The sequence below is a fragment of the Talpa occidentalis genome, unplaced genomic scaffold (genome assembly GCF_014898055.3).
Source record: "Talpa occidentalis isolate TD23 unplaced genomic scaffold, MPIMG_talOcc4v2.1 talOcc4.8, whole genome shotgun sequence".
NCBI lineage: Eukaryota > Metazoa > Chordata > Mammalia > Eulipotyphla > Talpidae > Talpa > Talpa occidentalis.
The window spans coordinates 12,660,332-12,804,510 of NW_023605194.1; the positions used below are offsets into that span (position 1 = coordinate 12,660,332).

The following is a 144,179-nucleotide window of genomic DNA, read 5'->3' on the forward strand; positions in this document are numbered from 1 at the left end:
TGTCCTGAGCTAATTCCATGCAGGCTTTGTGGACTCCACCCCCACCCCAGACCAAAGCCATCAGGACATTGGGAAAGACAAATCCCATTACCACCAAAGGGAAGGCGGCAGGAACCTGAGGGTGGGGTTAAGCAGCCAGGTTTGGTATAAATCAATCTGAGGTGGCACTGGAGATGAAGCCCAGCTGCCCTCTCTGCTCTCCCCAGGAAGACTAGAAGAGTTACAGGGCAGCACCCCCACCCCAATACTTCCAGTCTTCCTGGGGAGAGCAGAGAGAGCAGCTGGGCTTCATCTCCAGTGCCACCTCGGACTGATTGGTAGTGACTGTCTAGAGAGATTCTCAGATCAGAGGGCAAAGCGTTTGGCTAATGTTGCTGTGGATTAGTGAGATCTGCTAGGAGCTTTGAATTGGGTGTTGCAAAGCATTTCATGGAAAACATTTTCCTATTGAAAAGTGATGACAGTTACTCTGCACTGGCTGTAATTCTTGCTCAGTTGTTTCTCCTTAGTATTCTAAATGTTCCTGTTTGTTTTCTTTTTAAGTGATAATGGCATTTGTTTGAACAGTACTGAAAGGAACAGTTTTGACTATTCTGGGCCTGGGTGTTAAAAGGGGGAGGCCTATCCTGGGGCTGGGGATGAGCTGACATGGGGGTTAGGAGCCCAGGGCTCTAAGCAGAGTTGCCTGTGTTTTGAGGCCCTCGTCTTATCTCTATCTCAAGCCAGGAGGTTTCTGGTTTTCATTTAAGGGAGTTCATTTCCTTCTTATACCTTTTGTCCAATCAGTGTCAGCCAATAGCTTGTTCCCACTGGAGAACCGCACACCTTTACCTTCTCTCTCTCCCCAGCTCATCTTCATGGAAGTTCAAACCCAAAGGTTCAGTTTGTGATGTCTCTGAGACAGCTCTGGCTGAGAGGCCTGAACCGTCCAGGCTGAAGTTGCCCTAGGCTGTGACTGGGGGGAAAGTAACCGGCTAATGGGAGTGACAACCTTCAAGAGGTCTTGGGGTACTTCTTTTCAGGCTTTCTCCTGGGTCAACATCCCAGGTGGTTTTTTCACACAAAGCTTTCAGAGGGCATCTGGGGCACGGGGTGTGGAACAAAGAAGGGACTGAGGAGTAGGACTTATTGCTGATTTTTACTGTCACTGCAGAGGAGCTTTATGTGTCAGAACCAGGTGAGGGACACTCTGTTCTCATGAGGAGGGATGTGGGAAATCCTGATCACCTTGGAAAAGCCCCTGGATAATTCCAGGGGAATACTCTGGCCTGTCCACAAACCTATTCACAGTGTGATGGAAAGGATTTTACTAGCCGCCTTACCGGTTCTCTCTGCCTAAAATTTCCACTCCAGGGACATCTTCAGCAGTACTTGCCTTTAGAAGACCTAGGGCCCTTGGAGCAGGTATTCCACTCAAGTACCTGGGACTGAGATGGATACAGCACTGAGTCAAGAGCCACAACCTAGGAGTCCTGTCTGCCCTCAGGTCACCTGAGTCCTTCCCATTGGTGCAATGGGAGGGGTCTCCAGGAGCCCAGGTCTGCCTTCTTTTCTTTCTGTGTAGTATCAATTCTGAGCCCTCTCCCCACTCACTCAGGACAACCGGGGAAATCCCTGGTATCTTCCTCTTCTCCCACTGCCCTCCAGCTTCCAGTAATTTCCATAGCTGAAGGTCAGTGGGAGTCTCATGGGCAACCTCTTACAAGGGAGGAATGTCACGGAAAGTCAACACCCCACCAGAGTGGCTTATGAATGTGAGTGTTAGGGGCTGGTGGCAGGTGTTTGAGATGGGTGTTTGGGGGCCTGGGTGAAGGGGTGGCAAGCGAGGCTGCCATGGAGTGCTGAGCTCTGAGAAATTCATGTTGCCACCTCTCCTATTTGTCGTTCCAAACTAAGTACTAAATGGCAAAATCAATATCAAGAAGCTAACATAGTTCTGAATTTTAAGCATTCTTGTAAATAAAAATAGCAAATTCTTTAAAAAACTCTTGCTTTCTCTGCAGGAGGCGGGAGGGCAGGGAGTGGGGTGCAGAGCTGAGGCTTTGCAGGAGCATTGTCTTGGCCCTGGCCTCCTCACCAGTTAGTGAAGAGCCCCCTCCTTTTCCTGGTCCCCACATCTGACTTGAAGCAGGTCATATCTCTCCAAGTCTCAGGTCTCTTTTTTGCACACAAGATCGTGAAAGAAAAGTTCTTGAAAGACCTTCAGAGAGTCAGCATTTTATTACTTCAGAGATCTACTGCAAATAAAGTTAGTGCTTCCACTTGTTTCTAAAACAAGTCCATGGCTTCCTGCTATTTCTTGGTGAAGGCAAACTAACAAATAGAAGCTAAAAATACCCGTAGTGTTTGCCTGAGAAACCTGCAGGTTCCCATGAGGCTCTCCAATCTGACCAGGTTCGGGAGACTGAGGACCAAGAAGTTTGGGTAATACAATAATGTTCTTGGATGTTTTTCTTTATTTTCCCCTCCAAATGGACACATTTGGGGGAAACATATATGAGCACATATGGAATGTTCCATTCTAGTATCATCTGGCTCCCATCCCAATATTATGACAAGGTCTTGGAACAGTTAAAGCTTTGTTCTTAGAGGCTTTTAGTGGCTCTCCTTTGCCTTTCAAAAGCCCCTTTTACTCCACAAAGGTGGTGGCAGCGGGGAGGGTCCTGAGGGAGCCGTGGACAGGTTTGGCTTGTTTCCTTGTCTCACTTAGGCCAAACCCTCTCCCCTCTTTCTCAAAGCCAAGCTAGAGAAAGGTCCGCATTGACTTCAAACAGAAAAGCTCCTTTCAGCCAAGGGTGGGAGGGCAGGGGCAGGGTCATGATCCAAGTGCCCATTTTCCAACTTCTGAAACAGCCTCCTGTGTTGGAAGAAAACATGAGAAACTGGAAGGGAGAAAAATGGGATTTTTATCAGATTTGTTAGAGCAGTTGAGGTGTGGAGGTGGTGGAGACGGAGGGGTGGTGGCATGGAGTTGGCAATCCCTCCTGGGTGGTTCTAGAATCTCCTCTCTACTTGCCGAGCCCACATTTCCAGGTAGGCGGAGAGTGATTGAAAGAAGCAGGGAGTTGGTGAGTCAGTCAGCAACAGGTGTGCCATCTTGTGGGGAAACTCTCTGGACGGTGACAGTAACACCTTGTTGTTCTCATGGATGATGACATTCTTGGACATCATCTGCATAAATAAATCCCTGTTGCCTAGATAAACAAGTGTCCTCCCTGGGATAGTCAATTCCTGGGATTTGAAAACATACTAGATAGTCTTTCTTTCTCTTACTTGTTAGAAATAAAACCAAACCTTTTCATGTGAAAACAGAGTGTGACTGGATATTTCTGGAGGCCTTTGGGCAGGCGTGGGTCATCACTGGCACCTGCTTGCTCCTGGCCTAGGTACTTCCTGCTGCCCCCTCTGCACCCTCTGCAAGGCCCTCTCCTTGGGTCTGGGTTGGAGAGGCTATGATTGGTTGGCCAGGGCTGGTAGAGACCAGAGAATTCTCCCTTGCCAACACCCAGTCTTGATGGGAAGGTCAGAGAGGCAAATATAGCCTGAAACTACAGTGCTTAGCCAGGTCCCAACCAGTAAGGGATAGCATGTAGGTGACAATCCTGGTGTGACGTGAGTGTAAATTCAGTCCTGGAATGTTGCTTGAATCCATTTCCACCTTTTAGGATAGTGGAATCTCCAATATTTGTCCAGTTCATCCGTGAGCCTTCCTTCCAAGGGAGCATTTTCAGCTTCTGGGTAAGAAGGCCGAGCTAGACCCTCTCTGACTTCCACACTATAAGGGCACCTGTGCCAGCCTGTGAGATCCATGAAAACCTTCTGTCCTGGGCACAGAGTGGAAACATTCCCCAAGGACCTCGCAGACTTGCGCCTGGCGCCAGGGAGCACTTAGTTTGTCGGCTGTCTCGGGCCTGCTTGCTTTGGAGCTAATTCTTTTCAAGGTGAACTTGCATTTTCTCCTCTAGATTTATATTTTAAATTATTTATTTGTTTTTAGTAAGCTCTGCCAGTCAGAGGCAGGTCTGGAACCAACACAGATACAATCCACAGTCACATGAGATTATCTTTGGCCTGTGACGGTTAAACTTTTCTCCCTCGTCAGAGAGTGTGTGAATGGGTTAGGCCCCTTCCCCAACTTCAACATTTATAAAAGCTTTGTGACACTGTGATGCTTGTGTTTATTTTTAACAAAAGCACAAATAAGGTTTCATATTACCGCTTTAAAAAACTTATTATGGAAAATAACAATTAAATAAAAAAATAATTTCAATACATTTACTTTAACAAATTGGAGTAAAACTGGTGTCTCAGGAACATGAGCTGACTCACCCCAGGTCCTTCGTGTCCCAGCTCCTGCTGTGTCCCTGCCAAGGCACTTGTCTCTCAGGTTGAGAAGGGAGAGTTTGTCACCACTTACTCCACCTGTAGGGCTGGAAGGCCTGAACAGGCCACTCCTTTCAACTTTCCCTTTGTGGTTGCTACAGGGGTGATGACAGATGCTTCTTGTCCTTCAGGGGAAAACATCTGCAAAGTTTTTCTCGACAGTATCAGCCAACTTGTGTGTAGCAACTTCTCCATGTATTATTTTGTGAGCAGGGCATCTGTCTCTTTTGTCCATCTTAATAAAGACTCCCACCCAGGAAATTGGGAGTTGTGTTGGAGGCAGGAGATGAGGGAGGCCTGTGTAGATCTTTCCAGCATGGGGAGTTAGAGGAAAATTTCATTCTCTGAGTCCATTCTTGTTCCATTTCCCCATACTTCTGTGTGTGCCATGTGACTGCACAGGGAAAAGAAATCTGAATCAGAAATCGGTACTAAAGTTCATGGCTCAAGCAGAAACTCAGGGATCCTTGAAGACGTGATAGATGTGTCAGCATCGCCAGAATGATGGTGAGTAACACTTGATGGCCAGCTTCTAGGTCCAGGACTCGGCTTCCTGGGTCTTGGGTAAGTGGGAGCAGGAAGGCTTTGGGAAGTTTGGCATTCCTGTGTGCAAAGGATGCTTTGTAACAACTCAGAATTGCTGCTTGGATGTTATCCATTTTGAAAATTACTCTCTGAGGTCAGAGTCCAAGTTAAACCTGGAACTGGAGCTGGGTCCTCAGCCTGGAACTGGAGCTGTGTCGTAACAGAGTGAAGTGCAGTGGACACAGCTGCTGTGGGGGAATACCTGCTGATTATTCATCAAGTACCTACTCATCGAGTGACTACTCTTGTTTTTACTGGGCTCTGCTGCAGACTTTCCTAAAGGAGGGAGATGGACAGAAACAAGTAACTCAAATATATGGTGATGATAAGGCTAATGGAGAGAGACAGAGAAGGGGAAGATGAAGGACGTCCGTCCTGGGATTGGGAAGTGGGGGACAGAGTCAAACTCAAAGAGAGCAGAGACATTCAGGAGGTGGACTTGTGAGCCCCACCAATGCCAGAGGGTACTTGTTTCAGCAGAAGGAACAAGAAGCGCCAAGTCCTAGAGGCAGAGACTGTCTGAGGAGGTGGAGAAGTGGCAAGGAAGCCAGTGTGACTGGCCCGGTGAGCTGGAGAGCTGTCACAGGACAGGAGGGCAGAGTAGTGTGAGGGGCCAGGACCTGGCCAGGATTTAAGACTGGAAGAGAAAACTAGCAGTTGTGAGGAATAATCTGATAGTGAGTTTATTTAGAAGGTGATAGCCTAACAGATGATCCAAGGCAATTTTATTTAACAAATGTGTGATGCACACAGATTTCCACATACAGGGTCAATATAGTGCAACTCCGAAGACCTCACCATGAAGATAGAGTGATAAGGAGAGTAAAGAAATAATTGCAATACAAGGCAGTAAGATAAGCACCAAAGAGAAAAATTACTATTTTTCTGGGCCAGGGACTGTGTAAGCCTTTGCAGATCTGGCGTTTGAGATGGGATTTCAAGAACAGATAAGATTTCTTAAGTCCTTTTTATTGTCCTGATAATAAAACTAACAGTTGTTTACTATAAAGCTATAAAATAAGGATGGATATAAAAATAACCAGCAATAACCTCATACCCAGAGATAACCAGTATTAATATTTTGGTGTGTTTTCTTCCCCCTTCCCTTCCAAATGCACATTTAGACAGTATAACATTTTGATTAAACTATCATAGATAGTGATTGCAGTTTCCTATTGCTGCTGTAACCAATTGCCATCAACCGAGTGGCCTAAGACAACACAAATCTATTATCTCACGATTCTGGAGGTGTTAAGTCTAAGATCAGTCTCAGTGGGCTAAAATTAAGGTGTCAGCAGAGCTCTGGAGCTAGAAGTGAGATAGCTGGTTAGGGACTGAGCCAGGACCCAAGTCTGTTGTCTGAATCACACTGAGCCCTTCACCACCAGCCACGTGGTCAGCTTGTGTGTGTCTGTGTGTCTGATCAGGGAAAAGAAATCTGAATTGAAAGTCACTTTGTAGTTCACAGCCTAAGTGAGAAATTCAGGGATTGTTTAAGACTTTTCAGCAGTGCTGGATGGTCAGGGTTGGTGACCTTAGCCGGGTCCTATTGCCACAGGAAGGGTCCAGACTGGTAGCCAATAAAGATGACTGTGATTCACCTATTCGGGGTGAGATCCCAAGGCAGGTCAAACTTTCATCCAAAGTGGTTGACCCTAGACCCTAAGGCTATCGCTGGAAGTCCAAAGAACCAGCAGAAGCACTTCTCAAATGCCAGGCTCTTCTCAAATGCCTGAAGGTGGAACACCAAGTCCTCCCTCAACCACTATCCCCACCAATTCTGGAAAGTCCTCTTCAAGAACTTGCTTCTCCTTGACTGATAGATTAAAAACAATCCTTATCAGTTTAAGGAGGATAATTTAATAGGCCAATAATTGCAAAGAAATTACTTGGAGGAGATGATTTAAAAGGCGTGTTGGTGAGAATGCCAACTGGCATGCCCTTGAATTAGAATAATGCAGTCATTGTTTTCCGCTAGGCTTTGCTACCTGAGGGAAGGATTCATATGTTTAAGATTTTGAATTGAGTTTTATTGCCATGTGTCTCTGTCTCCACCTGACAATCTTCCGATATGGACACCAGTTACATTGGGCTAGCAGCTCACCCAGTGTGAGCTCATCTTAATCAATTACATCTGCCATGGTCCTGCTTCCTCCTAAGGTCACATTTTGATATACTGGAGTATAAATTGCCTCTCCTTCCAGTCCACTCATGGGCTTGTGAAGAGAAGAGGTAAACACGCTCTCTGGGGTTAGTGGCCCCCAACCAGTCACTCTTACAAAGATGAATTCGTCAAGCAATGAGCACCTGCTGTTAGGAAGCACTCTCATGGTGAGAAGGCAGATGAGCCAAAGGCCACTCATCAGGAGTGGATCTTACTGTCCCAGGAAGACAGACAAACCCAAGAACCATGCCAATGCACGTGGTTAAACACAAATAGATTTGCATTCTGAAGAAAACATACCTTGTTTTTTTTAAGATTTTATTTATTTATGCATACAAGCACTGGGGTGTAGGCTACAGGTTCAGGGGCTGAGAGGATTTACCAGAGACAGAGTGGGTAACAGAACAGGCAAACTGACTGAAACACATTGCTGAGGGGGCAGCGGGCAAAACAGAAGAGGTCTGTTGCACCATGTGGGTCAGCTCTCTGGCTGGGGATCGAACTCATGCTGCAGAGGCTGTGGATAGCTTCATAGTGCTGTGCTTAAATCCTTGCACCACTGGGGAGGCCCAATAGACTTTGAAGGCTTGTGTGTACACATTGCCTGAGACCTCCAGCAGAAGCGAGAAACAGCTGCAAGTCTGGTGTGTTCTCAGTGGAGACCAGGGCGCCTTTTGGCAAAGCTTCATGTGCTGATGGCTTCCTGTGTGTATTTGAGCCCCGAAGACTCAGCTCACTTAGGTTTGTCAGCTTTAATTTCTCTTTTGTAGTGAGGGGAGCTTGGCATTCATGTGAGGAAGCTGGACTCCATCCTGAACCTTTCTCTATCCTTGTGGCTGATGACCAGTTTTCAGCAATTCTATGTCCCACATTGCCTGCAAGTGACCCGCTTGTCTCCATTCTCCCAGACACCATGCTAGTCCAGGCCCCTGGGTTTCTGTAGCAGCTCCCGAGTCCTCCCTGGTTTGTGGAGCAATGTTCAGACCTAGATTGAGATCATTTCCCTTTAATGTTCCCCCTGCAAAACATCTCCATTGCTCTCCTGTGAAGTGCATGTGTGATGTCTCACCAGCTCTGTGTGCCCCTGCCCTTGGTTACAGGCCACATGGTACCACCTGCCCCAGCCATTCCCACCTCCAGCCCTTTGCATGTGCTGTTCTTTAGGATGGAAACTATTATCTTTGCCGTCTTCACTTAGGTAACTCCTACCTGAGCTGTGGGTCTCTCTATTTGTGAGGCATCCCCACCCCTTTTCCCCTGACCACTATCTATGGCTTAGGCTGAGATTACTCCTCCTGTGCCAACTCCGGTAAACTGGAGGAATCTGTTAGCATTGTCAGTTTAAGGTTTTTGAGGCTGTAGTGGCAGGATGGCCACTGAGCAGGTTTTCTGATCAGGCAGACGGGGTAAAGGAGCGTCTTGGAGCCCTCGGTGGCTTTCTCAGGCTTTTATTGAGCTTTACATGTAGTGTGGCAAACAGGTACATGGCAGGCAAGAGTGTGGGGTTGGGGGGTGTGTGTGTGTGTGGCCTCCAAGGCCCCCACCCCCAAGTCTTCACTCTGGGCTTCTCTCTCTCTCTCTTCTGGCTTCTTCTGGCTTTCTTTTCTCCCCTTCTCTCTCTTGCTTCTCTCCTGCTGCTTCTTCTCTTGGTGACTATCTCTCAATACTCCTCCCAAGGCCCACAGAAGTAAACAAGACAGCTTACAACAGTGTAACAACTGCAGGTGCCCCATGAGGCAGGGCAATCCTAATGGTGGGAGGCCAGAAAAGCCTGAAAACCATTTACCCTACAGAGGCCAAGGGTAGTGGGAAGACCTGTGAGTGTCTGAAGGTGTTTGTGTTGGGTAGAAGAGTGGTATGTGCAGAGAAACCTTTGCCATCCTGATGGGATCCTCTGGCTGCTGCCCATGCTCATCCCTCCTTCACCAAATGCCTTTGTGTAGAATCAGAGCCACACCACTTAAGCCTGGAATCTTCTGTAATTGCATTGGGTATTGTTTCTGTCTCTTGTCTAGATTGGATGTGCTGAGAAAATAAGAAGCTTTTACTATAATCCTCCATGTTCCCGTTTGGCAGGGCTGGAGAGGAGTTGCTAATGGCTATTGTCACCTGCCTGCACCATGCTTGAGCTTCTTGTGGCTTTGTTTTTCCCATGATTCAAGACTCCATTCCAGCATCACCTCTTGAAAGACCCTCAGGACCTATGCTGCTCCTTTGTGGTTCTCCAGAGCCCTGCTTTGCTGTGTGTTCTTTACACCATGTGCTGACTCTGAATGTATTTATTAATGTGTTTCCTTTTTTCTTATCTTCTGTTTCTCCCACCCCCAATTTCCCCAAATACAAACTCCCTAAAGATATATTTAGTTGGTCTTGGTCTCAGCGTCTCCAGACGAAGCACCGTTGCTGAATGCAGGGAGGGACGGATGGATGAGTGAGTGAATGTGAATGGATGTGTAGAAGGAACAGGCTGTTTCTCGTTGATACTGACCCAGCAGGTGACCATGGTTAATTTTCCAGGCCTTTGGGATTGTGGCCTCTGATTCTGCAAATTCAGGGGAATTGCAGATGGTTTCTTGACTCTGTGGGAGAAAGCAGTGTTTTGGGGCAAGAGACATAAAACATGAGAAAAGCAAATGACTGTTGGACCTGCAGGCAGACTAGACCATCTGAAAGGCAAAGGAGCCATCTGCCATCTCTCTGTGCCCCGGCTTCTCCAGCCTCCTGGGAAGGAAGGATGCCATGAAAGGGCCCCTTCTGGTGGCCATATTTGCTGAAAAATAATGAGCCACATTTCCCAGCTGACTCACCAGAAAGGAACAAATATCCCTCTATGGGACTCTGAGCCCAGACCTGAGAATCCCCTGAAGAATGTTAAGGGGGTTTAATGTTTCTCAGCAGAAAGTGCCTTTGGAGAAAGAAACAGAGAGCGAGAGAAGCATTTTCCTGTATCCTTTTAGGTCTTAACAAACAAGGCCTGTTCCTTAGTAGAAAGCTTTGTTTTGCTGCGATTTTCATTCTCAAAGCCTGTTTTCGGTTTATGCTCAAAGGTTCCCTTTCCTCCAGGTCCAGGCAGAGAACTGCTTCACCCACAACAGCTATTCATTTCTAATATGTTTCACTGAATATCACTTTGGAAAATACCAGCAAGCATAAGGATAAAAATTAAAACAATCTATATTCCCAGCACTCAGAGGCAACTCTCTGGCTTTATGCTTCTCTCATATATTTATGAAAATAGGGAACATGTTATATATACTGCTTTTGCATTGGACAATAAATTGTATACAACCATGAACATTCTTATTTAAGAATTTTTTTGGTTGTTTTCTTATTACAAAAGAAAACACTATTGTTATGGAGAGCTAAAAGCCGATGTGAAACAAACAACAACAAAAAAGATAGCAGAGAGAAGTAAATTTTTACTTTTAAATCTTTAACTTCAACAGAGAATCATAGTAAGATGTGTATTTAATTATTCTTTTAAAACATTTTTCATGCAAATGGCCAACAGTCATATGAAAAAATGTTCAACATCACTTGTAATCAGGGAAATGCAAATCAAAACTACCATGAGATACCATCTTACACCAGTGAGAATGGCACATATTAAAAAAACCAGCAACAATAAATGTTGGCGAGGATGTGGAGAAAAAGGAACTCTCCTGCATTGCTGGTGGGAGTGCAAACTGGTCCAACCACTATGGAGAGCTGTGTGGAGATTTCTGGACCTACTAAACATAGAGCTTCCATAGGATCCAGCAATTCCACTCCTAGGTATTTACCCAAAGGACACAGAAACATCAATTCCAAAGAGCACCTGCACCCCTATGTTTATAGCAGCACTGTTTACAATAGCTAAGCTTTGGAAACAACCCAAATGCCCAAAAATAGATGACTGGATCAAGAAGATGTGGTACATATACACCATGGAATATTACTCAGCAATCAAAAAAGATAAACACATGCAATTTGCAGCAACATGGATGGTGCTGGAAGGGATCATGCTCAGCGAAATAAGCCAGAAAGAAAAAGAAAAATACCGGATGGTCTCACTCATAGTAGGAATCTAGAAAACTTAAATAAGGGACCAGGAAAATGAATAACCATAAGAAAGTGAAAATCAAAATAAAAACTATGAATCAGAGACACTCTATGGGGGGTGGGGGGCGGGGAGCGGGGAGGGGAGGGATTGGGGTCAAAATAAGGGGGTTGCAATTGTATGGGGAATATAAAAATAAAATTTATTTAAAAAAACATTTTTCAAATATTGAATTTAAAATCAATTCTTAAAAGACAAAAATAGGGTTATGTTGTACATTCAGTGAGACCAAAGAAATAATCTCTGATAAAATGACCATTTAAAATAAAGTACATTTCATGTACTACATGATTATTATATAGAAATTATACAGCAAAACTTTGCTGTTGGCCCAGTGAAATGTATTTAAATCACCTTCTACCATGCCTTTCTCCACTATGGAGCCAGAAAAGGGAAAAATGAAGAGCTTCCTTTGCAGCTGGTGTGGCCTTGTGATTTGTGCTGGTCAATGAGATGCAGGCAGATACTAAGGAAGTCTTCTCTTGAAAACAACAACAACAACAACAAAACCCAACACAATTACTTAAAATAAGATTTTTGTCATTTGAATTCTCTCATTTTTTCTTCTTGGAATGTGGAGTGCTGCAACCATGAGGACGAAAGCCACAGGTAAAGTACAATGGCAGAACCTGTTGAGGGCTTTCACAATAACTTCCCCAGTTGTGAGCTGTCTGCCCTTGGAATTCATCTGGACTTAGAAAAATATGCCCCATACTTGATTTGAACCATTATTTGTGAGTTTTCTATCACGTGCAGCTGGATACTCTCCTAACTGATCTGAGAAGTGTTTTGTTTTATGAAATCCAGCAATACCCACATTTGTCGTTTATCTCTCCAGGCTCCATGTCAAGTGACCAACTCTCATATTGGAATTTGATGGGGTCAGTGTCATAAGAATGATTCTGATCCTTAAGGTACCTGTTTGAGATGCTTGTTCCAATGAATGTTTATAACATTTGACTGCTTTCACTTGATTATTTTTGTATAGGTTTGTAACTTTTCTGTCCTCAAACTTCCTTCAGAACCAACTCATCTTGGAATCAAGGACTGAAATTTGTATATCTCTGTATTCGGTAGATGCTCAATAAATATTAGTGGTTCGATTGTCTCATTTCAACTCTCAGATTTCTTGGTTATAGACTGAGTAAGGATTTCTGAGATATTGATTTCAACATCTTTATAGAAGCCACAAGCATAATGATTTTTTTATGTTCTATAGTGTCATCAAAATTCCACTGTTGTACATTTGGCTTAAGGAAGTTTTTCAGTAGCCCATCACCATTATCCATTGCGTAGTTATTGTTATTAACAACATGTCTCAGTTCAGTACTAAGATTAGTATTGATTAAGCTTTTTATTTATTTTTATTTTTAAAAGCATTTTTTCCTAAAGATTTATTTATTTATACAAGAACCGGGGTACAGACCAGAGGTGCGGGAGAGTAAGAGGATTCACCAGAGACAGAGTGAGGAACAGTACAAGCAGATGGACCCAAGACAATGCTGAAGGGAGCAGCAGGCGAAGCAGGAGAGGTCTGCTGTGCCATGTGGGTTTCTCCCTGGCTGGCTGGTAATTGAACGTGCGCTGCAGAGGTTATGGACAGCTTCACAGCGCGGTGATCAATGGGGAGGCCCCAACTGATTAAGCTTTTTAAAGAAAGGTTATGTTTGGAAAGACCTGGAATGATTCTACTCATGTTGTCTTGTTGTGATTGCAAATGGGATGTGGTTAATTAGTTGAAGGGCTGGTATTCTTTCTGTGTGAGCAGGTGGGGAGTCAGCATGGAGGTTCATGGCCAGAATACAAAAAGGGAAGAGGACAGTGTGGTTGCCTAATGGTCCTTGGGAACAAATTGATCTGGACTGTTTGTGGTTCCAAAAGCCACTAAGTACTTGCCATGAGTTCTCCTTGGTGTGCAGTTGGGCAATGGATGGAGGTGGGAGTAGAAACCTTGACCTCTGTTTGTCCCATTGCAGCAGTAAGATGAGAGCCAGTTGCTTAATGAATGTCTCCAATTATGTCTTCATTTTCCTGGTTCCATCTATCTTTAGCCTCAGGACAGTGTGATGAAGAATTGACTTGAGAGGAGAGACTTGTTGGCTTCTGTCTTATAGGAGGTCAGAGGGCCAGAAGACAAGACTGCTGGGTGACTACTTGAGCTTATTGGGCTTTGGCCTCACAGTCAATCATATGAGTGACTTGAGCAAGAGAAGAGCCAGGACAGCCAAAAATTGAACTCCAGGATGGGGAGGTGCCTGTGGTGAGGGTGGGGCAGGAGAGAAGTCTGTAGGGTTAGTTGAAAAGAATAGAACAGGGGAATCCCTGAGCTCTTTCATGCGCCTTGTCTTTCAAATCATTTTGTAAAATTTAAGAATTCAGGTTTAGGGGCCCTCCGTTTTTTGGAAAGATACATTTATGGAAACCAAATAAGTGGTTTTCCATACAGAGGCATCAGGAGAGGGTCCTCAGGAAGTAAAGGAGGAAGACGCCATCCATGCTGGTTTGGATAGATCATGGAGTTTGCACATGAGGCTCTGGAGGTCAGTTAAGCCACCAGCTGCTTAGTGACATGGAAACGCCCAAGGGAGGGGCAGTGGGATGCCCAAGGTCATAAGGATTCAGGGCCCAACTTGCTTTCTGTTTGTCCACCTTGGGGCCTCATCCCCATGTCCTTCAGGGGAAAGGCACCTGGTTATAAAAGAGCACATGGCATGCAATTGGCAATATATTTGGTGCTCCGGCAAGGCAGCCTTCTTCTTCCTCAGCAGCCACCTTTTCCTTGAGGAGAAAAAACTATCTTCAAGAAGCACCTGGAAGTCCAAACTGGATGCTTTTTCATGCTAAACTACGTTGCAAGCTATTGGAAGCAAGGATTTTCCATAGTTTCTACTGTAAATCCAACGGCCTCGTATGGGATCTGACACACAGTAGGTACACAATCCAAGCTTGTTGATATGAATGAGTGCCATGAGAAAAATGGTGTGATCCTATCTTCTTAGAGATTGCCTCAGATCACACAGGCTAAGAGCTCAGACCCACAACACTCCCTCTTTCCTATTTAGATGCTGGTTACAAACCCACGTTGTCACCTGTGCTTCTGACCAGCTCCCAAGACCTCCTCCTTCAGTGTGATATTTTGCAGAGAATCTCACAGAATATACTAGATTACTGGTTCATTATATATATATATATATATATATATATTTAAAGATTTATTTATTTTTACAAGAACCAGGGTACAGGCCAGATGTGTGGGAGGGTGAGAGGATTCACCAGAGACAAAATGGGGAACAGAACAGACAGACTGACTGAAATACACTGCTGAGGGGAGCAGCAGGTGAGACAGGAGAGGTCTGCCGTGCCATGTGGGTTGCTCCATGGCCGGCGGGGATAGAATGGGCACTGTAGAGGCTGCAGACAGCTTCACAGAGCCATGCTCAACTGCCTATGCCACCAGGGAGGCCCCTGGTTCATTATAAAGGATATAACTCAGGAACAGCCAGATGGAAGACATGCATCTGGCAGGTATGTGGGAAGGGGAACTGAGTTTCTATGCCTCTCTGGTGTTTCCCAACCTGGAAGCTCTCCCAAGCCTGTGCTTTAGGATTTTGATGGCGGCTTCATCACATGGGCATGTAGACTGGCTCGTTGATCACTGCCGATGGACCTCCAATCTTCAGCCCCTCTCTCCTCCCGGTAGGTCAGCGAGTGGGATTTAATGTCTAACCTCCATCACATGGTTGGCTCCACTGGCAACCAACCCTATTCTCAGGTGCTTTCCAAAAGTCACCTCATTAACATCAACTCAGGTGTGGTTGGGTATGAATATGAAGACACATGGGTGACTCTTTTTACTCACGAAATTCCAAGGGTTTCAGGAGATCTGTGCCAGAAGACCAAAAACCACATTTCTTCTTACAAATCACAATATCACAAGTACTGAGCACTTGTGTGCTTCACAGAAAGCTTTGATCTTTCTGATGCACAAGCACTGAAGAGAAAGGAAATGTCAAGGTTGCAAGAACGCAGGGACCAACAACTTGGAGGAAGAGAGGCCTGGCATTGTGGGGTTGACAGCATGGTATGGGGAGAGGGCTCTGCTCTGAACTGCCCCTTTCTTGGAGGGCAACTAGGAGAGCTTGCAAACCTGTCCTGGGACCTGTGTGGTTCTGCAAAGGAAAAGAGGCAGACTGTCTCCTGGAACAACACAGGATCAGAGTCCAGCCCATTTTCTGCCAGTGCAAAATTAGAGCAGATATTTATCTGTAAGTACTAACATTCTGAATGCTTACTTTCTAGGACATGGGAAGAGGGCAATAAAAAATTCTGACCCAGTTGTTCCTGTTTCGGAAGATAACATGCTCATTTTGTATGCTATGATTTATTATTATTTAAATTTATTTCAAGAGGCTGGTTTTTAGCTTCAGATCAGTGCATTTTGCATTGGAGAAGTGCTTTACATATTTTAAAATACCCGTGTATTTCCTGCTATTGAATTGCTGGCCCCAGTTTCTCATGTAGGAGTTGTGGGAAGTTAACAAGAACTGAGCGACGCAGGAGACATCGCTGTGCATGCAGGCTCAGGTGGACCAGCAGGCCTGGGTTAAGAAGGAGCTGCAGGAAGGCACTTCCTCATGGATAGGTCAGGTCTGCTATGAATATAGGAGAAAGGGTTTTGAACCTCAAGATGCTTATCTTCTTCAATAATAAGACTCCATGACTCTGGGTCAAGGGCCAGCAAGATACAGCCTTTAGACCTCTTCCAGCCCAACACCAGTTTTTATTTAAAGTTATGATGAAACCCAGCCCCCAGCCACACTCTTGTTTACATGTTATCTGTGGAAACTGTTTTGAGTCAAACAGAGGCCATCTTATCTTTTTTTTTTTTTTTTTATAGAGGCATGTTTTATTTATTTGTTTGTTTGTTTTTTTGTTCGTTCGTTTATACATGCACTGGGTACAGTCAGAAGCGTGGGAGGGTGAGAGAATTCACCAGAGCCAGAGCAGGGAGCAGAGCAGGCAGAAGGACCGAAGTACACTGCTGAGGGGAGCAGCGGGCGGCAGGAGAGGTCTGCGCGCCATGTGGGACCCTCCTCCGGTGGTTGGGGAGCAGCCGGGGATCGAACCGGCGCGGCAGAGGCCGCGGGCAGCTTCGCAACCCAGCGCTCAACCACTGCGCCACCGGGGAAGCCTGAGGCCATCTTATCTTTAACTGCCATGTTGAGATTTGTAGGCAAAAATTAAACAGCCTGACTCAGACACTTGGTGACTACAAAAAAACAAGCTCAGATGTGGATCATGACAACAGACTCTCCTTCTGCAGCCTTCTGTCTGGAGACTGGCCCACCAGCCAGAGGCAGATAAGTGGACTTAAGAACCAACCCCTAAGTTTCCCCCAACTGACCTAGCCCCAGATCATCTCCCTGCTAACTCTTTTAGACTCTCCTGTGCCCTGACTCTGATGGAACACACCTGGGGACTGCCCCGGGGTCCTGGACCTGAATCATGACTCTTATTATCCAATAAAGGCCTTTGATTATGTCACAATCTGATTGTTTTTTGGTTTACATTTCTGTGGCTGCGTCTGTGATACATGGCATTTGGGTGGTTCTGACAGGGACCCTAAGGTTCTGCAATATTAATTGTTGGACTCAACAGAGAAAAAGTTTGCCAACTTTGTTTAGGGCATATTAGGATACACGCTTAAAATATATACACATCTACAGCCCTCCCCCCATTTTTAATATATTTACATTCATCATTTCTATGAAGAAGGTAAAAATGATTTATTAGTTTCATTTTACAAAGAAGAAAGTCAGGCACCATGAAGAAAGAGCAAGGTGCTTTGCTCAAACTGTAGAACTGGAATGGTTGCCTGGGGCCCTGGTTCATCTGCAATTGGTGTCTGCAGAATAGTGGAGAACATCCTAGCTTGGTGCAGAATTTCTTTAATTGGCTCCAGGATAAGAATTTTATACCAAGCGTGCAAATACAAACTGGGAGATCAATAAATTTTTTTTCATGTGTGTGGAAAGGAGTGAGGAAGGCCCAGTTAATAGAGGAGTTCAGGAGCATCAATTGCTTAACAGTTTGTGTTGTCCAAGAATCAGAAGCTGGGGCCTCCTGGTGGTGCAAGGGATTAAGGCTCAGTACTATGAAGCTATATGCAGCCACTGCAGAGCGATTTCAATCCCTGGCCAGGGAGATACCCACATGGTGCAGCAGACCTCTCCTGTCTCGCCCACTGCTCCCCTCAGCAGTCTATTTCAGTCAGTCTGCCTGTTCTGTTCCCCACTCTGTCTCTGGTGAATCCTCTCACCTCCCACACCTCTGGCCTATATCCCAGTTCTTGTATGCATAAGTAAATAAATCTTAAAAAAAAAAATCAGAAACTAAAAGAAGAGAAGGCAGGAAAGAGACTGACTGGAAAGAATACTTGGGAAGGAGAAAGGGGCTGGAGCAGAAGCTGGCAGGCTGTGATGGTGAGAGGGTCTGAGCTCTGGGGCAGGAGAGAGGTAAGGAAGGATTGGGTAGGAAGAGCCTGGGACCACAGTGCAGTTCTGAGCTTTGCTGGGCTGGTGGAGGATACTGACAGGGCAGGAGTGTCCCCACTGTGCTCAACCAATGACCAGCAGCAGCCCGGGTAAGTGTGACCTAAGCAGGAATATGTGGTCAGTGCAAAGGAGCAGTATCTAGAGGCTGTTGGGCAACTCTGCTCTGCAGCTGGTCCTTCGAAGGGGGAGCTGAGCAGTCCCCTCTGGCTGCAGCATATGTACCGCTTGCCTGCATGCCTTGTGCCGACTGTGCTAGCCCTGGAGGCTTCAGAGGTCTGGGGGATTGTTTCCATCCCCCAGGAGCTCATTGTCTTCTTGGGAAGAACAACCATGCACATTTGATCAGGTGAGTATGCACTGACTGGCAAAGGCTATTATAAAAGGAGGCAGGTGGAGCTGGCTGAGATTGTGGGGAACAATGTGAGCTGGCGGTTCAAAGTGGGGTTCCAGGAGGAAAGCTTGGGATGTTCCCATTAAGCACAATGGTGGGCATCTGAGCTCGGTGTTCTGCATTGTTTCAGTCTTCCCCACACCTACGTGTTGCCTCCACCGCGTCGGCATCACTGAGTACTTGCCAAGAATCCGCCTCTTGCCAGGGACATGATTGCGTGGGTCCCTGGTCATAAACAAGCTTATTGATAGCCTGTGGAGTCACTCATGAGTCATTAAAAAAATACATCTATGGAAGTATGTGTGGATTTGTGTGGGACTCCTAATGTTTGGAAACTTGCAATATTCACAATAGATATAATGGGCAGAGTCATGTATTTAGCTACCATCTCTGTATTAAATCCTGTAACGCATGATACTAAGTAGGAAGGAAGTCCTTGCTTGTCACTCATGAAAAACTAGAAGAAGTATATTTAGAAAAAAATGGAATAAGGAATCTATAATGGGGGCCTCCCCTGGTGGCGCAGCAGTTGAGAGCTGGGCTGCAAAGCTGCCCGCAGCCTCTGCAGTGCTGGTTCGATCTCCGGCTACCGGCGAGGGTCCCGCATGGCGCACAGACCTCTCCTGCCGTGCCCACTGCTCCCCTCAGCAGTGTACTTCGTCAGTCTGCCTGTTCTGTTCCCCACTCTGGCTCTGGTGAATTCTCTCACCCTCCCACACTTCTGACTGTACCCAGTGCTTGTATGAATAAATAAATTTAAAAAAATCTTAAAAAAAACAACAACACAGGAATCTATAATGGGCTATGAATGCACTTACTGCCCTGCCCTAACAGTTATCACTTCATGGCAAATTCTTTCATCCTTAGCTTCCCCTCCCCCAACCCCACTGCTTTTGCTATTTATTTTGGAACAAATCCCTGACATGTAATTTCACTGGTGAATGTTTTAGTACATAGCTCTGAAGGATAAGGATGTTGCTTTTCTTTGAAAACATTTCCATGATGCTATCACCCATTTCAGCTTCCTGAGTCTCCATTTTCTTATCCAAAAAATGGATTTGAGAATATCTACTCTGCAGGGTTATCAGCTACATTTGACATAAAGTGGTTAGCCCAGCAGCTAACACAGTTCACACTCTGATGGACATGATTTCTGCCAAGCAAGACGAAGCTATGTATGATTTCTGCTACTGAAGAAAAGGTTTAGTCATGCGTGTTTTCTGCTTTCAGGGGACACTGCTTGGGAAGTGATCTTTGGTGAACTTGGTTTCCTGCCATGAAATGTGGTGTCATTTTCCTCTGTTCAGGATCTGCCTCAAAGTAGAAACGCTTATTTAAGTCATTGTCGTAGGTACCAAAGAGTTAAATAGAATTCCCATACTTGAATTGCCCAATTCTACTTTGTTTGAATAGACATAAATTAATATAGTTTGAAATTAACACTCACACATATATTCTTTCTTAAATGCAGTTACGTATCACCCAAAACCTCTCTTACACAGATAAGTCTTGCATCCTTTTTATGTATGTTTCCCTTGGAGATGGTTGTTCCTTTTTGTATTTTTAAATGATTAGTTCTTGGAATTAAATTTTATCAGTCTCATCTGTTCATATTATTGCTAATGATTTTGTATCTCAAGATCTCTGTTGATTCCCTCAGAACATTCATTTCCTCCTCTAGAATTCCCGGGACATCTTTCATCATCAGGGAATGTTTTTATTCTTGGTGGAAAAAAATACTATTTCATGTCACCACCCTGGTCTCTCACGGTCTATACAAAGAAGAAAAGTCACTTGAATTCAATGGCTTGGCTTTTCCTTTCATCATCTGGCTGCAGTTGTATGAAACAGGTTTGTTTCCCCTCTCACCCATTTGGAAAATGAGCAATTTTCATTTTCTGAATATTACCAGGCTTCAACTACTGGAAATCATTGGTGTCAATGCTTAAGAATCATGATTAAAACTCAACAACAAAAAAACAAATGACCCAATTTAAAATTGGGCAAAGAACTTGAATAGACATTTCTCCACAGAAGCTATACAAATGGCTACCGAGCACAGGAACAAACACCACCTGTAATCATTAGGGACATGCAAATCAAAGCCACAATGATATATTTTCTCTCTTCCATTAGGATGACTACTATCAAAAAGTCAGAAAATAAGTTGTGTCATTGAGAACATGGAGAAATGCGAACCCCTGTGCCCTTCTGTATCCATCTCTTATTGAGGCTGGAAAAGGGAGACGATATATAGAGTGTTTCGTTCCCCAAGCCAGACCTCCTGCTAGGTGCTTGCCTCATTCTGCATCCTGATGCCCAGTACCCTCCTTTGCTCTGAAGTGAGAGTAGCTCTAAAGATATCTTTTACTCTTCTTGAAATGGATCTTGTAGCGAGCTCAAAGATCTGTCAGGCCTGGAAGTGGCTTGGCTGCTTCCCACCCACTGGGAGCTTTTCTACCTGCCTGATGTGAACTGAATTCTGCAAATAATGGGCCCAAGGAAACCAAATGAAGTTGGCCTGTACTTGGTGCAACGAGTCAGGATCCAGGAGCCAAGTGATGCTCACCTAGTTCCAAGCCTCTGGGGTCACCACAGCCCTACTGTCCATTCTGTCATCCCAAAGTCCAGGTTTGCCCTGGAATGTCCACATCAGAAGGGAGCTGTGGCAGTGCCCCTAGTCTGCTAGGCATTGTCTCTCCCATGGAAGCTTCTCCCCTTGCTTCTGGAGGGTCCCTCTCAGAGGGTTCTCCACCAGGGCTGTGCTCTTGGTGGCTGGGCTGGTGATGAGAAATGGAGTGGACCCTCTAGCTCTGTGGCTGTCATGGCTGACTATTTCCCCACACCATTCCACCTGGAATATCTGTGTGTATTGCTTCCCAAATGGCTTCAAGGGTTTGAATGACACATCTTCCACCCCAGAATGCATTGGGAACTTGGCCAGCATTCAATAGAACTTTCCCCATGTTCTCTGATTCTCTCCTGCAATTTTGCTCTTTACAGTGGTCCTTTCACTGCATTTTCACACCTTCATGTTCTCTGACACCCCCTTCCCATCTCCCTCCCATGCATGCTGCCTTTCTCAGTGCCCCACCACCACCTAAAATCACCCATCCCCCCAGCTTCGCTACCTTCGGTGAGATTGTTAGGAGGAAAACAGTCTGATTTAATCTATGTAGGGAAAATCACGCATACACCTTTTGATCCCTAATGGCTGGTTACTAGAACCTTTAGGTAAAATAATTACTACTTCTGAGGCTTATGTACAAATTTTAAAATACAGACAGGGCCTCCCTGGTGGCACAAGGGGTTAAGCACCGCACTCTGAAGCAATCCACAGCCTCTGCAGCACAAGTTTGATCCCGCCAGCCAGGGAGCTACTCACATGGTACAGCAGACCTCTCCTGTCTCGCCCGCTGCTCCCCTCAGCAGTGTATTTCGTCAGTCTGCCTGTTCTGTTCCCCACTCTGTCTCTGGTGGATCCTCTCACCCCCCACATCTCTGGCCTGTACCCCAGCTCTTGTATCATAAATAAATAAATCTTTAAAAAAAATACAGACAGAATAACTATTTGTTGCTCTAATTGTCATTTTCTCCACAAATTATGATGAAATTTTTCTTTCTTTTCTCTTTTCCCCCTTTAGCTACACATGCTGGAAGCCAAGACTGAATGTCAGAGAAGAATAAAGATCTGTTTTGTGTGTGAAGAGCTCAAGTAGAAAGGACATAGGACTTAATTCTGTCTTCAATTCTTGGCCAAGGGACTTTTGGCAAGTTACTCAAACTTGTTTTATCCTTCATAATCTCATCTTTAAAATAGCAATAAAAGTAATCCCTTCCTCGCGCTGTGGGATGGTTACTCAAGAGGGCATGTGTGACAGAGCTTTATGCGTTGTGAAAATCTGTACAAGTGTCGCACTCAGCCACTGTTTTGAGTCTCATTTCTGGCTGGAGAGAAGCCCTTCAGAGCCCGTATCTTTCACCTGCTCTTTTTCTTTCTTATTTCCCTGTCATGGGGAAGTCAATAAAAAGGAGTGGAGACTTCACACAAATGACCATTGCAGAATTATTCGTCACAAGCAGCAAGTGTAAACAATCCAAGTGTCCATCAGTAGATGTATGGATACTGGGCCTCCTTGGTGGCGCAGGCAGTTGAGCGCAGCTCTGTGAAGCTGTCCGCAGCCTCTGCAGTGTGGGTTCGATACTGCTGGCTGCGGAGATACCGACATGGCACAGCAGACCTCTCCTGACTCACCAGCTGCTCCCCTCAACAGTGTATTTTAGTCAGTTCGCCTGTTCTGTTTCCCATTCTGTCTCTGGTGAATCTCTCACCCTCTTGCACATCTGGCCTGTTGCCCAGTTCTAATATGCATGAATAAATAAATCTTTAAAAAAATAGATGGATGGATAAACAAACTGCGAAATGTCAAACAATAAAATGTTTTTCAACAATGAAAAGCCATGGAATGAAGCTTAAGCACGTTATACCAAGTGAAAGTAGCCTGATCCAAAGTGACAAGGCATAGGATTCCGTAATGAAATGTCTTGAACAGGCAAATCCTTGGGTGACATAAAGTAGGTTGGTCGTCTTCCCTACAGATAGTGGAAGTGGTGCTGGGGATGACATGGGAGGAAGGTTTTCTGGGGGGAGTTAATGAAATGTTCTCAAACTGATTCTACTAACAGCTGCACAACTGTACGGCTGGACTAGAACTCGCTGAATCCTATACTTTAAATGGGTAAATTTATTTTAGGGTATTGTTTTATACACACACACACATAATGGGAGTGGAGATGTAATGTTGCTTCTTCTCGTATCTCCATCAACTTCCTTGAGGAGTTTTGACAGCATGTGGGCCACTGACTTGAACCCACTTCCTCTCCACCAGTGCTGACTATCCCCTTATTCCCTTTGGACAAACCTTCTGTGATAAGCCCCCTTCACTGGTCCCTGCCATTAGCTCCACTGAACTGAGAACCTCTTTATTTATTTATTTATTTATTTAAAAAATTTATTTATTTATGCATACAAGAGCTGGGATACAGGCCAGAGATGTGGGGGGTGAGAGGATCCACCAGAGACAGAGTGGGGAACAGAACAGGCAGACTGATTGAAATACACTGCTGAGGGGAGCAGCGGGCGAGATAGGAGAGGTCTGCCTCGCCATGTGGGTTTCTCCCTGGCCGGCCGGGGATCGAACTCATGCTGCAGAGGCTGTGGATTGCTTCATAATGCGGTGCTCAAACCCTTGTGCCACCAGGGAGGCCCAAGAACTGAGAACCTTTTTAATAAACTCCTGCCTCCTGAGGACAGGGAGTTTGCCAGTGATGAACAGTGTCTAACACAGTAGATGCAAAATAAATATTTGTTGAATGAATAGTTGATAGGAAAGGTAGAGAGAGAGAGAGAGAGAGTGTGTGTGTGTACGATGGTGGTGGGAAGAATAGGGAATGACTCTAAATGACGAGGTTTCTTTTGGAGGTGCTCAAATGGTCTAAAATTAATTCTGCAGATGACGAGGAGTTATTTACACAACAAAAGAGCTTCCCCTAATTTCTTTAATTATTGGCTCTGATACATCAACACATATAAGAGCTTTTTTTTTTCTATCTCTTCTGGATACAGAAGACCTTACCTGGACCTATCAGAGTAATCCTATTTAGTGCTTGCAGCAATTTGGCAAGGATGGCGCTAAGTGCCATGTTCAAAGTTGTGTTAGAAAGAGGTAGGGTCAACATTTACCCTCAGGCCTGTTTAGCTCCCAGAAACCACCCTCTTACGTGTCTGTGGCCTAACAGAGCACTGATAGCATTGGAAGAGGAGGGCAGCCAGAGGGGTTGAGGAGAATAGAGAAGCTCAAGGTCACTGCCAGTTAAGGACCCATAGAAACTGCGAGCAAAGCATCTCCAACATGTGAGAGGAAGCACCAATGTTTCCGTGACCTCTGCAGGGCCACAGTCAGTGAGGTGCATGGACAGCATCAAATTTGCTCATGCCTGTGCCCCCAGCCCTGCTCAGCCCCACTGCTCAGCCCCACTGAAGCTTGGTTCTCCGCAGCAGGGAGAACTCTCTTGCAAGGGGAAGCAGCCAGCTATGTTGCTCCACAGGACCTCTCAGGATGCTCAGCTGCATCCCTGGGCCAGGTGCCTCCACCGAGAGTGAGCTCTTTGAGCTGGAGCTCCATCCCCAGTTAGATAATCCCCACCAGGCACAGCCAAGTGGACACCACCCAGAGCATCATTAAATTATAACAAGCCCTGAAACTCGCTCCAGAAGCCTGGGTCTGTTTGTCCTTGCAGCTTGTCGGAAGGAAGCCTGTGATTGGCTGGCTGAGCTCGGCCTAGCGGGCCTTATCTCCAGCTGGTTATTATTTGATTAAAAAGGCTTCCTCCTCCTCTGGTGTTTCAAAACTGTGCTGAGAGTTTGCTGCTGCCTGGGGACTTTTTCTGAGGTTACTGCGGAGCACCCAAAGTCCTTCAGCCTCTGGCCATACAAACAGCCTCTCAGAGGAAACAGAACTCACTTTTTATTCCACCGCTCACAGGCTGGGGCTCCTTCTCCAGAATCTCCATCAATTTTGCTTATCAACGGGTTGGAAATAATTCCTCAAACACCACCGAGGCAAGGATACAGGTATTTAAAATACTGGGGTGGGGTTCCTAATTTCTTAGGATGTCATGACATTTGAAATGGGGTTTTAGCGGAGGGGTCGGGAGGCAGAGACACAGGGGATGGGAGTCAAAGACAAGAGAACTCAGATTCTTGGAATTCCACAGAAAGGCAGAGCTTCTTGTTGCTGTGGAGGGGCTAGCCCAGGGTGGAAATGTGACAGTCACCTCCACATGATTTGGTTGCCCTCTATCCTTCCTCCTGGCCCAGAACCCCAAAATCTTGAGAGGGTTTTGGCTTATGAGAAATGTCCAAATGCTTTCGTTTGAAATGTCATCAAATCTGATTTGCAAAAGGAACTCAGCCTTCAAGGTCTCAGCTTGGAGGCACTGCTCCTGGGGCGTTGGGTACTGAGGGGAGCAGAGGGGAGCTCAGGGTCTCCCTCAGAGCTCTTGTCTCCCTGAGTCTGGGATCTGGGCTTGATGTGCAGTGTCACTTCCCATCCCCATCATATTCCCTGCTCAGGGGCTTTTCCACACTTGGGGACATGGACAGATGTGTGTTTATGTCAGAGCACCTCCTCACTGCGGATGAAAGCGGGGCTGCTGGCGGAGCTGGCAGGGATTTAACCACCAGGAATGAAGATGAAAGACACAGATGAAAGGGTAGACTCCCTTCCATCCTCACGTCTAATTGTTAGGTTTGGCTGGAGGTGGCCGAGGAGGGGCGGATATATTGCAAAGCAATAATTTTATTTTGGTTTGTCTCGGAAAAGAATGCTTTTATGGTAAATTGGTATTAAAATGGATTTTCCCCACTCCATTTTGGATTTAGAAAGAAACTCGGCACCTGTATTTCCTGGCTCTGGTCTTGGTGGTCTCATTTCCCACTGGTGTTGTCTTCATTCTCAAGCATTCATATCTGGGTGTCGCTGCTTTATTAGTGGTGGCGAGAGGTTAGCGTGGCTGAGGCCCATCAAGCCTCTGATCACTGTTTCCCCAGGGAATTTTCTCTGCGGAGACCTCATTGGATTTCCTGAGACTAGTTCGAGGAACTGGTATAAGAAGTTCTTTAGATTCGATGTTGCTTCCCCTGCATGATTTTAAGGGCAGGGCCAAGGGCCAGAGTTTTAAGGGCAAACGCCAAGCCTGGTGCAGAAGTCATACCCCAAGCCAGGTTCTTCTCTGCGTTTTCAGGGGCGCTTCCTCCCTTGACTGTCCTCTGGAAGTCTGGGTGTGCTTGCCTTCTTGTTTGCTCCCTCACCATGTAGCATCTGGTCCCACCACACGGACCCTCATTCTTTATACTGTGCAGGGTTGAACTTATCACATCATCCTTTCTGCTTGGGGCACCTGCATTGCCCCCTGGTTTGGTCAAATCAACAGGTTGATCATGTCTCTGAGAAAGGACATCCCCTCAGGTCCTGGGCTAGAGTCCCCAGAAGCCACCTCACTGGCCCACTGATGAGCATGTCCTCTAATTGCTTGTTCCTTGGCCCATTGCTCTGCTGTGCTGGCAGCTCTATCAAGTCAGGAACCAGCTCCCCTTCTTTCATGCCCTGTAGCCCCTTGTGAGCCTGATGGCTAACATCAACGGAGCATTCCTACCTGTCTGGCACTGTTCCAAGTGTCTTACACTTACTCAACCCCTCCAAGCCTTGAGGTGAGTGTCTGTCTGCCCATTGAACAGCTGAGGAAGTAAAAGGACAAGCTAGCAGAGTACGTGGCAGGCTTCAGACCCCTCGTCTTTACTCCTGTGCCATGGAGTTGCCCTGGTGCCCTTGTGTCTATAAAAAACAGATGAATGGTGTTGGGTTAATGGTCAGAACCTGGCAACCCTCCTGCCTACCTTGTCGATGTCACTCGCTCAGCTGGGCATCCTGCATGCTGACCACGGCACAGGGTGTGAGCATGGCTTTGAGGATGTGGTGGCGAGTGGACATGGACCAGCAGCCAAGATATCATCTCCCAGCTCCCCCTCTCTGTCAGGATCTCCTGTCCTCTATCAGCCTCTCACATCTTTGTAGCTAGGTTTTCCCGCATATGGATTCAGTCTTAAGACTGAGGAGGGCTCCAAATCAGGAATTGGTCCAGACTTGGGTAGGCGCTAGATGGATGAGTATTGACTGGATGCTTGCGGTAGGCAAGCTGTGCGAAGTGTGGCCTATTTCACGCACGCTTCTCCTGAGGGAGGGGGCAAGCTTCATCCTGTGTTTTAGGTGAACAAACTGAGGCTAAAACTACATGTTCAGCTTGCCCAAGTTGGTCAAGTGTGAGAGTCATCAATTTCAGATGTGTCCATCCTCAAAGTCTGTGCCCTTCCCACCTGCCAGGGGCTGTGATACAAAGTTTTAGGCTCGTTGCATCCTGGGGATTGCCCCCCTTTTAACATCCCCACAAGGTGGATATTCCTGTTTCATCGTCTGCTGAGAGGGGGTCTGCTCATGGCTGTGTGGGCTTCAGGGTCATCACTTCTGCCTGCCCCCACCTAAGCAAGACTGAGAGCCTGCCTGGGGACCCCAGCTCTGTGCTGCCTTCAATCTAGAGTGACCCTTCTTCCTTCTTCCTCTCTCAGGGAAAGGTCTTAGAGCACCTGATTCTGGAACAGTGCAGTGTGGCAAACCCAAACCAAGGTCACTGGTTTCAAGGCTGCCCCCAAGTCTGACCATCTTTGTTAGCAAAGCAGTATAACTGGGGGAAGAGTGTCTTCAGATCTGCTGCAAATTTTGCTTTGTCCACTTGTTTAAATTGTCTAAGCCTCATTTCTTCATCTGGAAGATGGGTGTAATACTTCTCTCTGAGGACAGAGATTCTGTGTGAAATAACTGCTAGCATAAGCCCGCCATGTCGGAGGCACTGGAATGTAATGAAGAATGAGGCAAAGAGAACTCTCTGCTCTACTGGAAGTTACAGTTGAATAGGCAGTGGTAGGCTCTTAAAAAAATCACACAAATAAATTCATCATTCCCTTTGGGTCTGAGAAGGAGAACAAGGACCTAATTTAGATGAAGGTGGAGAGTTAGGCAGGAAAGGCCGCTTTGATGAAGCAATAGCATGTGAGCACCTAACAAGCCCCTTGCCAGGCACACAGTAGGTGCTCAGAATATGCCACCCTGGCCAAGACCTGGAACGCTGAAGTCTCTTGAGTGTGCTGTGAGTTGTCCATCTCCAGCATTGATAAGCCAGGAGGAGTGAGGACCTCTGCCTCCCTGTCCAGTGCTCGTCTGCACCAGCTGTCTGTGCTGCTGGGGAGAGGCTGGGTCCAGACCCAAGGAAGACAGAAGGAAGGATGGGAAATTCTGTCCCTCCAAGTCCCCCTTCTCTCAGTAACTCCTTCCTCCTCACCCAGCTGGAGCCCAGCATCCTTGCTCCCCTGGGTGACTCCTATCAGAAGCAACTCCCTGAGACCTTTTCCAGAAACTGGAAAGAGAAAACAAGCTCTCTGTGTCCTTTTCCCAGTTCTCACATGTCCAGGATGATTAACCCACTTGAAGTGGTCATCTCTGGGGGTGATATTCCAAACACAGGCAGGTTGGGAGGGGAGCAGGGAGTTGAGGGTTTGGGGATGGGCCCATTGTCTTCATTGGCTGCCCATCAGTGCTCCCAAGGTCACCCCTTCCCACCCACTCAACCTCCCCCTGGAGCACCATGTTCCCTTTGCACTGCATGCTGCATCTCTTAGCTCTCTGGCTGCGGCATCAGTGACAGCTCTTGTAGAGAACTGGTTAGCATTTTTTCCAGACAAAGCCAGAGACTCTGGGAGTTGATGGGAAGGCTAAGCTCACAGTGGACAGTGAAAGAAAGCCATCAATCCCCTCTGATATCTATCACTTTAATTCTCTCCCACCTTCCCCATGGGGGACTCTGTCCCCCTGACCTCTTGAAGGCTATCAATTCTCTGTCTCTTCTTCTCTACTTGGGGCTCACTCTTGCCACCAGCTGTGTGTTAGTCAATCTCCATCTATTGCCTCCGGGTCATGGGGCCTAAGGGGACCACCCAAGGTCATGAGTGTCTTAGCCAATGATGCCTGATGGGGTTATAGGCAGGAGGATGGATTCTCGAAGGTACACAACATACACTCAGGATTTGAAACCTATTGGATGGGGCAGTCATGGAAGATTGGATATCAAGAAAGGAACACAGATGCACTCAATAAATAAAACACTGGAGCTAAAGCATTTCCAAAGAGACTTTGAATAGCAGGTTGTACCCCAAGGCAAATCACCCCTCCAATAGGTCATAGGAAGAAAATGGCAGGATATTTGCTTTGGGAAGACCACCCTCACCATTCAGTTCCAGAACCCGTAGTCTTGGACTCTGGTTCTGAAGCCAAGTGCAAGCAGCATTTCAGATACCTAACAGGCTCCACTGGCATGCAGAGCCAGCGCTAATGAAAACACTCCATCACCACCTGCGGAGCTTCTGTGCCCAGGACCCCTGCTCAGGGAGCTTTGCCTTTGGCCTCCACCCAGTGGCCTGTGGGGCTGGCAGGAAGTTTAGCTAAGGCTGGCTCTGGGTATTGGGCTTCAACATCTTGCCAGAAATCAGGTTGTTAAAAAAAAAAAAAAAAAAGAAACACCTAAAAATGAGTCTTAGAAGAAGGCAACATGCATTTCCCTGTGGACTGGGTTTCCCCTGCAGGGGAGGGGCTGTTGCTGTGGAACTTCACACCAAGAGCTGCTGGTAAACAGTGTGGGTGATGTTTTCTTGGAGTCAATTCCAGAAAGTGACTATGAGGGACCCGGGCCTGGGAAAATGGAAAAGCTTGGAACTAAGCTCTTCTTGCACTTGGCAATGGGAACACACCGGAGCTCAAGCAGCAGGCAGGCAGGAGGTTGGCTGCTCCTCACCCACAGTCGCACACCCTCAGGGACTGTGGGGGAGGAGCGGAGCCTTCCCTCTGCCATCCACAGGGCACCTCCCCAGGGCAGCAGCAGCCCTGACCCCCATCACACTCCCCTAGGGGTGCATTTTAATTACCTTGTGGGATGACGCTCTGGGTGAGCCTGCCAGGTAGGATAGAATGGAGGCGGGGCCCCCTCCAGACACCAGCCAGAGAAGGCAAGTGCGATTAGATAACAGCAAACATACCCTCTAACTCTGGTTCAATGGGTACATCAAGCATATGTGTACCCCTGGAGCTTGGCCCTCTCCTTTCGAATGCCCCTAGCTGTACCACCATCTCTGCCTCACATCTAATGAGCTCTGTGACTCTGGGCAACTGCTCTCAAGGAACTCAAAGCCGAGTGGGTAATTAAGTAAGCAATTTAGGGCAGAGTTACAGCATGGAAAGTGTGCCCTAGAGCAGAGTGACTTATTCTCAGAACTATTCCTGTCCTCCCAGTTCCACGCTGCCCTTGTCCTGGAATACTTACTTGCTCCATTCCAGGTCTCTCACCTCATTCTCTAGACAACTTCACTGGATACTCACAGTTTCCAAATTACAGACTGCAAATGGTTACCCATCTCTGGTGTTTTTTTCCAGCATAGGGTGATGCAAGAACTCAGGGCCAAGTAGCAAGTCTTAGGTACAGCTAGTTGTATTCAAACAATTTTGAGGGAAGTTCTTTGATTATGAGAGTCTGTCCTTTGTGTTTGTTGAGCTGTTAAAACATTCCTTTAGCAACTGATATTGTTTGTAGATGATCCATCTATGCTGAGTTTAATTTTAATGTTATACCTGGGCAGAATAAAAAAGGTAGATTTCCTTTGTATATTGCATTGGGATATCTCAAAGTTGGGACAACATTTTCCAACAAACTATTTGTCACCAAAGTTAACACCCCTGTCCAGACCCAAGCAGCACCCCCTGGGGTGTTTTTCTTAGTGTGATCTCCCACTTGTGTGGGAGAGCTGATCTATTCAAATTCAACTCACTTTCCCAAGACACTTTGCTGGTGATGCAGCCAATCCTTAAATAGATGCTACTGCTTTCTTGGCATCCCAGGCTCCTGTATGTTTAATGCCTTGAGTGTCTGATTTCTGGGCCAAACTCATGAAAATCTAAAGGGGAATTATCCATCTCAAAAAGCAGTTGCAATGGAAACAAAAGCCATCAGTACTCAGTGTTCTCAGGATGTTTAATTTTTCATTGAAATTTCAAGATAAAAGTCGATCTTCAGAGTTGTGGTAACCCAGATCTCCAGTCTCCACTAAGATGTAGCTTGGAGGTTGCTGGAAATGCCAGTTCCCTGGCATTGGGCACCCATTCAGGGACTCTCTCCACAAGCTTAGGTTAGGGATAATCTTGGGGTCAGAATCTGTTCTGGTTAAATGAAACCCCGTATTACACCTGGGTCGGGTATCCTGCCATTTTCAATATGTTCCAGGGAATTGCAAGTCCCCACAAAACACATCTACCAAGCAAGCCAACCCCAACCATGTAAGTGGCAAGGTCCAAGTGAGGGGTTGTGATTAAATAAATGTCTCTGTTAAACTTTGTTTAATAAAACAGTCCTATTGGGCTTAGACATCAGCTAGAAGGAGGGTTTTGTTTTGTTTTATCCATGTTTGCAATGCTCTGTCATAACAATTAAAGGAAATTCTCGTGCTGGGACTAAGTGCTTCTTAAGGTCAATGATATGCCTGTGAATGACATTGGCGAACACCCTCTTCTCCTTCTGTCCATCTCCTTCTATCTCTCCCCTGGCACATGGGAGGTCAACCATGTATTGGTGACAGTGATAATATAAACAACTAATAGATTTTAGAAAGAATCAGTTTCTGGCAGTTTCAACCTCAATCTAATATGACCCCTGAATCATTAATATCCTTAACTTACCTATTTAACATTCTATTAAAGGAAAATATTTTTGACATGACAATGATGTTTTAGTTTGTGAGCCTAAGAAAAGGAGGGAGGGGTGGGCCTCCCTGGTGGCTCAGGGGTTAAAGGCAGCGCTATCAAGCTATCTGCAGCCACTGCAGCATGAGTTCAATTCCCTTCCGGCCAAGGAGCTGACCCACATGGCGCAGCAGACCTCTCCTGTCTCACCCGCTGCTCCCCTCAGCAGTGTCTTTCAGTCGATCTGCTTGTTTTGCTCCCCATTCTGTCTGGTGAATCCTCTCATCCCCCTACCCCTGGCTTATACCCCAGCTCTTGTATGGGTAAATTAACAAATCTTAAAAAAAAAAAAAAAAGGAAGAGATGAGGACTGTGGAGGTGGTGGTGAGAACTTTTTGATCCAAGTCTTCGTCTCCTAGTTCTCTGGAATCTCTCCTGGCGGCTTACTCAGAGAATGATACAGACTGAGGAGCAAGACTTGGTCCACTTAAATTTATGTAATGATGTTTGGTTTGCCTGCATTGTTAAGTCAACACAATCTTTCCACTGCACCCATCCCCTGGTAGGAGGCAGCCCTCTGGCTGGCCAGCAGCTGCAGATCTGGCAAGAAGACAGAAGACTTCAGGGGATGTTTCTCATCATGGTTTTGCCATCCATCAGGTGTATGACCCTGGGCAAGTCTCTTTATCTTGTTGATTCATATTTCCTCATCTGTACAAAATACTTATTGGATTAGTGGAGAAGTTCTTAACCTTGACACTATTAGCATCAGGGGTCAGTTAATTTTTGTTGTGGGGCCATCCTGTGCATTCAGTAGCATCCTGGCCTTCATCTACTATGCCAGTAGGGTACCCACTCTCCTCTTTTGTGGCAATCAAATGTATCTCTAGTATGCCTCCTGAGGGTAAAATCTCCCCCACTTGAGAACTGTTGGGTCAGATGATGTTTACTTCGGTCTGAGAAACCACATTAAAGCCTTGTTCATTTGTCCTATCCTACTGAGGTCCTGCTATTTGCCAGGCTCTGGAGTAGGTTTGCAGCCTCAATATTTTACAGTTATTCTAATGAGACAGTACCATTGATGTCAGGAAATTCTGATTGAGAGCTACCAAGATATCTACACAGGCATTAAGGTGGAATAAGAAAGAGAAAGAGATAGAAGGCCTGCTTGAATTCTTACTAGCTTCCTCTGTAAAACATCAACTTGGCACATTGTCGGCAGGACCTAGTGCTCTGTCTCTAGAGAAGCGCCTAGATCATAGTGGACATTCAATAACTAAACTCCTCCTTTTCTCTCCCCTATTCCTGAAAAAATCAGATCTGTGAAAACCATGAACTTTGCCAGCTTGGCTCTGCTTTCTCTAGGATCTCCCGCCACGAGTCCCCCACATTCCCCCTCGATCAGGCCATTGTCCACATGTTTTCTTAGAAACCCACACTGTTTCTTCCAAGGAGAGCCCCACAATCTTTTGCATACCAGAGTTTTGATTTGGTCTATCCTTGAAGGGGTTGCCTTTTTCTAGAAAAGAAAAAGATTCTCGAGTAAGTAGAGATTTGCAGACACCATTGTTTTATAGTTTTTTGTTTGTTTTGGTGCATGTCAACAGCAATAAGGAATCAAGGCAGAGGGGACCTTCGCTCCCTGCCTCATTACCAGTGCTCTGCCTACGGCCTGGATTGGACCATAGGTTTTATCACCTCCCTTGGGTTCTAAGTGTCTCGAGGGCAAAGACTGTGCCCAAGACAGCATGCATTGTCCACATACAGGCACCTCCTACACCCTCTGCTCCAGAAAAAACATCCTGATGTTTGGTAATCTGATTTGATGACATGCATCATGGCATAGTAATAAGGAGTTCATGATAATGGAGCTTGAATCTGCATTTTCCTCTTGGATAAAAGCCTAACCAGGGGTCATAGGGAATACAAAGAGAGCACAGTTCTTGAAAAAAAAAAAAAAAAGGCTGAGGTTCAAATCCGAGCTCTGCTACTTACTCTCTGTTTGCTCATGGAAATATATGTCACCTTGCTCAACTTCAGCTGTCAATCTGAGAGAAGGCTGAGATCACAAGGGCCCCTCCTCATAAGGAGGTTGTGAGAATTAAATAATAGAATAATTGAAAGCACATGGCACAATCCAGGTAAATACTAAATAAACAATAGAGATTTATTTTTATTAATGTTATGTATCATCTTCAGTAGTCACTCTAAGCAATAATAAATATAACAGACATTCAGTGGACAACAAAAATGGATGTTTGAATAGACAGAAAGGTATGAGATGGACTCACTCTGTTACTGAGAGGAAATCAGGCCCAGAAAGAGGAGCTCTTGAGAGAAGGGGAGCCCAGAATCTCATTCCTAGTGAAAGACAGGGCTGGGGTAGTTTTGCTTTGCTAGATCCCCCTTCCGAGGCTGGTTCTACCAGGCAGGGCTGCTTTCCTGTGCTAAAGACAAAAATGTCCAATGGCACTTGTGAAGTATGGTAAGGCAGACTTCCCTCATCCCCACCCCCACCAGGATAGAGAGCACCACAATGGGATTTTGCAGCAAGGGAGAGAGATCAGCCTCAACTCTGAATAGCACCCACACAAGCTAGAATTTGTAGCCATGAAGTAGGTGAGGGTCCAGGGGATGGAAATTTACTAAGCGGAGACTTGGCAGGAATTTTTCCTGAAGACAGGCCAGGTGATCAGATATCACCTGGGGGTTGGCAGAGCATGAGGAACCTGATCAGAAAGCAAAGGTGGGGGTTCCACTTTAATTGACTTAGCAGGGCTCTTGCTAAACTGGAGGTGGTGGACAAAGCTCCTCTGGGCATCTTGCTTTTCTCTTGGGCTTTTCTCTAGGTCATTGGAAAGACATTACACAAAATATTCCTCAGGCAGATGGGACTAGAATGTTCAAGAGCATGACTAAAGGTTGCCTCTTTGTCACCTGCTCAAATATTTAAAGGCCAAGTTTTGAAATTTGTATACAATTTGAGGGCAATGCAGCTATTGGTGTCGGTATCTTGTATTGGTTACAGAGAGACAGTTTCTTCAGAGTAAGAGAAAGGAATATTTTGTGCAATATCTTTCCAATGACCTAGGATGGCCCAAGAGAAAAGCAAAGTGCCCAGAGGAGCTTTGTCCATGCCCCCTACCACTCCGACATCCTCTGGGCCCCAGCCCACACAGCCCATCGCTTACACATCGCCAAGCACTGTGGAAACCCCTGCCTTTGCCCCTGTCTTCCTGCTTCTCAGAGCTCGGCCTTAGCCTTCCAGGCCAGCTCCCAGGGGCTGGTGAGTTGATCTTTAGCTTTAATACGATAATTAGACTCAAGCGCCACTCTGAATCACTAAGAGCACAAATCCTGTTCACCTTCCCAATAAGGTGGCCAGAGATTTCTCTGGGTTGGCTCAGACCCATGATCCTTAGCTCCTCTTTCTCCTCTTGCAAATATCAACAAGTGCATGTGCTTGAGAAGGAAGACTGAAATTATGTATAATTACTATATGAATGGAACCTTGCTTAAGATAGAATAACTCATTTGAATGAGCCAGTCATTCAACATGATGGCTACAGTTTAGATGGAGGTTGAATCAGTGATCATAATTCCTACCAGAACTTTCCTATTTTGCCTTTTTAACTTCATTTATCCCTCTGCTATCTTTCCTATGGGAAGCAGACTTTGCATAAACAAAGCACATATTTTAATGCTTGACTACTAATCCCCCCCTTATTTTAGCCCCTCTGTCTAGCACAGTATGCACAGAGTGATTTCTTAAAGGAGAGATCCAAAATGATGACTCCAGGCCATGCCCTGCCCACTTTCTGTTTTGTCAGTAAGTCTTATTGGCACATGGTCCAGTCCATTTATTTGTCCTCTACGGCTGCTTTCATTCCACAATACACCTGAGTAGTTGTAGCAGAGGCCGTAGGAACCACAAAATCTTGAATATTATCAGGCCCTTTGAAACAAGGGTACCAGCCCCTGATTTAGAGCATGAGTGTTGGTGTCACACATGCCTAGGTGCAAATCAGGTCCTGGCACCTGCTGGCCTACAACAGGCTAGCTTTGACATTGGAAAAGCTGTCTAAGATCTCTGCAGCCTCATCCAGAGCATGGAGATCACAGAGGAGCACCTATCTTGTAGGACTGTGCAGAGAATCTAGTGAGCTGTAACATTCTACAGCCCAAGACTGGCAGAGAGGATATCTTCAATAAATCGTCACTGCTATCATCACTCATTCCGCCTTCCAACAAATGCATGTCTAGTGCTTTCTTTGTGTTGAGATTGGTGTGAGGGGAGCCTACAGGAGGGATTGCAGCAGAAATGGCCCCTGCCCTCATGGAGCTCACATTCTAAAGGAGAAAATAGACACTGTGATGGAAACAAATCCACAAATTATTTTCAGATGATGATAAGTGCTATAAATAAAATAGGATGATAGGAAAGAAAGTGACAAGGCAAGGGACAGAAAGTTGCTAAGACCTAAATGTAAGAATGAGTCAGCCATGCAAGTATCTAGAAAAAGAATGTTCCTGGCAGAGGAGGCAATAAAACAGAGGCTCTGAGCCAGGGCTGAGCTGGCCTTGGGACTAGGGCAGAGTGAGGGAAGGAAGGATGGTAGAGGATGAGGGAGCAGAGGTCCTTGCAGACCCTGAGAAGGCTTTTAAAGGCAACCTGAGATCATAATGGGACAGAAATGTAACTGGGTCCTTGTCCTCATTCTGTGACCTCTGTTGAAATTAAATTATTATTCCTCTTTGGTCCCTGGCCTTGGTGCCTGGTGGAAGCAGGGCTGGAGCAGGGACCCAAGTCCAAGTGGCAGCTTTTGGGGGTGGCAAGCCTATCCTGCCACCCCAGCTGAGGATTTTCTCCTTACAGTACCCCTGACTCACCCCAAAGATCTCCTGGCCCATGAGATTACCTCTTTGAATTCATTCCTTATCAGGAGCCTTTAAAACCTCTCTAGGTGGAGCATTTAAGGTGAACATCAGTTAAGGTAATTTTAAAACACTCTTAAGAAATTTCTAGCAACCTAAGACCACTAGATAACCACTTTGTTTCTCAGGGTCACTCAGAATTCGCAGCTCAGTTCCCATAATTAGCATTTCTTTTGTGCTTGAATCACTCAACATGCGTGAAGAGCCCCAGGGCTAATATTTTAGTTGCTCCAGTTTTAAAAGAAAGTTTCAGAAAAAAGAAAAAGTTAAAAAAAGCTATAGATAAAATCAATTCCTCAAACTGCCTGCAGAGTTGTTAATAACAACCCTTGTGCTGTGCAGCCGAGCCCAAAGCACCAGGCAGAATTGCCTCACTTCAAGGTAAAAGTATACTTATAGCTTGCTTAACTCTATCCATTTGGGGTGATGACTCCCCCTCTTGTTCTTATCTTCATTCTCCTCCATCATCTTCATCAGCATCAGAACACTGTTGGAAAGGCCTTACCCGCTACATCATGATTCGTGGTTCCTTTACAATGCGTTAAGTATGTGCTTCTGTCTTGTTTTGAGTTCGCCACCATGAAAAGAACAGGCTCCAAATGTGACTGTCTTCTAGGCCCTGCTTTCAAACACTGATTCTTAATCTGGGGTCCACAATGACCTTGGAGGGGGTTGATGAACTCCCTGAAACTGAATGCAAACTTTTCCAATGTCCTGTTTTTCTCATGAGATTTTCAGTGTTCCCTGACTTTAAAAAAAGCTGGGCACTAGTTAGTGATCTCAAGACCATCCTTGTTCTGTTGGTGATATAGTTACCAAGGAAAAGCTCTATGTAAATCTGTAACTGGAAGAGGAATGCCTATTGGAGAAGAAGCCAGAGAAGACTATGATTCTAAAATACCACGTTTATCAATCATGACACATGAAAGCAAATGACTGATAACTGGATCAAATGAAGATTTTCTTTGTAGGGGACTAGAGATTTTGCTAGGAACTCTTATGATAGGTGCAAACATTACGCAACACCTACTGTGTGCCAGGCACTGTCCTAGTGCCTTGCATGTTTTAATGCAATCCTTACAATAGTAGGTACTATTAATAGTCTTGTTTTACACATGAGAAAATGAGCAACAGGGAAACTGAAACCATATATTGAGTTAGCAGTCAGCATTCCAAGACCTTTCACAGTTGTGGATAATGGAGTTTGTCAAGCTCTAATGAATGGTTCAGAATAATTATCATTTTGGATGTGTCTGAATGGTGGCCATGGTGTAATCTTGAAGCATGAACCTAATTAATAACAGGATTCTGGCATGTGCCACTTCTGGTTTCGTGAATAAGAACAGATTGCAGGTCATATGCAGAGGAGAACCAGCTGACTGATCTGATTAATTAGGATTTGGCTAAGAGTCGCTGTGGTTTCTAAAATGGGCTTACTCACCAGCAGATAATTTTATTATTATAACTATTATCCCCACTCAAAAATTCATGCTGTGCAGAATAAGGTATGCCATAACCCTTAAAGTCAACCAAACCTTATCTCTGGGAGGTGAAAATTTCATTCATTCCAGAATTCAATCAATTGATGGCACTTTAGCTATAATTCACCCTTTACCTAGATTATATTTATTCAGCAGTTACTGAGCAGGTGACTTAGAAATTTAGACAAACTATCCTCTAGGAACCTCACTTATAAATAATCTAGAGAAAAACCAACATTGTGGATATTAACATTTGTTTAATTCCAAACCTTAATAAAGGTTTAAGGTTTGTTAATCAGTCAATTATGCTAAATTTACATATGTATTCCAATGACTTATAGAGGTGAGGTAGGAGGCTTGCACTGAGTCTCTGGGAAAAGTTACTATAAAATTATTTGATAACATAACTATGTAATAATTTAATCTCCTAAACAGAATTATACATGTGGCAGTAATGGACAAATTACAACTCACCCTAATTGAATGAAGGGCCTGATTCAATGAGCCATCCATCAGCAGTATCATAGTGTTAAAATTAATTCTTTAAAAAACTCTTTTAAAATGAAACTTTAGTTAAATTGAATTTGATCTTCCCTATAAGACTTGGTGAGGTTTTAGCTTAGTCCCAGCTCCTTTGAGAAGGATTCATTTAAATGCACAGTGGCTCTATTTTATTTTCATCTTCTTCATAAGCTTTTATTTTTTTCCTTTTTGGTAAAGATTGATTTGTAGAGGGGGAAAATAAAAGTAAGTCTGTCTCAGTCGTGTGCTTTTTTTTTTTTTAAAGATTTATTTTCATTTATACAAGAATCAGGGTACAGGCCAGATGTGCCGGAGGGTGAGAGTTTTCACCAGAGACAGAGCAGGGAACAGAACAGGCAGACTGACGAAATTCACTGCTGAGGGGAGCAGCGGGCGAGACAGGAGAGGTCTGCTCGCCATGTGGGTTGCTCCGAGGCTGGCGGGGATCGAAACGGCACTGCAGAGGTTGCGGACAGCTTCAGAATGCTGTGCTCAACCGCATGCGCCTCCACAGAGGCCCTGCTTTCCTTTTCAGTTATTTCCAATTCCTTCAGAACTACTGTGTGTCTGCTTCTCTGCCTCTGCTTTGCCTTGTTCTTAGTTGGGGTGTACTGTTTCCTGTTGGACCCCCACACAATGTTGCTGGTTACCACTGGAGAGCTGGGCTCTGTGGTCCCTTCTAGTATGTTGCCCCCTCTAATCCCTTTCATCTAGCTCAAGGAGTAGGAGTGGTGATGGATATGAATGGGAATTCTGCTTCCCCTCTATTAAGCTTAGATATATACCTTTCCACCATGCCTGTAAGTCCTGAGTCCCCCAAACTGTACAGCTCATACATCCCCCCTTGAACACATCTATTTCTGGAGGTATCCTTGTCCAGGACCATCACATTCTCCTTGATTAATATGTCAATTAACCATGTCTTGCATTTAGACATTCAACAGAGTATTGAGCATCTGTTTTGGTGGGGACACTGTTAGGTGCATGCAATACAGAGGAAGGTAGTAGGAGAAGTCAAGAATGACATTGAAGGGGGAGAGGCACATAGTCAATAACCACTTCTACAAGTAGGTATTAAATTATAACAGTGACGAGTCCTGCAGGAGAAAAGCATGTGACCAGGGGCCTTAGTCTCAGGGTCAGTTAAGTTTTCAAGAGGAGACAGAATTTGAGGCATGCTATGAAGTACAGATTAGAGAGGAAAGGGTTGCTGAGGGGGGAGACTACTGCCTGCACAGGAAGCAATGTGTGCAAGAGCAGGGCAGGGTCTATCTTTCTTGAGGGAGTGAGAGAAAGCCATGGTGGCCCAAACCGGGGATAGAACGGGCCAGAGGGAGGAGACGAGGTGGTGATGCTGGCAAAGTCAGGCAGAGCTGGGCAGTAGAGGCCACGTTGAAGGCTTTAGTTTTTGTCCTAAAAACTCTAAAGAATAATTGAAAAGATTTCTATCAGTTGGGGTGGAAATTTAGCAGAGAAATGAGGTTGTTTGACATGGTGGAATTTTCTGATGTTCATTCTGGCTGATGTGTGGCGTGTTTGGGAGGGTGGTGGATGGGGAGCAGATGTGGAATCCAGGCAGTAACTTGTTACACCTCCCAGGGAAGATGGTGGTGGCCTGGATTGGGACAGTGCAGGTAGAGAGGGAAGTAAATGGGTGCTGGATTCAAAGATATATTTGGAAGGTAAAATTGCAGAAGTTCGTGTTGGATTGGATGTGGGAGAAGTTAACAATACCTAGATTTCTGTTCTACAAAGGAGTAAGAACAAAACAGAGCCTTGAGCCAGCCAAAGATGAATAAAACCCAGGTAAATAGAATGAAGTCAGGGAGAACACTGGGTTGTGCAAGGCCAGGAAGGCCTTGTTGCTTATACCAGAACTTGTTCAACAAGCATCAATACCCAACAGCAAGGTTCTGGCTAGGTCCAGGTGTGCAAGTGCTAGTCTGTGTAAGATGTCCTTTCCAGAGGTCGAGACACTTTGTTTCCAGCCACCATCTCATCTTCAATAATGTCTTCCAAGAGCCAACAGTGATGTTCAAAGAAAGGTTCTTAATATTTAGGAACAAAAAATTGCCTAAGAGACATGTTGTCTTTAGGGATGCAATTCTGGGTACAACAAAGACAGACTTTGAAGATGTCATGCATTGTAGTCTGGCTTGTTAGAAGGTTGTTAGAGACATAAGTCTCTTCATCCCCAAATGGAAAGTTTGCTTTATCCAGACCAAGCTGTATTTACTTTATTTCTGACAGACATTGGGGTAGGTCGTAACTGTGGGTTATCTTACTTTTTTAAAAAGGTGTTTTTTAAAAAAAAGATTTATTTATTTATGCATACAAGAACTGGGGTACAGGCCAGAGGTGTGGCAGGTAAGAGGATCCACCAGAGACAGAGTAGGGAACAGAACAGGCAGACTGACCGAAACACATGGCTGAGGAGAGCAGCGGGCAAGTCAGGAGAGGTCTGCTGTGCCATGTGGGTAGCTCCCTGGCTGGGTATTGAACTCACATTGCAGAGGCTGCAGACAGCTTCACAGTGCTGCGCTCAACCCCTTGCACTACCAGGGAGGCCCACTGTGGGTTATCTTATTTTGGACATGTGGTAGGATTGCACTTCTTGATCTGTGATGCTGTAGCTAACAAAATGGCATCAGAGTTGGATGTGGATTGAGAGTCCATGTGTGGCTTTCTACTTTCTCTGTCCCCAGTCTCAGCCATGAAGGAAGCACATGAAAGAAGGAGCCCCTCACCGTGATCTTTACAAGCAGAGCCCCTATAAAAACCTGCTGTTTACAAATAGCATAAGAAATAAACTTTGTCTCAAGACTCTGAGACCTTTGTTACTGTATCATAACCTAGCCCATCTTGACTGATACAGAGACAGTCTTCCAAGAATAAAGTAACCTTAAGGGTTCATATGAGTTACAAAAATTTAAGATCATAATCTTTGCCAGGATTCAAGCTCAAAAGAATAGAATCTCTATTTGCCTCTAGAGTCTGCAAGAGAAGATTAACAATAATCGTGGTAATAATAGTTACTATTTAGTGAATCTTACCTCTGTATTATTTATCTTCCATACATTATTTCATTTTACCTCAAAATAATCCAACAAGTAAGTGGACATTAGGGAATCCACTTTAAAAATGAGAAAACTGGGGTTCAGAGAGGTTAAGTAACTTGTCCAGCATCACACAGCTAGTAGTGGCACCACCAAGATTTGAACCAAGGTCATCTGGCTCTAAGCTTTTGCAGACTCAGTCTGAGTTTGGACCACCAGCTTAGTTCTTAAGCCAACCCCTCCACCTCTTCTGTTAATATCTTCTGTTCTGTCATGGAATCATGTTTAACATTAAGACTTTTGCTTTTCAGACTGGCGAACCCGTCCTAATGCCCAGGCTCTCACTAAACTGGCTGAATAACATATCAGGGATTGGGGTCAAAATAAGGGGGTTGCAATTGTATGGGGAATATAAAAATAAAATAAAAAAAATTAAAAAGAAAACATATCAGTTATGTGTTTGGGCTCTATCATCAGATAGATTTAAACTCACACTGGGGTTCCGCCATACACCAGAGTCAACTAACCCCTCCCTGTGCCTCAGTTTACCAATATGAAAAATGGGGGGTAATAATAGTTCCAAGTTCACGAGGGTGTTGGGAGGATAGGTCCCTCATTTGCCTGCCTGTCCAGGATGCACTCTTCAGTCTTCCCCGTTCTTCTGTGTTCGGGGTGGGAGGTGCCCCCTGCAAACGCATTCTTTCAGCTCCCTGCAGGTTGCTACAGCCAAGAAGCAGGTAACGGGAAGGCAGTAAAGGGAACAGCCAGGAGGGCATCCCTCTTCTTCAGGTGGTGTCTCCAGCAGTGGCAGCTCTGGTGTCAGTTCTCCCAGGCAGCCCTTCTGTCCTTGGTCCCACTGTCACCTCGGTGGCTCTACCTCCCGGCTGCTGGCTCTGACACCTCACTTTATCACCCCAGCTCTAGGGGGCAATGATTTTCTATGGCTGCCAGTCTTTAGGCTGCCTCGTGGTTCCATTTTGTCCTGTCAGCTCTTTCAAGAGCTTTTTTTCATAGCGTTCCGTAGTAAAGCCCCAATACCAGCTGTCTAGCATGAGTTCTGTTTTCTAGATTGTGCCATGACTAATTCTGAGGATTGTTTGAGATCGTGAAGTACTTAGAACAGTGTTTGGCGCACAGTAAGTGCTCAGTAAATGGTAGCTTACACAATGTCCTTATTTTCCTCTTACCTAGATTCCCTGCTGCTGATTTGTCCTAGGCAGGCCCCTACCTACATCATAACTCCTAAATCACTGCCTGTTTCTCCCCCTTCCAGCTTGCCTAAAACCATACACCTGGACATCTGTTTTGATTCATCCTACTCTAATCTTTACATTAAGGATATGTAAATTTTTCCATGACATTCATGCCTCATGTCTAAAAATTATTATTATTTTTTTTTTTTTTTGCTTTTTTATTTATTTATTTATTTTTTTATTTGTTTGTTTGTTTTTTTGTTTATACACGCACTGGGTACAGTCAGAAGCGCGGGAGGGTGAGAGAATTCACCAGAGCCAGAGCGGGGAGCAGAGCAGGCAGAAGGACCGAAGTACACTGCTGAGGGGAGCAGCGGGCGGCAGGAGAGGTCTGCGCGCCATGTGGGACCCTCCTCCGGTGGCCGGGGAGCAGCCGGGGATCGAACCGGCACCGCAGAGGCTGCGGGCAGCTTCGCAACCCAGCGCTCAACCGCTGCGCCACTGGGGAGGCCCTAAAAATTATTTTTAATTTTCCACTTTCTTACTATGACCCAAAAGGTCCTGCTTTATCTGGCCCTTAGCTTCCCAGCCCCTCCCTCTGCCATGTGTCCTCTTATTCTAGTCCAGCCCCCACTGGCCTTTCTTCAGTTCTCTCTGCCAAGCTCTGACATCTCTTGGGGCTCTCCCTGTACTTGGAAAGGTCTTTTCTGGGCTGCTTTCATGGCCAGGTCTTCTCACACCCCTGTAGTCATCTTTGGCATCCTTGGTGACAGATGCCACTAGGCTCTGCATTGCATGTTCTGCAATTTGCTGCGATCTTGTTTGCTTGTGTATTACCTTCTCCCTACCTTCCTCCTTCCAACACACCACAGGATGTTACTACACTCGGGGTCATCAGTGTGGGATCTGTGTGTGACATCTCTGTAGCTTCAGTGCCTAAAACTACACTTGGGCACTTAGTCAGTGTATTGTGAATGAATGGACATTTTATTATCTGTCTTTAAATGACTCATGTCAAGGGGCTCTGGAAGTTCACATCTGCGATTCCCTTCCCCACGGCTTCCCTGGCCCCTGTGCAGAAAGTGAAAGTAGAGGCGCTGGCCGGCTTCTGGCTGGTCTCCTTCATCATTGCTCCTTGCCTGGGCTCTGCTGGGAACATGAGGCTCCATCCTATGACAACATGCTCGGCCATTGGCCAAGACCCTGTTGAGGCTCCCAAGACCACAGGCTCTAACTCTTCACAGCCTTCCCCTCCTTCTGAAGATGCACCACCTGTCGGCCTGCGATGGGGCGATCTCAAATCTGCACCACATTCAACCTTCAATCTTCAGCCCCTGGGCAGTCAGTGTCTCTGGGCAGTGCTGGCCTACATCCCTCCTCATAAAACTTCTCCTCCCACAATGCAGTTTGGCTGCACAGGAAAAAGAAGACCCACTTAGGTTTTTTCTTCTTGGTGACCAACCCCAGCTTGACTGTTTTTGGTTTTCAGTAACAAAAGGCTATTAACAATGCAACTTCTCCTAACGACTTGGGAAACTTCAGACCTAAACCTCAGAGCCGGCCTATACTTCTGGGACAAGGGGAATAAATACCTTTCATTTCTTAAGGATGAGCTAATAGTTGTAAAAAAAAAAAAAAGACTTACAGGCTCATTTCCTAATGACCTTGCTCTACTAGTTATCCCACCCAGTGCCCCAGATCCCCTCCAGATCTGGTGCCCTGCCCTGGGAACAGCCAGTAGCTGGGAGCCTGGAACCCTCCCTAGTTCCTGCCAGCCTTCCTTCCTAGGGTGGGGGGACTTGAGCTTGTCCTGTAGCTCACTGGGTAGGAGATGCCAAGACAGATCTTCCAGAAGTCTGACTGCCTCTTGCTTGCTTTATTTAAAGTTTTGGGCTTGATCTACTAATGAAGCATTTTTCAGTCAAATTGACATCTTCATCTGCCACAAATGGGCTAAAAGTGAGTCAGAAGGGGTCTGATTTCTCCAGGTCCATGGTCACCACTTCCAGTTCATCTCTTTCTTCTTTTCTCACATAGTTGTTTCACTGGTATAAATTTCTCACTAAGTACTGCTCACCTACATCTCTCACATCATGAAGTGCTGTGTTTGCATTACCATTCAATTCCAAGTACTTTCTAATTTCCATTTTTATTTCTCCTTAAAACCATTTTTATGAAAGTGTGCAGGTTTTCAAATATTTGGGGATTTTTCAGATCCCTCTAAGTTACTGATTTCAGATTTCCATCACGGCCGGAGGATATGTATTATATGATTTGAATTCCTTACAAATCTATTGAGAATTTGTTTTATGGCCAGAACTGGTTTGTCTTGGTAAATGTTCTGTATGTACTCAAAGAATGATGTTCTCTTATTGGATGTAATGTTCTGTAGAGGTCAGTCATGCCAAGCTGGTGTGTAGTATTGTACAAGTCTTGTGTGTCTTGACCGATTTTCTGCTTACTTGCTCTGCCAGGTATTGAAAGAGAGGAGTGGAGGCATGTTTTCTTTCTTTCTTTCTTTATTTGTTTGTTTTTGTTTATACATGCACTGGGTACAGTCAGAAGCACGGGAGGGTGAGAGAACTCACCAGAGCCAGAGCGGAGAACAGAGCAGGCAGAAGGACCGAAGGACACTGCTGAGGGGAGCAGCGGGCGGCAGGAGAGGTCTGCGCGCCATGTGGGACCCTCCTCCGGTGGCCAGGGAGCAGCCGGGGATCGAACCGGCGCCGCAGAGGCCGCGGGCAGCTTCGCAACCCAGCGCTCAACCGCTGCGCCACCGGGGAGGCCCCAGGAAATTGCTGTTTTTAATCATGGGTTTTCTCTATTTCTCTTTGCAATTTTGTAAGTCTTGGAGTCATTATTTAGAAGCTCTGTATTAGATACAGAAATGTTTAAAGTTGTTTTTTCCTCTTGATTGATTTCTTTAACAGCATGAAGTGACCGTCTTTATTTCTGGTAATATTCTTTGCATTGAAATCCTTTTTGTCTCATACTAATGTAATCAACTGTATTTCTTTTGATTAGCATTAGCATGGTAAATTGTTTTTCGACCTCTTGTTTTCTAACTTATGTGTCTATTTAAAGTGATGTTCTTATAGGTGGTATATAGTTGATTCTTGATTTATTTTTAGTCTAACAAGTTTTGACTTTTAATTGGGGCGATTGCTTATGTGTTTAGATTTAAATCTACCAAATTGCTGTGACCTTTCTCTTTGTCCCATCTATTCTTCATTCCTCTCTTTCCAACAATCTTCTTTTGGATTCATTGAGATTTTTAAAAAATGATTCTTCTTTATTAGTATATTAGCAGCAATTCTTTGTTTTGATTTAATCAGTAGTCACCTTAGGAGTTGTGTTGAAATGTTTTCAAGTTCTCTAATCTTTTTCTCAGTAATGTTTAATCTGCTGTTAGTCTCACACCAGTGGAGTTTGTATGTGTTGTAATGTTTTGACAGTGATTTTATAGTTTCTTGATGCTTGGTTTGGGTCTTTTTAAAGTTTTTCCACATCTTTACTTCATATGGTTAATCTTTCCCCTACTTTTGTGGACATATAGAATACAGCCAAAATTGCTTTTTTATATCCTTGGTTACCAATTCTATCGTTTTTGTGACTTTTTGAAATGAATTATTTTTCTCAATATGGGTCATTCCTTCCTGATTATTTTATGCATGCCTGATAATTTTTGATTGGATGCCAGACATTGTGAATTTCACCTTGTTGGGTGGTGGATGTTTTTGATTTCTTGTAAGTACTCTTGTGCTTTGATTTAGGACACTTTGTTCTTGAAAACTTTTTGATCCTTTTGGGGCGAGCTTTTAAATTTGTTCTGTAGGACCAAAGCAGCATTTCCTCTAGGGTAGATTTTATTCCTCTACTGAGCCAAGACCTTTTGAATCATAAATTATGTGGTTTTCCAGTTTGGGTGCCAGGATCAGGCCTTATTCCTGGTCCTGTATGATCACTGGGTACCTTCCACTCTGGCTTGTGAGAACAGGAATGATTCCCTGCCCCATGCAAGTTTTGGTGCTTGTTTTCTCTCTCTGTCTAGATTCTTTCCTGGCCTTGGGTAGCTTCCTCACGCTCATATACAAACCTGCTGAAGACTAGAGCAAGACTTTCTGCTGGTCTCCAGGGCTCCCTCTCTTTAGCTCTCCTCTTAGATTCTACTTCCTGCTTTGGCTATCTTGGTCTTCCAGTTCTAGCTCCTCAACTCAGAATATCTTCAGAGCTCTTCCTGAGTTCCCTCTCTCCTTACTGCTGCTTGGTGACACTCATTGTGAGGCAATCACCGTGCTCACCTGTATGTGTCTTCCCACCCTCCTGGACCACTGGCCTGTTGTCTTGTACTGCTGCTGCCTGCTTTATTTGTTTGTTATTTTTCTTTTTAAGTTGACTTAGCTGGAGAGCTAATTCAGTCTTTGTTGCTCCATATTGGCTAGGTGGATTACCATAAATTATTGTGGTTCTGTTGATAAAACAGATTGCAAAGGGTGTCACTTGTTTCCAAAACAGTTCTTATTAAGTAACCAGAAACACCTTGCATTGCAATCTACTTGTATAAGTCCAGTAAAAATCCCTTGTGCAATGGGTGTTGCTGAGGAGTTTCCTACAAGTGAAATTTATGTTAGACAAGGTAATTTTTTTATCTGTATTACATTTTAGTTCTGTCCCTACTTCATTTTTCATTACTTTCTCTTTAGTGATGTCTTCAAATCCTGAGACCTCACTTTGTTTTCTCTACTTTTTCTTTTTTTGCTAGATACCACTAATCTGTATCAAAAATTTATGGGCCTCCTGTGGTGGTGCAGTGGTTGAGCGCTGGGCTGCAAAGAAGCCCGCAGCCTCTGCAGCGCCATTTCGATCCCTGGCTGCCAGCAAAGGTCTCACATGGTATGCAGACCTCTCCTGCCATGCCCACTGCTTCCCTCAGCAGTGTATTTCATCAGTCTGCCTGTTCTGTTCCCCACTCAGGCTCTGGTGAATTCTCTCACACTCCCGTGCTTCGTACTGTACCCAGCGCTTGTATAAATAAATAAATAAATCCAAAAAAAAAAAAAAACCCACAAAAAAAAAAACACCTCTATCAGTCAGGATAGAATTAAAAAAAAAATTTATGAAGCTTTGGGATTAGAATTCACCTATTGTCAAAATAGGCCTTGAGTACTTTGCTGGGTGATTGCAGGTAAGGGGTATATATAGTAAAGACAGAATTTTTGATTTCAAAAGCTCAAAATTTATTCTTATATGAATAGCCATTTCTACTATATTGGATTGTTTCAAAAGAGGGACAGGCCTACAATTTGGGATGGATTTATAAACAGAAGTAGAAAGTTTGAGAGAAGACATTTTTGGTTTTCTTCTTGTCCCTCAGTTTCAGTGAGTTATCTATTGTCTTACGCTAACAAAGCATCATGGAGTCACTTAGGAGACTGAGGCAAAGCAGTGGCATTGATAAGTTTATAATCTTGTGGAAGGTTGATACAAGTTGATAAAAACCCAAGTGTGGTGCCCAAGTAAATTTATCAGATTTCACAGGAGGGCATGATTGTTGAGCGGTGGTGAGACTAGGAAGGTTTGGGGACCTAGTTTAGGAAGGAACTATAGAATTTAGAGAAGAATGTGAGCACTGCTAGGAGTATGAGTGCCTCTGGCTTCACCAGGGACAAATGGATAATTGAAAGTAAGGGGCTTCTGCTGGAGGATAGTGGGAAAAGTAGGGGTCTACCTGTGGAGGACACATGCTCCAGGCTGAGATATTTGGACCATGGGGTGCTCTGGATGGTTTCTGATGGTGAACATGGACAAAGATTTTTTGAAGAGAGGGCTGGGGTTGGTGTGTACAGAAGAAACGAAGCTGGTAGCAGAGGCATAAGGGTAGGGATTATGTTTCAAGCATCGTTGTATTCTCAGCTGTTCATACTTAATGCCTGTGGCTTAAGCTCCTTTAAAAGGTTATCTTTTTCCTTAATTCCTAATGCTCTTGATAACCACTGGCCTTGTCACTGGCTTGACCAACATTGTGAAAGAATCTGTCATTTTATCTCAAGGGTTACACCTGGGCAAGTTTGGACCAGGGCTCTTTCAAACCTAGTTTCTCTTTTAATACTTCATTTTCTTCCTTTAAGGGAAAGGAACTCACTCATTGTTAGGGAAATTACACAAGGCCATGCCGATCTCCCCCTCCCAACCCTAATAAATTCTGCAGAGTCTTACAAATATAAAAGACGGAGCACACATAAACCCAGACAGCCCACGCACACATTCCTGAGGAGACACGAACTGCCAGATGAGCACAGATCACACAGAGAACACTTAGGCGACCCCCCCCCCCCCACACACGCACACATGCACACTCTCGTGACTCTGCTCAGGCCGAATAACCAGTCTTAGCCACTTGAAGGCTACACTTAGTCACTCAGACACGTGGTAAGCACACTTTTCGCCTGTCGGCTCTGCAGGACCTGGCCCCGCCCACGCCCCGCCCCTCCACGCCCACTCCCCGCCCCTGGTCGGCCCCGCCCATGCCTCGCCCCCACCGGCCCCTCCCACGCCCAGAGCCAGCAGCTGGCGCCACTCGTCACTCCTGGGCGCCGGTGGCGTCACCGTTGCGCGACACTGCTGTCCGCTCCAGCGGAGACTTAAGTGCAGGCAGCTGCAGCAGCTGGAGCGCGGAGCTGCAGGCGCGCGCCGCCGGCTCGGAGTGTGCTGCGGCCCGCCGGAGGCTGCTCGTGCTGCGCAGGGAGCCCGGGACAGGTGGGTCGTCGCTCTCCCCGCCCCATCCAGCGTGACACCTGCAAGTTGTCCGGGTGGTCTGTCCCCCCTGCTCCCGCCTCCGAGCCTTGGGGATCCCCCTACGAGGCACTGCCCATGCGGGGCTGTGGGGTCGGGTGGTTCCTTCCCGGGGAGACCAGGCTTCGGCAGGGCGGGCCCTGGGGAGGAGGGAGATCCTGGGGACTCCGTACCCTGCGCTTGTAGAGGGAACGGGGACATTGACGTTGGCCTGTAGGCAGCCGGGATGCTCGGAAGCCCCTGCGTGGAGTTCAGTTCCATGGTCGGGTGGTTGGACTGAGCGCTCATGGTGTGCCAGACGCTGCGCCCTACATGCAGTGGCCAGTCCTCCAGCAACTCAAGTAAGGGTATGCCCTTACTCGACACAGTATGCCCATTTTCCAGAGGGGGAAACCAAGGCATGGAAGTTAACCACTTGCCCAAAGTCACGCAGGTGTAAGGAGTGGGGATTTGAACTCGAGATGTTTGGCTTCAGACTTGGCCCTCCCGCGCCTGTCCCTTCCTTAACCCATGGCTGCCTCGCTTCGGCCCGTAGTCCAGCGCCTCTGGGATTTTTTTTTTTTTTTTTCTTCTACTGACCTTGAGTAAACGCGGAGGGGAGGGAGAATTGAGCGTGGACTTCCTATTGGCACAAGACTTTTCTTTCGCTCCTCCTCCCTGCATTATTGGGGCTGGCGCCTCTTTTCTCAGGCGGCAAAGGGCTCCCCCTGTTGTAGCCACATTCTGCACCTGAGTGTAGCTGGGTTTTAGCATACAAAAGAGCTTTCATGCCAGGTGCATTGCTTTACTATTTTCTTCCCTCGCCCATTATGTTAGATCGTTACATTAAAATAAAGGCAGAGATAGTTATGTGAGAATAACAGTTATGGCAGTGAACTCATGTGGGGATTGTAAAACAAATGAGAATATGCCCTCTAAGGAATACTGCTAACCTGGACTTGACCTGCCAAGGTTTTAAAGGAATTTAAGGCCAGGTGAGAAATAGCCAAATACTAAAATAATTTGAGGATATGTTGTAAAGTTTTTCTATTTTAGGTTAACATCTTTATTTTCATAAGCTGTTCACTGTTAAGGAACATTTTCTCTGAGGGTAGGAAAATGCTTATTGAGAAGGGTGAAAACTTACAAATCAAAAAATTTAAAACAGTGTGCTTTTGTTTTAGTTTTGTAGATATGTAGAATGTAGAAGTGCAGATATTTCACTTAAAGGATCCCAAGAAAAGTAGAGCTTAATTCACTTTAAGTGGGAACTAGAAGAAACACTCATTGTCTTTACCCATTTTACACTGCATAATGTGACCAGAAATTCTTAGCATATAACTCTTAAAAATTATCTACTTATTTGTTTTCATGTAACATATTTAATTCAATCAATATGACTTTGTACTTCCAGGGACTGTTCTTATTAATACAAATGAAATCATTTTGTTGTCATGTACTTGAAAGAAACTATTGTTTACTCTTGAAAACTCTTAACTTTTATTCAGGAAGTCTGAAGATACAAATGTTGATTAGAAAAATCAAGACAGCTTAACCAAGTTCATATAAATACATCAAAGTTCATTTTTACACTTTGACTAAACATGATGGAAGTGCTTCCGTAGTTTATCTGATATCCTATTTTAGAACAAAATAATGTAGCGGTCAGAAATTTGGGTTCCTTGTTAACTTATGTGGTGTATATCTCTTATAGCACATGATTTGGGAGTTAAAACTTGTGACATGGATGAATCTACACTGACCCTTGGCACAATAGATGTTTCTTATCTGCCAAACTCATCAGAATACAGTGTTGGTCGATGTAAGCATGCGAGCGAGGAATGGGTAAGTTTAAGATATGGGTTAATAGCACTCAACCTAAAGATGTTCATTTCAATGTCATTGATTAAGGTGGAAATTCTGGAAGCAACATACTATCAAATAGAGATTAATAGCTACAGAAACTGCCTCTAGCTAATAGATTGTAAGTCTAATATTTAAACATTTTTATATTATATTAATTGGGAAGAAAAAAATGGGATAAGAAATTTAAGCACAGTGCTTATGTTAAAAAAAGAACACTCTGTATAGAAAAAAGAACTAGCAGTTGTTTTGGGCAGTGTAATTATAAAAAGATTTATTTTTCTTTTGTAATTTTTTATAATTATATTTAATAAGTTTGAATTTTTTAAAATGGAAATCAGATTTAAAAATTAAAAATAGAAAACAAATTTTAGTGTGAACACCAACCCAAGGGGCATATATTTTCTTGTGTTATTTTTTCTATATAGTGTGGCATGTTTTAAATTTTTCTGAATACTATTTGCTTTATAAAAAATGATGTTGGGCCAAAAAAGTTTGTGGGGGGCCTCCCCTGGTGGCGCAGGTGGTTGAGCGCCTGCGCTATGAAGCTGTCCGCAGCCTCTGAAGCGTTGGTTCAATCCCGGTCAACCAGCGAGGGTCCCACATGGCACAGCAGACCTCTCCTGTCTTGCCCGCTGCTCTCCTCAGCAGTGTATTTCGGTCAGTGTACCTGTTCTGTTCCCTGCTCTGTCTCTGGTGAATCTTCTCACCCTCCTGGCGCATCTGGCCTGTTCCCCGATTCTTGTATAAATAAACAAACAAATAAATAAATAAATCTTAAAAAAAAAAGTTTGTGGGGTTTTTTTGGGAGATAATTTTGGGGAATGTTATGTCAGTGGGATTTGAACAACTGCTGAACTTAAAATTAAAACAAAAATGTTAAGAACAGAAGACCAGAGATTGACCATAATTGGAGAGTATAGCTAAAATTTAATTCCCGCCTTTAAACTTTCTTTTTAGAAGAAGAAATATTATATAAATTTACCTTGTTTTTCATTTAAAGTAAAATATTTCATGTTACATTGCTTATTAGATATAAGATCTTTGTTGTTATTGTTGGAGGGTGTGATTCAAGGTGGACTAACTGTTAACATAGGGATCCAGAAGTTGGATCTTATTCATTCTGCTACTGTCAGAAGGTGATTTGACCTTTTACAATTTTGTTTTTAAACCTTTGAATGATCCTTTGAGTTTTCAACAGTTGTTGCCAGCTATTACTATTCTTAGGTGCTCAACATTTGCCTGTGTTCTAAGCTTTGTTCCAAGTGTTGATCATGGAGGGAGTATCTTGAATGAAAATACCTTTGAGAAACATACAACCTGAGGAAAAATATGTCATAGTTTCTCTTCTACTTGAAATATCTTAGTTTTAGATATCAAGTGGACAAATATAATTGTCTTGCTATTTAGACACTATTTTTTCCTTAATATTTTAGGGTGAGTGTGGTTTCAGACCAACTGTCTTCAGGTCTGCAACCCTAAAATGGAAAGAAGGCCTAATGAGCCGGAAGAGACCTTTTGTTGGAAGATGTTGTTATTCCTGTACTCCTCAGAGCTGGGTAAGATTGATATTGCTTATTGACCTTTATAAAAGTGAAATGTGTGACACAGATTTCCATCTTCATATGAATTTGTTTTTGTGTAATTTTAATGGCCTTAATTTATTTTTAGAATTTAGGCTCATGTTTATAAACTAAATATTCCAAGTAAAGATGTCAACTGAGATTTTCTTCTATTATTTATTTAGTAAGTATTGGCCCAATGATTGCTACCAGATGATACTTGGGATCCTTTTTAGTTTTAGTATGGTTTAGGCAGATAATAGATCTTACTTTCCATTTAGTCTTTCAAAGTTAGTGGGAATCTTCATGTAACATTTAGATAGTGAACTTTAGCACTTAATGTTAATATCCTTACAAAATGAGCCAGAGATAATGGGAGAGAGTAAGAAGTTAAAGCAGTGGTGTTACCCTACTCTCCTTTGCCAAGGTTGTTGGGTCTCTGTGATAGTGAAGGATGGCCGATAAAATGTTAGGGTGAAGATTTAATAAAAATGTTCCAGTGAAGATTTAAGAAAAAGTATATGTGAGTATGTTGTATGTATTGGTGAAAAAACAAAACACAAGTCATGCAGAATCTTCCACATTACAGTGTAGTTTTGAGGAGAGTTGTTTGGAGGAAAGGCGTGCTCTCATGGCAGCTTGCCAGAGGAATGAGGTGGAACAGGCATGTAGCATCTGATGTGCTTGCGCTCTAAGGCAGTAGTGTTACTTCTTAAGAGTTATGCCTGGATATTTAGCTTTGGTTGGACTGGACCAATTATCAGGACATAGAAACTCTGCAGTTTAATTGCCTGTCATTGATAAAGGCTTTTTGTAACCTGTGTGAATAGCTAACTGTGCTGTTCTATTCAGGGTTGGCTTGGCAGGAAGTAGATTTCTGAATCTGGTATTAAGGGATTTACTAACAGGGGAGAGACTTGTGTGGGACCCAAGCAGTGTATGTTAAATATTCGGGTCTTCTCAAGAATGTTTTGATACAAATATTATTCCTTTTAATCACAAGTGCCTTGTTGTAAGAATTTGGAAGGATTGAAGGATCATGGAAATTTCTAGACTAGGAGTATGGCCAATTCAGATTAACATGTCAGTAGAAATAAAGATCTAAATAGACTGTCATGTGGCTTTTCTTTTTAGACCTGGCAGCTCATCTAATTCTAATTTTGAATGCTTCAAAGATCAAAACAATACCTTAAATCTAATGTGTTTATAAGTCAGGAGAGGGTTCTTGAGAAATTATTTGGTGGTGATGATGATATGGAGTGGAGATAGGTGAATAGTATAATAAAAGAAATTGATTTTTGCCTAAGAATGGCGATAGACTAAACTTGATCTTTGATAGACTGAACTTGATCTTCAAATCTTCAAAATCTTTTAGATTTTTAAAAATAATTTTTATTTGACAATTTTTATAGTAATAAATATTTATTACCCTGTTTCTGAAATCCTATAATACTTTTCTCTAAAGAGATTCACTTAAGAATTTTGTATCTGTTGTTGGGTATACATAATGTTTCTTAGCATTTATTTGTGGTAAGTTTACCTATTGTCCACATTGGTAAAAGTATAGACTCTTTTCAGATTTCTTGATTATCTTTCAAGATAAATGTCAAGAGGTGACTTCCAACCATACATTTTTTTCATTAAGTAGGTAATTCTCTTAGGGGAATAAATGTCTGAACTCTGGTACAAGATCAAGGATTGAATCCTAAACTTCTGCCGGCTTAGTTTTCCTATCTATAAAATGGGTATAATGTGGTTTTTTTTTTTTTTTTTTTTTTTTTTTTTTGGCGTTAGGATTTTTGGGATAATAAACTTAACAGCAGCTACATGGTACTTAGCACAGTATTTTTGTTTGGGAAACTATGCAATATCCAGCGCTCCTGTCAGTGATCTAACCTATTAGTAGCTTCAACCCTTTTGAGTTGGAGGAAATTTGGTAGTAAAGGGAGAGGGGATATCTTCTCTGTTAGGTGTTAAGGAATTAATTTTGAGTTTGTGACTTTCTTTAAAGGCTAAAAAGTAATTTTTAATAAAACAGAATTTTTCATCACCACTTGGGTTTTTGAAGCAATGCCTAACTTTATGCTTGAATTAGAAAAGTCATTGAGGACTAGTAATCCAGTTGTATATTTATGTCAATGTTTATTTTGTTTTATGCAGGATAAGTTTTTCAACCCCAGTATCCCATCTTTGGGTTTGCGGAATGTTATTTATATCAATGAAACTCACACAAGGTAAAAATAAATTTTTTATACTTAAGATAAATCTTGAAAATAAAAAACTCCATAATAATTAATTAACATACTTCCAGAATCTTTGTTTTTGAGAGTTAATAGTATAATGAACTTCTGACATAAGAGGCTTTATCTAAAAATTTAAAGCAGTATAATCACTTGAGAGTCCTATTACTATATCCCTGTTGTAATTATATAATACATATTTTCATACTCACCACTTACGGCTTTTTCTAACTTAACTATTGGTTTTGCATGTGAACTGTGCCAAAATGAAAAAGCTTTGGTTGAGGGGAGATATAGATTTGAATGTCTTATGATATATTATGATTATTTTACACTTATAAAGAAGAATAGCCAATTGAAATCTATAGTTTTAGAAGATATTTTCCTCTTTTGGACAAATCTTTCTTGATTTATTATTTGCTCAAGACTTAGAATTCTTACTTCCAAAGTCTAGGCATATGAGTGTGGGCTATCACACACCAGAGTGAGAGAAAAGAGGCTTTGTTTTATGTGAATCTAGGCTAGGGGATAAGGGAAGGGGGAAGGACAGTTGTGTGTGAGTCTTGAGGTAAGAGAGAAATGGCAGCCCAAAATGCTACCAGCTTTGTAATTGTGAGAGTAAATGTCTAGAGATGGTGAGCAGTAGGCTCAAGTCATGAGAAATACTTGGATTAGTTAAGATTTTTTTTAAATCAAATTATAAAGTTAGTGGACATAGTTATTCCTCATTCCACTGCTACCCTTCTCTTTCTTATGCCCTCCTAAATTTAAATGAGAAAGGAAACATTCTGATTCACTGAATTCCTCTCCATCTTTGTTGACATGATCTTAAAAGAAGGAATCTGATAATTTTTTCTTCTTTATGTAGTAGACATTTTACATATAAACCCAAAGGGTTGCTTGCTTTCAACTGAATGTGGTTAAGGGGAAAAAGCATATGCTATGTTTGACTAGGCAGTGTGAAAGTTTTTAATGGAATAAGCTGCCTGTGTAATTGACTTGGCTATTTAGCTCTTCTGTATGTTATATAAAGCAAAGCCTTAGAATTTTTACACACACACACAAACACACACACCTTTCAGTCAATTTGCAAAGAGATTTCATAGAGATCTTGGACTTTGTACATTACATGGTAATCCTGAAAATGTTCACTAAAGAGTTTAAACACTTAGCAAATTGAGCCAAGTTTTCAGAGAATTGAGACAGAGGAAAGGAGGGAGAAAAAGAGGATGTCAGGAAGGAGAGAGAAAGGAACAAGTGATTCATAAATAGTTCCCCCTCACATTACTTTTCCTCAACAAAGGACTTTTTGCATCTTTTCAGAATTAATTTTTATTTGAAATCTTCTGTTGTCTATATGAACGTCATCATGGAGGAAGTGATACTGAGGCATTATATAACCATTGCAAATGATTTTTATTTCAAATCATTGCATAATGAAGGTTTGTAGCATTCTTATTCTGAGATCCCTGTCCTCCATCCCCCATCCAAACAGCACAGTCATTGACACTGATTGAAATATATACTATTCCTTTGGTATGTTAAATGTTTAAAAAGGATAAGTCGTAACTGATGGCTTCATGAGTCCAGCTTACACATATTCAGATCATTGTCCCCTTATCCTTGACTTCTGAATTGATTATTCTTGTCTATTGAATTTGTAAGTCAGAAGTATTAGTACTAATTAGGTTTAGTTTTCTAGTATATATACTGGAAGTATTAGTATAATTTTAAAAAATTACCCTTCATGGTAGGAAAAGATTTCCAAATTATCTTTCAATAGCCTGTAGCTATAGTGATATACTATATAGTAATCAACATACTTGCTTTTATATGATAGTAATAAGGATGTTTTTATTTCTTTGTTTTTATATTTGTGTTAATTTCTGGCAGGTTAATACACAGTTCTCAAGTTTAAATTTTAACTGAGAGTACATGAAAGATATTAGGAATAAAATTGTCTCATCCTGAACTATTTAAGAAGAATTTTCTGTAGTAGAAACTCAAACCAGGATTAGATGAAATGAGACTGCTTTATACCTCCGTAGAATTGAAGTAGCTTACTTTCGGTGTTCCCAGAGTAGTTCTCCACTAAATTATTTTCACATTGCAGGCACCGAGGATGGCTTGCAAGGTGTCTTTCTTATGTGCTTTTTGTTCAAGAGAGAGATGCCCATAAAGGCATGTTTGCCACTAATGTGACTGAAAATGTCCTGAACAGCAGTAGGTAAGGGTGGGGGTGCTGTTGTGAAGGGGAGGGGCAGCAATGGGATGTGGGAGTGGGAAAGTATTGTCCTATTTAACCTTCATTTTCTCTGGAACTCTGTCTCAAGAGGTGTTTGTGTTTCTAAAAATTTAATGATAAATTCTAAAGGAAGCCAAGGAAAGGCAGGAGAACAGATGGTTTTGGTGAACAGCACCACGTGGGAATAGCAGTCATGTTTTATAGATTAACTGCTGGTTCAATTTCTAATACATGAAAGGTAAATTGGAGTTCAGAAATGCACATATGTCCAGAGTTCTGTTAAATTTTCTGTAATCTGAATGGGGACATTAAATTTTCTATTTTATAGCCAAGAGAGAAGTAAATTTGATATTTCTGTAAAAAAAATTATTGGATATACAGGCACAATTTCTTATACTGGAAAGTCATTGTTAGACATTTCAGGAGAATAAGATAATCTCCTTAAGAGCTCCCAGCGGAGCATGCTTACAAATGGAAGAGACTGTGTTGAACACAGATGGAGTGGGAAAGAAGTCATTCTGATGTTTTTGCTTTAAAATGGGAGTTGGGGTGAAGGTTGGTCTCTGTTATTTGGAGCTTCCTGGCATTGTTATATTTTCTACATTCCTATGTAAAAACTGTCAGGTATGTTTCATTTCATCCAGATATGGTGATTAGTAACTGGTAACTAGGATGTTAAGTGATTTAGGACATTTGACCTCATGTTCTTCCATAAATCGTGTGGAAGGTTTATTATAAAACTGGATTAACTTTTGCTTTGATAGCACTGTTTATGCTGTGTGTGTGTGTGTGTGTGTGTGTGTGTGTGTTGAATTACTGGTTTGATTTTGAAAACTCTTCTAAATATTATATCCTCTGAATCCTCCTACAGAATTTTACCTACAATTCTATGAATAGTATCACAATATAGATGTAATAAATTAGGTCTTCAGGGAAAAAAAAAATCCTCCCTCATTGTTTTGGCAGTGGTTTTTGGATACCTCTGAATTATATACCTAATGGTATATAACAGGTGCAACTTTGTATCTCTCTTAGCATAGCTGAAACATTCAAATACACATAGTTTTCACTGGGTGCATCTGAATTCAGTTCTGTAATCAACCTCTGATTCTTCAATGGTTCATTAGTTTAGGAATATAACATCCTTAGTAGTTAATAGAGAACCAAAGAAAACTCTTCTAACTTCAGTTTATTTTCTCATGTTAAAAGAAGATACATTTTATTTTGTGATTTTTTTTTTAGTATGGGTTAGAAATACTGAAAATAGAATGTAGCCTAGAACCAGTTACATTGTCTGTCTTTCCACTTTCAAATCAGTGTGCAAGAGGCAATTGTAGAAGTAGCTGCTGAATTAAACCCTGATAGTTCTACTCAGCAGCAGACAAAAGCCATCAACAAAGTGAAGAAGAAAGCCAAAAAGATCCTTCAAGAAATGGTTGCCACTGTCTCACCGGGAATGCTCAGGTATTAAAAGATAAGGTAAAAAGCTTCCAGTAAGAGCCAGCTTGTTTTGAGCATACAGGATTCAGCCATTGGACTTTGTGCTCCTAGCTCAAACCTCTTGGTCCAAAAGATGTTTGAAGACCCTTTTATCTTAAAACCAACATTTTATCAGACCTCTTTGTTTTCCCTCTTTTTTTTTTTTTTTAATTAATAAATTTTATTTTTATATTCCCCATACAATTGCAATCCCCCCATTCTGATATTATAATATGTATTATTTCAAGTACATACATATACACAACCAAAATAAAGCAAGTCTCTTTCAGGAGAAAAAAAAAAAAAAAACCAACATTTTATATGCAAATTCACCTTCCATGGGAAGTAGCACGGTGGAAGGCTCTAAGGTGCCTTAGTGTCTGTTAGTTGATTGGAGCCATTGTAGTGCTGCCCCGGTCTGCTCTCTGGCTCTCTGTGAGGCATGTGTACAGACTGTAAGTTAAAGGGAGTGGTTTTGTGTCATACTGCTCACCTTAAAATCCTTTGTTGAAGTATTCTGTTGATATTTACTTCTGAAGTGTAAAGTGTGCTGCTATTAGAGTTAAATGTAACATCTTAGTCTATAATAAGTGAATACTTCTCCCTAATTCCACAGTTCAGATACACACACACCCCCACTCACTCACTCACAGAGTTATTTATAGCACTCTTAGGTTGCAGATTTAGAAACTTAAGTAGAGAAAAGTCTATATATTTACATACATGTATATATATATTTTTTTAACTTTCAGACTAACTGGATGGGTGCTGCTAAAGCTGTTCAACAGCTTCTTTTGGAACATTCAGATTCACAAGGGTCAACTTGAGATGGTTAAAGCTGCAACCGAGGCAAGAATTCCATGAATCTGTCATTCTGTTTTCTCCACGTATACAGAGGATTTTAGAGTTCTTTTGGAGATGTTCTCTTGTGCACTGTTGTGCATTCTGCACCAATTGAAGATCCCCCATTTGCGATAACTACAGAGACAAGTATTTGAGAGGAGCAGGTGGGGGAAGGGAGCAATATACAGGATACTTTTTCTAAGAAACGTGTTAGCTACTTTGAAAATCAGGTAGAATAATCTCATTTTATAAATGAGGAAGTGAAGGCACAGATTATGAAATTGTCCCTAGTCACAGTTAACAAATGACTTGCTTAGAATTTCCGACCAAATCAAGCTTGACTCCAAACCTGTGCTCTTTTTATATGATTAAGGCTGCCTCTCAGCCTATAGAGAATCATCTTTTCTCCTCAGTGCTCTTCTCTTTTCGCCGATTCTTTGTTGTTGTTTTTAGCTATTAGCATTAACTGGAAAGAAGTTCATATTACTGAAAAATGTTTTTAAAGAATGAATCACTGATTAACCAGTGTTTGAGTGACTTGTAGTCAAATAAGAAGTGCAAATTGTGATTGAACTTTGCATTCCAATTTTGAATTTGGCATTTTTCTCTTTACTAGGCAAATTTGCCACTTATATTTCTACCAGTTCATAGATCTCATATTGACTATCTGCTGCTCACTTTCATCCTCTTCTGCCATAACATCAAAGCACCATACATTGCTTCAGGCAATAATCTCAACATCCCCATCTTAAGGTAAGATAAGCCTATTTTGAAATTTAAGGTATGAAAAAGATTTTATTTTGAGTTTTATTATATGTTTTGGTACATGTTATTGTAAAGAGGATAGCTCTTATATTACGTGTGTTTAGTGTGGAAAATCTGGCAAGTACAAGAAAACATTAAGACTGTTTCCATTATTTCTGTGTTTTATGTGTGATTCTTGGAAAGCTATGACTAACTAAACCTTAATGGGTGATATTTAAGTGGATAAAAGTGCTTTGAAAGACAAGATAGCAAATTATTCTATCCTGCCTGGCAGCAGGAAGGTGGGGTCAGGGTAGAGGTGGGGAAATAGAGCAATCAAAATGATATGTAAGGGTAAGTAAGAAGAACCACACCTGTTACTTCAACCTCATGATTTAGTGGAGTTAGAAACAAGTGATAATTACAATATTTGAAAGGTTTTCAGATTGCAATGCATTCCACCCAGAGGAAATAGTATGTGAAAGCCAGAGAGACTCAAAAGCTTGGTATGATCAGGAAATGGTGGATGATTACATAGATTAGAATGTAGGGTGTGTTGGAGGGGTCAGAGGCTAGAGGAGGTGACTACATAGGTAGTGAGAGCGGGATCAAAACAATTTGCAAGCCAAGAGTTTGGAGTATATCCCATACTTGAGAAATGACCATTTAAATTAGAAGGAGTAGATCAATTTAGACTCTATTGCGATAGTTCAGGCAAGGGAAAATGAAGGCTCAAATTAAAAGTGTCATAGTATTCTTGGAGAAAAAGCCAAAGATTTGAAAAATACGTAGTAAGTTGAATTTACAAACCCAAGTGCTAGTTCATATGTGGTTCAACAGAAGGGGAGAGAAGGGAAGGTGGTTAGCACCAGGGAACTGGATAGTAGTGTGGCTGATCACCATGGAAATTGGTGAGTAGTTCAGTGGGTTTCAAACATCAAAGCACAAACTAAGCTGAGCTCCCGCAGTAGTGAGGAGTAAGAGGAGGGTGAATCTGGAAAGTGGCTAGCAGGTTGTGTAGGTAGGGCCTCACGAGATGGCTGTTGTCAGTACCTTGCACGCTGTGACATCTGATCCTTGGCTTCACAGTCCAATGAGTGCCTGTTCCCTTGGCTCAGAGTTCTGTAGCTAACCAGACTCTTGTGAGCAATGGAAGAGAATCTATTCTTTCATTCCATCAGCCCCTACTTACCCAGCTGTGCTTTAGACAAGAGCGAACATGATACATACATACTTACCAAGAAATAACTGTAATACAGTGTACTAGGACTCTACTGGACAGATGTACTGTATTTTCCAGGTATTAGAGTATTTATGCTTAATCTCCTGGGCACCTCTTCCCTGTATCAAAGAGCCTGGAAAGCAGAATTAAAAGGTCATGAGAAAGTTGGTGGTGGGCATAGATTTAGAGCTGAAAGGACTCTGCCATTTGGGCTTAGGAGAAGCCTTGCCCCATAGTAGTTTTCCGTAACCCAGAATAAGTCATGTACTCATTCCCTCCAGGTTTGGTTCTTAGCTGGAATATCTTGAAAGTGTTTAATACACACCTATACCTTCTCATAATCCTTTCTTTTTTATGAACTCTTTGGCAGTCATTGCTTAGCTCATCATCTCTTCAGACATGACTGACTGCAGGTGACCTGGCCTGTTGGCAGTTTTCTTTTGTCACATGCCAGTCTACACATTCACAGGCCACTTCTCAGGGGGTGTTATTTTTGTGGATGGTTTATCTCATTTGCTGTGAATTTATCCTGCAGGATTTTACTCTCAAGGAGTGATAGTGTAAGCTCTGGGGACCTCTTACTGTGGTTCTTACTTTGACAATAGAAGATAGTAAAAATATGTTTATGTTACTCTCACTATTTAAAAGAGTAGAAGGAGGCACTGAATTTGGAACGGTTGACTTAAATTTCATCTATTTTGTAGAAAGAGGCATGACATGATGAGAAGAATTGTTTTGTTCCTATGTGTGTATATATGAAGAAATTTTTGTTTCTTGTTTTAGAAAGAGGGCTATGCTTGGTTTCAGTGTGATAAAATTATCCTTGTTTCACAGAAACACTCTCTAAGTAGTACTTATTTGTGAACATATCCCCAAAGGAGCATCACATTCATTTTTGTAGTAAATATGCCAGAGGCAAATTTTAGAATGACTAACAGTGTCTTGAGATCCAGAGCAGGGTTTTAAAATTTAGCAATATTTTATCATCTTAAAATATGTACCATTACTTTTGCAGGGGATACATAAACTCCTTTTGGCTTGGAACACATGTAACTGTGCTTCATTATACACAGTGATGTTCTAAAACTGATGAATAATCTAAATGACTAAAATGTGTCAATGTGTCAATAGTGTAGATAATGAGAAAATGTTCATATTTTCATTCTCAGCAACTTAGACAATACACGTGGTTTAGATCCAAACAGATTTTTTTGAAGTAACTTGGAATTTGAATATTTTAAAATTAATTAATGCATTCTTGAATTGATAGTACCTTGATCCATAACCTTGGAGGCTTTTTCATACGACGGAGGTTAGATGAAACGCCAGATGGACGGAAAGATATTCTCTACAGAGCTTTGCTCCATGGGGTATGTGTAACAGCAATAATCCTTAAGGCCGATGTGGTAGTTGTCACTGTGGGAGGAAAAAGAGACTTAACTGAGATTTTTTAAAAAACTGTTGCATGATTAATTATTTGAGTGATTATTGTTTGGCCGTGGTTCAATTAATTTTTGTTATCATCATAACATCACATTGAAAGAATTGTCTTGCTGTTATTTATGTGAGTAAAATATTTTGTCAGTAGTGAAGTTAGAGGGCTGTTTTTTTTTTTTTAATTTAATTTTCTGAGCTTATACTAGGTTGAGTGCTCATGAGTTCATGTCTTAATCTCTCCTTATATCCCAGCATATAGTAGAACTACTTCGGCAGCAGCAGTTCTTGGAGATTTTCCTAGAAGGTACACGCTCTAGAAGTGGAAAGATCTCCTGTGCTCGGGCAGGACTTTTGTCAGTGGTGGTGGATACTCTGTCTACCAATACCATCCCAGACATCTTGATAATACCTGTTGGAATCTCTTATGATCGCATCATTGAAGGTCACTACAATGGTGAACAGCTGGTAAGAAGACCATATGGAAAAGTCTTCTTTGGTTTTTAAGTCTTTTGTTTTGAGATAAATGCCTTTACAATGAACTAATAATATTTTGGTGCTCCTTATTTTTAAAGCTCAGTAGGAAACTTGATAGGGTGGCCCTCTGAGTAGCTCTCAGCTCCTATGTCAGCCTGAGTGGTACTGCTGATGTGGCCTTCCTGCACCGGACAGGATTAGATTTATCAGTGTCAGCCTTGGACAGGGAATTGGAAAACTGCTGATCAATTTTCTAGGCTGTTATTGGCATTCTTGTCCTCTACTAGTTTGTACTTGATTCTTGTGGAGAACAGTAGTATACTAACTAAATCAATTAATGCTAAATGTTTTCTTTTGCATTGGCCAAATTACCTCTCCTCATGACACCATTACCTTTTTAGCATCTTCGAATACTAAACCTATCTTGACAGGTCTCAGTCAGTGATACCTATTTTCCTTCTTCATTCTTTGTCGCCTTTTCCAGGAAGAACTTCTAGTTTCCATTTAAAAAACTAACAGATTTTATTCTTTGGATAAAAGAATGTTTGCAGATGTATTAGCTTTATTTCTTATCATGTTGTTCTTTCAAATTGGAATTTAGGGAAAACCCAAGAAGAATGAGAGTCTCTGGAGCATAGCCAGAGGCGTTGTCAGAATGTTACGAAAAAACTATGGGTGTGTCAGAGTGGATTTTGCGCAACCTTTTTCTTTAAAGGTGAGTGTCTGTTAAGGCGTGGGCACAGCTCAATGTAGGGGTCTGGGCTTCAGCGCTGATTCTTATGCCTGTTCTCCATGTCACTTGGGGCTTCTGTTTTCCTCTGTCACAAAATGAAGAGTATGACGAGTATGGTGTTTCCTAAGTTTTTTTTTACCTAAGTATGTTTTTTGACAAAGGACAGCAAATGTCTGTCTTTCTATCAACATTTGTTACTTTTTTTTTTAATTCCTGAAAATTTTGCATGTTGCTTTTATATTGGTATACTATGTTTTAAAATTTTAGGAAATTTTTAAAGACATGGTCCCTAAAAGTTGGGTAAAATTGGCAGTCTCAGATGATGTTCTCTCCTGCTGAGTAGAATGTGATACCTGTATATCCACAGGGAGTGTGCCATTCTCTCAGAGAAGCCTGGGACTCTGTGTCCCTGACGTCCTGGTAATTTTAATTTCCTAAGATTTTTGAGGTGGTTAAGGAGAAAAAGAAAGGGGTAAAAAGTTGGGATTCTGGGGTAAATGAGCAGAGTTTCTATGTCTCCTGTTCTGCTTCTTGGTTTTACTTTAAAAGTTTCTAGCAGCTCTGCTAAATGCTTTTTGGCCTTAAATGCTTTCCACTTTTAGAATCTCATCATTTCTTAATGTGCCCCCATCTCTTTAAAAAAATGTTTAAAACTGTTGCAAAGTTTCTTTGTCTTGTCATGGTTTAACTTTTAGATTGAGGTTCTTTTGAATAGTATATATTTTTGAAAAGTATGATTGTGTTAACTAGCACTGTTAAGAACATTGGCAATGTCAGATAAGTTCATGAAGATGGGAGAAAAGTTATTTTTTTCTCTAATTTTTAAATGATTTGATAAGCATCATCCTGTTCTTTGTATATTCACTTCTTAGATTTCATGCTGAACAATATTCTTTGTTTGAGTGATTCTGGACTTCTGCAGATAGCTTGGGATCCAGAAAGTATTTTTCATCTACTGAACACTGCACATTTTATTAACAACTCCGTTTCACTTTTGTTAGATCAAATTATATATGTCTTATGTATGTTTTAATTATGTTTTATCAAATTATATATTATTTTATATATGTCTATGAAAGTGGGACATTTAGAGTAAATGATTGTGGGTTTTTTGTTTATTTTTTTAGGAATATTTAGAAAGCCAAAGTCAGAAACCTGTGTCTGCTCCACTTTCTCTGGAGCAAGCGTTGTTACCAGCGATACTTCCTTCGAGGTCAGGTTTGCAATATCAGTTATTTCTCCTAATATTTAGAAAAGCAGATTAATGTAACTCAACACACGTGTTCTTGTTTTCACTTTCTCACTTGAATAGCCTTTCTTGATCTGGTAAAGATAGTAATATGACATATTGTCATGTTAGTGTGGAGGTTTTTGATTATTTGCATAGTACAATCTTACTGATTTTTGTAAATCATGTAGAAGAATTAAAATTGAATAGAATTTTAATTAAAAAAACAATATTGAGCACTTCCTTTAACATGTTCAAGTGTTAAATTTTGGGAAATTGTTTAAAATGAGGCATTTGCTTTATGCACTCCTCTATAGTAGATATTGAAAGTGGTGCACCAACAGTCAAGTGTTCTGGCCCTAAGAATGTATTAAACATAATAAAAATATTATGGAGGAAATAGAAATAATTATGAGGAAACCCATAGAAATAATCTATTTGTGGTTTAAATTTAGATTATGTAATAATTTGAAGGATCTTATTAATTTACTCCTTAGTCCCATATGGTTTACTTTGTACAAAGCTGGGGTTGTAGAAAGCTAATTAAAAAACAACTTTTCAGACCCAACGATGCTGCTGCTGAAGGTACAGACACTTCAATTAATGAGTCCAGAAATGCAGTAGAAGAGTCCTTCCGGAGAAGACTGATTGCAAATCTAGCTGAGCACATTCTCTTCAGTAAGTGAAAAACCAAACTGTACTGCAGCTTTGGCATGGTGCAGTGCAACCCACACAGGTTTTAGAATCTGCTGAAGTTGGATTTAGTGTTTAGTACACAGGTGGAGGTAGGTGAGTTACTAGAAAGGATTTGAGAGTGTGGGGACCTGAGGGAATTGAATAAAATAGCTCGCACAGTGCCTTATAAGTTCTAAGTGCTCATCTGGTAGTTCTTGTGCTTCTTAAAAAATAATATTGTCAAAATGACTTGTTGCTTCTTTTGCTATTGAATTTATTTCTTTGAACTAACTTATGATGCAGTGTTTAGCTTTAAAATTTTATGTCCCTTTCCCTCTGACCCCATGATTATTTTTGTCCAGCAAGTATTGAGTAGCTGTTATGTGTATATCTTTGCTTTAACACTTGGAAATATAAATTGACTAATGAATTTTTCTGCACTCAAAGAGCTTATACTCTTCACATGGGATAGTTGTATGCAAATAATTCAGGCGTGAGTGACCCAGAACGGAGTGAGGTGAATGTAGAATTACATTCCAGATTGCAGTGTTGTGTCATGTTGCATGGTGTAAAGACTGCTTTAAAATCCGCTGGCAGGGGCCTCCCTGGTGGCACAGGCTGTTGAGCACAGCACGGTGAAGCTGGCCGCAGCCAGTGTGGGTTCAATCCCGGCTGGTTGGCGAGATACCCACATGGTGCAGCAGACCTCTCCTGTCTCACCCGCTGCTTCCCTCAGCAGTGTATTTCAGTCAGTCTGCCTGTTCTGTTCCCCACTCTGTCTCTGGTGAATCCTCTTACCCTTCCAAACATCTGGCGTGTACCCTGGTTCTTGTATAAATAAATAAATCTTAAAAAAAATAAAATAAAATCCACTGGCAGTGGGGCTTTCGGCCACAGTGGGCTCCCCTTGATGGTCCATGTGCCTCGATATTGTCAGACTCTTAGCACTTCCAGCCTAGGGGTTTCCTCATCTTGTCTTACTCCTACTAGTTGCTACTGTTCCTGCTTCCTTTTAGGCCAGAGTATTCTTTCTTGAGCACATCTGACTGTGTCTCTTCCCTGCTAAAAATCTGGATGTTAAAAATAACACAGCCTTAATGTGGAAAAGTTGGGGGGGGGAAAAAAAACACTACCCAAATAACCAGGGTATTGCTGTTTAGTAAATTTCTTTATATTGTGCTATTTCCATTTATAACAGGTATTTATTTATTTATGTTTTAAAATTTATCAGGTAGGAAGGGGGTACATTTTTTGTACACTGGAGACAAAATCAGTTATGAGGAAAATATTCATTAATTTATTGCCGTCTCAAAACACTCATAAATTGTATCCTTGTTTTGGGTTATTTAATGGACAGTCTTGTATTTGGTTTATGTAGTTATAATATTCTATAAATTCTACGTGTGGGGTTATGGGCTCTAGTCATTTTCAAATGTACTTCTGCCTCCTCTGCCCTGTCTCTAGGCCGGTTGAAAGTCATTTTTACACAGCGCAGTGAATTAGGTGGTATTTTCATTTCACCAGTGAGGAAGCTAATGCTTAGGAGTTTTAAGTAGTTTTCCCCAAGTCATGAAATTAGTCAGTGTAGAAGTTAGGATTTAAGCCCAGATTTGCTGACTTCAAATTCACCCCCAACCCTGTATTTTTGTTTTAATGTGATGAGCACCGCACGAAGAGTGAAGTAGAGCCAGGAACAAGTCAAGAAACTGAGAAGTGGGATATCTCACAAAATTCCCAAAACAGACTCATACTTTGCATCTTGGTAGTTCCATAAAGGTGTCTCTTGGTCATTCAGTAGCTAAACCCGCTGAATTAAATAGAAGGCGGACCTGTCTTTAATTGAATTCTGTTATATGATGAATAGTGATCTTTAATGCGGGTCCATTGGAACACAGTAGAACATTACCGCTTCCTTTTGGCAAATCAAAGTTACAGAAAATGTGGTAGAGCACTCTTTACAGTTTTAAATAGTTAAGACTTGACTGCTTTTAAAGTGTTTGGGCTATATTAAAAAGAGAGAGCAACTAAAGCTTTGTGTTTGCCTTCCAGCTGCTAGCAAATCCTGTGCCATCATGTCGACACACATCGTGGCCTGCCTGCTCCTCTACAGACACAGGCAGGTATGTCTGCCGTGACACCTGGAGTTACACAGAAGGCATGCGATTACTTTGACTGCTGTTCAAATACTTATTCATTGGTAGATTTGACCTAGTCTTGACTTGTGCTGTGAGACAAATAGTAAAATAAACTAAGGACCTTTTCCCCACGAGCTTACAAAGCTGATGCACGAAACTCAGAGACTGCTTATTACATATAGTAATTAGCCTGTAGACATGTATATATAATATAAGACTGCTTATTATATGTAGTAATAAGATATTCTTTTGAGTAATACCGTAATGGAAATAAGGCATATTTCAGTGACATGTGCTATATATTCTGCATAGTTTCCAAGTGATTTGATTTGAGTGTAGGGTCCTTGCTTCATATTCCTACAATCTATAAGTGCTGAGATGGGAGAGACCATGTCTGACTCACTCATAGTCATGTTCGCAGTACCAGGCATTGTGCCTAGACACATATATGACATATATGTATCAAATAAATATTTATCACATAAATATTTTAAATGAGAGCAATTCTTGCTAAAAAATAGCACTTCCTACTTTCAGATGGCTGCTGCTTCCCTTTGTGATCTTCCTTGCTCATATCTGTGTGTTGTGACTAGAATGTTCTCTGGCATGTGGACGATGTCCCTCTTCCTGGGGTCCAGCTCATTAGTCAATTTGGTGACTTTGCTCTGCGTTGGCGTGCTCACCCTGCTTCTGTGTGCTGAACTCAAGCTGCAGGAAGCCAGACAGGAGGAAAATCCTTGGGATGGCCTCGCAGCCTTTTGGGGAGTAGGTTTTCCGTCGTCATGAGACTATTTCTGTCTGCTTCTCTAGGGAATTGATCTCTCCACACTGGTAGAGGACTTCTTTGTGATGAAGGAGGAAGTCCTGGCTCGTGACTTTGACCTGGGCTTCTCGGGAAATTCAGAGGACGTGGTCATGCATGCCATCCAGCTGCTGGGAAATTGTGTCACCATCACCCACACCAGCAGGAATGATGAATTCTTCATCACTCCCAGCACAACTGTCCCATCAGTATTTGAACTCAACTTCTACAGCAATGGGGTACTCCATGTTTTTATCATGGAGGCCATCATAGGTATGTCAGGCCTTAAAGTGTTTTTGTGGAAAACAGAGGATCTAAACCACCTAGCGGTGCCTCCTTCAGTTTGGATGATTACCCCTTGTTTGAGGCAATGTGTTGCTATATTTTTAGTTTTCAATTGAAAATGTAATCTGCTATAGCTTGCTTTTACATTTATTACACAGGTAGCTCCTGAGTTTCTCTATTATAATATTATCCTTATGTTAAGGTGAAGAGGGAAATTGTCTTGCTGTCCGGGAGCTGAAAATCTCAGTGAAATGAGACTTTTATATGGCAGTGAAACTAGTGGAGGGGACTCATTTGTGATGAAGAGAAACCATAGCAGGAGAGCAGAGGGGCCTGAAGTTCTTGAGAAAGGCATGGACGGAGTTGGGATCACAGGGAATCACAAAAAGTGAATCCTGAGGAGATTTGCTTAAATTTTTGCAGTAAATGTATGTTACTGTTTTTGCCATTTTGGTGTACTAACAGGCTATTGAGGTCATTCAGGTTATTTGAGCTAGCTGAAGTCTTTCTTGGAGCTCCTGGCTTCACTACTACTTTTGTTTCCTCAGCCTGCAGCCTCTATGCAGTTCAGAACAAGAGGGGTTCAGGAGGGCCTGCTGCTGTGTGCCCCAACTTGGTCAGCCAGGAGCAGCTGGTGCGGAAGGCAGCCAGCCTGTGCTATCTGCTCTCTAATGAAGGCACCATATCTCTTGTAAGTGTGACCCCTAGGATGACCTAGCTGCCTTTTCTGGAGCTTTTTTTTTTTTTTTTGTGAAAACACAAACCACCTTTGTTTTTCTCCTAGAGAATTTGGGTCCATTATTGAAGCTTACATTCTATCTTGAATCTCCATGACCCCCAAACTGATGTCATTCACTGTTTTGGTTTGCTGTTGGGGCCACCGCCCCGGGGAAGCCTTCTTGCAGCTGTGAGGGGTGGTAGGACATATGGCTCAATGTTCTCAGCAGTTAGATCCAAAGAAACCGAGCCCTTGCCTGAGCCTGAGGCACAGGGTCAGAGGTTTGTGTGTGATTAACACGCCCACTTGCAGGTGATAGAGCCAAGGAAGATGGAGTCAGAAGCAGTCTTAAAAGTTGTCTGCTTAACCTTTTGTCACTTTCTAAGTGGGGAAACTAAGGTTTAGCAGTACTAACGAGCACTTATATTATTGCTAACCACTTTCAGACATTTATGGTGATATACATCTATACATTGAGCAGCAGAAAGGTTTATCCCCCTCAAAATCATCAACATATAGACTCACATTTTATTTGAAGTCTAATTTTTTCTTCCTGAGATGTTTATGAGCACATGTGTTAGGAAAACAGTCCTCTTCCACCATGTTTTTGGATATGACATGGTGGTGGCCCTATCGGGGATCTGTTTTGCATGAATCTTGGGGGCAGGGTAGGTGGGATAGGGTAGATAAGGCTCCCTAGATTAACCTTTGTCTTTTTCCTGGGCCTTTTTTTGAGTTATTTGAATATCCCTGTTTCCTCATCTACCACCTTTGCATACGACATTTGATGTAAGAGAGCTTTTGCAGAGAAGCAACTCCTTTGAGGGTGAGCTCCATTCTGGTGAGGGAACTGAGCTCAGGAGCACCGTTGAGTCAGGTGGTACCTTGAGTTCTCTTCGCAGGCTTTGCTCTCCACTGGGAAGCCTCACAAGGGGGGCCTGGAAATCTCAGATTTTTCCCGGGGCGGGGGGGGGGGGCACAGTGGAAGTTTTGGCAGTTACCTCGTGCTGTGTTTTCTGCCTCACATCTAGTTGCGTTTTCTTCTCAGCCCTGCCAGACATTTTACCAAGTTTGCCATGAAGCCGTAGGAAGGTTTATCCAGTACGGCATTCTCACAGTGGCCGAGGTAAGAGAAATAGCTTTCCTTTATTTAAATCTTGTTTGTCATTTCCTTCTCTGTTCTACCAGTAATTTTAAACAATATTGCAGCTGATTATTTTAACAAGTAATTGCATTTGGTAGTTAAGTCAAGATGAAGAAAAAAGGGGAGAATAAATGTCTTTTGGGATTGTTTAATATTTTGGTTACTTTTCTGTAACTGAAGTTGTCTGAAACAAATCTTGACTTGATTCCATGGCATCTGGAGGTTTGCATTCTAAAATGAGATGTTTGCTAATCAGGGTGCTTACAGATTGCGCATATGCACTTTTCTTTTTTGAGATTTTAATTTTGGTATATTTGGTGTAGAGAATATGGCCTGGGAAAGTAGACATCAAGTCAGAAGCACCGATGGTATTTTATTTGATCTCTCCCCCTGTCTTCCCAGAGTCTGTGGCAAGGGGAGTGGGTCGACTGTGGAAGGGCCAAACAGGAGACTAGGGAAAGGAGTGAGCGAGCCGCTTGGTCTGGGCTCCACCTGGGCTGTGCATATTTATTGACCGTTGGTCATCTCCTTGTCATAGCAAGAGGAGCAGGAAGATATTAGTCCTGGTGTTGCTGAACAGCAGTGGGACAAGAAGCTTCCACAACATTTATCTTGGAGAAGTGATGAAGAAGATGAAGACAGTGATTTTGGTGAGGAGCAGCGAGATTGCTACCTGAAGGTACTTTGGTGACGAATTCTGGTGGGCATTACGGTGATGGGGTGAGGTTTGTGTCGCCTCTAATTGATGAGATTCTTACACACTGAGACTGGTGACTTATATCAGAAGTACCTACAAATTGGCTGTGGTACTTTCTACCTAGAAAGATGCTCCAGCTGTTGGAATTGAAAATCCCACAGGGGAATGTCACAGATGATGCCTTCGTGACTCTCATCAGAACGCACAGGTGCAGCCTGCTGGGCTGCCCTTGCATGCACTCCTGAAGAGGAGCGCATTTTTTGTTCCGCCACCCCCAGGCGTGGTCGGGAAGGGAATGAGTCCTCCCTGGCCTGGTTGCTCTTGATTCCCTTCTCAGTCTTGCTCTCCCTCCCCAAATTTTACACATCAAGCTCTTTGCCTTCAATTAAATCCTATCACAGGAGAAAATTGGGGTTTTTAAAAGATAAGTTGTCCTTGATTTAGAAAATCAATTTTGTCTAATTTGTAATTTTAGACATTAGTGATAATTATTCATCTTTTGTTGAATCCCCCAAGTGGATTACCATCTTTGGAGTGGGATGAGACTCTTAGTTTACACACACACACACACACACACACATGCACGCACGCATGCACACACGCACACACATAGACTCAGGAGCACTATAGCTTCTGGAGATCCTAAGTGACATTTAGAAGTTTCTCCATCCTGGGTATTCCTAGTTTCACATGGGACAATGGTGTACACTTCGCAGGGCTAAATTGAATGTGTGTGTTTTAGGGGGGCAGTGAGGGCCCCCCTGCCTCTAAGCACCCCCCAGCTGCTGCCATCCTTCCCCCTGTGCCAGACTGCACTGCGGGCTGAGTCGGGGAGGGATAGCGGGGACTGAGGTGCTCTCGGGTGGTTGTCCCATTTTGCACACTTGCGTAACTGTGCAGCCTGGGCTTCAAATCCTGAAGTCTAGCCTCAGGCTCAGCCATTTTCAGAAATGACACGACATCATTGCATCATTCAGGCATGACCATATCTAGGCAGCTGTTCATGAATGCAAATCTTGGGTTTGTGAAAGTCTGTGGTAACAATAGAGTTCACATCTCGTACGTAGCGGTGGTTTCCATGGGGTGCCCCATGCAGGGAGCAGGGTCACTTCTCCATAGTGATGATGTGAGCGGCCATCTTCTTGTTCCTGGCTCTTGGGGGGTGATCCTCCGGTGGCTGCCTTTCTTCTGTCCCTTTGCCGAGCCTTCAACTCCCACTCTTCACCCCAGGTGAGCCAGTCCAAGGAACACCAGCAGTTCATCACCTTCCTGCAGAGGCTCCTTGGGCCTTTGCTGGAGGCCTATAGCTCTGCCGCCATCTTCATTCATAACTTCAGTGGTCCTGTTCCAGAGCCTGAATATCTGCAAAAGCTGCACAAGTACCTGATAACCAGAACGGAAAGGAATGTTGCGGTGTATGGTACGTATGTCACTCACTGTTTTGGCTTCTTTGAAAGTAATGTCCTTTTTGATCATAGGGATCTGCTAATTGTAGATCCCTACAAGTGGGGGAAAAGGAAGAAAGTATCCTGACTTCTAATTCCATAGGATTCTGCTGTTGCTATTTTGGTATGTTACGTACGGTGAGTGATATAGTTACCTCTCCTGCTCTTCCTTTTTTCCTTAGATGACAAAGAAACAGCAAATCATTAGTGCCCTCATAGTCCACCAGCAGCAGAAATGGAGCTTGGCCCCAGCATGTTGACTCAGCCAGCCCCTCTTCCTAGCTTCCCACACTTTATGACTGTGGGTCCTGGGGTTTTTCTGGACCTAAAAACATTTGACAGGGTCTTACTCTTTCTTTACAGCTGAGAGTGCCACATATTGTCTTGTGAAAAATGCTATGAAAATGTTTAAGGACATTGGGGTAAGTTTCCATTATTTATAGTGTAAAAGTTTGTTTTAGCTTTTCTGTCCCTCTGTTTAGATCCAGACTCTGAACCATGTTTGTGTTGGGGTCCACACTGTGAGAAGCTGTTTCTGCTGGGTTAATCATGAAGGCATTTCTGGGGGAGGGGCCAGGGGGAGTAGGTTGAAGGTGAGGCCCATCAGTACAGATATATTTGAATGTTCCAGAATTTTCTTCATTTCAAAATTGTTTATATAGAACAGGTGCCTGTGTGTTTCCAATATAAAGCACTTTTGACGAGGAGATTAATTATGTCATAAGATTCAGTTATTTCCTTGTGTTTTCACCTATTGCTAGAAGGCTCTCAGGTATCTTTTACCTTCACATACGTTCCTTGGAGGTGCCAGTGGCCTTTGTAATGGACTATTGGTGACTTTATTCTAACATCAAGTTTAAAGTGTAGCACACTGCTTGAGTTCTACCCCAAAAAGTGCCCCGCTTAGCCTTCCCACCTCACAGGCCTCTCCACCCCCTCCCTGCACACATCCATAGGTGCCTTTACAGAGGCCAGGATGTGGTCTTTGTACTTCATTGCCTAGGCCTCAGGGCACAGGTTGGGGGTTGGTAACAAAAATGTCTTGTTTCTGTCTATAATTTAATCTAACCTGTCTCTGTAGGTTTTCAAAGAGACCAAACAAAAGAGAGTGTCTATTTTAGAGCTCAGCAGCACTTTTCTACCTCAGTGCAACCGGCAAAAACTCCTGGAGTATATTCTGAGTTTTGTGGTGCTGTAGGGCACTCCAGCACCGCAGGCAAGCGAAGGGTGGGCCAAGTCCCTGGTAGGCGCCAGCCTCTGGCTCGAGAGTTGAAGGTGCCGTCGTGTGGTCAGACTTGACCTGACCTGAAGTGACCTCCTGGAAGACAAGTGCCTTCACCCCTCCGTGGATCTGTGATCATCCCAACTCTCCGATGACACGGTAGCCTACAGATAACACTTCGGGGGCCCCCCGGCTGCCATTTGCAATCATAGTCAGTAGATTACAGAATGAAATCTTAAAAAATATTTTGGAGTTTATTAAAGACTCACATTTTAATTGCAACTCTAAAGGACTAATTACTGTGATTGAAAGAAAGATGTAGCTGTATTCTAGATCTGAATCTTGTGTAGTGTACTAAATGCTGTCAGTAATTCATCAGTATATTTCCTGATTAATGTTTAATACTTCCTTTAAAAAGAATCAAGTCATCATACACTGTTCTCCCTCCCCCCCCCCCAGTTTTATCTTGTCCATTGTAGCTAATTTTGAAATGGGAATGTCTTTCATCCCAAAGTGCTTTACAAATGTTTGGGCTGAGCAGCATCATCCCCAGGTATCACTGTGCTGTCCTTTGCTGTCAGATTAAGAAAGTGTTTTAACAAGTGCAGGGAAACAGACAATATTGGCTTAGGTCAGAAGTAGAGATAATGTGATCAGCTAACATCAGGAAGTAGGGCTAGCAGGATTCAAGGTCAACTTGGCCAGAAAACTGACTTTGAAATTCTGGCTCATATAAAAAAGTGCCATTGAGTTTTAAATGACCAGCAAGTATTTAGGAACAACTCCTATTTTATGTCTGCACCCCTTCCGCCCCCCAGGTGCCTGCCACTCATAGGTCAAAGCTGTTCTTGGAGATCCTCCAACCGAATAGCAATTGACCTGAGTGGATCAGTTTGTCCTGATAGAATGTGTTGGTATGAGCGCTCTGGCTCCAGATCCTGGCCGGGGGCACTCATGCCCTACTGCCAGGTCATGTGCTGTGCCTGGTCCGGGTAGCTGGCAAACCCTCAAGTTGTGCAGTCTCCAGCCTGTGGCTGTGTGGTAGCCCCACTGACTGGTGACTGGGTAGAGGCACTTATGAATTTTTAGCTTTGAGGAAAAACCATGGTTCTATAAAAATTTTAATGGGTTATATGTCTAAACCCCGATGCCACGTAGTGGCAAATAATTATGAAAAATTGTTCCTAATGGGTAGGTGCCTTTTTGTGAACAGGGGGCATAATTGTTAGCTAATTGTAGTCATGATGGTGATTTCTTAAAGATCATGGGATATTTAAACATTTTCTAACTGTTTATTATTCCTTCTCTCCACGGTATTATGAAATAAGGATTTTTTCCCTGATAAATATTGCACATAGTCTTTAATATAAAGTACTGAGAATTATGTTTGTATGTTCATAAGCTTGGGTTTTTAACACTACTGGGATCTCATGAATATTCTGTGTCTTGGGAGAGGAAGGTCTGACTAGTGTTTGACACTGTCTGAATGTCCCGTTTGCAGCACCTGGCAGCAGCACGCGCTGCGTGGTCTTCCGCTCTGCTCCAGCTGCCTGCCTCTGGGACGCGTGCCCTGCTCAGCCACCGGCAGTGTTGCTGCGGCTCCTGTGGAGGGTGGGCTTCGCCTGCCTCACAGGTTCTTCTTCCAATGGAGCTCTGTCCTGGGTGGGATAACCCGGGGGCTTTTGTATCCCCTTGGGTGCTTCTTATTGGGCAAGCATTTTATGAGTCTCTTTTATTCATCCTCTAAATTATAGGTCAAAGATTACTCAAACTGTCTCTTAGTCAGCTGGAAAGTCAAGTTGGCACCGACTTCCCAGTAGATCTGCTGCCCCGCCTGTGACTTCTGCTGAGAGTTGCTGCTGCCCGCCTGGCTGGGGCACAATGGCTTCTCTGGCTTTATTTTCTCTTTCAGTTGGTTTGTTTTCTAGAAATCTAATCAGATGCTTTGGGGGGATGCAATGTATGATCGCTATCTCTCTTGCCACTTAACTCACTGTGAGAATAAATATGCATGCTTTTTTGTAATTAACTGGTGCTTTGAAAACCTTTTTTAAGGAAGAAAAATCTCAACCAAAGTTATGCTCATCCAGACAAACTGACCCTTGAATTCATTTTAGCACAACTCATTCTTCAGTGCCTCGTTACTGAAAAACATGCATCATCGCAATAAGGCTTCCAGCTAGCACTATTTGCTAAAAGATTTATTCTCATTGTTTTCCAAAAGTGAATGGCTTCCCTGTAAGATTAAACAAACTAGGTGCTTGTAAATAATTTATTACAGTTTACTCTATTGCATTTCTATAAAACTGAAATGCATGCTCTCCAGGGAAAGACTGTGAGTCAAGTAAAAAAAAAAAATTAAAAAACCCCAAGAATAAGCAATATGAAACTGCACTCTTTCAAAAGGAGAATGTCCTAAGTAATTCTGAAGAGGGGAAGGAATTTTTGCTTTCTTAAAATTTTAAGAAAAATAAAGGGAAAGAATTACTGTCCAGTCTGTAAGCCTATAACAGAGAAAGTACTAGCTGAGTCTTCCTACTCAGATCTACCTGTTAAGTCTCACAAAGGTGAGTGGAGAAAATAGAAAATAGAGTGGGGAGTGCAGTGAATGTGAGCTCATGCTCTGGAACGCTTGGTCTCCTGAAGGGGAGAAGCGTTTCCCACAGTTCTCTGCGTGTATGAGTACATTGTGAGATGTTCGTGGTGTTCAGTAGAACAAGTATCACTAGTAAAATACATTTACACATGGAGCTTCTTTCCTAGAAACTCAGAATGCACTTGAGTGCAGCAAGGGCTCAGGGTCCATTGAACTCAGCATTTCCCAATCGATGGGACCCCAGGACCTTTCCAGGACACAGGGACATCTATGAACCTCTCACCAGTATCTCATGCAAAGCATTTTGGGAAGCACTATGGAAGGTAGTTCTTATAGAAGACAAAACAATAGCTCGTGGAGGGTACTGAGGTGGGACTGGCATGCGTTTTGTACTGAGGAGGAATCTGCATGCATTTTATATAATCAGATGTTGCATTTAATGGATGTATATTTCTTCTAGAAACAATAAGCACAGGAGGTGGTCAGAACTCTCCTTTGGAGAGATTAGCCATCACTAATCCTGGTCTTTTTTTACTGAAAGCAGTAAAATTAACAAAAGGATTAATTGAAGTTAATCACTGAGATTTAAATTCAGATTTAGAAGAAAATATTGCACAATTGAATGCAGATTTTTATCCGCAAATAGTTCTAGTATTTAGAACTGATAGGACCTATCACTGAAGTTTATAAGACTTAATTTGGATGTAAATCTATTTTTTAAAACACTCTTTTTAGAAACTTGAGACTTGACACCTGGCATTTTAGTTTAATACAAACTAATGATTGCATTGGAAAGACACTTTTTATTTCTAAATGACTACAGCTCTGAAATGCCGCAACGGAAGGTGTCAGACTGTTTGCCCATTGTACAAAGAAACCTTAGATTGTTGTAAAGGGAATGACCACAAGGTACTGTAAAATAACTGTGATTTCGCGAGCGACACTTACTGGGAAATGTTGATTGATTTTTATGCCTGTTAATGTATTGTAAGAAGCACAGAAGTATAATTTTGTTTCAATAAACCAAAAAAAAAAAAAAGAATATATTCTGGATGTCTTACATTTGAAGTTGAAAATTTCCTATGTAACCACTACACAAACATTTCTTCCTTTTTGACTATGTAGAACTATATTAAACTATACTCAACTATGTTAAAATGCTTCTAAGAAATCTAACAGAAATCATGAACCTGTAGTGCCTGCTTTTTATGAAACACAGAGAACTCTTCAAATCTCATGAAGCCTGTGGAAATACAGATGTCCCCACTTTAGCTGTTGCTCTCCTTAGTAAATACATCACAGAGATGCTCAGTGGATTTCTGTAAAAGATTCCTTTAAACCGGATTCCGCTGTCATATTTTTTCTATTTGAGCGTATGACAGCATGCCCTGGAGTGTTAGGCATTTCCCTCTAGTTCATGACAGTTGCTCAAAAAAGATTTTACTTTTTGAACCAGTAGGATGAGTTTTCTATCAGATCACTGTTTTCCGTGACTCCTCTGGAATGCTCAAGTGCGGCTTGCTCTTGAGTGTGCTCTGGAAAAGATGGTAAATACTTGCCTGGCATCTATCCATGCCCTTTGGGGGCTCAGCATGGCTGTGAACCCACTGACACCTATGGCCCCCCAGCTCTCTCCAGCCCCTGTCTCTGAAACTTATACTTCAACCTTCGGAGTTCATCTGGGACGTTGTTGCCACGACTGATATTCGCCTCGCCCCTGGGTGCATTTAGTCTTTCCTTTGCACTAGCGGCTCTCTTGCTGCAGAGAAACAAGACCTTCTGTTTACATAGCAAAGCTCTAACTCCGAGGACCACTCACTCACTCTAGGTCCATATTAATTTTGCAGTCAAATTAATTTGTAGCCACTAATCTATGTCCTCAAGTAGACACTGATTTTGAAGGCTAATCTCTGAGTGGCCTCTATTCATGGCTTTTAGACACATTCCCTTTTGAATACCTTGCATACAACCTAGTGAAGTTTTTTTTTTTTTTAAAGATGTATTTATGCATATAAAAAAGAGCTGGGGTACAGGCCAGAGATGCAGGGGGTGGGTGAGTGGATTCACCAGCGACAGAGTGAGGGGCAGAACAGGCAGACCGACTGAAATACACTGCTGAGGGCAGCAGCAGGTAAGACAGGTGAGGTCTGCTGCGCCATGTGGGTCAGCCCCCTGGCCGGGGATCGTACTCGTGCTGCAGTGGCTGCAGATACCTTCATAGTGCTGTGTCTCAACCCCTTGCGCCACCAGGGAGGCCCCAACCTAGTGAAGTTCTAATGTGCTTCCTTGACAAACCAGAGGTGTTTCCTTAATTGTCCAGAGCACTTGTGGTGTCCACAGCAGGGCCTGGTCACCTGTAGAGATGCTGTTTTCAATTCTTTCATGCCCACAGCATCTCGTCTGCTGTTAGTGTCTTCAAGACTCCACCCTTCCCAGCTCTTTTTGCCTCCCACCCTTTACCCAACAGTCATGGGGGGAGCTGGATTCTCTGATTTAAAATAAAAATTCAATTTTGAGTGAAATTTGTATTTTTTATGTAAAAGCACCTGTTTTGACCTGTCGGTACAGCTATGTGGGCCAAGTAATCTGTGCCTGTGTGCCATTTCTGTCTTGACAGCTGCAAGTTCCTGTCTCTGGCCTGGAAGAAGGTATGACAGGGCCTGGTACCCGTCTCAGCTGACAGGAGGCAATCCATCACTGGCAGAAGGTTGACCTTGCTCATCTGAGTTAAGCAGGGAGGCAGGAAGTCTTGAAGCAAGTCTTTGATGTGGACACTGGTGATATTTAACCAGTAGTGAGCATCTGGGTCAGCCTTAGGTGTTGGCTCATTGCCAAGTCCATATCAAGGAAAGTATGTGTCAAACAAACGAGACTTGGCCACTGTTGGCTCGGTGCTAGTACTTATGACATGGAGTGATTAGAATAAATAAGTGAATCTGGTCAACTCCTGGGGAAATATCTTGCCACCTTCGTAGTGCAGGTCAGTTGAAAATTAGCAGGAAAATAACAGACACACCCTCAGACACCTACTGAAAATCCCTAAGAGCAGATGAGATAAACTGTTCCCTGGGTCCTGGAATGTTGATGGGCTGATCCAATATCTAGACCTCCATTTGCCTTCATTTACGAACAGTCCCTTCATAATTATTAATAGTGCCTCCTTGACTCAGAAGAGGCATATGGCCACGGATTATAAGATCAGTTGCTGGTGATGTGATAGGGAGGGTCCTGTTGCACTTGAGAAAGAAACTCCTTTATAATAACACACACACACGCACACACACATTCAGTATCTATCTTCTGGGAACTTTAACCATCTTCAAATGCATTTATAAGGAAATGTTTATATACATCTAACTGCTACTTCTTGAACCCACCTTTGCACTTACGGGGAAACTTCAGAGAAACCACTCAGATGTTCCCCAAGTAATCTCAGCTTCTCAGAATCCCACAAAGCCCATCTCCTCCAGGACTCTTGATGGGCTTGAGGTCAGCTCCTTTGCTGAGATCATTGCGAGGTTGTCCCTGAACTCTAGGAGGACAACTCTGCTCCTGAGCTGATGAGCTTTGGTTGGACTGGCTCTGAAGTCTTCCATGGTGTCCATTGGGTTGGCAAATTTGCTATTACAGGGAAGGAGGGGGTGGCAGTTCACCCCAGCGTCCCACCCTGCAGGGTCTTGATCCCTCTGTTTGGTGTTAAGAGGTACCACCTCCCCTCTAAGGCATGGAATGAGTCCTTTCCAGCTCTGCAGTTCAGACTCTAAACTGCAAGTTATTTTTCACACGACTTCTGTTTCCCCCTCTGGATGGGGAATTTTTACAGAATGTGTATTGCAGCTTTCCAGCCTCATTAGCTTTTCCCCACAGAAGTCCCCTCTCACTGCAGGCATGAAGCAGGCGAACTAATTTGGAAAGTATGTCTAACATGGAACACAGCCGTTGTCTTTGATCAGGATGAAACAAATTTTATTGGCAACAACTTGCATTGAAGTCATTCTTGATGAAAATTCATTGTGCTGCTCTAATCTGTTGAACCAGGGGAGGGCAGCTTCAACGGTATGTCCACGGTTGCTCTTGTAATTCAGTTTTATGAACAATAAAATCTTGTCAGTGCACAGAAATAGTTTTTCACAAATAGAGGTGAAATGTTGAGACTGAAAGAGCAATTGTCAGAAAGGGCATTTGGGTCTCACGACACCGAGGAGTCAGAACGTGGTGGACACCAAATATGGTGTTGCTGGAGCGGAGCGGGCCAACGAGCACACAGCGCCAGGAAGCAACACCCAGCGGATTCCTGAGAGGCTGAATTGAAACCCACCTTGAAAATCACAAATTAAAAGGTGAAAGGCTTTGCTAGTGATCGGAACCCCTCCAAGGTCTTTACTGACAGGAAGCTCATCAAATCTACAAATTAGAGCTAGTCACAGGTTATGCCACTTTGGGCAAATCCTGGATGTCTCCCATTTGTAAATTAGGACAAATAATAAGCCAAGTGCTCCCCCCTCCCCCAATCAATCACAGGAGTATTGTGAATCCCAACGGAGTCACTAAGGGGTGCTTTGAAAGTATAACTTAGTATAAATGTAAAGACTGGCTTCTGTAACGTTACTGGGTTATCTTGAGTCAAAGTTCTGGCTGTAGATTATTAGCACCTACCTATATCCCCTGGAACACCTTGGGGCCACCTGTATGTTGGAACTATCAGGGAGCTATCACCCCAGAGAGACCCTCCATCAGTGGGGGACAGTGCTAGAAACTAGGAAATAAACAGCCTGGCTTCTTTGCTCCTCAGTGGAAAATTCTGAAGAGTCCCCCGTGGGATTCAGTCCTGGGTGGCCATAACAGTGGCTTCTCGTTCACACCCTCCCCTTGGCCTGCCCCTGTCCATATCTTCCTTTGCTGGTCCCTTCCCGGGGCTTGTCAGCATCCACACTCACAAAAATGACTCGAATCCAAATTTTTGTCTCCTGAGCAGTTAGGGGAATCCAAACTAAGATAGTCCTCATGACTGTTCCACGAACTAGATGCAAAGTCACGTCAAGTGCTAGTGCTTCCAAAGACGAATTTGGAAGACTTACCCACACGTCGTGGTGCCTGGCTGCGGAACAACTGGAGAGAACCTGGCGTTTCTAATTCCTGGGTCAACGATGGTGATGGGGACCCCTCTGTAAACATTACTCTTTCCCTTTTGCTGATTGCCAGGGAGAAAGATCCACAGCGGTTGCCAGGGAGATTAGAATTCAGGGTGGTAAATATTCAGGTAGTGTAATTGTTACCAATCACCAACATGGACGGAGTCCAGAGGGAGGCAGGGGAGAGGGTCCGAGCATTGAGCATGGCACCCCCTGGAGCACTGTCTCCTGGGTCACGGGCCCTTCTCCAAGGACAGGGACCTGGTGACACTGTGTAGCTGGTCTTGGCCACTATGGAAACCACTGTGGGAGATCTGGATGGCCACTGAGGGGAGCTCATGAAGGCGTTCATCTTTAGGTGGGCCTGGTGGACAGGGCGAGACCCAGATTGTAGGAACAGGAGTCATTAGAAATGGAGTCGATGTTTAAAAAGTCAGAAGATTTTCTAAAATCTAAAATTCTAGTGAATTGTTTTTTTTTTTTTAATTGAATTGAATTTTGAATTGAAATGCTAGTGAATTCTAGGTTTTGTGAAAAGTCTTGGAAGACCTGTCAGCACTGGACCTGTCTTCTACTCAGGGCAATGGGCTTAATGATGAGAGGTCATTTAGATGGCAACCCCCCTCCACCGTCCCCGGGTTCAGAGGCCAAGGGTCGGGGTCATTGAATCATTGGGTTTGCAGTTTTGGTGTTATCCAAAAAAGAGAGCAATGACTACACGCACGTTTTTATTTAAAAATGGAAAAGAGAAAGCCATCCGAGTCTGCAGCTGAGCAATTTGTTTCTTTAGGGGGAGAACACAGGAATACTTACGGAGGCTGAACTCCTTGCCAGCGCTGAGGAACAGCTTCACAGGCACAGCTCGCTGAGCCCCATTTGACAGCGGGGACACGGGGGCTGGAAGACTGGGGAAGGCTTCAACCTGGGGCTCAAAGACCCACTCTCGGCTCTTCTTAGCAAATGGAACTGGGTTTCCTCCTCCTTGAGTTTCTTCCCCAGGGTAATTTGGGTACGGTAAGTCCCCGTGGTCTCCACATTTGGGGTGGGATACTGATGAGGGAAGAGGGAGGAAGGAGAGGGATGGGGCTCTATGGTTACCCCCAAAGACCAAGTCGGCCTCCCAGGACCACTCTTGATCTTAGGAGTTAAAATGGCCCAACTGGGAGGAAGCGCCTCAGGCGTGGCTGGAGGGCTGCCCCAGTGCTGCAGGTGGGCCCATCACAGGCCTGGGCCTCGGACTGATGGAAATAGGGCGTGACACCCTTAATCACAGGCGAGTCCACTCCCTGGCTGTCCTGGGTACTGGGTGCTCAGCTGCCAGCCAGCTGGTTTTGAACGCTTTGGGGGAAGTGTGAGAGTCTGGGGCCTCTGGGTTAGCTGTTTTTGTGACTCAACTACCTCAGGGTGCTTAGAGCCTTGTGATTCAGCGCTCAGAAGCTGGCAGAGGGTCCCTGGGTTCAAATCCCAGCTCCTTGCTGACTAGCCAGCCTCCTGTCTCCTGATTAATCACCCACACTAAAAGGGAGCCTCGATGTAGCCACGACCATTCACTCAGCGTTTACCGAGCCTGGCACACAGTAAACACTTTGTGAGCGTTAGTTCAGCTGAGGCGCTGCCCCTTTCCAGGTGACTCACAAACCTTTCAGCAGGATGCTCTGCCCTGGCTGCGTCTGCTGCCCACACACTCCCTGGCCCAGCCTTTCCAGGTGCTCCCTCTCTGCAAACTATGCAAGCTACAAGCGTAGACTAGCCGCCCCTGCAGCAGTCCTGTCTAGGTCAGAGCCTGACGCTTGCCGGGTCCCCTCAGCCTCCCAGTGGTCAGAAACTTTCCCAGTTGCCTTTGCCTGAACCACCTCCCTCCTCTGCCAGGGCAGGGTGTGGCCACCCCGCGCTGTCCAGCTCCGGCCACGAGGTGGCGCTGGAACTTCACCAAGGGCTTCCAGCTCAGGCTGGAAACAAGTCAGGGCCACAGCCCAGCCCAGGGGACATGTGTGTTTGTAGCTTCTTAGCAAGGCGATTTCTCCTTGTCTTCCACAAAGGAGCCCTCAGGAGAGAACCTCCAAGTGGCGGAAAGGGAGGGAGGGAGGGAGGGAGGGAGGGTCAGATAGGCCTGGGGAGGGATGGGCTCTAAGGGGCTCCAGGCTGCTGTCTCCCTCTTCTCCATGTCCTGCTGGAACAAAGAAGCCAACAGGAGGTGCCTGCAGCAGCCATCCTGGACCATGCAGGCCCTGCCACCTCTGCCTCAGTCTCAGTCAGCGCCTCATCCCTGCCGTCCTCAGGGCTGGCTCTTCTCCCTCGCCCTCTGCAGTCCATCTTCCAGGAACCTTTCTGCCCCTCTGTTTACAACCTCCCTGCCTCACCCAGTCCTTCAGCGCCACCGACCCTCCTTGGCCTCGCTGCTGGCCTCAGTCCTGCCCCCTTGGGTCTTCCATCCCCGACCCTTGCATCATCTGGGAGGGAGGGCGGCTCCGTCTGTACCTCAGGCATCTACCCTGGGCCTGGGGCCTCCTGTCCTGTCTTTCCAGCCTTCAGTCAGCACCTACCACAGCAGTGGTGCTGGCATAGACACGCCGACAGTCCTCACAGAGCTTCCCTCCAAGCTGGTGAATAGGCCAGACAGGAGCAAAGGGGTGTAAGTAAACACGGATTGAGCGTACAGCAGACGGAACATTGGGGTGCTGAGGGAGAGCCTCACCGGGGTGTGGCTGGGGGTGTCTTCTCCCGGCAAGATGCAGTTTAAGGCCGAGAAGCAGGCAGCTGTGCTGGGGAGGCTCGGAGTGGGTTCTGGCCAAGGCAAGGGTGGGAGCAGGGCCCCCTGGACCTCCGTGTGGACACAGGAGGGGCAGCGTGTCCTGGGAACTTGGCTTGACATTTATGTACGGACCAGAACTTGCAGGCAGGGACTGGGCTTGATTCATCACTGTGTCCCTAAGAAGGTCTTTCCCGGGGTGGCCGGGGGAAAAACAAGAATGAAGATGTGACGGTGTTGGAGATGGGATGGGACTGAGGCAGGACCCCTTGCTGCTGACACCTGCTGTAGGGAGGACACAGAACTTTGTGTCTGGGAACCGTGGGAAGAGGGACTTGCCAAGCAGGCACAGGGGTAGGAACCTGGGCTGGAAGGCAAGTCGGGCACCTTGGGTTTGCCCTGGACTAGCTCTGGGTGGGCAGGTTGCTCCAGCCCATCTGGTTGGGGCACCTTAAGACCAGTGACCCTTTCATCCACTAGAGGGCGCCAGCACCCTTCGGTGGCGCCTGGAGTTGCTGGTGCTGGCTTCAAAGGCAGCTGTTAGTGGGAGAGGTTTTGGGGTGTATCCCAGCGATCTCAGAAATACCACAGTGCCTGAAACTGCTGCCTCACAACCCATTTCCCTCTCTTCCCCTTTGCACCTCAAACGTGGTGCTGTTTCCTTGTGTATCCCCAGACAACTTTGGCTCTACCATTGTGAGCAAGAGCCTTGGGAGTGGAAACTTCTGGCTGGTTCCCTGGGGCTCTGGGCTGTTGTGATGAGCATCAGAGGTGCCCCCTGAGCTGGCCCCGTGTAGGTTCTGCCTGCCCAGGAGCCTGCGGGACCAGGGGCCTCCTCCCTACAGGGCGAGTTCCCAGGAAGGAGACCCTGTATGTGGCGCGTCTGTCCTGGTTGCTCTGCCCTTCGGAACCTTGCTGGATGCCGCACTCAGAGGAGCTCATCAGACCTCTGTGCTTACTGGGCGTTGGCTTCCTGCCAGCTGCTGGGTTGGGTGGTGGTGGCACCCATAGGGACAATGAGCTGGTGAGAAGGTGGTATAGACGGGGCTCAGTGGGTCCTGTAGGATGAGGTTCAGAAGCAGCTGAAAGACTGGAGATACTGAGGGTGGGAGGAGGCAGCACGGGGAGGAGGGAGCGCAGTAGGTGAGGACCCAGCAGAGGAGGAGGAGGTGGGTACGTGGAGGAGGATTTGGAGGATCAGCATCCAGGCCAGAGGCCCTGCATGCACCTGGACCTGCCACTATTCTAGAATCAGGAAACTAACCCACCAGGCCACTCTGCTCCCAGCTCCCAAGTCCTCTCCTCTGAGCTGCTCTAGGCCAGAAAGCCTTGCGGTCTTTACCCCCTGGAGCCAAGCTGTCTGAAGGAGCCAGGGAGACAGACCATTCTGGGCTTGGCACCCAGAGTTTCTGGGACCTGGGCGCCCCAACGGCTGCAAGGACACGGTCTGCAGAGGGTTGGACTGGCGCTATTCCCACCACTGACGCTGCTAACCTGGGTGTGGGCTGAGCCACGTTCCGCGCAGTTTTCCTGACTTTACAGCATGGGTTATAGACACATGGGCTGCCTGCGTTTTCCTCTCCCAGTGGAACAGCTTCTGTTCTGGCAGCTGGAGGGCTCTGGTATTTGCTGGTCTCGAGCAGCCATTTCTCCTGTCTGCACATAATCCCTCATTGGGTTAGTTGTGTAATGTGCCTGTCTGAAATGTTAATATACTTGGTTTTAAATGCTATTGGCAGGCGATTTCCATCATCTTGAGAGCCTGGTGACAGAGATTGCCTGGAGTCTGAGGCTCATGCAGAGCCTGTGCAGAACTCAGGGTGCCGGGGGAAGGGGCGTCTCAGAAAGGGGGAGACTGGCAGGTGGATGTGGTGATGCCTTGAAAGTGACAGCTGCGGGGGAGCCCTGTGGGCTGGGTGTCTGTGCCACTCTTGACCCCAGCCGATGAGGATGGTTACCAATGCGGGGTTACCAGAAACCAGGAGTGGTGGGCAAAGGCCAGGCTCCCATCCCTCTGCGTAACATTTTGACTTTATAGAGAAGGGGACTCCCAGAGGTTGCTCATCTTGGCTAGGCCACACAGCAAAGCCCACAGAGCAAAGCTCAGAGGGTGGATCACTGCATCCTGACCTTCAGAGTTCTTTCTCCACAGTGGACACTGAAGGCTGGGACTTAGAGTTCATTTAGTCAGTTGGTTAAACACCAACAGCTTACTGCAAGCTGGCTCAATGGCAGCTCAGACTCTAGAAGAGAATAGACAAGTCAATGGCCATTGCAACATAAAGCTGGTCAATGCTCCAAGATGGCCCCGGCAGGGTAACCCTGAGAGGGGACTCACCTGGGCTGATTGGGGTGGCTAGTCTTTTTCGAGAAAACCAAGGCGTGGAGACCTGGTGGAGGATAATGCCGCGACCTGATGCTCCCTGGAGAATGTCCCAAAGGAAGCAGCGTGCACACTAGCCAACAACACGCAGGGAACAGAAGTGACTGTGCCCCAGCTCTCGCTGGAGCCCGCCAGGACTCCTTACCCCCAGGAACCCGGAGCTCCCGGAGAGGCGGGAGCCACCGGGCCCCAGCTGGGCAGTGGCTGAGCTGGATTCTACTGGAGAAGGGTTCTCCTTGAAAAAGTATCTCCTGCCCATCACAGAAAATGTCAAATACGTGCAAAAGTGAGCACCGGCCTAACAAAGCCACTGCCAGCCTAGGACGCTCTGTTTCTTCTCTCCCTTCTCCACTCACCCGCCTCTGGATGGTTTCAAAGCAAATCCCTGCCATTCTATCATTCCATCCATAAATATTTCAGGAGGCAGCTCTGAAGGATAATGACTCTTTTTAAAAAAACATAATCACAGTAGCATTGTCACACCTAGAAACAGCAGCGGCGGTGCCCGGCGGTGCACAGCGGCCTCGTTTTTTTTAAAAAAAAAAACAATTGGTTTGTTCAAGTCAGGGCCCAGGTGAGAGCCGGGCGTTGCAAGTCTTGCAATTTGCAAATTCCTCCTGAGCTGTAGTTTGTCTCTCCCTTGCTCGCCTCCTTGCAAGAAATCTGGTTGGTCATCCTGTGGTTTCCTGCTCTGCCTCGGAGCAGCTTCAGGGCTTATTAACAAGCTCCCCGCCCCTGATGTTTTTCATGGTCAGGAATGTGGATCTGGAGTCTCGATCAAATTTAACTTTGAGTTTTGTAGGGACGGCATCTTAAAATGAGCACTGTGTGTGCATTCTGGGCGCGGGTCTGCGTGCACCTCTGTGTGCAACACACCTGCGTGTGTCTCTCGGCCAGTCTCTCCTCTGTGGCCACTTCCCGAGGCCGCTGCTCCCCAGCGATCACCGGCTTCTCTCAAGATTATTAAACTACTTCAGGGCTACTCGTCAAAGAGCAGTCAGGGAGCAAATAGTAAGTGTCTCCATTCTCAAGCCAGTCCCCTGGGCATGCCACCTCAAAGAAGGCTTCAGCATGGACAGGATCCTCGTGATGTCTGCACTGCAGATTCCCCCTGCTTTCTCCTTCTGTCACCCCATATTTTGATATGAGGTCATCCCTTGAGGCCTCTGAGGACCCAGCATTCTCTCCCAGCTCCCTGCCATCATCCAGTGCCCTTTTACTGACGACATGTGCCAGTTCCCTGCCAGGAGAGGAGCCTCTGCTTCTACCCTGAAGTCCTGTGTGTGGAGGGGGCAGATTGACACAGAAGCTGCAGGGCAATGATCCCCCAATGCCCAGCCAGAGGGCCCTGGCAGGGGAGGTTGCCCTGGAAACAGATGAGGACTGGGAGAGGCTTGGGGAGCCTCTCACTTGGCCCTCATCACAGCTTATAATATTAGATAGCCCTGATATTTCCTTAGCAAGTTGTGGCTCCTGGCGGGCAACATGTCTGTCTCGTCTGTCCTGGACCCCAGCTCATCATCCTGTGTCTGGCACATGATAGGTGCTTTGTAAATACCTGGTGGCCAAATGACCCAATAGGTGCAGGTGAGAATGTCTCATGGGACCAGCCCATGCAAAAGGTCAAGTGCAGGGTCAGAGGGTGTGGAGAGGAAGAGATGTCTGTGAATTTCGGGACAGATCAGAAATGACCCCTCCCACGGTCTCTGGGGTAAGAGGTGGCGCAGCGGGTTGAGCACAGCACTGTGAAGCTGTCTTCAGCCTCTGCAGTGCAGGTTCAATTCCCGGCCAACCAGGGAGATTCCCACATGGCGTGGCAGACCCCTCCTGTCTTGCCCACTGCTCCCCTCAGCTGTCTATTTCGGTCCTTCTGCCTGTTTTGCTCCCTGCTCTGTCTCGGGTGAATTCTCTCACTGTCCCGCACCTCTGGGCTGTACCCAGTGCTTGTATAAATAATCAATAAATCTTAAAAAAAAAAAATGTGTTGATGGAGGAGGGTCAGTGCCAGCTCTATTTCACTGTAACTCGGGGTGGTGACCCCCCACCAAGAGGACAGAATGAGGCTCTGTCTGCTGAAGACTTCATGCAGGAATGGCCTTTCAGCCTCTGTGCTGTGATTTATGGGTCCCCCAGAGGGCAGTGATCGGAATTGACACAAGACACTGACCCTCTGGGTCAGTGAGTGACATCATCCAACAGAGAGGATTTGCAGTCCCAGCAAGACCAGGCCCCAGGGAGCTTCTGTCCAAGTCCAAGTTACAGAGGAGGCCGGGGTGGCCAGGTGACTTTCCCAGGCTTAGGGCAGGTTGGAGTCCAGGGCTGTGTGGTTCCTGCCTTCCCGAGGCCTCTCCTCTTAGAAAACCAGTGAACTCCAAGCAGAGACACACCCTTCCACCCCACGCTTGCTGGCAGGCTGGCATTTAAATCACTCGATCTGGCCCGGCTTTTACATAACATTAATAAAAGTGACAGTTCTGTTTTATTTGAACATCAAACTTTTTAAAAACTGCCCAGCCAACCTAGCCAATGCTGGCAGGTCACTTCCGTCTGTCTGCGGCCTTTGCTTCTGCTGCATTATCCTTTGGATTCTTTGATCTGGACTCCGTGGGGGGCTCTGCCTCCAGAGCACAGAGACGCCTGTGGCCAGGACCTTGCTCACCTGTCCTCACCTCTCATTAGGCCGCCTGCCCGTCCAGACAGGGCCTCAGAACGTGACTTTGTGCTGGGCACAGAGTAGATGCTGCGTTAAGCTGGAGGATGCTACGGACAGCCAGTGGCTTCAGCAACTTTGTGACCTATCTCATCGCCGGGCCCTCTTGTCTCCCTCCCTTGTTTATAGAAATGGAGCATCTCAGAGCTAAGCAGTCCTCGGAGCCCGTGCTCCCGCCACTGCCCAGCTCAGAAAGCTGCCAGCATCTTGGAACATTTCCGCCCCCAAATGCCCAACCCGCCTACTAGGCTTTATCTCCGCCTTGTGTCCTGATGCCCATTGCCTCTGCCTCCCGGGCCTCCCCACCACAGGCTCCTGAGAGAAGCCTTCCCATCGGCCTCTCTGCTTCCCATACAGCCCGCATTTCCAAAGCAGCTTAAAAGGGGTGATGCTTTCAAGATGAAAGTCGCTCCAATGATGTCAGTGCTCTGCTTGGAACCCTCTCTGGCCTACAGACGCCTGCAGCTCACAGGCCCGCCGGGCCATGCCCCTGCAGCCTCCCGCCAGCCTCCACCCGCTGCATTGCTGCTAATCAGGTAGGTAGGGTCAGGTTAGCGTTGTTTGTGGGTTGTCTTTAGCCTACTTGCCCCAAACTCTTGTGTGAACCCCTGGGGGACAGCTGGATGCTGATTGGGTTTCCACACCTCCTGCTTTTGGGCACCACTCTTTCCCAACCCTGATGGCCTCCTGGGTAAGTTTTGGGAATGAACAGCTCTAGCTGGGAAGAAAGGGTGACACTTTCCCTTCCCCGGAGCGGACAGGGCGGAGGGTAGACAGTAGGAGGCTTCTGGAGGAAGAAACCCTGAGCCAGCACCACGGTAGAGCCCTGATGCATGGATTTGTTCTGAGAAGCCTCAGTTTCTTGGGAATAGGGAGATTATAAGTTATAACTAACCAGGACAGCCTGTTCCCTGTGGGCCTCTGTCTTCATCTGCAAAACGGTTTCCAAAGAGTATAGCTTGACCATCTAATAATTGTCCGGGACTTTGGTTAAAGCCAGAGAGCCCTTGTGAGATCAGATGATTGAGTCACAGCGGGACTCACTGGTTAAAAGCCATGTCTGCGTTTCCTCCCATGCTCGCATCCTTCGTGCTAATTTCTGCCTCAAGCATTTGCTCTATGTCCTTCGGGGAGATCCCACAGCTTCGGAGCCTATTTTTCCCCCATGGTAGGATCAGAGTTAAAAAAAAATATCAATTGATCATGGCTATTGGTTTCCTTCTTGGCCTGTCCGCCCTTGCCAGCGCTGTCTTTCTCGGATCCCTCCCTCTGCTTCCAGGAAAGGTAGCCGGAAACTCTCCTCCTGGCTTGTTTTTTCAATTATTTTTTAAGATTTATTTATTTATTTATTTATACATTATTTATTTATTTACACATAATACATAATTTACATAAGCACTGGGTACAGTCAGAAGCGCGGGAGGGTGAGAGAATTCACCAGAGCCAGAGCAGGGAGCAGAGCAGGCAGAAGGACCGAAGGACACTGCTGAGGGGAGCAGCGGGCAGCAGGAGAGGTCTGCGCGCCATGCAGGACCCTCCTCCGGTGGCCGGGGAGCAGCCGGGGATCGAACCGGCGCCACAGAGGCTGTGAGCAGCTTCGCACCCCAACGCTCAACCGCTGCACCACCAGGGAGGCCCTCCTCCTGGCTTTTGAGGGTCAATGGTCTGGCCCCTGCCAGGAACAGAAAGAGCTCATCTCACAGGGAAACCATTACAGAAGCTGGAACATTTTCCTATTCCTCTTCCTGACCAGGAGAGAATCCCAGGCTGCAGGCAGGGAGCGAGTTGGAGGGGAGGCAGGGGACCTGTGGCTGGGGAGAGCAACGTGGCTCCCTGTTCCCCAGCGGAGCCCGGCGGGGGTGGAGGGTGTGGGGGGGTGTGGGGGGGCAGCGACACTCCTTGCTTGTGGGAACTGAGGGCAGAGGCCATGTGCGTCTGTTTTCCAAAGAGGCAGCAGGATCTTAGGGAAGAAGTGGCTTTCTGAGAAGTCCTAATGAGCAAGATCCTGGGCAGCCTCAGTCTATCCTCAGCCCCAATGGGAAAAAGGAGCAGCAGGTGGTTCTAGGGGGTCATTACGCCAAAAGGGGACTCCAGAGCAGGAAAGGGGTGACTCGGCACTTACTGGCATGGACAAAAGACATCAACGTCCAGATGGCCATTCCCCCCTCCTCCTCCTCCCAAACCTCAGCACTGAACAGGCCTTCTGGAATCTTCTGTGTAGCCTCAGGTAAAAGGAGGGCTGACCTGAATTAGCTGATGGTATCCTACCATCCTGATCAGACCAAAGAGTATGTTTTACTCGTGGCTGATGAAAATTGAAGGTTGGGCTTGAAAATGGAAACAAAACACGGGTAAAATGGGGTATGGGGCTTGGCACAGATGAGGAAGATGGCTTGGAATAACAACGCAGAGATGAGAAAGAAGAGAGAGAGAGATTGATAAGCCAATGCCCTAGCGACCAACAGTCCAGCTGGTGGGCACCAGATGGAAAAAGCCTGGACAGATCAGGTCCTGTTAACAAAGCTGATGGAAACCATGAGAAACCTCCTGCAGCTGGCTTTGCAGAACGTCTGGCACCCAGACGCGGGGCTTCCAGCAACCCATCTTGGGAAACTCTGAGCTCTGAACTTGTTAAATGGTATCCACTGGAGACCTGCTCAGCTCATGCTTAGCTGCAAATGATGGTGCAGTCTCTGGGCCTGGAAGGCCAGATGGCACACATGGTGGGTGGCCCTCGGCCCAGTGCAGTGAACACGCCCACAGCAGATGCCAGTTGGCAGTTCCCGGTCAGCTAAAGGCACGTTGCTGGCATCCCCAGCGGTGAGAGGCACATGTTTTCACTCCTGTGTGTGCCATTGTCTTCCTTCCAGCGTCCACTTTCCTCTGATGGGCATCTGCTCTTCTGTTCCCGGAGAGCCTGGTGCATCTGCTAATCTCCACTTGCAAGGATCAGGCTGGGCCCAGACAGAGCTGAGGCTGCAGTAACCGGAAGGGATAAGTAGTGTAGCAGAGAGGACCCGAGCACTCTGGGCTCACAAGCATTTGCACCCCCATCCTGATGCCTGGTGCCTCTGTCTGTGGGACTAAGAGCAGGTGACTCAACCCACCAGAAGCCTCCGTTTCCTTCTCTGTCAGAGAGGCATATCTAGCTCCTAGAATGGATGCAAGGATTAAGGGGGTAAGGTTAATGGACCATTCAGCTCAGTTCCTACACGTGGTTTTAAGACCGCTGCAGCCACAGCCAGGCAGATCCCACATAACCAGATCCCCAGCCCGAGCCCCCAGGGCCCAGGAGCCGGCGCTCAGCCTGCCTGGTGGGACCATAACTCTCCCAGCCCTGTAATCTTGTCTTTTCAGCCTGCTTTTCCCACTCCTTTCCTTCTCCCCAGGGCAGGCCTTGCAAGAACTCCAGCTGTACGTGAGGGCGGAGGCTGAGACTTCCCAGGCACAATTGTATTAGAGGTTTCCATTTCCTGAAGACCCGCTCATCGGAGATAGCCTGTTTCCAATTACTGTACCTACCCATAATTAGATGAGAACAAACTGAAGAAATGACCTTCACTGGAGCCACGGGCACCAGATTGGCTTTGAAGCTTTTAAACTCGTTATTAATAATGAACATTTTGGTGATGAACTTTTGACCAGGTGCTCATTTGAACATAAGTCCTCATCAGCACCCTTCACCCAAGAGGCTGGTGTGGTGGAAAGGGACTGCCTGGGAAATCGGCAGCTTGGAGTTCAGGTGCGTGGATATGCTTGGAAACCCAATTCTCTTGGTGCCTCAGTTTCCTCATCTGTAAAGGCAGGTGTGCAGACCCTGTGGCCTCTGGGATTCCTTTTACTGCTATATTCAGCTTGAACCTAGCTGGGAAAAATTAAACCACCCAGAGGCAGAGTTAAGTAGCTCCACATGACAGTTAAAAACACATTGATTGGTTTTGAATCTCTGGTCCAGAAACAGACCTTTACAAAATAATGCTGCTCCTTGAGCCTTTAGGAGGGCGATGCTGGGACTTGACTTCCTGCATGGACACAGTTTTCATATGAATATTTTCTTCACACAGGGAATGGAGGTCATTGTGTCTCTCTGTAGTTTTTGAACTTGGCTTTTCATTAGTGTTATCTGGGGAGCTTTGTAATCCAGGCCACCCCCGGGAGCAAGGGGAACAGACTCTGGGCGTGGGAGGAGGCATCCATAATGTTTAAAAACTGCCCATGTGACAGTTTGTTTTCTCTGTGCTAGAAAGTATGCCTCAAACCTTCATGCATTCGTGAGTCACTGGGGTTTTGCTGGAGTGCAAATTCGGACTCAGCAGGGCTGTACTGGGAGCTGAGAATCACGTGTCTAGGTGTCCTTTTTGGCACCTCAAAAAGAAACCCTGTGTTCATTAGCAGTCATTTCCTATTTTCCCTTCTCTGTGGACCAGGAAGCCACTCATCTACTTTCTGCCTCAATAGATTTGGCTGTTCTGGATACTTCCCCAAAATGGAGTCATACAATATGTGGCCTTCCTTTTGTAACTGGCTTCCTTCACAAGGCAAATATTTTCAAAGTTCATACAAACAGCGCCATGTTTCAGTACATTTCTTCATGTACCATGTAGGTACATTTCTTCAGTACATTCTTTTTTACAACATGATTTGCAAAATTTTCTCCCATTGAGTAGGTTGTCCTTTGAAGAACAAAAATTTAATAATTTTGGGCCTCCCCGGTGGCACAGTGGTTGAGCGCAGGGTTGCGAAGCTGCCCGCAGCCTCTGCAGCACCGGTTCGATCCCCCACCGCTGGGCGAGGGTCCCACATGGCACACAGACCTCTCCTGCCACCCGCTGCTCCCCTCAGCAGTGTATTTCGTCAGTCTGCTTGCTCTGCTCCCAGCTCTGGCTCTGGTGAATTCTCTCACCCTCCCGCGTTTCTGACTGTACCCAGTGCTTGAATAAATAAATAAATAAATCTAAAAAATATAAATAAATAAAAATAAAAATGTTTAAAAAAATTTAATAATTTTTATGAAGTTAAATTAAAAACTATTTTCTTTGTGGCTTACGATTTTGGGATCATTTCTAAGACTCCATTACTTAATTCAAGGTCACAAAGACTTAACGCCTGTGTTTTCTTCTAGGAGTTTTATAGATTTAGATTTTATACTTAGGTTTCTGATTCACTGTGTACTAATTTTTTATTTTACATCTGAGCTTCATTTCTTTGTATGTGGTTATCCAGTTGACCCAGCACCGTTGAATAGTTTTGGCTCTCTTTTTGGAAATCAATTTACCATTGGATCAAATCTTTTTTGTTTAAAAAGATTTATTTATTTGTTTGTTTGTTTGTTTATTTATACAAGAACTGGGGTACAGGCCAGATGCGCGGGAGGGTGAGAGGATTCACCAGAGACAGAGCAGGAAACAGAACAGGCAGACTGACAAAATACACTGCTGAGGGGAGCAGCGGGCGAGACAGGAGAGGTCTGCCGCACCATGTGGGACCCTCGCTGGCCGGCCGGGATCAAACTGGTGCCACAGATGCTGCAGACAGCATCACAGCGCTGCACTCAACTGCCTGCGCACCAGAGGAGGCCCCATTGAATCAAACCTTGCTTTAGAAATGTGGACAACTTGGGGCCTCCCCGGTGGCGCAGCGTTTGAGTGCTGGGTTACGAAGCTGGCCTTGGCCTCTGCGGCACTGGTTCGATCCCCGGCTGCTCCCCGGCCACCGGAGGAGGGTCCCACATGGCGCGCAGACCTCCCCTGCCGCCCGCTGCTCCCCTCAGCAGTGTACTTCGTCAGTCTGCCTGCTCTGTTCCCTGCTCTGGCTCTGGTGAATTCTCTCACCCTCCCGCGCTTCTGACTGTACCCAGTGCATGTATAAACAAAACAAACAAACAAGCAAATAAATAAATAAAGCATGCCTCTATAAAAAAGAAAAAAACACTTTAAAAAAAAAAAAAAAAAAAAAGAAATGTGGACAACTTAAGGAATTCTGGGTTAACACAGAATGGTGGCCAGTAGCAAGTCAACTTCATTGCCAATTCTCCAGATATTGTTGAGGTTAATTTGAATCTGCATATCACAGAGTGAGAAGCTGAGATTCCGTGTCAGCCAGAAAGAGCTCTAATGCCATGCCCCAGGACATTATTTTTGACCTCATTCTGTCTAGCATTTTATTGATGATTTAAATGGGGATGCGGGTCTAGCAAGCTTCCAGAGGACTCAAAGTTTAAGAGTTATTCAATACTGCATGTAAGACAATTAAAATTCATAGGTTATACAACTAGATTGAAATTAATAAGATGTAGTCAACCTAAGATAAATAGGAACACTTAGCTTTAAAAATTTTAATTACATAATCACTGGCTATTGGAGACTTGCCTGGAGGTTTTACTTAACAGAAGTATAGTTCCCAGATTTGGGGGGTGATGGGCTCATCCTACTCTGCAATAGTTCCCCCATATGTTCTGGGAACATTTAGTTTATTTGACAGTGGCCACAACCACAGTTATGGTGACAACTGGTTAGTTGTCCCAGAAGCTTCCAATTGAAAGGCTGAGTACAGCTTCCCCACTTTTGGCTTTATAACCATGGACTCTATTTTCATAATAGTCCAATCTTCAGTCTACTGTGCAAGCCCTTCCAAGATTCCAAGCCAGATCTTCCCCAAGAGCAATTAAAAAAGACCACATGTTGCTCTGCCCACATTCCCTTTTCTCATATTGGGTATGGCTTATTCCTTATGAGGTCATTCACAGGAGAACGTGACTGGAGCAGATGGGGGTGGTGCCTGCTTGATGCAGACTCAGCCAGACCCTCCCTGCTTGGTGGAACTTTGATGAGACTATGGATTACCTTCTCTCTGGATGCCCAGGGACATAAACATTATTCACCCATGACTTATCTTGACTGCAACTTCTGGTGTCTCCCTTGAAATCACTGATGGCACCTCAGGTTCTATTGATATTGTAGGGATCTTACAGCTCCTATGACTTTATGTGACTTTTAAGTTCTCAGAAGATAGATTTTCATTTTAAAGTCAGTGAAAGTATCAAAGCCAGCGATACACTTTAAATGGGCGAGTGTATGGTTTGTGAATTATATCTCAATAAAATGTTTCTATCTACATTTATACCTGTAGCTACATTATATCTACATATTGATTGATCTGTTTGTCCATCCATGTATGTGTATGTATGTATGTATGTATGTATTATCTAGCATGGTAACTGGATGAATCTCAGAGTAAGGATGTTCTATGGGCAGAATCTTCTGGCGAGAGCAGAAATTAGGTGAAGAAAAATTCAATGCTAAAGTTATTTCATGAATAATAATGGAAGACTGTCCTCTTCCCTCCCAACTTAATCACTTCTGATTAGGTCTCTAATTCTTTATACTAATTCATGACAATTCTTATTATTATTGAGCAGGAAGATTTAAAATTCCAAATTTCAAGGATAAATATGCAAACTTTCATTTTGAATGTGTCATCCCATGAGGCCACGCTTCCTGTGGGCATGGACACGACCTCCCGATCGCGACGTCCTGGGGGAGTATCTCAGAGTTCACAATGGAAGAGGACAAACGAGACTCTTTAAGGAAGGATATTTTCTTGCTCACTTCGGAATCAAAAATGTTATTTTATAAGAGCAATTAAAGTGATCATTAATCTTGGGCCTCACCTCGTGTGATGACTTTCAGGAGCTCCCTTCCTGTGCTCTCCTTGGTCGCAGTGTTAGGGCCTGGCCAGAGGGGCACTTCTGAGGCTGGTGCAAGGAGACCGGGGAACGTTCCTTTCACCAGAGAATCAACGCCCTCAGCCAAGAGGACAAGTTGGAGCCACAGGCTGTTATAAGCAACTCAACCTCAGGCACTGGTCCCAGCCAGTTGGGTAGCCTCAGGTCCCAGCACTGCATTTGACACATAGGAAGCATTTAATGTGATTTTTTTTAATGCCAAATGTTAACTAGGGTACAGTGGGTAACACAGACAGACATCCTTAGCAGAAATAGTAAAGGAGAGGTTTTTAAATAATTGCACACAGATGAAACTATAAACTGTAAAATACCTTGGGGGAGGGAAACACACACATAGGGCAGGAGGAATTCTACATCACTGAATGGACTGCACGGACAGCAGACACCTGAGCCCTCATAAACTTTACTTCCGCCACACTAAGGAGCTGTGTTTAGACGGCGGAAGTGAGTTCATCTCAGCTCTCCCCAGGATTCATTTACTGAGAGGGAAAGTGCGTTAGCCCACCTTGCTCCTTGTTGGAGGAAGGAGTGCTGAATAAAGGAGCTCCTTGGGAACCTTCTTGCAGGTAGAACTTTGGCATCCTGTGTCACTGCTTAGGGAGAGAAGGCAACTCGGTGCAGGGGAGCTGTGGGTCCCCAGTGAGGAGGGGCTCTGTGCTGCCTCCAGGTGCAGAAGGTGAAACATGCTCCCTCCCCCACCTCGGGCTCAGGTTTTGAGATAAATACACTGCACTGGCCCATCACGGAAGCTGGGTGTCCTTCGCTCTTGCTTATTACCCTTATTCTGCTTCGAGCTCCTTGTAAGGTGCTCTGTCCTCATCACCCTTCTGGATGCCTCTGCTTTGAAGCCCCAGTAGGAACTTGGCACTTCATATAGTGAAAATAAGCTCATTTCCTGGCCCCACCACCTCCTCAGCTGTGGCTCCTTCTATTCACCCTGACCTAGTAAACGACATCATTGAGTCCCCTGGGCTGGGAGCCTGGCTTGCTGCCATCCCAGCTCCCGCTCCCTCTCCTCCCAGGGCTAATCAATCACATTCCCATCACCACCACTCTGTGTATTTCCTCTCCCATCCCCAGTGCTGCACCGTGAGTGATTTTATCCAATATTAATGCAATTACTAACTAAGTGATCTTCTTGCCTTCCTTCTGGTGTCCTCCAATCCAGCTTCCATGGTGCACTGGGTCTTTTAAAGGGCTAATATGACCACTTTCATGCATGGCTTAAAACCCTCCCCTGTCTTCTATGGATCAAGTTCAAATTCTTTAGCATAGATTTAATCTCTAGAGATTTGCCTCCTCTTCTATCTTAGTATGTGTGCTGCTGAAGCAAACACACCTCCTCTTCTATCTTGAAGAAGCTTTGAACTTGAACCTTCAATCCTGAAGTTTCCGGGAGGGGTTGCGTGCTCCCACCTCTGTCCAGTGCACGCTGCTCTCTCCTGAATTGCCTACCTGGGTACACCCTCACCTTTTAGACTTTGCTCAAAAGCCACCTCCTCTGTGAAGCCTGCCCTGTTTCTCTCCCAGTCCCCATTCAAAATGAAACTCACCACTCCCACTAGTAGGACTATGTTGTAGTCCCAGAAAAGCCACACCTTGGTGGTGCAGCTTATTCACTGTGTGACCCAGGATGGTTACTGAACCCCCTCTTTAAATTGTGGGGATCTCAATGCCTACTCACAAAGTTCTTTTCAGGATGAAGTGGAATCATCCCTGTGAAGTACTGGCCCATGGGAAGCACTCAGCACACGTCCGCTATGATTCAAACTCCCGAGAGATGCTGATCGAGTTCCACCCTAGGAAGGTAATGTCCTGGTGTGTCTGCCTTTGTGATCACCTTTCACAACTACATCCAATCTCATCCATTTCCTTAGATCCGAGAACAGTGGGGATACAGACTCTCCCTGTCGCTGATGAAGGAGTGACAAGAATTAAAGTTGTAAAGGAATCATTTCATAGCTTCCTGCTGTGTCTCAATGGGTCTCAGGAAATCAATTCGCTACAGTTCATTGATGGTATGATTGAGAGTGGATTTTCCCAGTGGGGGTATCTGGGCCCCGTATAAAGATGAGGAAGAAAGCACCGACAGTCCTGTGTACTCCCTGGTCCCTACCCAGCTAGTAGGGCTGACATGTTGGCCATAATCTTGTTCTTTCTCACTTGTGGGAACATACCTCAAATAAGAAAAATACATAGCTAACACCTTAAACCTTTAAAAAATTAAATTGGTAGTTCAAGAAACTCAGGCAGAGTATACAGATTTATTGTCATAGCAAAAGGTTATTATTTGATTTGCTCTTTGTTAAGGTAATTGCTCTTGTCCATAGTCAAAACTTTCCTAAAATTGATCTGTTTGGTTGGAAATGGGCCCCCTTCTGGACGTTACCAGTTATCTGCTTCATTGGGCTGTAAATAAAATGTGAACAAAATAACCCTGTATTCATTTTCTGATGCTGCTCTAAATTTAATCAGAAAAAGACAAAATACTGTATTGTCCAGAAATTATAGAAATTTACCTCCTGTGAATGTCATCGACATCTACCTTTGAGTTTAGAGAACTATGTACTAAAGGTAAAGCAGATCGTTGTAGATAAATTTAGTTAAATGCACATCTTGCAGAAATCCATAATTAAATAGCTTTCCTAATTACTGCCTTAAGTCACCCTATGTCCTATATATCCAAAATGCTTTGTGTGGCTTACATTGCTATTCAGTTGATTGTCGGGGAAAATAATATTAATGAAGTAATTCTTATGAAATATTTACTAAGTTTTTTCCTTACTAGAGAAAATTTTATTATTTTGTTTGCGATGGCATAATCGATTATCTTAATTGTGAATTAACCCCTTTTAATTCTCAAGTCTGACATTTGAAAGGAGAAGATTATTATGGGCAGTGAAATTTATGTCACTTGAAAGCTTGGCTAATGAATGAATATAGATCACTGAATTTCTAAAGGGTTCATACTATTTTAATTTTATAAAGAATTGGAATAAAACATAAGAATCAGTCTCTTCTTCGGTGAAAATATTTCAAATTTCTTAGTACCTTCATCGCCTGGTTAGTATCCATTGTTCTAGTTGTTTCTCCTAATCTTAGATATCTGGTGTTATAAAGTCATGGAATGTTAGCTCAACATAGTACTTTGAGATCATCCCCAAATGGAAGCTTCTGGAAAGAGTCTCAATCTACTTTTGGTCTTCTGTGAGCAATGTTGGCAGTACTTGGGTCTAACTTTGGTCCAAGAAGCTAAATGCATCTTTTCCCTTTGCCCTTCCCCACTTAACTTACATTGGCAATACCAGAGGGATTACTGGTCACTTCTAATTCATTTTTCTAGTGACCTTGACTGGCAACCTCTGTCATGAATTTTACTGAGTAAGTGATATTTCCCAGGTGTCTCCAATAAACAGGGCTCTGAATGTGTGGTGAACTGAAGCAAATGAATTATCTACTAGTATAAAGCTGACAACAGGGAACTAGTTTTGTTTTATTGAGTTATCCATATTGTTTGACATAATGAGCTGTGTTGCAATACTTCCCATATTTCTGCCAGTTGTAATTAGTTTAAAATTTGGGTCTTTTTTATTGTTGTTGGTACTTAGAATGGCTTCATGATTCTATGCAGTTACCTCTCCCCACAATCATTTGCTTTCATTACTTACTTTGTACCATGTTGGGGCAAGTCAGGAGAAAACCATGTCCTTTGTTTGAGAACACTATGGTAGGTACCGCACACACTTCATACATTATTTGTAATTCCAGGCCACATTGAAACTATAAACTTCATAAACCAATTCCATCATTATTCCCTTGGAAATTACTTAAAAAGAACACCTTTCCTCTTGCAGAGGAGTCTGCTGATGCATTCAAATTTCCTTTTTCCATCATTCACTGTTGCTTTGCTGCTTTGTATAAATCTGATTTCTGTCCTGGACTTTCCAGCTTCTAAATACAGTAGAATCCTTGATATTTGCAGATTTCTGAACTTACAGAATTGACTATATTCTGGGGGCCCCTTCGTTGTTTGTAGTTTTGCAAAGATAAAAATTATAACAGTGTCTGTTGTAGGCTGGTTTGTTGGGGAAAGCCCAAGAGGCCCTCTGCTAATAAAGGACAGCTGCTGAAATGGTGGGGGGGCCCCTTGGTAATGCTATGACTCCCTATTTTAAAGAGAGACCGACAATCACACCCTGGCTGCAGGGCTATCCTTGGCCAACTAACCCAATTTGCAGCAGTGAGTAGCTAGGGATTTGGAGTTGATGCCTGCAGAGACAGCGGGGTTGGGGGGGTGGTAAGGGGGGTAGTGGGTGAGCAGCATTGGGTAAAAAAGGCAAGAGGAGAACAGATGGGGGTGGGGGGGTGCTGGAACTAGGTTTGCCCAAAGTAGGGAAGGAATGAAGATAATATTTAGATCAGGGAAAATGCCTCTAGCACCAAGAACTCAAATTCTTTATTACCCAAATCCCTTTGAATTTCTGATACCCAAGAGGGGTTCTACATCATTCATCCTCTCTCTCTCCCCTCCTCTCCCTCTTGCTCCTCCCCCTCCCCCTTGCTTTCTCTCTCATTGAAATAAAACTTCCAATCTTTCCTTTCTTGGCATTTTTATTTGAGGGAAGACATGGGGAAGGTGACCTGGGCGTTTTGTTACAGGCAAAGTTTCTCCTTTGAAAAGTTTACAAAGTCCAGGAGACCCACCGAAGAGCGTTCCACTGGCATCTGGACCACTTGGGGGCCATGACTGATGGTGGGTGCAGGGATGGGAAGGTGCTATGGTGTTTCCCACTTTGCCAGATTTAACATAGTCCAAACAAGCCAGAGGGCAGAGTGGGAACCAGGCCTCCTTCTCGGTGAGTTTCTGCGGAAAAGATTTCTTCTCACATCCCAAGTAGCACTTACAGACAGTGTAACAAGTTCAGTTTGTAAGAATCTGTTTAAAAGATGTCACCACACACATTAAAATAAAATTCTCTCAGGGAAGGAGTTAGTCATGTTTCTTATTGCAGACAATTTGGAGGAATGAGGTTTGGATGGCAGGACCTGAGTGCAATACAAATGTAATTGTTTGGAGGTAATTTGCAGAAAAATGAAGTGTGCTTGTACTAGGAGTTCAAGGACATCAAAAAGTCTTTATATGATGGGTGAAAGCTCTCTTGGAAATTGCAGTCTAAGTCCAGAGCTGTCAGTCCAGGGATGGGGACCTTCATTTTGGGTGAACTCTTAGTCCTCCAAAGGGAAAGCAGCTATGATAAAAACACACTTCACCACTCAAGGATTTCTTCCTGCGGTTCTATGTAAATGGGCACTTTATATCTTAGCACTTTATCTTACACAGCTCATAGCCCTGTCAACTTGATACCATTGCTGCTTGAAGTTTCATTGGTAGAACTGAGATTGACTTTAAAAAGATTTAGATAGTTCCCCCCTTCCGTTAGCACTAGTTTTGGGAAAGACTAAGGTGTCAATAATTGCCTATTGATGTGACCTTGGGCATACATTTGCATAATACCTAGGAAATTGAACTTGGAAGGAAAATACTTGGGGAGGTCAAGCCAGAGCCATAGTCTGGATATCTGGGAGTGTGAGAGGCTGCTTGAACTTGCAGTTCAGCACCCGATCCTCAGTGCCTGGGGTCCTTCTATCACTTTCTAGCTGTGGTAAATCAAAAGCTTCCTCAAATCTGTTTCCTTGGCAATATGCCTTAGCTCTTCTTACTAATAAGTAGAGTCCTCGTACCTTCCCCATGACCTGCTCCAGTCAGCAGAATGCAAGGAAAGTAATACTGTGTTGTGAGCACACTGTAATATGTTCTGGGAACCAGACTTTTTGCTCTAGCAGAGGAGAGAGCAAGATCATATGTATAGACTTGAAGTTGAAAACGGTTGTGCAAAATCTGCTGCTGGTGAGTAAAACCTGTCTTTTCAACTCTCATTAAAGACCAAGGAGTCATGTAAGAAGATTTAAATAATGGACACCCAGTCTTTCCAGCTCCACAGTGCATTCTCTAGAAAGGAAAAGAGAAATCTCAGCATTGCCCTCCTCTGTGCTTAAATGGCATTAACACTTCTTTTGGTCAAAACAATGTAGAATCAGACCCATCTCCACATCCCAAGACTAATTACATTTAATGTCAATGCCTCACTGTTCCTACCTATATAAATTAAATTCACACTTGTATTGGAACAGTTCTTACAGGGTGAAATCTGTCAGACTACATCCCTGGTTTGAATCCTCACTTTGATTATCTAATAAACTTTTTGCCTATCATTGAGACTATTTCCAGTTAGCAGTGTCAGTTCTAAGATTCAATTCCTCAAGAGTTCTTACATACTTCCACTTTCACATGGGACATGCTTCTGCCCTGTGAAAAGGCCAGAGCTAGCCAGAGTACAAGAGGTCACATGGGGCTAATGGGCACAACTGGCAACCATCTAGAAACATCCAGAAATATCCAGCGCCAACAACCTGCCGTAGATGGCAAGGCAGCAAGAACTAAGAGGAGAAAAAAAAAAAGTATGTATACCTGAGCCTACTTCACATATTCAGAAAGATTTGGGGATTTTTATAACTGCAATAACTAAAGTGGTACATTAGTGATGTGATCATGAACACATTGCTTAATTTTTCTCATGTTTTCTCATTTTTCCTTAATGTTTCTCATGTTTCTGCTATACAATGTGTCTAATAATGTTAACTCAGAGCAAAGCTTGTGAAACTCTCAGCCCAGTGTCTTGAGCACAGGGAGTGGTAATAGCCGTTGTTCTTAGAGACAGATTTGTAGTCAGTCTGCCTGAGCTTGTTCTGGGATGTTCCATAAATGCTAAGCAGTGTAGACACCTTCACCTGTAGCCATGTCTCTGTGAGGGAGAAGCGTGGGAGGCGAATGGAAGTTAGGGCTTTTCTTCCAAGTTGTAGGAAATAGGAAGAGGGAAGAGGAAACTGATGGTTGGAAGGAAGGCTGTATCAGTTCCTAGAAGTGGGGGTTGCTGGAGGCAGTGGGGTATTGGCAAAGGGGTGACCCCTCCAGGGCCTCTGCATTTGGACTTTACTTTACCTTGTTGGACAGAATCTGAATTTGCAGCAATCATCTATTTATAGAATTGGATGTTTCCAGATAAAGGAATACCAGTCTGGTGCTTATTCTGTGTTAGATAGTGGTGATGTTGGCGAATCTCTCTGTCTTAGGCTTCAGAAGATGCAGACATAGAGAAGGATCCACCCAAATCTGACTGCGGGAGTCCCCCAGGTCTGAAAGGTATGCGGGGTAGAGTGCAGAAGGCATGGAGCGGTGAAAGGGGTGCCAGGTGGTGAAGGGGTGCCTTGGGATTCCAAAGACATGCACATCCAGCCCAGAGCTGCTTGGGACCTCCCTCCTCATGCCTCTGCTCCGAGTCATAACCAATTTTCCAAGATGCAGCTCAGTTTTCCTACAGGGAGAACTGCATCTCCAGAGAGACGAGTCCATGCTATCTGCTTCATAGATTATTGTTTGATAATGATGGCGGTGGCCATTTGCACACTGTGTTTTATGTTTTGTGCTTATAGGAACAGCAACTATCAGGAAGATGTATCCTCAGGAAGCTTGAACTCCTGCAGTAGTCCAGTAGTCTGTCACTCAGTGTACATTAGAGTACCCAGGAATTAAAAAAAAAAAAAAAAAACAACAAGATGGAGGATGTTTTGGCTCCATTGTAGTCTAATGGGAGTAAAACCAGGATATCGTTATTTTCCAGAAGTTCTCCTAGGGGTTAAGAATTAAAAACTTGGAGGGCAGCTATTTTTCCCATCTCAAATAATACAAAATGCAGGGTGTTTCCATAGTTGGTTAATTTATGACCCGATGACTTCAGAAATCCTTGCTGTTTCCATATTTTTGTTGCCTTCTATTTTGGCTTTTGTCTCAACCTCATGGTTGTATGATGGCTGCAGTGGTGCCAAGCATCAGTTCCACATCAGTTGTATCTTAAGACATAAATGGGAAGACTTCTCCACACGCATTTTATTTCAAAAAGTTAATAAAGCCTTTCCTCAAAGTTTCCCAGATTTCCCTTATCACTCCTTGTCCAGAAGAGTATCACATGCCCAGATAAACCAGTCTCTCAAAAGGCAAAACCAAACCAAAAGATTGTGATCAGCTGAGATGAGTTCTTGATTCACCTATAGCGCAAGAGAGGCTGTCACTTCCTCTGAGCATGTGGCCGAGCAGAGAGAGAACCACAAAAACATCACAACTTTACCAGTAAGGACTGGGGTGCGGGTGACGTTGCGTAGTATCTGGCAAGATAGGATAGACTGGGCGGTGGTGACAAGTAAACCTCAGCATAACAAAAGTTTACTCCACAGTCATGAAAGCTAGTGTTGGTAGACGGCTTGAATCTATGTTCCCAGATTCCTTCATCCTGTGAGGCTTCCTTCCCACCACATGGCCTCCTACGTTGCTCTGACAAGGGAGAGAGTGATGGCAGAGGCATTGATTTTAATTAATTCATTTTAACCTCCTCAACCCCTGGTAAAATACTTTATTTTTGCTCACTCTCCATTGACCAGAAAGAGTCAGTTGGGCCTGATCCATCTCTAAGGGAGTCTGGGAAGTGTTGGGGGACAGATGGAGAATTTCATGAGCACTAACTGCCTTTGCCATGACAAACACTAAGTCAGAAGTAGAGTTTGAAAATGTTAATTGAGTTCAGAGCCAGAAGTGTGTACTGGGTCACAGCACACGCTTTGGTTGAGTGTCCGACTTTGGCCTCCCATATTGTTGTACTCCCGTGGTCTCTACCACAGAGACGGAAATGCCAGTCACCACCGAGATAGATACACTGGGGAGATTTTTGTTGATAGCTTTCAGACAATTTGCAGAGAGCCTCTGTGCACCTCAGGGGCCAGCAATCCTTGCTGTCAGCACTACACTGCTCGATGGGCCGGAAGCTGCAGTCATTACTCAGCCATGTGTCTGCATTCTGACGTGGCAAAGAGTGGTAATGCTGACATCGGGAGGAAAATGAGGCCCTACAGTCTTGCTCAGCTTCCTTACACTATGGTTCAGTATCCCAAAGGACCCCGTTCTCAACAGTCATGTTCCCCTAAGTCCTTAAATTATATACTGACTCATCCTTCCAGAAAAAGTTGGTTAATGTTTATTAATGAAAGAAAGCCTATTTTTTACATCTTCGGGACAGTGAATTGAATTGTTGGGGTCCAGAACTTTTGATATCAACATTTTGTATTAATAGAGACTATATACTCTCCCAGAGCAACCAGAGCTAGGTACTTTCTGTGATACCTAACAAGGTTCTGGGTTTATAATAAGAGTTCTGTAAATCCAACTTCATAGAAAATATGTGGATTGCTTTGTCTCCAGGGCTGGAATATGTTCAGTTCTTAGAGAACTTTTAGTAAAGTACAAAAAAGTCAATATTACTTTGTCAGTGTGCGTGTTTTCTATAGTTTATGGTTTCTTCTAGGTAAAGTATTTGTCTCAGGAAGGCATCTTCCCCCAAGACTGACATCACTAGATAACAGTTCACTGATGCTTCGAGTTATTTGAAAACAACGATGCATCACTTAGCTGGAGGTCATGAATCTGGCAATGTCGACCTTCAGAAAGCAGCTTAAACACAGGAAATGGGCAACAAAAGATATTTTGAGAAGATGGAAGTCAAAAGAAATCTCTTGCTTTAAATTTCCTGTATCACAGACTTAGATTCTTACTCACAGCCCATTGAGGCCCATAGTACCCAGAGCTCTAAAAGAAATGATCCTCTGGTCTCACAGAATGTTCTGACAGCAATCAATACAGGTGTGGTTAAGGAAACCATGATTTCTATGGGATGGAAAGCAGTCACTGTCTATCACTGAAGAATAAGGCTGTTGTAGGGCAGCCAGTAGCATTGCCCCTTGGTTAGAATGAGAGTGGATGTACTCTGGGCACTTACTACAGCCTTGAATTAGAGTGAACTGCCTCTTCATGGAGCTTACAGTTTGGTGGGAGAAAGAAGAACAAGTAATAATCGCCTGGTGACAGGATGGATAGTCAATTGACTGGTGCTATGAGTGTATAAGAGAAGACCAACTACTCCAGCCTTGGGCCGTTAGGGAGGGCTTCCTGGAGAAGATATCCAATCATTATTATATTAAACTGCAGTGTACTTTACTGTATCTTATTGTATTATCTCACATAATATATGGCATCATTAATGACATTAATAATAATAATAACGCCTGAGCTAGGCCTAGAAAGGAGGTTGAAGGCAGGGATTGGAGGGAAGAGAAAATCCTTTTAGACAAAGGGATCTGCTTGTGGAAAGGCTTGAGAGACCTGGTTGCAGAAAGTGAATGAAGAAACTTAATCTGGATTGTTGTATTTGAAAACAAGATATCCTAGTACATTTGGGAGTTAAAATTTTGAGTTTACTTACTTTTTTATTTATGCATATCTACATTTTTGGAATATGTATAATGAGCACATTTTGTTTTCCATTGGGGAAAGTCCTTGTAAGGTAAATGGTTTTTCAGGCTTTTCTGCCCTCCCACCATTAGGGTTGCCCTGCCTGATGAGGTACCTGCAGTTGTTACATTGTTGCAAACTATCTTATTTACTTCTGTGGGCCATGGGAGAAGTATTGAGACAGTCACCAAGAGAGAAGCAAGAGAAGCAGGGAAAGAGGCAGGAGAGAGAAGGAGATAAAGAGGCCAGAGAAGCCCACAGTGAAGTCTTGCAGGGGGCTTGGAGGCCTGAGGCCTCCTGGCCCCCAGGAGCTCCTGCCTGCCGTGTACCTGTTTGCCACACTGCATGGAAAGATCAATAAAAGCCTGTTAAAGCCACTGAGGGCTCCACAAGGCCTCCTTTACCCTGTCTGCCAGATCGTAGACATCCTGCTCCGTGCCCATCCTGCCCCTACAGTCCTTTAAATTTATTTATTTATTTATTTATACATTTTAAAGATTTATTTATTTATACAAGAACATGGGCACAGGTCAGATGAGCAGGAGGGTGAGAGGATTCACCAGAGACAGAGTGGGGAGCAGAACTGGCAGAAGGACCGAAAACACTGCTGAGGGGAGCAGCAGGTGAGACAGGAGAGGTCTGCTGCGCCATGTGGGATTCTCACCTGCCGGCATCGAACCCACACTGCAGAGGCTGCGGACAGCTTCACAGTGCGGCGCTCAACCGCCTGCGCCACAAGGGAGGCCCCAATTTATTTTTTTTTGAAAGTAGAAAGAGTTAGGTTTATTATCTGGAGCTTTTAGTCAGGTTGCTTAGAGCTTGTGTCCTCGAAGTGGCATGTAAATCATACCGAAGCATCATAAATTGAATGTAATGAGGAAATTATGAAATTATCAAAGGCTTTATTTAGTTTGCCAAGGGAAGATGATTCCCTGCATCCTGTGTTATTTTGAACTGTCCATAGGAATGCTGTGTTTCAACATCAAGAAGGACCAAGCACATAGGTTCATTTTGTTTTTTCCTTTTTAGGAAAATATGATATCTAATTTGCTCCTTAAGGATTTTTCACTCTCTCTTGGTGGGAGCAGATGGGACCTGGGAATTCATAGGATGCTTCTGGGTTCACAGCCCTTAAAGGAGAAATATAACTGAACATTGCTATAATTTCTCCCTTATAGTGAGGTCAGCTCCATTCCCCTAGGACTGAAGACTGGCTAGGCCGGTCATTTCCTCCCAAAATGCTGGTGAGTGTAGGGAGTGGGGTGAGCCAAGGAAATGGGTGGAGCATGCCTTTGTGTGTCCTATAGCCCTAACTATTGTTCTAGATGCATCCAAAAGAACCAGCATGATGGAGAATGTTATTTGGGGGCCATAGTCTCTATACCTCCTGTGTGAGTTCAGCTCATTTGAATCAATTTTTCCTGTCTTTGTGCTCTGTAATAGAAGGATCCATCAAAATTGAGCAACTACGATGAGGTGTGGTGGGGTGTAACTGAGTCATAGGCCAAGCGGAGAGCTTCTAGGGTCAGAACAGAAAAGGAAAATCCTCAGAGGAATAGGAAGTCTCCAGAAATAAGGGCACCAAATTCCACAGGGGACAAATCAAACATCCCAGGACTAGGGGCAACAGAACATTCCAGAACAAGGATGATAAAGAAAAAGGACTCTAAGATAAGGGTTTGGACACAAGAGTTAGTTATGGGCACAGAGACATTAAGGCAGAGGGAGTGAGACCACCAAGAACTAACCAATCACGATAGACTGGTGGAGTTTTAGAATAATTAGGGAAAGAAGGTCTATGTTCCCTGAGGCACGACTCCACTTTGGCTTCCTTGCCCCTCCCTGACCTGGTTCCACTGGCCTGAGACTCCCTTTATTTCTGTTCTTTTTTTCCTTAATAAATTTTTCTTATTTCTATTTCTCTAGATGAACTAACCCCTTTCCTTTGCTTGCCTGAGCGTCAGCCTCATACCTGCTGCAGCTTCCTGACACAACAACCTGTGTTGCTCTAGTGGCTGGGACTTAGTGCTGCCACCGCAGCTGGAGGTTGACTGCTGCCTGGGGAACTAGACCCGAAAACCTGAAATCATGGCATCACAGGGAATGGGGAGTCACAGGTGCTATGGACATATCCCAAAGGGAATTCTAATCTGGACCCCTGATGGTCAGGGAAGGTCCCTTTCTGGGGAAGCAGAAGCAGAAGAGAAGGCATGAAAATGAGCAAGCGTTTAATCAGGTGAAGGAGGGCGGGGAAAGGCTGCTGGTGATAAATTCAAGAAACTAGAACTATTGGGCCTCCCCGGTGGCGCAGCTGTTGAGCGCTGGGGTGCGAAGCTGCCCGCAGCCTCTGTAGCACAGTCTGCGGAGCCGGTTCAATCCCCGGCTGCTCCCCGGCCACCGGAGGAGGGTCCCATATGGCGCGCAGACCTCTCCTGCCGCCCGCTGCTCCCCTCAGCATAAATGAGCTCTAACCCTGAAACCTGGGAAGGAAACTTACAGCTGGCACCCCAAAGCAGGAGCAAGGGTGATGGGCGCTCAGCAGCTGCTTTGTTTTCTGTACTTGAGTTTCAACCCCCCTCCACCCACCCAGGCCCAGCGCTAGAGCTACTCAGCCATCACCAGCGTGTCCTGCGGTGTCTAGGTCCTTCTGCCTGCTCTGCTCCCCGCTCTGGCTCTGGTGAATTCTCTCACCTTCCTGCGCTTCTGACTGTACGCAGTGCTTGTATAAATAAATAAAAAATAAATAAATCTTAAAAAAAAATAAAACTGCTAAAAAAAAAAAGAAAGAAACTAGAACTATTTAGGTAGGACCAGCATGTGCCATGAGACAGGTGAGATGTCAAGGGGCCGGATCATGAAGCGGCTTTGATACATGTTCATACTTGGAAGGGCACAGAATGGCATATTAGGATGTCCATTCTGATGGCAGGAGGACAAGAGACCAGGAGGCAGGGAGCCCTCCCAGGTAACTTTGCCTGGGAGAATGATGCTGTGGCTAACCATGGAGATGGAGGTTTAAGTCATTCCAGAAAGGAAAGAGCCAGCCTGAGAAATTGTAATGCATTCAAGTAAACGCGATTTAGATTTTCAGAGACAGTGGTCTGGACACTGCAGGACACGCTGGTGATGGCTGAGTAGCTCTAGCGCTGGGCCTGGGTGGGTGGAGGGGGGTTGAAACTCAAGTACAGAAAACAAAGCAGCTGCTGAGGGCCCATCACCCTTGCTCCTGCTTTGGGGTGCCAGCTGTAAGTTTCCTTCCCAGGTTTTAGGGTTAGAGCTCATTTATGCCTTGAGCGTTGCCTCTAGACTGATTAAACAGATGTTCAGTACATGGGTGCTGATTTTCAAATGCATGAGGTAAATACAATATATATTCATTTGTAAGTGCAATAAATGCAGAGTAGTGTACGGTGGAATTTTTTTTTTTTTTTTTTTTTTGTGGGACCCACGCTGGTGGCCGGGGAATGAACTGGCGCTGCAGAGGCTGCGGGTAACCTCGCAGCCCAGCGCTAACCGCTGCGCCACCAGGGGAGGCCCTACTCTGGATTTTTTTCAAACCAACAAAGCTGGAAGCATAATCACCAATTGGCTCTGAGGAGTACTTTATCATTGAAAATATTCTTATGTTTGGGGGCCTCGTTGGTGGTGCAGGGGTTAAAGTCTCAGGGCTATCAAGTCTCAGCCACTACAGCACAAGTTCGATTCCCAGCCAGGGAGCTACCCACGTGGCACAGCAGACCTCTCCTGTCTCGCCCGCTGCTCCCCTCAGCAGTGTATTTCAGTAGATCTGCCTGTTCTGCTCCCCATTCTGTCTCTGGTGAATCCTCTCACCCCCTGCACCACTGGCCTGCACCCAGTTCTTGTATGCATAAATAAATAAACCTTTAAAAAAAAGAAAATATTCTTATGTTTGGAAGGATAGATTTGAACTCTTAGTGGTTCAATGTTTTATATATATATATATGTAATATATATACACACACATATACGTGTGTATATATATGCATCCTATATATATATATCACTGTATCTATCTATCCTAAATATATCTTTTCATATCTATATATATTTACACATGTTGACAATGATGAATTCCTGAAACTTAGGTAATGTTAATATTTCCATGTTACTTTAATAAATAAATCAAAAATAAAAGGTCGAGAAGCAATATGTGGGAGGCAGGCTTGATGTGGCATCCTGATGACATGACATCGCCAGATGGATTACTAGCTATACATTTGGATCCAGTCCAAACAGATAGTTTTGTCTGTTCCTCGAAGAACAGGAATACGGTGGGGGTATTCACCAAGGGCTGGGTGTCTTATTCCTTTGATTTTCCTTGCTTCTCCTTCATGCTCCATACTGTCATTTCTTCTCCTTGCAAACTGTGGTCCCTGTCCCTGCCGAGAGCAGCTGTGACTGCCTCACTAAGACTTGGGCTGGAGCAGTGGACATCTGGATACGATTTCACAGCAAGCCTGTAACGTCTCCTTATTTGATTTGATGATGATTTTAACGACTGTTCCAAGCACAAAACACTGTGAATAACAAGAATCTTGACATTTATGGGGCCTTTGAAAATGAGCCTTTGCCAAGCCTGCCCCATCTGTCCTGCAGGGACTGGCCATGCTGATTAAGTGCAGATGGAGGAGCCACCCATGGGCAGGGGAGCAGGACGGGTGGGGAGGAGACGGTGAATACAGCTCTACCTCCGAGCAAAACTGCGGGGCTTGCAGCCCAGCAACAGCACATCTCCACAGTTAGAATCACACACTGAGAATTTCTTAACTATAGATGCCCCGTCACCACGTAGGGCAGAACAAATCAAAATCTCCGCAGTGGAGAGGGAGGGAGCATCTGGATATTTTGAAGCTCCTGGTGTAATGACTTTAATGACACTCATGACCCTGGAGGGCCTGCGAAACACAGATTGAGGGTCTCCCAGAGTGGCTGGCTCAGTAGGCCTAGAGGTGCCCGAAAAAAAGCCTTTCTGGACAGTTACTAGGTGATGCTTTTCTGCCTCTGTTCCGGGGCCCACACTTTAAGATCTTCCATCCTAAACTCTTAGGATGTGGGTGCCGGCTATAAATTCCCCTTAGTTCCAGAAATAATTTCATGAAGTCACAAATTATTTGATCTACAGTCTTTCATCGCTTATGTTAGGTGATATTAACAGGATTGTCGGAATTATTTCTGACATGAGCTTGACTGCATAAATTTATGTGCTTATGTGGGAAAGTAGAGACAGAGCTGGTATCTGGCAGCTGTCATTTGACCTGAGTATTTTCACCCTTTCGGGCCTCACCTGTGTGGCTTGAGGCATGGGGTGGTGGGATTGTGGGCTCCGCGGCTGTGGTGCGAGCTGTTTCATATAGCTGGGCAAGTCATTCCGGGCCCAGGCAAACCCAGTGCCCTGAGGGGGACAGACCTAAGGCCTGGCCTGGAACAAATATCAGTAAGGGGGGCGCCTCTCTGAGGGTGGCACCAGGGAAGACCATTCGAGAGTGTTGGGGTATAGCAGGGAGGTCAGGAATTCAGCAAGAGGTGCTGTTAGGAGGCCTCAGCAGAGGCCCCAGGGAAGATACGAGTTTCTCTGTCGCTGGACTAAGAACATCTGTCAGGAGTTTCGGGAGAGATGAGACTCAGATTGAGCTTTAGTCCTCTGGAAATGGAGGCCCAAGGCAGGAATTGAGGCAACGAGAATGAGGCAAAGTTCTGTGAGGAAGGAACTGGGTTTTAGGACCCAGACAGAGGCCTTGTAACTCAATTGAGCTCAACTGAGGACCCAGGAGTGAGGAATAAGATGCCAGAGCTGTGCAGGTGTCTCCTGCCTGCGAGGAGGCATGTTCAAGAGCCAGGCAAGGCCTCTTAGGATGGAGGCCAGCTGGCCTGAGCTCTTCTCAGGTTTGGCATGGGTGAGGTCTGATCCATCGAGGATCAACTTTGCACACTGGGACCTAATATGCATTTCTCTTACCAAACCCAAGACTGGGGAGCTTCATTAAAACTTGGGCAGGACACAGCACGTCGCTGCCTGAGTGCACTTTCGAGGCTGGTCCTGGGCTGTGTGTGCGCAGGTGGTTGGGATGTCTCTGACCTCACATTGTGCAGCGAGGGAGATGGACTGCCTTGAGTGGAGGGAGCGGTGACAGCACAGCATGAGGATCTTCAAAGAGAGACAGATTTACTCAATGAGAGCAGCAGTTTCCCGTACGTCTTTATAGTCCATGATGAGTGAGAGAGTCCTCCTGGAAGCACAGCCTGGCTGGGGTGAGCTCTCCTGAGAATGCTGACATTTTGCTCTTTAGCCTTGTGCAGGTCACTAACATTTTCGAAACACATCAAACCTTGGAAAGTACAGTGTGTTGAGAGCAGGTGGTTCAATTAGTCTTTATAGGGTCATAAATTACATTCTGGTAACACATGGTTTATCTTGGGGGGGGGGCATCTGGGTGAGGGTGTAGAGTAGGTGTGGGGAATTCAGAGAGCTCAGGGAAAGGTTCAAAATGCTTTCACATTGTGTCTCTTCTTCCATCTTCCAAATGCTGACAACAATTTTATTTGCCTTAAAATTAAGTCACAGGATTGCTGAAACCAGAAGCTTGATTTCCTTAAAGTGGTGGGATGGGCATCTGCGTTTTGGGGGGCTTGCAAAGAGGCCTGGAGGCTGTGCTGTGGGCTTTCTGTCTGGACCACCCACTCCCCCAATTATTTCAGACCCCTACACTTTGAGGTTGGCATTTTGAGCACGTCCTGTCACTGCAAAATGAGCATCAGGGGAAAGACATTTCCCATCTAGTGCATGCATCTTCATTACGGAGGTGAAAGCTGGTGCCCAAGTGAGAGAGCCCACAGGCCTGCCTCGCATCTGTCACCCTGGTCGCCCTCCACGAAGCCTGCCCTGTATCCAAATCAAGCCCCTACTCCTCAGGGAAATTAATTTGCAGCGTAGAGGGAATTCTGTTTTTTGCTTTCCACGTGGGGGCTTGGGAAGGTTGTTCACTTTGGAAAGTGAAGTAGAGGCAGGAGGGAGATGCGCAGTGAGATGAATGGCTTTGTCTGGAGGTCAGTGAACCCAAAGTTGGGAGAGGGAATGAAGAAGTAGGCAGCTGCCAGGACACAGGCGAGAGGCTCTCGGCTTAGGAAGACAAATCAGGTTATTTCTAAAGTTGGAAAGCCAACGCTGAGCGCTTCGAGATGCGGTGATTTCTGTTTTCCATCATCAAACAATATGCCACAGAGAAATTTCCATTTCAAATAAAATTATCCAGGGCATGAACCTAGTTTTGTTCTTCAAATGCTCCCTACTTAGTGACAGTCAAGGAAATTCCACAAGTTCCCTTTGAGGATGGAGAATTGAATGAGATGGAAAAGGAAGTTTTTTGATTTCTTTTTTTCAAACTTTTAATTACAGTCTCTTAATTATTCCAGGTCTGCTTCACAAAACACCTCACCAACCTGCTTTCTTTCTTTTCTTAAAGATTTATTTATTTATGCATACAAGAACCTGGGTACAGGCCAGAGGTGTGGGGATGAGAGGATTCACCAGAGACAGAGTGTGGAATAGAAGAGGTGGACTGTCTGAAACACACTGCTAAGGGGAGCAGTGGGTGAGACAGGAGAGGTCTGCTGTGCCATGTGGGTAGCTCCCGCGCTGGGATCAGAGATTGAACTCATGTTGCAGCAGCTATGGTTAGCTTCACAGTGCTGTGCCTTAACCCCTTGCGCCACCAGGGAGGCCCAACCTGCTTTATTTCTTTGTGTGACACAAAGTTACTCCAAACTCCCACTTGAACAGAATCTCTGAGAATCAAAGGTTGTGATTGATTACATGGAGCTCAGTGAGCCCGCCCATAAGAGTGGGGTGATATCTGTTCAAAGAAGGAAAGGAGTTAGTTGATTTCTGATTCCACTACAATGAAAAAAAAAAAAACAGCAAGGCTTTTGACTAAGATCATGAAAGAGCAGGCCAACCACGTATAGCTGAGGTGAAATGCTTAAATTTCTTTCAGACCCCAGAGCACAAAAGAAAAAAATAAAACTCCTCTGACTTTCTTGTTTGAGCTTTGCTTTCACAGACAGCAGAACTGGACCTTATCTATATCATTTAGCCTGAGCAAGCAGAAGTGACTAACCTTGAACTGAGCTCCCAAGCCACCTGGGGCCAGGTGACCTCAAGCACAGAGGAGGGTGTGACCCAGGTATGAGCGAAATTCAAAACTCCAGTTATCTGAAAAAAAAAAAAAAAAAAAAAAAAAAAGCCTCTTTATACTTCTCCATCTACGAACTGCTTGTAACTAGCCAGTGAACTTCTACCAAATCCATGTTTCTTGGTCTTTATCCCTCTCCTCAACCCCAAATTCTTAACTCCTTTGTTCGCTATCCTGATTTCCAAAACTGATATAACCTCATTCCCTTTATGAAACAGGGAGACAGATCTGAGTTTATCTCTCCTGTCTCCTTGCCAAGTGATTCACAATAAGGCTTATTTTTTCTCTTTTCTGAAACTTTGATGTTGAGATAACCTGGCTTCTATGCAGTTTCCATAGGGAACCCATTGCTCAATAACACACAAGTGGGGAAAAAGGAAAAAGATCATAGAGGGGGGCCTCCCTGGTGGCGCAGTGGGTTGAGCGCAGCGTTGTGAAGCTGTCCGCAGCCTCTGCAGCGCAAGTTCGATACTGGCCGACCAGGGAGACATTCACATGGTGCGGCAGACCTCTCCTGCCATGCCTGCTGCTCCCCTCAGCAGTGTCTTTGGTCTGTCTGCCTGTTCTGCTCCCTGCTCTGTCTCTGGTGAATCCTCTCATCCCCTGAACCTCTGGCCTGTACCCCAGCTCTTGTATGCATAAATAAATAATAAATCTTTTAAAAAAAGATCATAGAGGGTTAGTCAAGATCTAGGAGATGAAGATTCTGGGCATCATCACAGTGGGATAAAATGTCTGAAAAGGGAAGGGAGAAATAAAGGAGATTAAATGGCCTGGAAGGACCTAAGAATTGGGTGTGGCCTGGTTTTAAAATCATTACTCTCTGCTAACAAAACCTTGCAGCTTAGTTCCTATTGGATGTGCACCATTAAATACCAGCAGTGATTAGAGCTCTGTGATGGTAACGGAGACCTCTGTAAACATAGCTAAAGAGCAACAACTCCTACTAAATATTCATGAGTGTAAACACTGGCCAAGTCTTTCTAATCCCCAGCTTATTAGCATTTTCACCTGTGATGCTTGTATGTAAGCCAGGAGACTGACATGATCCGGGACGAGTGCTTTACTTACAGCAGGTGCACAGTAAGTGTGTGTTGATGGGATTTCCTAAGTCAGCACTGGAGGAGGAAGTATTTGAGTGCCTATGATGCGGACAAAGCTACAATGAGTACCTCCCTCTGGCATAAGTGAAGATGTGGGTTATCTGGGGCCTGGCCTTGGAAAACTCAATCCCTCACAGAGAGAGCGTGTGCACTGAAACAATTAGATGGCCCTTTAAGAAGTCAGGTTATCTGGTGCTAAATCATATCACAGCTACCGCTGCTGTGAGAGTTCAGAGAAGAAAGAGAGTGATGAGGGGAAATGGAGTATGGGCATCCATCATTTTATTGTGTTTTGCAGGTTGTGTGATTTGACAGATTGAAGTTTAGTGGCGGCCCTGCCTCAGGCAAGTCTACCAGTGCCCCCTTCCCAGCAGCATGCACTCACTTTGCTTCTCTGTGTTACATTTTGGTAATTCTTGCAGTCTTTCAAACTTTTCCATTATTATTATAGCTGTTGTGGTGGCTGTGTTCAGACATCATTGATGAAACTACAGTAATTATTATGGGCCATTGTGAACAGGGCCCATCTAAGGTGGTGAACTTAATAGATTATTGTTGCTTTTGTCCTGACTGCTGTTTCCTCATCTTTATCCCTCTCCTCAGACCACCCCACCCTCTGAGACACAACAATACTGAAATTAGGTCATTTAATAATCTGACAATGGCTTCTCGGTACTCAAATGACAGGAAGGTGCCCAAGTGTTACTTTAAATCAGAGGTTAGTAAGGATGAAGTTTAGTGAGAAAGGCAGGTTGAGAAGCTGGTATAGGCTGAAAGCTGGACTTCCTGTGCCAAACAGTTGGCCATGTTGTGAATGCACCAGAAAAATTCCTGGAAGAAATGAACTTCAGGGAACACACAATTCACAAGTGAACAGCCTCATTGCTGACATGGGAAAAGATTTTTGGTTAAAAAAGAAGACACAGGCACAAAGCCAAAACCTCATCTAGAGCAAGGCCCTAACTGTCTTTAACTCTATGAAGGTTGAGAGAAATGAGAAAGTGCAGAAGAAAAGTTGGAAGTCAGGAGAGGCTGAGAGGAAACAAACTGGTTTAAGGAAACAAACTGTCTTCACAACATAAAATTCAAGGGAAAGCAACAAGTGCTGATGTAGAAACTGCAGCAAATTATCCAGAAGATCTAGCTAATGAATGGTGAAGGTGGATACACTAAACAACAGATTTCAAAGGTGGATAAAAAACACTCTTATATTGAAGATGATGCCTGCTAGGACTTTCATAGCTAGAAAGGAAAAGTCAATGCCTGTCTTCAAGCTTAAAGGGCAGACTGACCTTTTAGGTGTTAATGCAGCTGGTGATTTAAAGCTGAGCCAATTTTCAATTACTATGCAGAAAATCCTAGTCCCTTTTAGAATTACACTAAAGCTACTCTGGGTTGCTCTATAAATGGAGGAACAAGTCTGAATGAATGACAGCACATCTGTTCACAAGATGTTCTACTGACTATTTTAAGATCATGGTTGAAACCTTGCTCAGGGGGAAAAAAAGAGGTTGCTGTCAAATATGACCACTTGGTGCCTCCCTGATGGCGCAGGGTTTAAAGACAGTGCTATCAAACTACTGCCAGCCTCTACAGCATGAGTTTGATCCCTGACCAGCCAGGGGCAACACACATGGCACAGTGGACCTCTCCTGCCTCGCCTGCTATTCCCCTCAGCAGTGTATTTCAGTTCATCTGCCTGTTCTGCTCCCCACACTCTCTCTGGTGCATCCTTTCACCTCCTGCACTTATGGCCTATACCCCAGTACTTGCATAAATAAATGAATCTTAAAAAAAATATGACCACTTAGAGGCAATGTCCTGATCACCCAAGAGCTCCCTTGAAGATGTACAAGGAAATCAATTTCATCTTATGCCTGCTAACATACATCCATTCTACATCCAATGTATCAAGAGTAAAATTGACTTTCAAGTCTTACTATTTAGGAAATAAATTTCATAAGAGCTATAACTGCCACATATTGGGATTCTGATGATGGGTCTGGGCAAAGTAAATTGAAAATCTGGTTATGTAAGCCCTGGTAGTATCTAAATGGGATGCTGTAGGAAAAGAAACAATTAAAATAAAAGAAAATCTTCTGAAAACGGTTCACCATTAGATGACATTAAGAACATTCGTAATTCATAGGATGTCAAAATATCAACATTTACAGATGTTTTGAAGTTTATTCCAGCCCTTATAAATAACCTCAGGGATTCAAGACTTCAGTGCAAATGTGGTAGAATTAAAAAGAGGCCTAGAATTAAAAGTGGGGCATGAAGATATGACTGAATTGCAATCTTATGATGAGACTTGAATGAAGGAGGAATTGTTTCTTATTAATCTGCAAAGAATGTGGTTTCATAAAAGAGACCCTACTTCTGGTGAAAATGCTATGAACATTGTTGAAAAGACAACAAAGGATTTAGAATATTACATAAACTTAGCTGATAAAAAAGTGGTGGAGTTTGAGAAGACTGACTCCAATTTTGAAAATAGTTCTACTGTGGGTAAAATGCTATTAAACAGTGTCAAGTGCTACAGAGAAATGTTTCATGAGAGGAAGAATCAATCAATGAAACAAACTTCATTGTTGTCTTATTTTAAGAAATTGTCACAGCTCAAATCTTCAGCCATTACCACCCTGATGAGTCAGCAGCCATCAATACTGAGGCAATACCCTCTAGCAAAAAGAACATAACTCACTGAAGGCTCAGATGATTGTGAACATTTGTTAGCAGTAAAGTATTTTAATTAAGACTTTTTAAACATAATACAACTGCACACTTAATAGACTATAGTAGATATAAATATAGCTTTATATGCACGGGCGAACCAAACACTTTGTATTCCTAGCTTTCTTGCAATAATCATTTTATGTTGGTGACCTGAAACTGAACCCACATCTCCAAGGTATGCTTGTGATGGGGGTTAACTATAGAGTCAAGTTATCTTCTGGCTGGGTCTTGATAATTGGTAGGAAATAGAGTTGGAAAGTGAATTCAAGGCAGGGGCAGCTATGGAAGTAAAGCCATAGAGGCAAGAAGAGGCTGAGCAGAAGAGCAAGAGAGGAGGCATTTGAGTCGTTGGAGAACATACTGGGAATGGGATTAAGGGCAATGATATTGAGGGTCAGTTGAGGAAATGGGAACAGGGTGTTCCCATAAAGCAGGACACGCTTAGAAAATTCAAAGGAACAAGGGATCAGAGCTCTAGTGACTGGCTCCAGTTCCTGTGATTATTCCTGTGAGGTAGAACCAGAGTATATGAAGCCAGAGAGGGAAATTGTTGCTTGATCTTGTGGACAACAGGGAATCATTAAGGCTCCTTCAAGAGGGAGTTAGATTTTGGAAAGATTATTCTTCCAGTCTGCTTTTGGAAGACTGAAGAACATCTGCGTCCCTTTGCACTCGAGTCTGCCAATGTTTCCATGCTCCCAGTGATGACCCAAATTGGGCTTGGTTTTGTAAAATTTTTGATAATTGTCCATAGTTACTTTCAGTTCCAAATAAACTGTAAATGTTAATCAATCCAAATGCACTTTTGATTAATAAATTTGGTAAACGGAGTTAATGAAGTGCTAAAAAAGACACATGAAGATGCCTCACTTAGGTGAACTATTTGATAATGTAATGTCCCTCTAACGAGCCCCTGCATTTATGTTTTTGCACAGACAATACATTCAATAGATCAGATTGTTATGTCAGACAAGTACCGAGCCTGACCTTTTGTAATGATGATGTCATTTGTGTATCTACTCCTATGAATCAAGAGCTGAAGTATTGCCTCCTTTAAATTTACTTTGTGACCTACAGACTGGGTCTCCACAATTCAGAGGAAGATAAATCTGGGTTCCTCAGATCAAAGTGCTAAGAGGGAGTAAAAATTAGAATGGGATGTGGTGTCTTACAGTCAGTCAATCACTGGGTTTAGATGATGATGATATACCATTTATCAAATACCTGGCATTTAATAATTGAAAAAATTTTACTTTCTTCATCTCAGTAAATCTGCAGAACACTCCATTTTGTATATACTTTCATTACCTCTTTTTTTCCAGATGAGGCAACTATGGCTTGGAAATTAAGCAATTCATTGGCACATAGCTGGGGGATGGTGGAACCAGGGATACAAATCTCCATCTTTCTTTCCAGATTCCGTTCTTTTAACCACCTCATGATCCTGCTTCTCCATGATGATGATGATGAAGATGGAAATATAATTTCCTCAGAAAATATAATTTCAGAAGCAGACACTTTTAGTTGCCTACCCAATAGCTAATCTTGATCCCTATTACCCGTCAATTTTATTTGAGCAGGTAATTTATCCAGCTAAAAGATTTACTTAGACTGTCTTACACCTAAGGGCGGCCATGTGATATCATCCTGGCCAATGAAACATAAGTGGTAGGTTCTAACTGATTTTCCAGTATAGGCACAGAGCCTTCCAGAAGTTCCCTTACTCCTATTCCTGCCTTGAGTTTGGATGCAATGACTTGAGATATGATTTCCTGGGGGGGGCGGTTTACAGTATCCAGGGGAGCACTGTTGCCATACGTCATATTCTCAATGACTTTGGAGCCAGAAAGAAATGTTTAGCTGATTTAAAAGACAAGGAAGCTGAACTCGCAGACATTCGTGAAGTGACACGCCAAGAGTCACAGCCTCAGTAAATGGCCAGAAACCTGGGACTTTCATCTCCAGGCCTGGTGTGTTTCTATTGAAGGGCTGGGGTTACTTATTTGGGAGAAGGTCACTAGTCTAATGAGTTGAATGGCCCTCTGCATTTGTTTTTTTGTTTGTTTTGGTTTTGTTTTGTTTTGTGTAGAAGAACTGGGAGGTAAGCCAGAGGTGCTGGATGAGAGGATTCACCAGAGAGAGTGGGGAGCAGAATAGACAGATTTACTGAAATACATTGCTGAGGGGAGCAGCGTGCAAGATAGGTGAGGTCTGCTGCGCTATATATGGATTAACTCCCTGGCTGGGAATAGAATTGAGGCTGTCTTGGTGGATCATTGCAGTGGTAGTGCTGAGACTTAACCCCAGCCCCGAGGCTACCAGGGAGGCCCCCTCTGCTACCTGAGTGTTCTAAAGAGGTCTGGGGGGGGGCGAGGCAGTGTTTCAGGACTAGCAGATAATAAGGGTGATGATCCCATCTCTTTGCTCCCTTGAACAATGTGTGCTCAGTATTTCAAAAGGTGGTTCATGGCTGGGGCTTCCTGAGCTTCCTTGCCATTGTCCTGGCTGCCACTGGATGGATTGCTTTCTCTTTATTTTCCAGAAAAATATGGGCATCAATTCCCAAAATTTCCCCAGCTTTTCCTATGCTCTAGTAGCTTGTCTTCAGTCAACCATCAGGAAGTTAAAAAAACGATTGGAAATTTTTATTTCATTTCATTCTTTTTGCCCTCTCCTTCATTTACAGTGAAAGCAATCTGTGCAAATACCAGCCCCATCCACACCCTCTCCGGTCTCCCTCCCAGTCAAAGCCTCATCTGGCTTCTCAGGTGTTTCTGGATTTCTCACCAGGGATTGTCTTTGGGGGTGGGAGGTAAGCAGCAGCATCATGAATTCCAATTCAGGGCCTGTGAACAAAAGAATGGAGGCTCTCGCGGCCTATTAATAACTGCCCAGAGATCAGATCTTCACAGGAAATACAGAGCAGGTGCACCTCCCGAGCACTAAGGGGCATCTCCCAGGGCTCACCGCTGCATTGACCCACTGCAGTCTTGACCTTTGGCTTCTCCTCATTCTTTTAAATACTTTGAGACAAAAGCTCAATTTATTTTTAAGTCCATCTCTGTCTGGTGTCTTGGGAGGATCCCTGCACAGTCTGCTAGATTTGCTAATAGACACCCAGGCTGAATCATGCCACCTTACTCCCAGGCTCTGTCAACATTGTCTGCGCTTTCTTTGGGGGAAATGATTGGTGGTTTATGAAAAGAATGGGAAATGTTCTCATTGAAAATTTGTGATTCTATGGCAGACAGATCAGCGCTCCCAAAGAGAAACTTCTAAGAAAAGTAAAAATGTATTGATGGTTTTGTCTCATTTTTCCTACTTATTTTTAATAATTTTTATTTCCCTAAGTTGTATGGTCTCTTAAATTCTTTTTTCTTTTTTGAATAAGAGTATAATTAAGTGAATAATAAATGTATGAACACAATTTTGTGAAACAGGAGCCTATTACATTGATAAGGAATTATATAAAATGGTGTAAAGAAATAGTTATACATCTAGTTCAACTAGTTAGCAGACAGGTGAACAGAGAAGATCAAAAGAATGTAAAATGATGCACTGATATGAATCTGCTCTCTAATGGGAAGGCTATTCCACAGAGTTTTGGTGTTTACATGCCAGTTGAACATTGATTTGTTCGTCTAACAAATATTTAATTCATGCTTCCTATGCAAGAGACATGGGTATTTCAATTTAATTTTTTTGAAAGATTTATTTATTTATGCATACAAGAGCTGGGGTACAGGCCAGAGATGCGGTGGGTGAGAGGATCCACCAGAGACAGAGTAGGGAACACAACAGGCAGACTGACTGAAATACACTGCTGAGGGGAGCAGCGGGTGAGACAGAAGAGGTCTGCCTCGCCATGTGGTTTTCTCCCTGGCCGGCCAGGGATCGAACTCGTGCTGCAGAGGTTGTGGATTGCTTCATAGTGCGGTGCTTAACCCCTGGTGCCACCAGGGAGGCTCTCAATTTAAATTTACCGGGGAGGCCCACCATTACCTTTTATAGAGTTGATTAGTTTGTTAGTTTTGGTTTGTTTTTATTGCTGATTAATTTTTAATAAAAACCCAAGGCAGACAACCAGTTCTCATACTAGAAATTTATAAAACCCAACACATCAAAAACCTGATGACATTGTACATACATCATCTGGATAGGAATTGCAGCCATCAAAGTTGAAAATTGAATTTTAAAAGCTATGTCAACATTACAAACTGACTTATAACATATTGACATTTATGGCCTAAAAATTTCTTACATCAACAGTAATGAAATTCCTGGAATTTTATTGTAATCATTTGAAGTATATACTTAAAAATTAAATATCTCCTGGTGCTGAATAATAATGCTACCTTCTCCTTACTGCACAAGACAAACATTCATAATTATCATTTTTAATATTTTTAAACATTTTAAGTGAAATTATGGTAGTTGTGTAACTATTAGCTCACTAATATTTGTAAATTTTTAATATAAAAGCTATACTTAAAAATGATGTCTTTATTGTGTATTTTATTGTTACTGATGTGAAGTCTACTAATATTAATCCACAAAATAAAAATTTCCATTATTTGCCAAAAAAAAAATGATTCTTTTTCTGTGAAGGAATTTAGTCTTACAGGAGGGTCAGCTACAAAAATAACTAGTAACAATATGATAGGAAAGTGTCTTGAGGGCAATAGTAACAGGAATAAAAAGTATTAGGAATGTGACAACTTACACGTTTGTATGACAGTTTTCATTTTATAATGTCTTTATTGTGAGGAACTCCAATTCTTCTCTCCTTGTGATTTTCCTGGAGGGTCTCTGCTTTCCTCCAAGTGACAGGGAAATGCTGGAGGGGACATTGTTTTCCACTTCATCCTCATTTTCCAGAAGGAGAATGAATGTTCAGTTAATTTAGAGACTTGATTTCCATGGGGTCACTTTGTTGTCGAAGGATGAAGAGACAGGTAACAAAGGCCCATTTCTAGTTTTCTCTGACGCTCAGCCTGCTGGGGTCTGGACTGTAGAGGCAGGCTGATCTAGCTTTTGACTTTAGACTTTATTTGCAGAATTTACTTTACTACAGGCCTCTACTTAGCCCCAGCTGGCCTTGGGTTCAAACACCATTCTGCAATACCACTTTGGTAGGTATCAGGGGATGGTAACAAAGCTGAACCACTGACCCCCATTTGGCTTTGGGTATTTATCTCTATTATCTGGAATTCAGAAGACAGGAGAGATGAAATATTATGTTCAACAGTCTCACTGGATCATTGTAATAACCTTATAGAAGATTTCAGTGGGATTTTTTTCCCTCACTTTGCGTGAGAAGAAGCAGGCAGAGATTGAGCTTGGAAGGAATAACAGAATGCCAGCCTCACAGACAGGGGTTCAGCCCTGGTGCTGTCACCCATGCGTACATTGATCTGGGGATGCATTCCTTTATTTGCTGAGCCTCAGTTTCCTTCTCCATCAAACAGAAATAACATCATTACCCTGTAATTTGTTGTCGAGACTGGACATAGTGTATGTATCAGTAGAACACTAAGCACATTGCTTGATGCACAAAAGGAACTCAGTAAATATTTGACCTGAGTTGAAGCTAAGTTATCAAGTCAAAACAGAGAATTGAGGGGTCCAGCAAAGCTGAGACCAAGAACTGCCTGTATGCGCAAGTGGGATGTCATCACAAGGAATTCCAGAATAGAGATCAATCATCTACTCCCTGGGAGCAGAGAGTGCCAGCAGTACCTAATTCTGTGTTGATTTTTCTTACACAAGCTACAATAAAATGGGCTGTGCTATGTTAATCTTGTTGAGCAGCATTTTATTTCTCAGAAGAGAAAAAAAAAAATTAGGTGGGGGGGGAGCATTAGTTGGATGGTGAGCTGTGATTTACATGTTCCAGGAGGGGAGGGCCCAGCCTGTGTTTTTCTCCATAGTGTGGCTAGTGCTTACACAGAACTGTGTGTATCTCACTGCTCAGTAAGTCCTTGGTGAATCAGTAAATAAATGAATGTGAGCTAGGAGAGGAACTTGAGTCAATGGAGAAGACCTCATATGAAAGGCGGGACTTGAGAAAGACCTTGACGAATGAGTCGATTTTGTAGGAAAAGAGGACACTTTGGAATGGTTAACAAGTTTAAGAAATACTTTATTATGCAAACTGAGCTGGGAGATAGGGGGTCATTCACATGGATTGCTATGGACAGCAAGGTGATATAATTACTTATGGTGTCTGTCTCTATTAGGAAGATGCTGGAGATACTGGATTGGCTTTGCTTTTTGTTGGTAGACCAAATAAAATCATGTTTTGCATTTGGGATTTTTTATGTTGCTGGTGACAACAATATTTCTTTAAAACAATATTCCTTTGAAAGACTATCCTTCCTGGGGAGGTTGGTGGGTGCAAGCAGGAGGAAAAATGGCAAAATAAAGCATAAGCTTTGATGCATACACCCCCCCTCTTTAAATGCACTCAAGTCATAACTGAGCAGTCCTGACACTCTCCATTAATTTACTGAAATTAATTTTTTTCATACACCACTTTTAATGTTACAAAGTACTTTACAGTGAGAAGCAAAATGAGCTAATGAGATAATGTTTTATAGAACCATGTAGCAGCAAGTTTCCTATCATTAGCAAGAAAGAAGAATATATTAAACATGGCATGAATAGACAAAAACTCTGAAATAGCAACAAGAGAAGAAAGGGCAGAAGCAGGATGTAACTCTAAGTCCTTTATCCTTAACTGTAAAAATAGCTCAATTTATTGGCTGGATTCAGAGTGAACCAAAGACAAGGGAGCCGGGGGGCTGAGCACTTGCCCTTTCTAGAAGAGAGAGTGCAAAATTCTTCACTTCCAATGGCTTGTCCTGCAGAACCTGGTATAGATTATAATATGTGGAGTCCATCAAATCTGAGTTCAAGTTCAATAGTGCGATGCATCAGCTGCCTACAGTGACCCCTGTATGATTAACTTTGTCATCCATAAAATGGGTGTGAAAAACCTGTCTCATGGGGTTACCGTGAAAATTAGATTTATAAATAGCTCTAGAAAACCAGTTAGCATGCAAGGGATGCTCTACAAATACTGATTTCATTCCTGTTCTTGTGAGTAACAGTAACACCAGGCCAGCCTATTACATGATCTGAGTCTTTCTGGCTGCTGCTGTATGTTTGTGTGATGGGGAAGGCAGGTGTGGCCCAAGAGGGCCAGAGCCTAAGTTGCCAGGGCAAAGGGAGGAGAGGGAGGTGCAGAGAAAACTAGGACTTGGCAGGAAAAGCAGGGCCCTGGGGCATGGGGTTGCAGAGAAGATCACTCCTGGATGAGAGTGTTTGGGGCCTTGGGACAAACTGCCTCGGTTGAGAGTCAGCACCTGGTGTTTCAGGGCAGAGTGGGGCAGGGGTCTGCTTTATCCTGACCCTCCAGAAAGCATTTGGTGTCTATACAGCTTTGTGTCTCTGTTAGTGGAAAACTTCTGAAAGAGACCACTGTTTTTCATTTTCTTTTTTTTAAAGATTTATTTATGTATGTCTATGGGGTGCACGCCAGAGATGCGGGGGGTGAGAAGAATCACCAGAGACAGAGTGGGGAGCAGAACAGGCAGATAGACTGAAATACACTGCTGAGGGGAGCAGTGGGAGAGGCAGGAGAGGTCTGCTGCGCCATGTGGGTTGCTCCCTGGCCGGCCAGGAATCAACTGGGGCTGCAGTGGCTGGCCATAGCTTGATAGCACTGTCTTTAACCCCTGCACCACCAGGGAGGCCCATTGTTTTTCTTCTTTCAATGCAAAAGTGCTTTGGTGATGATTGGAGTCCTGGGCCTCTCCTCAGGTAATCCCACGGGGTGGGGGGGTGGGGGGTGGGGGGGTGGGGGGTGGGGCAGAGAAATGAGCAGCACTGTGCTGGTGAATGTTTAACAACTGATGGGGACAGAAGTCTTGATTAGTTGCATTTGCTACTTTTCTTTGCAAAAACTCCCACCATCTCTGATTTCAAGCTATGAATTTTGTGCCAATAAATTCTCAACATTCCTAAAATTTGAACAGTAGGGTCTTAGGAACCAGTGTGAAGTGACTGCAGCACACCCAGCTCTAGCACAGTCTAGAAAAGAGGCATCCTGGTCCACCATGAAACTTTCAGTTCACTAACATACCTGAGAGGGAGAGCATGGAGGCATCTCACACTCCAGGGACAGGACTAGAGTCAGCAAGACGCTTTGCGCTAACCCTTGCATTCACTGTCTCTGCCTTTGATTTCTGGCCATTTCTTCTTTCCCTACCTTCCTCAGTTCCTTTTCCCCCACCTACCCCCAATTTTTGATTTAAAAAAATATACTTAAGAAAGAGCTAGAACAAAAATCTTGCTTTCTGCTTAGATAAAAGTTTTTTTTTTCAGGTTTCTTGATTTTTCTGTTATTACCACAATGCATCAAGTGAGAAAGAAGTTGACTTGATTCTTTCTTCCTGGAAGGAAAAACAAACCCTCTATGGGATTTTCCTAATAGGGCAAGTTCATACCTTCTAAAAGTGCATTCAGGAGTGAAATGTTGAACACCAGAACAGTGTGGCTGTCTGAGGATGCTCTATTTCCAACAGACTCCAATTTTTCAAAGCTGCTTCTATCCTCAACATGATTTAGAATTTTATTTGTTCAGTCTGTAAAGTAGAGCTGAGAATATTATGGGCTGGAGATATGAATCCTATTAATGAAACAGCATTTAGAAACGAGAGCAACGCCTTCTTGGCTATTACATTGCCGGTGGATTAGTCATAATGTTCTGTGGCCCCTGTCCGAGCAGAAGCTTATTTTAAATAGCAAATTTCACGACTAAAGAGTGCAATTATTAGTTGCTATCTTCAGAGGACAGTTACAGGGCAGATTAAAAAAAAATGAACATTTTTTGAAAGCAATTAAATGGGCGGGAGACAAATTCCAAAGATAGGAGGAGGCAAGGAAAAAATATAATGAACTGAAATAGAATGGGATTTGAAAATTAAAAAGCAAGTTAATTTGCCATCATTGGGTAGAATAGCCCCCAGTGGGGAGGTGATTACATGGTTTGACTTTGGGGGTTCAAGGTCATGCACTATAGATGGATGTCTCTTCTTTGTCTTGTCTTTGATGGATGGGAAACATTTATTGAAGATCAGAGCAGCGAGGGCTGAGAAGTTGCCTCTTCCCTGGTGTAAGAAGTCTTTGCTAATAGTCACACTCTACTAAAAGATGTCGGGGAAGGCAAAGAGTTTGGATGAGAGGAGAGGACAAGTGGGGGCACACTCAGCTCCAGAAAGAGGCTTTCATGCGTGTAAGTCAGACACACCTGGATGTGAAGCTGACCCTGAGCGCCTTGATGGTGAGATGGTGGATAAATTTCCTAACCTTTATCAACTTCAATTTCCTCATCGGAATCATGGGATGGGCCACCAGGGTTGTTGTAAGAAAAAAGTGGAAAGCTTTTGGAAGACAGAGTATACAGTCAATAAGTGTTTTCCCTTCTCCCGGGCTTGGCCAATCTCTCTGAGCCCAAATAGAGTGAAATGATGAAATTTGTGGGGACCAGGCAGTTTTAATTGTAATTCCTCACACAGTGTTATGGGGCTCTATGGACCAAGCCTGATGGCATGTGAGTGGACAAGAGGGCTTGGAGGCTGCCCAGCCCTGCCAGCAACCTGGAGCATGTGCTGGTGTAACAGGGTGGTCCCCAGGAAAGGGGGAGGTTCCCTGCCCCACCCAAGGGAGGGTGGAGCTAAGCAGGAAGAGGAGAAGCTAAAGAAGAGACTGAGGAAGGAAGCAGCATGGAGAAGGAGACCTGGAGGAGGCGCATGGAGCCTAGAGACACGTAAAGAAACTGTGCTTGTCTTTTGGTCGTGGACTGGGTGACACAGATGTGGGTGAGACCCGTGGGGAGGTGACCATGGCAGCTTTTATCTTGATGTTGATTTTGCTCTTTTCCTTCCGGGCTTGTCTGGTTGTTTGTGACCCTTTTCTGTGGGTCCCCACTGGAAGATGTTTTAGACTTGTGGTAGACTTTGGGGCCTTGTTCTGGGCCGATCCCATATGGATGGACTTTTACCCACGAGGGGATGGGTAACTTTGGGTGCTTCATTTAGAAACTAGATTCTTTGCCTTACCTGTATTGTTTCCTAGTTTTATTAAAGTTCCTTTTCATTAAAGTCTCCTATGTTTTGTGTTGATGCGGCGGATGGCAGAACCCATTTAGAATAGGCAGGTTTGCGGGGCTTGGACTACCCCTCTCCCTGTCCTATAACACTGGGACAACACAGGCACCAGAAATCCTGTCCCAGACAGCGCTGGGCGACAGGAGCCAGGATCAGCTTCTCCAGGAATCCTAAGCTGTGACTGTCTACAACGTAAGATAGTCCCCACCTATTTGCAGGTGGGGAGGGACAAGAAGGACCTTTCATTTTACTGTTTGATAGAGATCTTGTTTCATTATTTTCTCTACAAATATGGTACTCACTTATTTCAGAAAAAAAATTGCAAACACAAAGGAGTCAAGAGAAGAAACCAAAAAATACACAAAATTTCCCCTCCCTGCCATGTGAAGACTGTATGGTCCTTCCCAAACTTTTCATTTTTAGTAAACAGATCTGTTCTGTAAGGAATGAGTTGTACTCATTATCAATTTACACCTGTCTCATTATAAACACCCTGCTTTCAGTTTAGTGACACCCCCTCAGGGTGGGTGACACATGGCTTATCCTCTGCCAGCAGATGTCCCAGCCTGTGCCCTAGTTTGGGATCCATTTCTCCAAACCTCATACTTGTTGCCTGTGTTAATATGCAGTGTTTGCAGCTCTTTGATTTGGTTAGTTAAAATCATGGGTGCTTACAAATTTAATATTTTGCTTACTTTTTGTAATGAGCATGTATTGTTTTTAAAACAAACACTTTGCTTTTATTTAAAATTTTAGGGAATACATTTTGTATTAGCTTGCAAATTGGGTACCATCTATACTTTGAAATATAGTTAAGACACTAGATATGTGGAGAGAGACACACACACACAAATACACACACATATACCCACATACCTATATATATGGGGCTACAGGAAGATTATATAGCTATAAATTTAGCTGTATAAATGTATGTTTTTAAATCCCCATATAGTGTTAAATATGTATGCATAAAAGGATTTTATGTATTATATCATGAATACAGTTTCATATCAAATACACAGTCATATCATATTGGTTGACTAGTAATCAATAGCTGACCATTGATTGATATAACCTATATAATAACAACATATAATATACACAGGTAAAATAACTATATATCGGTGTAACTAGAACACAACCAATTTGTCTTTTTCCTAATTCCCAATTTTTTTTTTTTTACTATTACTCTGTTAACTATCAATCTATACACTCTTAATTATTTTAGATGTTGCATTCTAAAGTCAGGTAATGAGTTTACACTTGGCAAATGTGATTAAAAATTCCATGTTATAGGGCTTCCCCGGTGGCGCAGCGGTTGAGCACGGGGTTGCGAAGCTGCCCACAGCCTCTGCAGTGCCGGTTCGATCCCCGGCTGCTCCCCGGCCACCAGAGGAGGGTCCCACATGGCGCGCAGACCTCTCCTGCCGCCCGCTGCTCCCCTCAGCAGTGTACTTCGGTCCTTCTGCCTGTTCTGCATCCTGCTCTGACTCTGGTGAATTCTCTCACCCTCCCGCGCTTCTGACTGTACCCAGTGCTTATATGAATAAATAAATAAATAAATAAAATCTTAAAAAAAAAATTAAAAAAAAAAAAATTCCATGTTATAAACAGTGGTTAGATTCCCTCTCAGGCTAGCCCAGAATAGTTCATTTAATATACAATGAACCCAAACTAGAGTTTTGGTACTACTGTATGGCATTGTATTGGGCTAAATTATGTCCCTCCTTTCACTACGAAAACCCTGGTCCCTGTGAATGTAACCTTATTTGGAAAAGGTCTTGCTGACGTAATCAAGGTAAGATGAGGTCATACTGAGGTACAATGGCCCTAGCTCCGCTGATGTCTTTATAAGAGAATGGAAAGGGAGATTTGGCCATAGAAACAGAGGGAAGAAAGGCAGGTGAAAGTTGAGGCAGACTTTAGCATTATGCTACCACACACCAAGGAATGCCAGGACCCACCAGAAACCGAGCAGGCAAGAAAGGCTTCTGCCCTCAAGCCTTAGAGGAACAACAGGGATGTCCAGTTTGTGCTGGCCTGGGAGCTCCGCCTTCCCTGGGTTCTTTTCTGCCATGAGGTGGCACTTTTCAGAAGGGGCCGTTACAGTGTGTGTTTGTGTGTGTGTGTGTGTGTGTGTGTGTGTAGGGGGTGTCATACAATAACTCTGCCAATATTGTTTTAGCTGTGGGATACAGTGATAAATCCAGCAGAGTCTAGTCCAGTACAGGGTTTACAGTTCAGTGTTGGAAGGGAGCATATGCGCCTTGGGAAGACATTAAAGGGAAACTGTTATGGAATCTGTTGACACTGGTGAGGTGGGCAGGGCTTTGGCATCAGAGGGGAGATGGTCAGGTGGGGGAAGTTTGCTGGGATCAGCCATGTGGATGCTCCCTTGAAGGTGGGGATACTGGGGTGGGGTAAAAAGAGCAGTGTCTGTTGGATGGAGAAGATCTAGGAAGTTATGTTGTAGTTTGAAGGATTGTGTGCAGAGGAGAAAGAAATCCTCCTAGAAAGGAAGTCAGTTTGTCTCTTTCAGATTCATCTGAGATTCTCGCCACTTCAGTGTCATTTTCAGTGCTTGCTCCACCTTATTTCTTATTTGTTCCAGGCCAAGAAAGCCAATCTGTGACTTAAATTTGATTACCACAGATTTGTAGGCTCACTAAGACTGTGTCCTCGAAGCCAGTTAATTGGCCTAATCCATTCAAGCAATAGTAACTGAGCACCCACAAAAATGAGTCCTGAGCTAATGGCGCTGGCTCGCTTTCTGGTAGGAAGATTGATTTAATGTGGTGAATAGATGTTTTAGAGCCATCAGTTAATTTCCTTTTATGCCCCACATGTTAATTACCAGAGGAAACAATTTCATACCTAACTGAAGAAGATGAAGCAAAATGTTGATTCTCGTGTCAAATTACTTGGAACGAGGAAATCTGGGCAAGCCACAGATGGGCACTGCCCACGTGCAACCCACAGCGTGACTCGAACGATTCCACTTGACAATGAGGCAGATGTGGATGGATCTTACATCTCCTCTGGTAGGGGATTGATGCAAAGCCAAGGTTAGGCCAAATGACATAGGCATTCCCAGGGCAACAATGAGAATGGGCTTAAACCTCTTGTAGACATAGACCACAGCTGCTGCATTAGCTGGCTTAATTAAGATATCAGTTTTCTCAAACTTGAGGACCTTTGATGCTAACTTAATTATTTTTATTATAAATATATGCAACATAAAACTTAGTATAAACCCTTTAAGGATTCCTAAACAGCATAAAGCCCATCACATTTGCACTTTAGATGATTACATTCTATTTTATTTGTATTTTATTGAGATTGCAGTTTTATTTGTATTTAAACTGTAGGGAGATGTTGGTTAGACATACTAAATCATCACTCTCAACATGGATTTAGTACCTCTGGAGTCTCCATGTCATTTCTGAGGGTTCTGTGCTCCTCACATAATGTCACAGGCCTTTTAGCCTTCATTTAGGTCTTTGGTTCTTAATTTTTAACACTTGAGTAATATTCTGTAGTGCATAATATTTTTGGAGGCTTTATATTGCTTGAATATTAATGAGAAGCAATGTTTAAACTCAAAATGAAAACCTGTAAATTTCCACGAAGTTATCTGTGAAATGTCTCTCAGTTTGAGACATGTCAGCTTCTTGAAGAAAGGTTTTGGTGTAATGGTTAAAATCAAGCCTCTAACTAGACTCTAACTAGATAAAGGTTGGCACAGGGAACTGACCCTTCCTAGCTCAGCAGATAAGAACAGGGCATGAAAGCAAAAGGGGTGGGGGAAGGAAGGAGTGTGGTTGGACTAGAAAGATGCGACGTCATGTAGTCTGTGCCCCTCCCCCCAGGCAGAGATGACCGTGTGATGCCATGGCTATGGTCACAGCTGACCTTCTAGGGTGATGTGGATGGTAGGGACAAAAAGTTGTCTAGATCAATGTAAAAAGGAGCCAGCCCAGATCTGTATATTAGATTCCATGCTCACAGCTGAGTGACCTGGGCATGGTTTTGAAGATTCAGCCTAATTTTATGGGACTAGAGGCCCAAAACACAGCAGCTGAAACAAGTGTGTGTTAGTTACAATCACACATGACATACAGTCTGGGCGGGAGTCCAGAGCTTGACCTTATTGGAGAAAGTGCTCCATCCATCTTGTTCCTCTGTCAGCCCTGCCCTCGTCCTCGGCGTGGTAAGACCACTGGCCACCATGTTCATGTGTCAGTCACAGGTGGGGGTACGGAAGAGGAGATGGGCATGCTCCCTTTACTTTATGACTGGGAGTCACGCCTGTCACCTCTGCTCACCTCACACATCATCTTCTGGAATCTAGTCACGTGGCTGCAGGAAGGTCACATGTGCAGATGAAGCAGAAAAAGAAGAGAAAAAAGGTGTTTGGATGTGTGTTTTGGGTGGTGGGCAGGGGAGGACAACAGGCAATCTCTGCCTCAGTTCCTGAATCCTCATCTCCCTGTCTTCCCAGTCGGGGTGATGCTGGTCGACTTCTCAGGAGGAGGTTGTGTGCGCTCCACTGGTGTTTCCACAGAGACTCTTACAGCACCTGACTTGTAGAAAGTGCTACATGTGGGCTTCCCCGGTGGTGCAGCAGTTGAGCGCTGGGTTGCGAAGCTGCCCGCGGCCTCCGCGGCGCCGGTTCGATCCCCGGCTGCTCCCCGGCCACCGGAGGAGGGTCCCACATGGCGCGCAGACCTCTCCTGCCGCCCGCTGCTCCCCTCAGCAGTGTACTTCGGTCCTTCTGCCTGCTCTGCTCCCCGCTCTGGCTCTGGTGAATTCTCTCACCCTCCCGCGCTTCTGACTGTACCCAGTGCATGTATAAACAAAACAAAACAAAAAAAAAAACAAATTGGGCCTCCCCGGTGGCGCAGCGGTTGAGCGCTGGGTTGCAAAGCTGCCGGCGACCTCTGCGGCGCCGGTTCGATCCCCGGCTGCTCCCCGGCCACCGGAGGAGGGTCCCACATGGCGCGCAGACCTCTCCTGCCGCCCGCTGCTCCCCTCAGCAGTGTACTTCGGTCCTTCTGCCTGCTCTGCTCCCCGCTCTGGCTCTGGTGAATTCTCTCACCCTCCCGTGCTTCTGACTGTACCCAGTGCTTGTATAAACAAAACAAACAAACAAATAAAATAAATAAATAAAACATGCCTCTATAAGATAAAAAAAAAGAAAGTGCTACATGAGATGAGCTTTTGGCCACACACGTGGGCAACATCAGCCCAGCAGCGATTTCCCACCACATCAAATCGTATAGGCCTCTACACTAGAAATGACGGTGCTGGTCAATAGCAGTGGTGAACAGAGACCTTTCCAGCCAGTTCTCTCCAGGCAGCTCTGCAGAGTGGCTAGAGCACGGCTTCTAGAGTGAGGCCCCCTAGGTTACAGGCCTGATCCTGATTCATAGAGCTGTGCCATTGGGTGAAGTTACTTCACCTCTCTGGACCTCAGTTTCCTCACTTTTAAACCAAAGGTAACAACAACAGCTGCCTGGGGTTATGATAATTAAATGGACTACCATTTGTGACATGCTTACAATGGCATAGAAATGCTATACAGTTAGTGTGCCTTCCATGCAGCAGGCTGTCACAACTATGCTGCTTTTTCCTCAGGCCAGAAATCTATCCCACTAATAGGTCCATCAAAAAAAGAGGTTGATTCCTCATTTGTCCCCTAGGATGCAAGTTCAATTGAGAGCGGGCCTTTGTTGTTTTCTCTGCTGCTTATCCAGGGTCTTGATGGATAACTGGCTCCTGGAGGCTCGGTGTTCCTAGGGGAAACAGCCCATGTCAGAACTGACCTTGGCATCCTCATTTCTTATGGTGTTGTCTGGTACTAAGGCAACAATATGTCAACACAAGAAGACAGTCGTGATCTTCAGGGAAAGTCCTGGGTGCCGCACCTCTTAGGCTGGAGCTTGGCAAGAATACTGATGCTGGGGGCAGGGAAGTAAGGCCCCCAACCGCCTGTAAGACTTTGTAGGGGAGCAGGGTTATCAATGCTTTAGTTTCTTCACCTGTAAAATGGGAATAGTATTTACCTTACTGGGCACTTTGAGAAATGTGGCAACTCATTAAATATATAGGGTGTGTTTATATGCCTGACAGTGAATATAGACTCCATTATTTGTGAGGGGGCCTTGCTAAATGTGGAGGAGAGTGCAAGGGAGGAAATAGGACCCACAGTAGAGAGAAATTGGGGCCGGAGGAAGCTGCCCTTGAAAGTATAGCCAGGCCTTCGGCTGGGCAATTTGTACCAGGACAGCTAATAACCTGTAGCTTCTTTCCTCCAGGAGAAGGGTTGCCTTTTGTGATGTGAAATCATTTTGATCTTTAGGTACAGCATTTGCTTCCAATTGAAATGGTTCTTTTCCAACACGGGAAGATTCTGTGCACTATTCTGAGAAGGCTAGCAGTAGCAGACTCTTTGAAGTGATTGTAATGTGATTTGAGGCATACATCAGAGCGAGAGGGAGCTGTGTCCTTGTTGTGTGGCAGGCCGATTTGATTTCAAACTCTGGAAGCAAATAAAGAAACTCTGGGAAACAAATATGAAATCCAAGCAAATGTGGAAATGAAAAAAGGGGGATGGGAAACGGACAAAGGCTGGAACCCTGGGGCACAGGCAGGCTTGCATTTGCCTCCTTGTTTTTTAATTTTAACCAGCTCAGCTGGGACTTCGCTGATTGCTTTGGTGAGGTTTGCCTCACTGTGGGATGACAAAGCCAGAAGTTTTCCTTGATGACACACAGAATAAAGAAATCACACTCATTACCAATGGCAGGAAGAACAGGAAACTTGGAGGTTTTAAAATGAATTCAGCAGAGATTGTTCCAGGTGGGGTTTATGAGCAAAGATATAGCACGACTGTTTCTGCAGGTGGGGAGCCGGAGGCACAGAGAACTGCTTTGCATAACATAATCTGAGGCCTGGGACCTGACAAAATGCCTGGGGCCAAGGTCACCTCCAAGGGGATGCTGTCCCTGATGCTGTTCCCCACAAAATGCTCTTTGGGTTTACCACTTATGCTCACGGACTTATGAAAACCAGACCCTGGACTAGTGGGATTTTTTAGGCATCATTTTATTTCATGTTCACGGAGCCAGTGGGGATGCCATGCCCTGGTTTACAGATGAGAACAAGGAGGAATGTAAGTTTGCTCCACTTTGCCCAGGGTGGTGAGCCAGATGCTCTTTGTATTCTTAAAGAGAGGGGCTGATGCCTGAAACCTGACCTGTAAACACTCATTCCTTGATTGGTGAAGTCTCTCCCTCTGGCCATGTTTCCCTACTTACTCCCCAGCTGCTGGTTCTCCGGCTTCTCTTCTCTCTCGACCACATTCAATGTGCAACATTTTACAAGTACTCATGACGGGTCTGCAAAATATCACCTTGGCTCGGCTGATCTCTAAAATTCTCAAAATTCTGTTTTGTGTATGGTTTTGGTGGGGGTGGGTCATGAGGGAGAGACTTGGGAGTTCTGGAGGTTGAAGGAAAGAAGCAGCCCCTAGCCCACGTACATTATCACCTACTCATCTCATTGGTGAGAAGCTGCACCTGGTCCAGCACTCTTCTCTTGGCTCCTCCTTCCATCTCTTTAGCTCCTAGCTGAGGTGTGTGTTTTCTTCCCCAACAAAAGTCTGCCACTCCTGCAGGTGTCCCGCTCCATCAAGGTGAGAATAACCAGAAGTGACAGGTTTTAGTCCTTCCCTCTGAGTTGGGTTCTATCTTTTGCTTGTAGGATTTCCATGTCTGCCTTCCCTTACCCACGGCCTGCCTGGCACTTTAAGCTCCAGTATAAGATACAGGGAGGTAAATTTTCATATCTCCAAGTGCCACAGGTCCTGACCCAAAATAGTGGGTCCTTTGGCCTCTGGGAAAGCATTCATGAGACAGCATTGGGGGTGGCTAAACCAGACAAGGCTTTATTAGAGCTCGTGCATGAGAGAACCAGTGCTGAAAGGAGACTTTAGCCTGACTCCATGATGAGATTTGGAGGAGATCTTAAAAGGTAGGTCCTCAAGGTGGGGTGGGGGAGAACAGTGTTACACCTTGTCCTGGGTTGGGCTATACCCAGCATGAGCAGATAGGTTACCTTCCAGCTGTGCCTAACGGCTCTCAGCCTTCTCCTTCCAGGAAACTGTGAGATAGTCATTAGGATCTAATGCTTTCTGTGTCGTGTTGGACCTTATGGTTGGTGTGGTAAGCCAAATTCTTTGGATAAGATGTTGGTATAAGGCTTGCCAGTCCACAATTGAGTCTATCTGTTCAAAGAAGACCTATGACAACTCTTGTTGTTTGTGATCTCTTTTATTTCACAAGTGGTTCTGCTTGAATCATGAGGGCTTGGTTGAATTCTGACTGCTATAATAAGAGAAAGAGAGAATGGGAAAAAATAGCAGGAAGAGCATGGGTAGAATCTCAACTACCCAATGAGCATACCCCAAGTGGGCATGGGTGTGAGGCAGGGATCTGTGGTTCCTGATAATCTCAGTTCTTATGTGCCTCTCGTGGAAGAGGCATGTTGTTTAGTTGAGCATAGAAGTTCAAGAATAATTTTGGTATTACTTGTAATTTTCACCTTGTTCCTTGACTTTGTGTCCATAGCTACTGCATAAGAGGTGCCCACTGGACAGATTTGGGAGTTGCAAGTATGAAGGTGGAGAGAATAGGTGACATTCCTCAGGAGAACCTGCACATGAAAAGAACATTCCAGCAGGTACGTCAATGCATTCAACTGCAAATGGCAACAAGAAAGTTGAGTCATGTAGTCTTTACAAAAGATTGCTTTTTATATTTTTATTTATGTTGAAGGCATAAAAGTCTATAGTTAGCAGTTACTTAGAATCTATTGAAAATTGTAAAACACGAATCAGATTGTCCTAGAAGATCAGGACACTCGCTAGTTTTTGTGGTTGAATTATTAGGGCACTGATAGAGAATAAAGGTGATTCCTGACGTGGGGTTTGGAATACTTTGCTATGTCCTTGTTTTCATGGAGTCTTGCTATCTATACATTGCTGTAGGGGGGAAAGAACAATTTTAAAATTTGACAGCATTTACTCATTTCCTGTGTGCCCCAGGGTATCTGAGCTCACCATTAAAGTGAGTAACAGCTTAATAGAGAAGCAGGGTCTGGCTCTACAGCATTGCTTTACATTCAAGTTCAAAGACAACGAAGATTTCCCCCTTGTGCTTCCTATAGAGAGAGCCTCAACCACTGGTAGGAAAGAAGGCCTCTGTGTCTTTGCCAGTTCTTTGACCAACAACTTAGATAAGGTTTTGTTTTGAAATATGAAAAGGTTTGTTTTGGTTTCAAGAATGAGGGAATGCTTTGTTTCCTCTCATCCTGGGCCAGCTTCTGTAGAGTAGTCACTGACTGAACATTCTGGTTAGCCTAGATTGGGGGCTACCTTGGAAAGACAAGCATGGGCCCCTGTTTGAATAGACTCGTGATTTCCTGATTTCACCTTTGCCTGTCTTTTCTTCCAAATGCTTTGGATGTGGGGAGGTCAAGTTTCCTGGGAGCTTGGGAGATGGTGTCTTGGACAGCTCTCCCATCTCAGGACCTCTCTGGCAGCTCTGTCCAAAGCTCAGTTTTGCCCAGTTCTGCCACTTCCTTTCATGGGAGCAGTTGAGAGCTCTATTGACTCACATGGCCAGGGATCCCAGAGCACAGAAAGTATCTGTGATAAATCGGGTAGCAAAATTATCTGCAACACTGTCTCCTAGCTGCATTCCTTCTGGACCGGGGAGCACCAGTTGAATCTGGATGGAGATAGACATTAAAGGCAGTAATGAGTCTGTCTCCCTACAAAAATAGGCAGTTAAAGGGGAGAGTTTTCTGGGGGCGATGGACTATGCTGCTCTATCTGTGTCTTTGGCAGACTACCCTTACATAACAGGAACGGTGAGCTCTGCAGGGTCCATGTTTACCCTCCAGGCAGTGCTAGGGGAGAGGGGGCAGGACATGGAGCTCTAGAGTACAGAAGTGGCCCACTGCTCCTTTTCCTTTGGCCACCAAGAAATCGGCAACACTATCGTGGCCTTTGCGGTTGATACCTCCCCTGCCGACCACAGGGGAGGGTCTTTCCATATTGATTTCATTCTGTTTATATTCCTCCATTGCCCCCATTTCTGATCATCCTAGCAGCTTTTCCCTGCGTTGCCTTCTCATTTATGCATTGGCTAGAAACCCTCTCTCTTTCCTAAACATAGGGCAGGGAATCTGTTAGGGAATGTTACTTTAAGGTCTTCAATAATCCTGTTTTAACAGTCATGGGGCCCCACATGAACAAGACCCTTAATCCCAACAGATTGAGCATTTCATATTTATGATCTCATTTACTCCTTAAAACAATCCTATGAAACAGGGCCTCCCCTGGTGGCTCAGGTGGTTGAACAAAGTGCTGTGAACGTGTCAGCAGCCTCTGCAGCACCGGTTTGATCCTGGCCAGCCTGCGAGGGTCCCACATGGTGCAGCAGACCTCTCCTGTTGTGCCTGCTGCTCCCCTCAGCAGTGTATTTCTTCAGTCTGCCTGTTCTGTTCCCAGCTCTGTCTCTGGTGAATCCTCTCACCCTCCTGCGCATCTGGCCTATATCCCGGTTCTTGTGTAAATAAATAAATCTTTAAAAAAAAATCCTGTGAAACAGATAATTATGATCCCTATTTAAATATGAGAAAGCTGAAATGAAACAGCATTCCCAAGACAACAGACCTTGTGACTCGTGGGGTCCAAATTCAAGTTCTGCCAGATACCAAATCCATACTTTCAGCCTCCTTGCCACACCTTCTTTGTTTGAGAAGACTTCATTTCCTGGGCCATTAGCAGTGTGTTTGTTTAAAAAAAAAAATCCTAGATCTTATTTCAGCTTATCTACCATGACTTCCCTTGAGCAGTTTGTTTTGAGGCTAAAAATTTGAACATGAGCATCTCAATGGAAGTGTCCTTGAAAAGATTTATTAGCAGATTGCTTTCATCTTGACCATAACTAATCACAGAAAAGGGAAAACAAGACAAGTGCCCAGAAGTACCCTTTGAAACACTGCACTTGGTGGAACTGATACAGGGTAGCTTTTAAGAATACAGTCAGTTCTCACAAGTCTGCCTGGAGTCTACGTGAAACAGAATTTGTAATACAATAAAGATGTCTGTAAAAGAATCATGCTCTGCAAGGAAGTGGGGGGGATGGCCCCATGAAAATCCTTACATTTCTGTAGTCAGGTTTCTAGAAAAGAAGGCAGTCAGTTCACGTTGAACCTGAATTGACAGCAGGGGTATCTCACATGCAAAGATCCCCTTCCTGTTTCCTCCTTTCCTGACTAAAACATTTATTGGGCTCACAATACAAGCCAGTGGAGAAAGAGAGAGGGCACACGGAGCAGCACTAGGATGAGGGGAGAAGCTTTCTTAGATTTCCACCTAGCTTAGCTGTTGGCTGAATGCAGCTGAATGAGTGACCTGAGCTGATGCCTTTGGAGTAGAACTGCCTTTTGGAATCCTGCCAGAATTCGTGTTCCACAGAATTGTGAAAAATAGCTTATCAATCTTTAAGTGATTCAAATTTGGGGTGTTTTATTAAGCAGCAATAGTTATCCAAAGGTCTTAATATCATTACTCATATCATGTAGAGCAGAGGTGGGCATACTAATCATTGGACCAAATACAGCTTGCCATCTTGTTTTGTAAATAAATTTTATTGAAACACAGGGAAGCTTATTTGTTTACATATTGTCTAGGACTGCTTTCATGCTGCAGTAAAGCTGTATAGCATAGGACCTGCATGCCGAGCCTAAAACATTTGTTATCAGGCCCTTTTCAGGGCCTGATAGATGATTTGTAGATGATTTCTCACAGGGTAGAGTAACTTTTCCAATATCACCCAGCCCATAGGTTACAGGGGCTGGGATTCAAATCCACTAATTCTCATGTGTTTTGTATTCTACCACACCAAGTCTTAAATCAGCTCTGACTTCAAAGGTATAGTATAGTCCCAGGGAAATAAAAAACAAATAAAATTCAAAGGTCACTGTGTGTTAAGTCATATAAGTCAAGTGACATGATGTCATGCTTTTGTTTTAAGAGGAAGTGGACATTTATTCCCTCTCCTTTTCCTCTTATTTTTGATGTTGGACTATGGGGTTATTTATAAATGACAGGACTGTCTTGAGATGAGAATGACCCAGGGTTTGGAGTTAAAGACCTGGTTTCAGATGCTGACACTTATCTTAAATCTGTGTGGACTCAGGTCAGTTATCCAATTCCTCCCACCAATGCCCCCCCCCCACCATCATCTAAATTAGTGTTTATCAATTTTTCGTTATCATCCCACTAAGAAGATTTTTAAACATCTTTTCTACTTTTGTCCCCTCCCCCATAAATTTTTAATAGCAAATTACCCATATATCTGTTTAAGAGACTAAGATTTTCTGTCCCCCTCCAAGAGCCAACTTTTACTCCTTGGAAATATCATACCTTTTGAGGATGTTTGAACTAAGAGATAGATGAAGTAAACCTTGATGTTTGATTCCCAAGGGGTTAGAACTTGCCTGCACTTGCCAGTTGCTTCGCAACTTGGGAAACTTCCCTACCTAGGGCAAGGCATCATTCCAGAAGCCTGACAAGCGTTACCTCACTCTCTCAAAAACTCTATGGGGTAGATGTCCTGAAGAGAGACCCAGAACACAGAGACATGACTGGTCTAAGGTCACCTGGCCTGTCAGTGGCAGTGGCAGTATTTTATTACATGTTATGCTAACCCTTAACCATTAATAAAACACTACTGTGAGAATGCAGATATTTTTAACCTGAGAGTCTCCTTCTGTTTTTCTGCAAGATGGAACTTGTATCGACTCTGTAGACCAGTGGTTCTTAAGGACCAGCATTGAATGGAATTTAAGACACATACCGATTCTCAGGTCCAGTCTCACACTTCCTGAAACAAAAACTCTTAGATTTTGACCAATCCTCAGGTGATCTTGATGCAGGCTAAAGTTTGAGAATTAATGTTGTGGAAGTTTTCTCTTGGAAAGAGCTTTGTATGTGGTAGGTGTTAGCTCCAGCAGAGAGGGAGGAGTTGGGTATGTGTTCATGGCTCTCCAAGGCGTCAGCATCTCCTGTAAGGATTGAACCATCTGTCTTCAACTGTTAGAATGAGCTGATTCCCCTTTAGAAATACCTCTCTACTCCCCAAATCTCTCATCAGCCTCCTCAAGCTCCTCATGCTTGGATAGGTCTCTTGCTTCCAAGGGATTGTAGTTCAAAGAATTTTTACCATGTTAACTTTACCCTCATAAGTTATTCATCTTATTTCTCAGGTGTTCCGCCCTAACTGACCTATTGTTACTTTATTCGTTGGTGAAGGCTAGGTATTGCTGCTGTAACAATCCCAATATATATTTTTAAAGATTTATTTATGCATACAAGAACTGGGTTACAGG

At 44.3% G+C, this 144,179-nt stretch overlaps 1 protein-coding gene and 1 long non-coding RNA gene across 4 annotated transcripts; one reads left to right on the plus strand and one right to left on the minus strand.

Annotated features, from left to right (window-relative positions):
- Positions 1 to 24,582: 24,582 nt before the first annotated feature.
- GPAM (glycerol-3-phosphate acyltransferase, mitochondrial) lies at positions 24,583 to 74,997 on the plus strand. 2 transcript variants are annotated; one of them, XM_037497660.1, is made up of 21 exons: positions 24,583 to 24,810; positions 51,243 to 51,373; positions 52,828 to 52,950; positions 55,114 to 55,187; positions 57,307 to 57,420; positions 58,756 to 58,902; positions 59,670 to 59,766; positions 60,377 to 60,513; positions 62,997 to 63,096; positions 63,416 to 63,628; positions 64,239 to 64,352; positions 65,498 to 65,583; positions 66,161 to 66,276; positions 68,323 to 68,393; positions 69,219 to 69,483; positions 70,044 to 70,186; positions 71,262 to 71,339; positions 71,896 to 72,036; positions 73,285 to 73,474; positions 73,863 to 73,921; positions 74,581 to 74,997. In XM_037497660.1, exons 2-21 carry the CDS (start codon positions 51,272 to 51,274, stop codon positions 74,695 to 74,697), a joined length of 2,487 nt encoding a protein of 828 aa, XP_037353557.1. In that variant the 5' UTR covers positions 24,583 to 24,810; positions 51,243 to 51,271; the 3' UTR covers positions 74,698 to 74,997. The 2 variants fall into 2 exon arrangements, with proteins under 2 accessions (XP_037353557.1, XP_037353558.1); XM_037497661.1 differs by lacking the exon at positions 24,583 to 24,810 and adding an exon at positions 49,444 to 49,513.
- LOC119234608 (uncharacterized) lies at positions 59,120 to 82,535 on the minus strand. 2 transcript variants are annotated; one of them, XR_005122665.2, is made up of 4 exons: positions 82,396 to 82,535; positions 63,000 to 63,142; positions 61,743 to 61,859; positions 59,120 to 59,370 (listed from the first exon to the last, which is right to left on the minus strand). It is a non-coding gene; the product is annotated as an uncharacterized LOC119234608 (long non-coding RNA). The 2 variants fall into 2 exon arrangements; XR_005122664.2 differs by lacking the exon at positions 59,120 to 59,370 and adding an exon at positions 59,650 to 59,895.
- Positions 82,536 to 144,179: the final 61,644 nt, after the last annotated feature.

Coding starts and splice junctions, on each gene's coding strand:
- GPAM (XM_037497660.1), top strand. CDS start 51,272: ATGGATGAATCTACACTGACCCTTGGCACAATAGATGTTTCTTATCTG. Junction 63,629..64,238: donor ACTACAATGGTGAACAGCTG/GTAAGAAGACCA, acceptor ATTGGAATTTAG/GGAAAACCCAAGAAGAATGA. Junction 70,187..71,261: donor ATGAAGGCACCATATCTCTT/GTAAGTGTGACC, acceptor TTTTCTTCTCAG/CCCTGCCAGACATTTTACCA.